The sequence below is a fragment of the Thamnophis sirtalis genome, unplaced genomic scaffold, assembly GCF_051295495.1.
Source record: "Thamnophis sirtalis isolate CommonGarterSnake01/CBP01778 unplaced genomic scaffold, rThaSir2_p1.2 scaffold_7, whole genome shotgun sequence".
Lineage (NCBI taxonomy): Eukaryota > Metazoa > Chordata > Lepidosauria > Squamata > Natricidae > Thamnophis > Thamnophis sirtalis.
The window spans coordinates 96850430-96986149 of NW_028261387.1; the positions used below are offsets into that span (position 1 = coordinate 96850430).

The 135720-nt window shown below is 59.6% G+C and overlaps 3 protein-coding genes across 8 annotated transcripts; 2 read left to right on the forward strand and 1 right to left on the reverse strand.

Annotated features, from left to right (window-relative positions):
• Nucleotides 1–839: 839 nt before the first annotated feature.
• SLC12A5 (solute carrier family 12 member 5) lies at nt 840–66539 on the forward strand. 2 transcript variants are annotated; one of them, XM_087720717.1, is made up of 26 exons: nt 840–1106; nt 48064–48158; nt 48381–48512; nt 48909–49055; nt 49869–49923; nt 50561–50691; nt 53286–53527; nt 55688–55899; nt 56229–56399; nt 56836–56934; nt 57343–57400; nt 57713–57887; nt 61095–61213; nt 61384–61482; nt 61578–61697; nt 61901–62005; nt 62440–62608; nt 62753–62948; nt 63194–63363; nt 63575–63706; nt 64022–64129; nt 64474–64596; nt 65073–65275; nt 65415–65429; nt 65575–65708; nt 66308–66539. In XM_087720717.1, the coding sequence occupies exons 1-26, from the start codon at nt 998–1000 to the stop codon at nt 66397–66399; spliced, it is 3411 nt and encodes a 1136-aa protein (XP_087576843.1). In that variant the 5' UTR covers nt 840–997; the 3' UTR covers nt 66400–66539. The 2 variants fall into 2 exon arrangements, with proteins under 2 accessions (XP_087576843.1, XP_087576842.1); XM_087720716.1 differs by lacking the exon at nt 840–1106 and adding an exon at nt 22514–22923.
• A 6867-nt stretch (nt 66540–73406) lies between these two features.
• On the reverse strand, nt 73407–85879 carry NCOA5 (nuclear receptor coactivator 5). Of its 5 annotated transcripts, none has more exons than XM_087720727.1 (8): nt 85725–85805; nt 79111–79177; nt 77264–77485; nt 77070–77185; nt 76860–76986; nt 76532–76731; nt 74630–74953; nt 73407–74501 (listed from the first exon to the last, which is right to left on the reverse strand). In XM_087720727.1, exons 2-8 carry the CDS (start codon nt 79146–79148, stop codon nt 73882–73884), a joined length of 1647 nt encoding a protein of 548 aa, XP_087576853.1. In that variant the 5' UTR covers nt 79149–79177; nt 85725–85805; the 3' UTR covers nt 73407–73881. The 5 variants fall into 5 exon arrangements, with proteins under 5 accessions (XP_087576853.1, XP_013930005.2, XP_087576851.1 ...); XM_014074530.2 differs by having other exon boundaries at nt 77264–77509; XM_087720725.1 differs by lacking the exon at nt 79111–79177 and having other exon boundaries at nt 85725–85879.
• Nucleotides 85880–88342: 2463 nt separating this feature from the next.
• On the forward strand, nt 88343–93816 carry CD40 (CD40 molecule). The gene is made up of 9 exons (XM_014074406.2): nt 88343–88477; nt 90318–90405; nt 90760–90885; nt 91160–91306; nt 91588–91681; nt 92138–92196; nt 92406–92525; nt 92967–92992; nt 93177–93816. The coding sequence occupies exons 1-9, from the start codon at nt 88427–88429 to the stop codon at nt 93297–93299; spliced, it is 834 nt and encodes a 277-aa protein (XP_013929881.2). The 5' UTR covers nt 88343–88426; the 3' UTR covers nt 93300–93816.
• Nucleotides 93817–135720: the final 41904 nt, after the last annotated feature.

Sequence of the window (135720 nt, forward strand, 5' to 3'; positions counted from 1 at the left end):
AATTCTGGGAGTTGAAGTCCAGACATCTTCAAGTTGCCAAGGTTGAGAAACACTGGGTTAGAGGACCGAGACAAGAAGTCTTTTTAATGGTCACCTTTTGCTGTGTTTTTCACTGGGGTGAAATGTAAACGTATCTTGATGCCATAGGCTAAATAAATGCGGGGGAGACCCTGGGGGTCCCTCTCAGGGCGGAGCCTGCCCCCTCCCCAGAAGAAGGCTCAGCCTTCCACCGACGGGGGGGGGAGATGGGGAGAGCGGCAGCCCTCTGTCCGGGGGCTCCTTCAACAAGGGAGGGGCAGGGGGGGTTCAGCCTAGGGGGGGCTGCGGACGAAGAAAAATCCGGCACTTCGCAGCTGCCCCTGCCCGCTCCCCCAGGTCGGAGCCTCCTTAATGTTCCCCATTCGGCCATTTTCTGAGAGAGGCAAAAAAGGGGGAGACTCCGCTGAGTTCGGGGGTTCAGCATCCGCTGCGCTGCTTTCGCCGCTTCTCCTTCATTGCCGCCCTTCACACCTGCGGCCTCTTCCACGCGAAGCCCCCTCCTCCTCCCCGCCTTTGTTCTGCCGGCTGCCGCGGCTTCATTGCTGCCCCCTTTTCCCAGAGAGGGAGGGAGGGAGGGAGGGGGGCTGCGCTTGCACACACCGCCGGCCCTGCTCCTGCAGCCGACGGAGGGGCTCCTCCGCGGCCGCTTCCCCGATCGGCGAGAAGGTGGCGCGCGGGGAATTCCGCCGATTAACGGCGAGCTGTGACGCGCGAGGGGAGGGGAGCAGCGCGGCTCAGTCGCTCCCCCCGCCGCCGCCGCGCCGCGTGTCTCCCTCCCTCCCTCCCTCCCCGGCAGAGCAGCTGGGCGTCGGAGCGGGCGCGGAGCCAGGGCGCCAGCACTGCCCACCGGCCGCGGCCCCGCCAGTCCTCGCTCAGCCGCCGCGCCGGAGGACCAACCTCGCCGCCGCCGCCGCCGCCGCCGCCACTCCAAGCGAGCGTGGACAGCCCGGCCGGCCAGATGAGCCGCCGCTTCACAGTCACGGCCGGCGAGGAGCCGCGCGCGGGCACAGCGCCGGCCGCAGAAGCCGCCGAAGCCCCGGCGCAGGTGCCGCTCAGCAGCGGGCAAGGTAAGGCGCGCGCTCGGCTCGTGGCCGGCGGGGCTGCCCGGCTGCCCAGACACGCCCTCCCCGCCGCCCGCCCGCCCGCCACCCGCCCGCCACGCTCCTCCGCCGCCTGCCCGCTGACCGGCGGCCACCGAGGGGGAGAGGCGGGGCAGGGCTGCAGAGCGCTGCGGCGGGGCTCGATTGCCGCGACCACCCGGGGCTGTCGGGGGGCCTCCTTCTCCTCCTCCCGCTAGGGACCCTCTTGGGGCGAAGGCCGGGGGGTCGCTGCCTTCGCTCGGCCGTAGCCGCGCCGGGGGGACACGCCCCCCCTCCCCGCGATTGTCCGGGCTCCGGACTGATCCCCTTTCCACCATTCCGGCCCGGGACAGAAACCCGATCGGGCAACCGATTCAGCCCCTCCCGGCTGACCTTCCTCCCCTCGGAAAGGGCGAGAGTCTGGCGGAGGGGGGTCACCGGAGGTGTGGGGCTGAGCCGGCGCGTCTCTACTCCCTTGCGGTGTTGTGCACGTCGGGCCCGCTGAGAGCCCCTTGGCTGGTTCAGAGGCTTTTTCTCCTTGGGATGCGCCCATTTCTCAGACGGTGGGAGCAAAGTGGAGGAGGCCGCGAGGTGACCACTTGGTGGGCAGTTGGATTAAGGCGCGGAGGAAGAGGAGGGGATGCCGGTCCTGTCCGGGGCACGTGTGAGGAGGCTGGAGGAACATTGTCCAGGGAGGAGGCAGGATGCCCTGCATTCTTTAAACCCTGATTTGTTAGTAAACCATGGTGGCCATCCAGCTGCCTGGACTTTGCCCTTTGGGGGGGGGCAAGGAGGTGGGTGCAGCCGCAGTTGATTCAAAGAGGCAGAGGATTCCTTTGAGGTCGAAGCCCTTCTGAAAAAAACCCTCCTGCTTCAGGAGGTGGCCGGAAACTGCGGGGGGGGGGGCCAGCAAGTGCACTTGAGGGTGCAAGAAGGACACCCCCCCCATGGGTCCCACATTGCCAGGCCCACCAGTCGTGGCTTCTGAGCCGCAGGCCTTTTGTGGCTCCTGTGAGGATGAAGTCTTCCTCACAGGTCCTGGAGCCATGGGGGGCTGGGGGGGGGACGACCGACACACCCAGGCAGCTCTTTCCTCCAGGGAGGAAGTGTAGAGGATTCCCCAGGGCGGGTGGAGTCTGGCGCTGAGGATTTGGGACCGTGTAGTAGTGATCAGTCAGGCGGAGAAATGCCTGGAGGGGGCCAAGCGAATGGGAAGCTGTGTCACCAGAGGCCATGCAAACCTTCAGAGGAGCCTCTCTTCCAAGAGGGAGGGGGAGCCGGCCGAGGAGGGGCCGTTTGGGGGCAGGAGGTGGGGAGTCGCCATTGTAGCAGAGGCAGAAGAAGGGAGAAGACCTTGGGGCTGGGGGGAGGGAGGGAGGTGGGGACACCGGCCAGAGGCTGCAGCTGCTGCTGTGCCAGATAGAGATGCTGGCTGAGGGCCGGAGGAAAAGAGCCACGGTGGCCACTGCGTGTCTCTTTCCCCCTGGGGTGTCACCGTGCCAGGAGTGCAATGCGCTGCTTCTCCACATTTGGGGGTGGTGGTCCTGGAAGGGTGTAGGAAAAGCCGCTGGAGGGTTGGGGGTCTGGAGCAGCCCTACAGGGGAAGACCAGAAGACCCCCCCAGCCGAGGGAGAAATGGCCCCCAAGGGAAGTCTAGAAAGGGGCCAGTGAAGGGAGAAGGGCGGAGAAAGCTGGCTCTCCTCCCTTTCACTCCCCCCCACCCCCGCGATGATCTTCTGGTCCTGGGTGGGACCCCCGTAGGAGACCAGATGGGGAGGGGAGGCCTCCTTCCTGGTTTTACTTCACTCCCCCTGCCTGGCAACCGACTCGTGTTTATGACGGTCGCAAGGTCCCGGGGTCACGTGGCCCCCTTTTGCCTCCTTCTGGCAAGCCAAGGCGATGGGGAGGGATCATTTCACACGGGTGTCACTAACCATTGCAATGATTCACTTAACAACTGTGGTGAGAAAGGTCATAAGACAGGATAAAACTCTTTTAACAACTGTCTCACTCAGCAACAGAAATTGTGGTCATAAGTCGAGGACTCCCTGGTTCTCCTGCTGAGGTGGGGGGGGGCTGAGAGGGTCTTGTGCTTCCACAGCCCTCGGTTCTCGGAAGGGACCGGGCAGGCCAAGACCACGGCCCGGGCTTTGTTCCGGTGTGGTCGCAGCCCTGGCCAGCCTGAGGTGACCCCGGGGGCTCCGGCTGACCTGGGATTTGGACCGGACTCTCCTTAGGCCACGTCTCGTGAGTGCTGCCACTCCCGGCTGGTGCGACTAGATTCCTCCGCTGTGGCTCCTTGTCGGGTGGCTGCCTGGGACTTCCCACCGGCTCAGCGGCTGCTGGGAAGGGTGAGGTCCTGGGGGGCTCTCCGGCCTCTTCTCGGTCCCTGTGGGGGGGCTGGAATACCTGGCCAGGGCTGTCCAACCTGGGAGGCCTGTGGGCTTCAACGCTCAGAAGGCCCACTACTCCAGTGTTTTTCAACCTTGGGGACTTTAAGTCCTATGGACTTCAACTCCCAGAATCCCCCAGCCAGCTGCTGGCTGGGGAATTCTGGGAGTTGAAGTCCACAGGACTTAAAGTCCCCAAGGTTGAAAAACACTGCACTACTCTCTATGCTGCCTGGGGAATTCTGGGAGTTGAAGTCCTAAAGTGTCCAAGGTTGGAAACCTCTCGGCTCTTCTGGGGGGGGAGGGGAGGCTTGAGAGCTTGGAGGAGTATCTGGACTGTGGGAATCGCTTGAGACCCCCCTTGATGGGGGCTGCAGCCCTTCCAGGTAAGGATGAAACCTGGCAGCCAGGTGGGGGTGGGGGGGGCTGCTTTGCCGGAGAAGCTTCCGTCTCCTCCGGGGTGCAGATTCCAAGCTCTCCCCGCGGATTCCCTCCCGTCCGCTTTCCTCTCTCCAGGAGGCGCCTCTGCAGGGGGACACGCAGAGCCCCGCGGGAAGGGCTCTGGGCCGTCCAGCGGGAAGTGTCCGGAGGAAGGGCTCGGTCCCATCCTGCAGTGCTTGCAGAAGAGCTTTGGGTTCGAATGCGGCTCCTTCCTGGAGCCCTTGGCCGGCTCCAGACAGCCCGACACCTGGCTGACATTTAAGCCTCTCAGCCCTGATGCTTCCGCCCACCATGCGGCTCAGCCGGTGGCATCAAATGGCAAAGTGGCCGGGGAGAGGCAGCGGTGGGAGGCCGGAGTCTTGAGAGGGAGCTCCTGATTCCACACGGCTCTGTGCCCAGTGAAGACGGCCACTCGCCCTCCCCCTCACCCCCCCCCGAAGGGCACTGGAAAGGGGAACTGCCTTTGACCGGCCACTTCGGTCTCCCTGCCCGGAGGGGGCCTAGCACTGGAGGGTGGGCTGCAAATAGAGTGTCCCCCCCCCCGAGGAAGAGGACCAGGTGATCCCCTTTGGGGGATTCTCTGGAGAGAGTGAAGCAGCCTTAAGAAGGTGGGGAGATTATTTGAGGACCCTCAGGAATGTATGGCAGCAGCTGGCAGGCTGGCACATTGGCAGGTGTGGTGAAAAACCAATGCAGCCGGGACCCTGAGTGCCTGTGGGTGCGGATAGCATGGGGAGGGGGCTAAGTTGGAGAGCTGGATGGCTTTATTTTAGGCCGTGTGTTGTCCTAAGGGAATCTGGGAGGAAGCCCCCTCCCCACAGTCCAGTGCCATCCCTTCGTTTACCTCTGCAACATCAAAAGGCTGGCAGTGGATGGACTGAGGCGCAGGCCCAGGGCTGACTCTCATTTTCGGGGGAGGGGGGGGAGAAAGCTTCCTCAATGATTTGGATGAGGGAATAAATGGGGAACTCATCAAATTTGCAGATGACACCAAGCTGGCAGGAATAGCCAACACTCCAGAAGACTTAAGGCTTAAGATACAGAAGGATCTGGACAAACTTGAACGTTGGATACTATCTAATACAACAAAATTCAATGGAGAAAAGAGTCAGGTTCTACATTTAGGCAACAAGAACGAAATGCACAGGTACAGTATAGGTGGTTCCTCACTCAACAGTAGTAACTGTGAATCAGGGATCTTGGAGTCCTAGTGGACAACCGTTTAAATAGGAGCCAGCTGTGTGCAGCAGCTGCCAAAAAAGCCAACACAGTTCTAGGCTGCATACAGAGGGATAGAATCAAGATCACGTGAAGTGTTAATACTACTTTATAATCACTTGGTAAGGCCACACTTGGAATACTGCATTCAGTTTTGGTCGCCATGATGTAAAAAAGATGTGGAGACTCTAGAAAGAGTGCAGAGAAGAGCAAGAAAAAGGATTAGGGGAGTGGAGACTAAAACATACGAAGAACAGTTGCAGGAACTGGGAATGTCTAGTTTAATGAAAAGAAGGACTAGGGGAGACATGATAGCAGACTTCCAATATCTCAGGGGTTGCCCCAAAGAAGAGGGAGTCAAACTATTCTCCAAGGCACCTGAGTGTGGAACAAGAAGCAATGGGTGGAAACTAATCAAGGAGAGAAGCAACTTAGAAGTGAGGAGAAATTTCCTGACAGTGAGAACAATTAATCAGTGGAACAGAAGTTGCCTCCAGAAGTTGTGAATGCCCCAACACTGGAAGTCTTTAAGAAGATGTTGGATAGCCATTTGTCTGGAACGGTATAGGGTTTCCTGCCTAGGCAGTGGGTTGGACTAGAAGACCTCCAAGGTCCCTTCCAACTCTGCTATTGTATTGTATTATTGTATTGTATTGTATAAAGCTGTGCCCGCCCTCCTGCCTGAGTGGATGCCCATGGGAGCTTTCAGGGTGGTGGGTCCCATCCAGCCCGCCAAGAGGCCTTTGAGAGTCCTCCTCACACAGGTCTTGGCAGGCAGGTTCTGTGTTGGGTGGTGCCTCTGGGCAGGGTCGTATCTGGGTTGCTGTCTGGATGGCCATGAGGGCTTGTTCCCTGGAGAAACGGTGCCTTTCCTGGCTCTGTTTGGGCCACTCTTGGCTGTTCAGCTGTGCAGACCTCCGGAGGCAGCTTCTGACAGGACAATCCCTCTTGGCCCTCAGAGCCTTCGGCCACGGGGTTCATGCGGGCCTCCCTTTATACAACCAAGGGTGGCGTTGGCTTTGTTGGCTGCTGCCGCCACACACGGGTGGCTGGTGTGCAAGTGATCGCTGGGTCTCCAAGGTCCCCCTCACAGGGGCTGCCTTTGAGCCGGGTTTCCCCTAACCTGTCCTTGTACCTTTGGTTTCTCCTGCCCAGGTGTAAAATGTTGCTGTTCTCCACATTTGTTGCCGTGGGCCCAGGGCTCAAGTCTGTGAAGATCATTTTGGATCCCGAGCTGGTCTTCTGGGGGTGGGGGGGAGGGGGGGCTATTCCTGCCAGTTTAGTCTCACCTGGAGATTGGATGAGTTCCCCTTCTATTCCCCCACCTGAGTCATGTATGGAGATATGGAAGAGTCCTGGGCCTAAGGGGGAACCTTGTGGCTCGCTCCACTGCTCACTTCCCTCCACGTAAACATCGTAGACCCTGGAAGGACGAGACGTTGAGTCCTGTTTGTCAGCCAGCTTCCGATCCGTCGGGGAGGGGGGGGGGTGCGATGCTGCTGTCTTCTCCCCCACAGCATCCCAAACCCTCCCAGCTGATTTTATTGCACCAGGCAAGAAATTAATTCTGAGCCACTGAGCAAGTTTTGATTCCATGATTTTAATAGGTCAAAATGTTTGAAGGGCTGCTTCTGTCTAGAGCAGTGGTCTCCAACCTTGGCAACTTTAAGACTTGTGGACTTCAACTCCCAGAGTTCCTCAGCCAGCAAAGCTGGCTGAGGAACTCTGGGAGTTGAAGTCCACAAGTCTTAAAGTTGCCAAGGTTGGAGAACACTGGTCTAGAGGGCCGCAGTCGGAAAAGGATGTTGGGGGGCGTCTGGTGGATTCCTGGGACCAAACATCTCCAGAACCTCCAAGGGTCTTCAGCATGTAAGGATCAGGCGGGGGACGGTCGGCAGAAGCCCCGTTCATATCAGAGGGTTGCAGGGGCTGGATTTGAGGGAGGGGCTTGCTCTTCATGGGGACACCCCGCCTCTGAAGGAACAGCTTTGCAGTGCAAGACCACGACTGGACCGTTGCAATGCGCTTTCTGCAGGGCAGCCCTTGAAGGTGGCTCAGAAGTTGCAGCTGGCCCGGAGTGGCCAGCCGGATGCTGGGTCAGTCTTGGTGGGGACCATTTTGGAAAGTAGGGAGAAAGGTTGTAAAATGGGGCAAAATTGACTCATCAAATACCACGTTTAGCAACAGGAATTCTGGGCAGTCAGTTGTGACTCCCTGTCTTTGTGGGCTCCCAGGGCCGGCTCCTGGAAGGGACCACCGGGTGGGGAAGGGCTCCCAAGCCGTCTTCAGTCCCTGCTTGCCTGGCTCCAACTCCTCGGGGTTTCCCTGCCTCCGATGGGTGGGCTGGTCCAGCCAGCCTGCAGAGCTCCAAGCGTGGAAACCTCCCTGCACCAGCCCCACTTCGGCCTCTGCTCCATCTGGCTGCACAGCGGCCCCCTGGCTTGCTTTGGGGGGGGGGCCCTGCTTGAGTCGCCTTCCACGGGAACTATGGCCCCTGGATGACATGTGGACTTCAACTCCCAGAATCCCTCAGGTTTCATTTTCCTACACCTTCTCTTTATGGGATTTCTCCCAGTCGTTCATTTCTGCTCAGGTGTGTCATAAGAACAAGAGAGTGGGAAAGGACCTTGGAGGTCTTCTAGTCCAACCCCCTGCTTAGGGAGGAAACCCTAGAGGGCATTTCAAACAAATGGTTGTCCAATCTCTTCTTAAAACTTCCAGGGCTGACAGAGCAGCCACAACCTCTGGAGGCAAATTCTGTTCCACTGGTTCATTGTTCTCCCTGTCAGGAAATTCCTCCCGAGTTCTAAGTTGCTTCTCTCCTTGATTAGTTTCCACCCGTTGCTTCTTGTCCTGCCCTCGGGTGCCTTGGAGGGTGGGTGGGCTTCCTCTCCTTTGGGGGAGCCCGTCAGGTACTGGAAGGCTGCTCTCCCTCCCTCCCTGCTCCGTGCCCAATTCCTGTAGCCTTCCAACAGGTGGAACGCAGGTAGTTCTCATCTGACGTCCACTTGTTTAAGAACCATTTGAAGTTACGACTGTGCTGGAAAAGTGACTTCCTCGCAGTTATGACGGCTGCAGCGTCTCCGTGGTCACCTGATCAAAATTTGGGTGCTTGGCAACCGGCATACATTTACCACCCTTCCCTTGTCCCCATTTGTGACCTCCCCGGACAGCTTCCAACAAGCAAAGCCAATGGGGGGAGGGGGAGGGGGGACGACCAGGATTCACTTAGAGACCCTGGTGATTTGCTTAACGAACATGGCAAAATAGGTCATAAAATTAAGGTTAGGTTACTGACCAACCTGCTTAGCAACGGATGTTCTGGTTGTAAGTCAAGGATCACCCGTGTGCTGGGCCAACACCCTCATTCTTAACTTGAGAATATGTATATGGGTCTTTTTTTTAAATGAAACCTGCTTATTTCTTAGTTGCTTTTATTGTTTAACTCCCCAGGGATGAAGGACAAAATTTAGAAGACAATGCAAATCTTTCCATTCGGAGAGGCAAACCTGCGGAGGGGCTAAGGGGAATTAGTATATTATGTAATTATGCTGACCTTTTTAAAGGGATGGTTCACATTAAACTGACAGGAACAAAAATTGGTTTCTTTGCAAAAAAAAATATGTTCTTTTCAAAAACATCTCTTTAAAAAATCTGGTGCACTTTAAAACCTGTCTTTCCCTGAAGATTCCGTGTCTAATTAATTTCCTAGTAGCTTCTTTCCCAGACAAGCAAGGGAGGGGAATCACTGGAGGTTGGAGTGCTGCAGAGTCCTGGGTGCTCTCTGAGCTTCGTGGCTTCCGTGCAGCCGTTTCGTGGTCTGAGCGGGTGGCTTCTTCACTGCTGCACTGATGACGCTCCCTAGTTGGGGCCTGAGAGGTCTGCAAGGAAGCAGCCTGGCCCAGGGAGCGCCTGGCCTGAGCCACACAGAGAGTCTCTGTCCTCTGCTGGAGCCCTGGATGTTGGCAGCCACGTAAATCATGAAACAGCCGCAGGCGGAGCAGCAACGCTGGCTGCCAAACTGGTGCAGTGATTAAAGTGCTGGGCAGAGACCAGAGAAGCCAAGGCCGAAGGCCACGCTCACCCCACCAGCTCCCCGAGTGGTCTTGGGCCAGGGGCCGACCACGCGGGGTTCGCCTGGGAAAGTGGGAGGGAGCGGTGGGGACACCTGTGCCACTTTAGCTGAGTGGGCTGAAAAACCCACGTGCTGCATTGAAGTGGGAACCAGGTGTTTCCCCAGAGGCCTTTGTTTCTTCAGTCTTCCAGATGTGCTGCTTCTTCAATCACCATAGTAAGGTGGAGAAAGTCACCACCAGCCTTGATCACACCTGGGTCACACCCTGCGTTCCCGCCACCCAAACCGTGGCCACACGCTGGTCAGAAGCCACTGAGTGACCGAGGCGCTCGGTTTCTTGCAGAAATCTAGCTCAGGAACATCCTTGGATCTCCTTGTGTGAGATTTCTCCACTTGTTTTTTCGAAGATTCTTCACAGCCCAAAGACGGGAACATTATTGGAAGGCCAAACGTTCGCCTTGGTGAAATAGCTAACTGGCCTCCCTTTCACCACCGAGGGTGGGATTTTGGCTTCTAAGGCAGTGTTTCTCAACCTTGGCAACTTGAAGATGTCTGGACTTCAACTCCCAGAATTCCCCAGCCAGCGAATGCTGGCTGGGGAATTCTGGGAGTTGAAGTCCAGACATCTTCAAGTTGCCAAGGTTGAGAAACACTGTTCTAAGGTCTGCTGATACCTGTTAAAGGGCTTCTTCCTCCCACCTGCCCAAGACTGCCTGGGTCCTTGGTGGCCCCCCGGCAGAAGAGACATGCTTGCTGGATGGCTGGCACCGTTCGTCTCCTCCGCAGCCCCCTCCGGTTCTTTGCTGGGCCCCTGATTCTTCTCTGAAGCCGGGTTGAATGGGAGCCATTGCCAAGCAGGGGGCAGCCCCAGTGGAGCCTTTGAAGGCCTCGACTTCTCTTTCTACTTTCCTGCTGCTCGTCTTCTGGGGTCCCAAGGAGGAACTTTCGCTCCCAAGCATCGAATGCCCAGGGCATCAAGAGCCCTCATCCGACTTCTCTTCCCCGTGCAGGTGGTCCCGGGTGGGGCCTCCTGGCAATCTACGGACAGCTGCCGGCTCCTGCTGCTTTTGACTGTCATTGCCAGTTTTCCTGGCTAGGCTGACTTATGGGGAGGGGGGCAAGGGGGCGGAGCCACTGTGGCCTTAGATGGGAGAGAGGCTGGAATTTTCACTGCAGGTGAGGAATGGCAGGCATAGGGCTCCCTCTGCTGGTAACCTGTGGAAGTGGTCGTATTTTGCATTTCCCCTGGAACTGATGCCACTTTCCTGACTGATGGCGTGTTAGTGAAGAGGCGTCCCTGGATGGAAGCGAGAGAGGGCTGCACTTCATTCCCCATTTGTCCCTTGCAAAATACCCAGAATTGGTGTTCTGGCCGGATCCTGGCTTGTTCTCTCCCGCCTGACATCTACAGTTGCTTCCCCGACCAGAGGGCTGCCCCCTCCGTGGGCAGTGCCATCTTCCTTTCGTCTTCCGCAAATGCCAGTCAGAGTCTGGCTGGGCAGCTCTGAAATTTCTCTGCTGCTTCCTCCTCCTCCTCCTCCTGTGCAGCCTTCCTGCCATGCCAGCATCCCCTCCTCTGCTTGAGTGGCAGCCAACAGGGCCTGGGGGGAGGAGGCTGTGCCACATCTGTATTTACTCTGCTGTGGGGAATAGTTCCAGGGGCCCTTTGGGGCCACAGTTCCCTTTGTCACAACCGGAGGGAGAAATAAAAATGCCTGTCAGGGGTGATTTATCTCTGCTGTCAAAAACACCCCCCTCCCCAGACCAGCAGGAGCCAACTGTTGGCCTGAAGACGTGGATAGAAGCCTCAAGTGGAAATAGATGCACATCATCCTCCACTTACGACCACAACAGAGGCCAGAATTGCTGTTGTTAAGCAAGGCAGTTGCTAAGTGAGTTGCACCCAATTTGATGTGGTGCCCTCAGCCTCTCTCTCTCTCTCTCTCCTTCCCCCCTCTCCCACTCACCCACAGGCCCTCTTCCTTCCTGAAGAGCTTAAAAACATCAGGTGTTTGAATAAAATTAGGCAGAAGCCCCGAAGTTTAACCTGTGAGCATGAAAGGGCTGGAGCTTACGCATATCATGGGGACCCTGCCAGTGTTAAGCCATGGTTTCTTTAAATCCCCATTGGCCGCCTTTACACACCACTCTACAGCACAAAGCCTCACGTGCGAAGCCACCCAAGGCCTCTCTTCCTGGGGCCGTGGGGAGACGGGGGGGGGGGCGCTTGAGGTGGGTCAGGGAGAAAGGCCTTTCCGAAAGTGAGGGGCTGCCCTCAGTCTCATGCCGGGCAAAGGGACATTTCTGAGGCTTGAAAGGCTGAGTCCAAAGATGCTGTGAGTGGGATTGGGGGGGGGGGGAGACCATGGCCAGAATGGCGTTTTCAGCAGCGGCTGCAGCCAAGCATGAATCCCGGCCTCCATCTCCCCAGAGTCCCCAGGAAGCCCCTTGGGGTCCAGCAGCAGCAGCCGTCCACGGCCTGATTTAAACCTCGGCTGGCTGCTCCTGCGCTTCTGCATCTGGCTGCCTGCCCCCCTCGGACAGCAGGCGGCCTCCAAGGGTCTCTGCTGGGGGCGAGGGGGGCTCTGGGGAGAAGGACGTCGGTGCCCTCCTGAGCCTCCCTCGGGACTCCTCGTGGGTTGTGTGTGGGGGGGGGGCAGAATGCGGGACCGGGCGCTCTCCTGCCTTCCCACCTGGCTGCTCCGAAGAGGCTGCCGGGGCGCCGCTGGGTCTTGGCCGCCTGGCTTGGGGCTCCTTCTGCCGGGGCCGCCGGGGGCCGCCCAGGGTCGGTGGCTTCCACAGGCGGCCTAAGGCCACGGAAAGGGCGAAGCGTCCCGAGCCGCCTCCGCATCGGCGGACAGGTCCCCTTCCCCATCCAGCAGGCACCGGAGCGGCCGGCGGAGAGGAGGAGGAGGAGGAGGCGGCTGGGAGGAAGCCGGGCCACCATGACAACGCCGGAGCGCGTGCCCGGCCGGCCGTCGTCATAGCAACCTGCGACTGCAGGCGGGGACCCGCGGTTTCCATGGCGACAAGGAGAGCACCTCGCCTCCCTCTGTCCGGCCCGTCGGGAAGGGCGGGGGGGGGGTTTGTCTTCGGGGGCCCCCCGGCCGACCTTCCTCTCTCCGGGCGCCCGGTTGGTGGCCGCCTGCTCTGCCGGGGACCCTGCAGTCCCGGCGATGCGTGGCCTCCGCGGCCGATTCTGGCTGCGCTGCTTTGGGCCGAGCTGGGGCTCTGGCGGACGTTTGAGGGGAGCAGCTGCGGCGCCCCTTCTCTCCCCTCCTGCCCGGCCGCCTGGCTTCCTCCCCGCTGGGCTCCCCGGGCGTTCAGGACTGGCCCGCTTGACTGGCCTCCCTTGCAGGGCTGACAGGGCAGCGCAGAGGTGCTCAGGAGCTGCCATTGCTCTGATTGGGACACCCTGGAGCCTTTGTCTTCTATGGGGGAGTCTTCTGAACTGGGGGGTCTGTGGGGAGAGTGTGAGTCTCTCTCTCTCTCTCTCTCTCACACACACAGAGTGGGTGTGATCTCTGGCTTGGAGGAGGAGGAGGGGGTGCAGGTGGGATCCAGCCCCCCCCTGAGCCCTCCCCCCAGGTTCAGCTGAGAAGCAAAGCAGCTTCCTCCAGCTGCAGGCAGGGCTGGGAGACTCAGCGAGGCTTCTGCTGGGCAAAGTGTGGAGGAGGTGAAGGGGCCATTTTCACCCCCCCCCTCTCCATGCAAGTGGCCTAGGAATTCTTGCCCCCCCCCCCAAGGCTAAACCTGGCTTGATTTAGCCCCCGTTTCCTGAACAAGCCATTATGGACACCTGACACAAAGCTGCTCCCAGAGTGGTGGGGTCTCCGTCACTGGAGGTTTTCAAGAAAGGACCACCTTTCATCCAGGATGCTGTAAGGACTCCTGCTTGAGCCAGGGGTTGGACTAGAAGACCTCCAAGGTCCCTTCCAGCCCTAGCAATCCGTGGGAAAGCTGCAAGGTGGTCCAGTCGTCCCTTCTAGGAATCCGTTCAGGCAGCCACTTGCTCCCAGGGGATCTAGGGATGGACACTGGTTCCCAGGGGCTCTCGGGCACGTGAAGCCCCCAAGGGTAAACAGTAACAGAGTGACAGAGTGGGAAGGGACCTTGGAGGTCATGCCAGGACAGAAGGCCCTCCCCTCCGTGACCTGGGCAGGACTGATTTGAGGGGGGAGGGGGGGAGGCCACAGCTAACATCCGCCAGGGCCTGGTCTGATCCCAGACAGTGATGGGTCTGTGACCCCTGTCAGTCTCTTGTTGGGAGGGGGCTTCATCTATTTCAACCCTCTAGCCTGGGGGTTTCCAAGAAGTTCCTGGCAATGGATGATGGGCTTCAGCAACTGTGGCTCCCCCCCCCTCCAATCTTGATGGGTCCTTTCTCTGTGATCTGACAATTTTATTGCCTCTCCTGCTCCTTCTTTGCCAGTCATCCATGGATGTTCAACACACACACACCCCACAGACCTTGTGGGTACTGAATAAGCCACGCAGGCTCATTTATCACAGCAGAGCCTCTTGCCCTGATGAGCGAGGACTGTCAGCCCCTGAAGGCTGCATGAGGCCCAGGGAGAAAGGGGGCAGCCGGATTGGACAGCACGGCGATGCCCGGCCAGAGAGCATCCATGCTCCTGGGCATCACCAGGGGCCTTGCCAGATAGGGACCTCCAAAGACTTGAGAAAGTGACTTCTGTGTGGTTTGTGTGTTTGGCATTTGAAATTAAGAAGCATCTCTGAACTGACATGCGGGGCAGCCGTCTCACCAGTTCCCCAATTCCCAAGATCCCCAGCCCGGCCAACAGGTCCACCTTTTAAGGCTCTTCCAGAAGATTCCCTTGCACCAAACCTTGGAGGTTTCCTGTTTTATTTTCTGGCAAGAAACAGAAGAAATAGCACGTAATCGGATTGCTTTGGCTGACCTAAACACATTAGACGCGTAACCAGCCATGCACAAACCAAGCCTTGGGGCCGTCTTGGGCCTGCTCAGTGGCCCAAAGCCACATGGCCGCTGCCCACTGGGGCCGGCATCCACTGAGGCAGCCTTAACTGTGGGGCACGTGGAGACCCACTTTGTCCCAGGTGCTCCACCCGCTGTCTCAGCAGCTGCTGCCTTGCCCGGCCCTGGTGCTCCCCCCCCCCATCCACAATGAGCCTCTCAGCCCTCTTGCCTCCTCGTGCCCAGGACAGGCAGGGCCCCCTGCACCCACAGCCTGCTCCTCTGGGGGGGGGGGGCTCAGCTGGACTGGCCCGGATTTGCCTGGCTGCCCAGAAAAGCCTTCCTCTGCTGGTGGCGCCCTTCCTCTTCCTCTGGAGTCAGTGGCTCTTCTGCAGGGCTCCCTCTGATGCCTTTTAGGCAATGCTGACCCCCCCCCAAGCCCCTGCTAAAAGCCCCAATTGCTCAGTAGCCTCTGGGGGGATTTCTCCCTGCTCCCTTCTACACCTTTTCCCCTCTGCCACCCCCCCTCCCCCGGTTCCTTCCGGCTCTGCTCGGTGGCTCTTTCCCTCAGTGGGCATGGCTTCCCTCGCCTTGAGCCAGGAGGGTTTGGTCTTAAATAAATACAAATGCAATAGCAGAGTTGGAAGAGACCTTGGAGGGTCCTGTGTGGCCTGTTCCACGGTGGCTTCTCTGTCATGGCCCCCTGACCCCTACGAGGCAAGTAGTTCCACTGGTTAATTGTTCTAATTGTCAGGAGTTTTCTCCTCCGTTCAAAATTGCTTCTCTCCTTGGTTAGTTTCCATCCATTACTTCTCGTCCTGCCCTCAGGTGCTTTGGAGAAGAGGTGGAAACCCCCCCCCCTCTTCTTTGGGCAGCCCCTGAAATATTGCTGTGCTGCTGTCAGGTCCCTCCTCGTTCTCTTTATACCCGGTTCCTGCAGCCGTTCTTCCTGTGTTTGAGCCTCCAGCCCCCTAATCCTCTTTCTTGCCCTTCTCTGCCCTCTTTCCAGAGTCTCTGTGTCGTCTTTTGTATATTGTGGCTGGACGGAGCATTTCCAGGTGAGGCTGTGGGGGGGGGGAGGGAGAAAGGAAAATGCTCCTTTTCCAAGCAGTGCCATTTTTTTCTCTTCGGCTTGTTATGCAACCAGCTGTCACGTCACATGAAAGGCTTCATGACCACAGAAGCCACCTGGGGAAGCAGAGGCCGCCCGTCTTCCTCACCCAGGAGATGCTCCAGTCCTTCTGCATGGGGGAGCCTGTGGGCCTTTCTTTCCCTCCCCCTCCCCTCTTCTTAGATGGAAAGGGCTCCGGAGGGGAAAAGGCCTTTGGGGGAGGGTCCTAAGAGAGCCTCCTGAATGTCTCCCCCCCCCTTTCAGGCATTGTGGAAAATCCTCGTAAGCAGCTCGGCCACCTGTACCTGTCGGCTTTCTGAGGCTCCTCTGAAGGAACCATCTGGAGCTCTGATTCTGGGCACGGATGCTTTATAGGCGAAGGCTTCCCACCTGTTTATGCCACAGGCACGAAGTGAAGGGAGCCCGCTTGGCCTGGGCCAGGGGTCTTGGCACCTTTGTGGACTCCCAAATGCCAGCTGGGGGGATTCTGGGGGTTGGAGTCCACAACTCTTACAAGTTCCCACGTTTGGGGAGGCACCCTGCCTAGTGGTTAAAGCACGAGGCTAGCAAGTGGGAGGCCATGAGTTCTTGACGTAGCCACGAAAGCCAGCTGGGTGATTTTGAGCCAGCCACTCTCTCTCAGCCCAACCCACATTACAGGGTTGTTGCTGTGGGGAAAACAGAGGAAGGAAAGGAAGGAAGGAAGGAAGGAAGGAAGGAAGGAAGGAAGGAAGGAAGGAAGGACTGACTGATGATGTTGCAAAAAAAGCTCAGAGAGCCCCCAGGAGCCCCCATGTCAGCCCTGAGCTTCAAAGGTTCCCCTGCATTAGAAGGAAAAGGCCCTGGATAGGTCCATCACCTTGAGTTACGTCTAAAAGAATAGTAAAAGCTGGTCACAAATAAATATTAAATAAATGCTCCCGTGACTGTTTATTTGCTCACATGACTCCAGTCTAGTGATTGACTCCCCAAGGCAGCAGCTCCCATTTCACATAGAGACACAAGAGAACCAAGTTTAAAGTAGAACTTAAAGAAGGTTCTGGATTGGAACCATCTGGCCAAAGTCGGGTGAAGGAGCTGCTTCCTTGCCCTTCCAACGCGAAGAGAGGGGCGCTTGAGGGCTCTGCCCAAAGGATGGGCCTCTGCAGTGGGGAACTTCCTCAGAGGCCCCCGTGGATCTCATCCAGGGGTGCGGGGGGGGGAGAGGTGGCCCCTAGGTAGGCAGACCTTCAAGGCCTCTTCCATCCTCAGGACAGGCAGCTGGTGGATGAGTGGACCTTGCAATAGCAATAGCAATAGCAGTAGACTTATATACCGCTTCATAGGGCTTTCAGGCCTCTCTAAGCGGTTTACAGAGAGTCAGCGTATCGCCCCCAACAACAATCCGGGTCCTCATTTTACCCACCTCGGAAGGATGGAAGGCTGAGTCAACCCTGAGCCGGTGAGATTTGAACCGCTGAACTGCAGAACTAGCAGTAGCCTGCAGTGCTGCATTTAACCACTGCGCCACCTTGGCTTTAGCCACCTTGCAGTGGCTAAAAGCCAACTTCTGCCCCAGGGGTGGCTTCCGGATGCTTCTCAAGAGCAGCTTCAGGAGAAGCGCCTTGCAGGGGTCAAGGGTTGAAACCTCCGTAATTGTGAGATCGGCCTCTCAGATGCTTTGATTCAGGTGATGATGGAGGTGCCTCCCCTCCCTCCCTCCTCCTCCTCCTCCTCCTCCTCCTCCTCCTCCTCCTCCTCCTCCTCCTCCTCCTCCTCCTCCCTCCAGATCCATCCTTGGCAGCATCCAAAGCCCTGGAGAAATTGGCTGGGGAGGGGAGTTCACACCCCTGGGGTCACCAGTCCAAACAACCCCCTCTCTCTTGGGGCGGGTGGGGTTCCTGCTGTGGAGATGCATTCTGGTATTCTTGTTTTAGAGAGCAGCACCTCCATCTTCCGAGTTTTGGAGAAGGGTTAATCGGGCCCTTTCTTAAAAAAAAAAAATCAGCTTGCATGCCTGCCCAACACCGCCAGTACTGAAGATGGACACCACTCCTGCATCCAGCCACTCTAAAGCCTCTTGACTGTTCCGTAGGACTGAAATACTGTAGAAATCCAAGAATTGCCGCTTTCCCTCGCATAGGCTAACAGATTAATAGTGTTGGAGGGGACTTTGGAGGTCCAGCCCCCTATTCAAGCAGGAGACGCTCTATCATCCCAGATAAACGGCTGTCCAGGCTCCTTTTGAAAGCCTCCAATGTTGGAGCATCCAAAAGTTCTGAAGGCAACATCCCTTCCACTGATTGGTTGGTCTCACTGTCGGGAAATTCCTCCTTAATTCCAAGTTGCTTCTCTCCTTGATTAGTTTCCACCCGTTGCTTCTTGTCCTGCCTTCTGGTGTTGTGGAGCATAGGTCAGCCCCCTGTTCCTTGGGGCAGCCCCTCGGATATTGGAAGGCTGCTATCATGTCACCTCTAGTCTTTTTCAGAGTTTGCTTCCTGTTTCTAAGATACTTGGGAGGTAATATTGGTAACTGTTGTCTTAGCACAGTGTTTCTCAACTGTGGCAACTTGAAAATGTCCGGACTTCAACTCCCAGAATTCCCCAGCCAGCGAATGCTGGCTGGGGAATTCTGGGAATTGAAGTCTGGACATTTTCAAGTCACCAAGGTTGAGAAACACTGTCTTAGCATGTTGTGTGAGCCAGGCCATAATATGTGGTCAGGTGTTATTACTATGACATTTGTGAGGCTGCCTGGTTTCACTGTGACTGTGGGATGTGGTGTGCTTTGATGCTGTCATGTGTGGGAGCTGTGTAGCGCAGCCTCCTGGTCTGCCTTGGATGGGATTTGGGGAAGGAGTCAGCAGGTCTTTGGAGGCCCAGAGGGGCTGAGGAGAGAAAGGGAGGTGGGAATTAAGAGGCAGTGACTGGGGGGGGGGGGGAGAATGCGCAGAAGAAGCCGGTTTAACAGCTGGAACCTCTGGATCTGTGGAGGGCCAGGTCAACTGGGTCAGAGTTCCTGTTTGTCCAATCATAGATCCCGAAGGTGCTTTTCCAAAAGATGACTGGACTTTCTTTGAAAACATTTTGCTTCTTGCTCAAGAATTCAGAAGAACCGAAGAAGCTTCTTGGATGAGAAGCAAATCTTTTCCAAAGGGAAAAACCCCCAAGAAAATCCAGTTGCCTTTTGGAAAAGCACCTTTGAGACAACCATGACCCGGGTGGTTGAGAACTTCCATAGACCTTTGTCCCGTTGTACAACAAACAAAAAATCCAGGTGGGTTTATTCTGAGTTCCAATCTCCTGTTTCTCAGGGTTGAGTCGGCCTTTCTGGAGGTTCCTTCTTGGCGGCTTCCCTCCTCCTCCTCCTCCTCCTTCCTCCCCTAAGGCCATTCCTTCCTTCCCAGATGGTCTCCCTGGGAGGAGTTACAGGTGGCCGCTGAGTCACACATCACTTTTGGCTGGCTGGCTGGCTGTGTCCCCCTTCAGAGAAGGCCGAAGGGGGGGGGGACATCATCGCTCACAACCTGCTTGTAGCCGGATCAGGTGGCCATCATCCACAGGGTGGCCGGGTGTTGGGAAAATCCAAGGCTGAATGGTGGCATTCACTCAGTGTGGAATAAGGGTTGGTGTGGGTTAAGCTGCAGTTCCCTGTTGGATTATTTATGAAGAAATAATCTGGTGGAAACCCAAAAATTGCTTCAATTCAATCGCCAGATGAAACCCATTGTGTGAAAACAGGGACAGTGAGAAGATCTTGGAGCAGAATGTGGGTCAAATGACTTCAATTCCCCCGCCCCTCCCATTCCCCTGCTCTCCCGGGCAGAGCAAGCGGCATAGGACTCATGGCTCCCATCTTCCAAGCCCTCTTGAAGGACTGGCTCCTCCCGGAGACGTTTGCCCACTCATGGAGGTAGCCCCCTGGAGACCCCCAGCAAGGTTGGCCCAGGCTGACCACCCCCATTTTCCTTAGTCCCCGATATGGCTGATCTTCAGGGCATCTTCACCCAGCAGGCTCAGCCTGGGCCTCGATTCAACTAATGTTTGGGGTGGTGCCTGTCATCTGCTCGGCTACAAGAAATTCCAGGCGGGACTCATGGGGAGGAGACTTCAGAGCAGTGTTTCTCAACCTTAGCAACTTGAAGATGTCTGGACTTCAACTCCCAGAATTCCCCAGCCAGCGAATGCTGGCTGGGGAATTCTGGGAGTTGAAGTCCGGACATCTTCAAGTTGCCAAGGTTGAGAAACACTGCTTCAGAGTCTTCTCTGTGGTTGATGTGGTGGCTGGAGGGGAGTGCAAACCCCGTGTCCTTTGGGGCATCTTTCTGGGGTTGGACTGGCTGGTCAACAGTGGGAGGGATTCTCTCTCTCTCTTCCTTTTCATGAGGGGGGGTTCACCCTACCTGCTCTTCTCCAATCCTCTGGGTCTCCCGAGGGAAGGCTGGGAGCTCCACCAGTTCCCTCAGCATTCTAGGATACACAGGTAGTCCTCTACTTATGACCACAGTTGACCCCCAACGTTTCTGTTGCCCAGTGAGACCTTTGTTAAGTGAGCTTTGCTACTTTCTTATCACAGTGAAGTGAACCAATGGTCAAGCCTCTGAACGTGGGATCACGTGGCCATGGGGATGTTACAACAGTCATAAGTGTGAAAAACATAAGTCATTTTTCCCAGTGCAGCTGTAACTTTGAACGGCCACCAAATGGTGTAAATCAAGGACTCTCTGTATTTCAACAGAGCCAAAGGCTGGGAGGGTCCTTTTACTGCATCTTTGCCGACTGGGACCCTCCCCTGTTTTGTTGATTCCCAGCCTATGCTACCCAGCCCTCTTCACCCCCCCTCCCCAATTCCCTCTGGATGTAACGATGGGGGCGGAAGAAGAGTTGAGTCCCTCTGATTTCTCCATTTGGGGTAAGCAGCGAGGGCACCCCTCCCCCTTCTGCCTCCCTCTTGGCCCCCCTCTGCTTCCCCAGGCCATTAAGGGATTATTTTTAAACAATGCTTCACTTTTATTATAAGGTGTTATCGCTGTTAGCCTGAAGTGTTAAATTGTACTTTCCTCTGTTCTTACTGTATTTATGACATGTTATGGCCTCACGAGGGTTATGTTTCATCTCCTGAAAGTAATGGACGGCCATAAGGTTAGGAAGTCTCCCGTTTTGATAGACACTCACTTAATTGGGTGGGTGGGGGAGATCAATCACCGCTTTGTCTGGGGCCTCAGCCTCTCATTAATTGGCTGAGTATGTTTTTTATTTTTATTTTTAAACATAAAAGACAACATAAAAAAAATTCTCATCCATTACATACATGAGTATGTTTTAATCCTGGTTTATTTTGCAAAATTGTAGACAATTTCTTGGAAAAGTTTTGAAAATAGAGGAAAAATAGAAACACCTGATGTTATGCCTAAATTTCAGACAGAACATAGAACATGAGAGCTGGAAGGGACCTTGGAGGTCTTCTAGTCCAACCCCCTGCACAAGCAGGAGACCCCAATTCCATTTCAGACAAACGCCTGTCTGGTCTCTCCTTAAAAAACGTCCAAGGATGGAGCAGCCACAACCTCTGGAGGGGAGCTGTTCAGAGTAACATAAGGGACTTTGGAGGTCTTCTTCTAGCCCACCCCCCACTCAAACAGGAGACCCTATACCAGGTGGCATTTAGTATTTATACTCCCCCAATAACCAGGTTAATTAGGGGGGAAAGACTTGTTTATTTTATTTGTGTAAAGCTTTTATAATTAGGACCAGACCCAGTGCAGGAGGAGGTGTTGTCATCCAAATTGGAGAAGTGACCCCGGGTAAATCGTGGGTCGCCTGAAGTGAGCCACTCGTAGAAAGGCCTCTGTGGAACGTGGCCTGTGGGAGTGGCAGTTGCTGTCAGAGCAAAGCCGGAGTCCCCTTCCTGTCCCTGGAGCTCATGGGAAAGCGTGGGAATTGGGGGAGGGCCAGTCTGAGCTCCCCCCACCAGCCCTATGGCACTTCCACCCTTCCTCTTTGCCAAGACACCAGGCAGGCTGAGAGAGGGGCACAGCGGGCACGGCCTTGCCACAGGGCAGGGAGGCGATGGGCCGGCAGTAAAGCCAAGCGGCTGCCAGGGCCCAGGAGGAAGCCAGCATTTAATTACAGCCCTCTGGGAGTAATAAGGGTTTGCCATGATTGGCGCTGGGATGCCAGGGCAGAGCCCAGGCTGCTTCTCTTCCTCGCTTGGCCAGTCTTGCTCAAATGGGGCCAAGGCTGACTGGCTCCCAGGCTCAGTCCAGACACCCCCCTGACACACACACACCCCATGGGTGGGCCAGGACAGGAGGGTGGCCGAGCTGGAGGCTCAGCCATTCTCTTCACCAGCCTGGGGCTCCTGGCATCCGGCGAAGGCAAGTGGGGACTGTGGTTGGCTGGTAGGCAGCTCCTTCAGGCAGCCCCTTTCAAGCAGGAGGTGGCTGGCGCTGTACGTCTGCACAGACACATGGTTCCAGTCAGGGCAGCTGCGAATGTGCGGGGACCAGCTGGTGACAGAAGAAGGGCTGGGCCAAGGGCATTACCTCTTCAGCCCCCCCCCCCCTCCTTGTCCTGTGCCTCAGTCTTGGCATTGGAAGCAGGGGACTCTGAATTGCTTCCAGAGGGGCCTCTGCCTGTGGCCCCAGGGCCTCTGCTTCCTTTGGCCCAAGGAGAGCCCAGCCCCTCCAGAGATGCCTTTGGGGCCTCCTCCAGGCCTCCTCCAGGCCCCACTCCAGGATCAATTCAGTAGGAGCAGATGGGGGACACGGTTGGCCTCCTGGCAGTTTCCTTGTAGCCCCCCCCCCCCCACTTGCCGGGAGAGAAGCTCGGGCCCTCGTCTCGCTCAAAGTTTGGCTTGGGCCAGGAGGGGGAGCAAAGCAGGCAGGCGGGCAGCTCCATCCACTGCCAAAGCGCCCCCTGCGCAGGCAAGGGGTGGGCCTAGTGGTCACTTGCTCTGCATGCTAGGAGAACAGCATTCTTGGGGGGGGGGTCCTGGAGAGGTGCCTCCTCCACCAAACCGGTGTGTAGTTCGCAGGTGGGGGAGGGGGCTTACCTGCCAGCTCCTGCCTTGCACCATTCCTGCCTGCTGGGGTGACCCAGAGACGGCAAGGAGCGTCTGAATGCCCAGAGGGACGAAGGGGTAGAATTGGTCCCCAGCTCTCTTCCCCCAAATTCCACTCCACTGTCTGGGGGGGGGGTGAAGGAGGGGAGGGGAGGAGCAGGCGGCCCCAGACGAGACTGCATCAGCGCAGGCGGATTGCGGGGGAGCGCCGCAGTGCCAGCCCCCAGATGCCCTAATTCTTCTGCCGCTGGCTCAGAGCTGCGCTGCCCTCGGAGGTGCTGCGTGGCTTCGTGGACGCTCCTCGCCCCTCCTCGGCCGGCTCGCTTGCACTGCTGCGCCCCCGATCTGCGCCCCCTCCCCAACCCACGGAGAGATGTCTCCTGAATGCACGATGAAGTGAAGGGGCTGAGCGGCGGCGGTGACAGCAGCAGCGGCGGCGGCGGCGGCGGAGGGGACGGCTCTGCTCTGCACTGCAGCGGAGCACGCGGAGAAGCCTCCGGACCGGCAGCCGGCAGCCGGGGCGAGCCGAGCTGCGCCATGCTCAACAACCTGACGGACGGCGAGGACGGCGAGGGGGGGGCGAGCCAAGGTAAGAGCGCCCGGGCAGCCCGGATCTGCGCCCCGCTCGCCTCGCCCGCGCGGGCCATGTGCGGCGGCGGCGGCGGCTGGAGCGGAGCCGGAGGGCGGCGCGGCTATTTTTATCGGCGGAGCGCTGGCGGCCGCGCGGCCTCTGCCGCTGTCCAGGGTGCTGGAATGCGGCCGCCGTCCAGGCTGGCATCCTCCGAGCTCGTGCCGCCCGCCCGCCCGCCCGCCGGGAAATGGTGGCAACTGGCGAGGGATACATTTTGGCGAGGGAGCGGCGGGGACTGGGCTGCCCCGAAGCCCCCTTGCCCCTGCCAGGGCGGCTGGGCAGGCGCCGCTATGGACCCCGGCTCCGCGCGAAGCCCCCGTGGCCCTCTGGAAGGCGCCGCCCCCGCTGCGGATGCGCCGGGCGCTTTTCGCTCCCTGGCGCTCAACTTCCGCGCTGGGCGAGCTGCTGGGGGTCGCTTCTGCGCCACGGAGGGACCCCCCCCATCTCTCCGGCCCAGAATGCGGCGCTCCTTCTCCCGCGGCCTTTGAGCCTGCGCTGCCGGGCATTGGCGGGCGGGCTGCCCTCTCCCTGCCTTCAGGGACGGATCCTTTGCTGCAGACCCAGCGCAGCGCCAGTTGAGCTGCGCTGTCCAGAAGCAAAACATTTGAACCCGGCCCCCTGCTGCGGCTCCCACCTCCCCCCCCCCCCCCCCGCTGCCCTGGCAATGGCATCCACGGGAGAAGGGCAGCCAATTGTGCAGCTGCCCTCTGGATGGCTGGGATTTGGACGACTGCCCCCTGCCCGGTGCCAGCCCAGATGAGCAGAGAAAAAGGCCAGGGCGCTGGGGATCCTGGGCCCTGCGTGTCTACAGGGAATGTGTGGGATGGCATGAGCCAAGGCAGATGCCATCTCCAACCGCCCCCCCCTTTCCCCCTGCAGTTGGGAAGAGGGTTGGTGGGGCTGTTCTGCCCTCCCTCGTGGAGCCTCCCCCCTTGCAGAGGGGAAGGGGCTGCTGGCCACGGACCTGGGGAGGAAGCGCTGCAGGAGCCTCGTGGGGGGGGCGAGAGTGAGCGTTGCGCAGAACCGTCTCCTTGCCTTGCTCCCTCCCATCTCTTCCTCAGACTCAACCAGCCCCCCAGGTCCTGCTGAGATGGGGCTGGTCTGCCCAGCTGGTGTCTTGCTGCCCCCTGGCTTTGCCTGGCTAGACGTGGTGGAAGAGTATTTGGGCAGCCCTGGGGAAAGGGCTCCGCAGCCGAGGTTCAGCTCTCCTCGGTGGCATTTGGCAAGGGACGTCCTGGAACTGGCAGTTCTCTGAGCAAAGGGTGGGGGTGCATTTCTCCAGACCCCACAGCCACAGGAGAGGGAAGTCCAAGGGCAGATGTATTCGGCATGGGTCACAGGTCCCCCTCCCCCCTTGGGAGGAGCATATTCTGGGGAACTGAGGTGCGGGGTTTTCTTCTGCAGAAGTCTTTGCCATCCCAAAAGTCTGCCCAGCATCGTTTGCCAGGAGGGCCCCGGGGTGCTTGGTCCAACTGAGCAGCAGGACTGACTGGGTCCCCATACAGGATCCCCCCTACCCAAAGCTCCTCGGAGCCTCCCTGAGGGCCACCTGTGGGAACCCACGTTCCCAGTCTGGGGTTGCCATGAAGCAGGGAAAGGGAATAAAGCAGTTTAGAGTACTATAATCAGGTTTATTTTAAGACGTCTTTAATTGATCTAAAATATGGGATACAATTACTGGAGAACCGTGTGGAGCTGTGGGGGAAATCTCTGGCTGAATGTAGGTCAGGTGCCTCCAAGATGGAGGCCAGGTGATTGAGGGGGGGGAGATTTCATGGTTCCTCGGACAGGGGATCCCAAAGGGAAGCGGAGGCCTCTGTGCCCTCACCTTCCCCAAAGCTGGAAGCGGAGGGAGCCGCAGGTGTGTTGGAGGCCGAACCACAGCTGGCCCCTTGGCATGGTGGGCCCTGGCAAGACAAGGCCGGGTTGGGGGCAAGAGCTTCCACTGCCGTTTCCGTGTCTTTCCGCCTTGGCACAGTCGCTAGATTAAAGAAGCAGGGTCTGGGGGAGATGGGCACATGGACCGGGTGGGTGAAGGCTGGGAGAGCAGTTTGTGGCCTTGGGGGTTTCTGAGCTGTTAGCACTGCAAGGCTTTAATGGTGGGGGGGGGGAGCTGCAGTTCCACTCATGACGCCGAAGTTTCTGTGACACCCAGGCTGGTGATTTTCATGGCGTGTCTTTTTTTTAATCAAAAGCAATGAACATATAAAACATGACAGATTTGATTGGCAAGTGAAGTGATGACTAAAGGGCCGCCAGGAAGTATAATTCACCCACCCACAAAGCCTGCTGCTCCTCAGAGTGGGGGGTCCTGAAGGGGCTTGACAGGCCGGCTGTCTCCTCCCAGTGCCAGGCAAATGCCTACCAGCGGCGGGACGGCAGCCTGGCATGGAAGGAGCAGCAGCAGCTTCGCTCTGCAGTGCTGGCTCCCTTCGGCGGCCCCAAATCAAGACCCCCAAGCAGGAGCCCTCAGCCCCCTTCCCCACGGCTGCTTCCTGCAGGCCTCTGCCGGGCCCTCCCCACCCTTTCAAGACCAGGGAGCCTTTCTTTCCGGTGGGGGGGGGGATTGCACAGCGACAGCCGGGCTCTGGGCCCAACTCCCTCCAGGGGCCACATGTGACCGTCATCCACAGCCAAGGGAGTCCTTCCCCTTTTGGATTCCCTGACTCCCCTCCATCCGAGGCCCCTGCTCCAGGATGCGATGGGGGAGCCATCTGAGACCAAGCTGGGAGCCTGATCCGTCCTGGGATCTGGGGGTGGGGGAGATCCCTTGCTCCTCTGTTGACACTGCAGGTGCCTGAGCAGGAGGTCGGTGGAAGGAGGGACGTTTGTGGCCCCTTAGTCCAATCCCCCACCCAAGCAGGAGACCCTAAGCCATCCTGGGAAATCTCTTCTTGGAAGCCTCCAGTGATGGAGCCCCCACAACCTTTGGAGGGAAGCCCTTCCCCCCGATTCTTCCCACTGTCAGGAAATCCCTCCTAGTCCCAGGTTGCTTCGGCCCTTGGTTGGTTTTTTGTCCTGCTTTTGGGTGCTTTGGCGAATAGCTTGACTCCCTCTTCTTTGTGGCAACCCCTGAGATATTGGAAGACTTCCATCATGTCTCCCCTAGTCCTTCTTTTCATTAATCTAGACCAGTGTTTCTCAACCTTGGCAACTTGAAGTCCTGGGGACTTCAGCTCCCAGAATTCCCCAGCCAGCTATGCTGGCTGGGGGATTCTGGGAGTTGAAGTCCCCAGGACTTCAAGTTGTCAAGGTTGAGAAACACTGATCTAGACATCCCCAGTTCCTGCAACCGTTCTTCGTATGTTTTAGCCTCCAGCCCCCTAATCATCTTTGTTGCTCTTCTCTGCACTCTTTCCAGAGTCTCAACGTCTCTTTTATATTTTGGTGATCAAAACTGGATGCAGGAGTCCAAGAATGACCACCTCACCAAGGCCTTATAAAGCGGCATTAAGACTTCCCGTGATTCCCTCCCCCTGGGTTGGCCTTTGGGGCAGCTGCGGCCCACTCTTGGCTCCAGAGGCCTCAGCCTCCATCAAGGGGCCAGAGGGGCAGAGGAGGGGGTGCCCTGGGTGGGCTGCCTAGCCAGAGTAGTGATCAGGGAGCAGGCAAGAGCCGGGGGCCTGGCACTTAGGGGGCATGAAGCTGGACAGGGAGAGTGGACAGAGCACTCCGGGGACTCTTACAGCCGATTCCTGGCTGGCCCCTGTGCCTGGGTCAAACGCTGGTCACCTCAGCTGGCCCTGCAGGAGGCTGGGCTATGGAGGGGAGGGGGACCACCCACCCTGGCCTGTATGTGCTCTGAGCAGGAAGACCTGGATCCTTCTGGCTTCCAAGCGGGGCAAGGGAGGGGGAGTCTCTGGTTGGGGGGCCCAGCTGAGCAGCAGGCGTGTTTTGGAGAGGGCGCTGTGGGTCAGTCCTCCTGTGGAGCCAGGAACCTGGCTGGCGGCTGCTCCAGCTATTGACTCTGCCCCCCCTCCCTCCCTCCCGGTGTGGGGATGATTGGATCTTCTTCTTCGCGCTGGGCCCGCTCTCTCTCCTGCCAGCAGCCCATGGGCAGCCTTGCCAGCCACCGCAGAAAATTAAAAGGCCGGTTCTTGTTGAGTGATCCCTGGGGAGGGAGGGAGGGAGGGAGGGAGGGGAACTCTCCCAGAACCTGGAATGAAGAGACGCTCAAGGCTGCAGCTGAGAGATGCCCGGCCTGCTGACTCCGTGCCCCCCCCCGTCTGCCCTGCCTCAGTCTGCTGGAAACCGCCTGCCCATCCCCCACGCCCCTCACAATGGCCCCCAAGGGCCCCATCCATTCCTAGCATGCCAGACACCTGCTGCTCCCCTGGGCCCCTCTGGATCCTGGACCTCCACCCTGGGCATCCGGACCAAGGACCTGATGGGAATGGGGGGGGGGGATATGCCATGGGGCTTCTGGGGAGGGAGAAGGCTGCTCTAGGGAGCCCTGACAGACACAGTGTGTGGGGAAGGAGTCTCCTGCTTCCCCATTGCTGGGCTAGTCTTGGGGGGGGGGCTTTCTCATGCTCAGCCCTTGCAGGACTGTGACCCCCCCCTCACCCAACTGCAATAAGAGGCCTGAATGCTGGGAGGCGGGGGGAGGCTGCTGTGCCCCCTCTGCTGCCAGAGCAGAGCCAGCCCCGGGATCGGCCTTCCTCCGGTCCAGGCGAAGGAGGCTGAGCCCAGAGCGTTGGGGGGGGGGAGCCACAAGAGCAGCCCTGCTGGAGGGAGTGGAAGGGATGACTCAAAGGGGGGGGGGCATTTAAAGAGATGCAAAAAGATCTTGACAGGTTTCAGCAGTGGGGGAGGGGAAAGGAGGGAGGACTGGCAGGTTCTGCATGGGGGGGGCGGAGGGGGGGGCTTGGGAAAGGAAAGCGCAAGGGGGTGTCCGAAGGCCTGACCCACCAGGAGGAGGAGCAGGACTGGCCTCTCTTATTCCAGGAGGCAGGGTCAGAGTTTCCGGCACGTCAGCCCTTCGAGGTAGGCCAGGCTACACCAGGCAAGGGGCTCTGCTCTTTAGACTCCGCGGGCTGCAGCACCCAACTCCTGCCGATGGCTCTGCCCCTCCCCTCCCCAGGGGGGCCACCGGAGCCGCTTCTGCCGGGAATGGAGGGGGGACTGAGGGCGCTTTGGCTCCATTGGCCCTTCCACAGCAGCCGCTTCCTCTGCCTTTTCCCCCAGGAGCCCCAGGGGATTCTGGGAATTGGCACAGCTGGAGAACCCTGCCCCAAAGCTCCAGGTGCCCATGCCAGTTCCCTCCGCCTGCTGGGGGCACGAAGGGCATCCTGTTCTTGCACAACTGCCTCCCTCCAGGGGGGTGAAGTGGGGGGAAGGCCCGTCCACTTCCCCTGGGGCTACCTGGGCAGAGCAGCTCAGGGTGCTCAGGGTGGCCAGAAGCAGATCCACTCTGCTGGGGCCGTGGCACCCAGAGGCCATCCGCTGCCCGTCCCTTTAAGGCTGCGCCAGTCACTGGCAGTGGCCGTCTTGGTGACAGACGATGAGGCAAGGGGGCAGCGCCGAGGCCTCCATGGCAGCCCACCCAGGGCTAATTTGCCGCCTGTGCCACGTCCTGGACGTGTTCTGAATCACAGAATAACAGTCGGAAGGGACCTTGGAGGTCCTCTAGTCCAACCCCCTGTTCGAGCAGGAAGCCCTACATCATTCCGGACAAACTCCCACACAGCGCCTCCCTTAGGACAGGGACCCTCATCGCGCCCTCTGAGCCTGGCAGCTGTGCCAGGGCCCGCTCCAGTGTACGCCTTTCACAGAGTCTCTTCAGGCTGGAGATTTAACTGGGGCAGTTTCCATGCAGTGGCCGGGAGAAGCCTCCTTTGGGGTCTGCTCACAGCAGGGAAGCCCCCAGCGCCCGTCTGTGAGGGGCATCTTGCCTTGCTTGGCTGAGAAAGCTTTGCTGTCCCTCCGTCCCCAATTGCTACACAGGAGAGGAATTTGAGCTGCATGGAGCTCAGGTAAAGGCTCCTGAGGGGGGCTTGAACCCAGGAGGTCCCCTGAGAGACCCCCCCCTCTCACCCCCTCACAGGTGCCTCTTCTGTCCTTTGAAGCCGACCCTTGGCCCCTCCTCTCCCTGGCTGGGCCTGATGGGGCTTTGATTGGCTTCAGAGGTGTGGGGGGATGGCAGTAGCTGGGCCTGGGGGGACACGGGAGAGACGCTGGTCCCCTTGCTTGGAGAAGGGACCCCTGGACCTTGGCTTGGCACGGGAGTCTTGCTAGGGGACACTCACACATTATTACCATTGTTATTATTTCATTTGCAAAATTCATTAGCTGCCCATCTTGCTACACAGTAACTCTGGGGGGGCTTCCAATATTAGAGGATAAACTATAAATTATACTAAGCCAAATACAAGACTATAAAGCAGGCTAAGCCCAAATGCTCCCTACCTGAACACAGGGGGGGGGGCAGGCAATGGAGCAGATTTGGAAGGGCCCCTTGGTCCCTGCTGGACTGGGGGTCCGGATCCCTCCTTGGCTCCGCATCAGAGCCCGGTTCTTTTAAAGCCATGGAGCACGGAATATTCAGGAGCGGGGAAGAGAGCGAGAGAATTAGGAGAGAGAGAAAAAGAATGAGAAAGAGGGAGAAAGAGAGAGAATGAGAATTAGGAGAGAGAGATAGGAGAGAAAGAGAGAGAGCGGAAGAGAGAGAGAGAGAGAGGAGAAAGAGAAACAGAATGAGAATTAGGAGAGAGAGAGAGGAGAGAAAGAGAATGAGAGAGAATTAGGAGAGAAAGAGGAAGAGAGAGAACCAGCACACAGAGAGTCCTTGATTTACAAACAGGATTGTTTTGCAGTTGTTAAGCAAATCACATGGTCATTAAGAGAATCTGGCTTCCCCCATTGATTTTGCTCCCTGGGAAGCCAACTGGACACGGTGGCCACGTGGCCCCAGGACACGGAAGCTGTCACCAGCCCAGGCTGATGGCCAAGGGTGAGGACCGGGCTTCGCTCAGGGCCGCTGCCGCTGCGAAGGGTCACTAAAGAAAGAAGGGGGGCTACGCTGAGGCCTCCCTGCACTCTCTGCCTCCCCCGCCCCCCTCCCCACCTCTTGTAAGTAAGGGGCCCCCACTTCTGCAATCCAGCTGGCAGGGCGGGGCTAGGGGGCTCCTGGGGGCTGCTCTTTGGGGGCGTCCTGTGCTGCGGGGTCTCGGGGACTGTCCAGCGGGGAGCGCCCCCAGCCAACCTGCTTCTCGGGGGGGGGGGCGAAGGAAGGAGCCGAAGCAACCGGTAAAGAAGCAGCAAGGCGGGGGGGGGGCTCCCATCGGAGGGAGCCGGGCCGTCGCTCAAGCCCAGCCGGCCGCTGCACGCCCGCCACTCCCGGCCCGGCCCAGACGCTGCAGCGGCGGAGGGGCTTTCGGGGAGGGGAGGGGGAGGCGGCAGCTGGCGGCTTACATAAGCCTCGTTGGGCGCCGGGCTGGGTTGCCAGGGAAACCGACCCAGGGCCGGGGGGAGCGCGGCCTGTCGGGTTCCGCGCCCCCCGCCCGCCTAGCTGCCTTCCGGCGGGTCCGGCCGGGGCGATGGCCGAGAGGGTGGCCGAGGCGTCGCTTCTTCCTTCGGCGCGTGCTCGGGGCAGCGTGGGGAGGGCGCCCGGTCGGGTGGCTCTCCATTCGCGGGGGACGCCCGGCCCGTGGGCTCCTCCGCGGCTGCCGGAGCGGCGGGCCGACCGAAGTGGGATTGGCGGGCGATCGGGTCTCGCTCTCAGCCGCGCCCGGGAGCGGAGGGGCCTTAGCCGCTCTCCGCCGCGGGGTCACCGGGCGCTTCTGGCCTGGGGAAAACGGGGGAAGCTCTGGGGAGCCCTGGAAGGGGGGATGCAGAGGGGGGGGCTGCCTCTGGTGGTTGCTGGCAAGACACGGGGCAAGGGCTCCTTTCATTGGGGGGGGGCGCTGTCCTGAGGCTGGAGTGGTGTATCTTGGACAGAGGGGTGTTTGTGTGTCTGTGTGTGTTTGTGTGTGTGTGTGTGTACACGTATAGGTGCGTTTTCTGGGTGGTCTCCTTTTCTTCTCTGCAGGGCTGGTCAGGGGTCCTGGCTCCCCAGTCCGCCTCCTGGCAGCTTTCTGAGCCCCTCCGTTGACCTGGGAGGCCGGTTTGGTTCCCAGAAGGCAATGCTGCATTTTCCAGCCGGCTGGAGGGACAGCAAGGATGGGCAACTGATGGGGGGCCCCTGCCCGCCTTGCTCCTCAGCTGCTTGGGCAGTGGTGGAAAGACTCTGGCCGGGGGTGCGCCAGGACGGGGATGAGCTCCTGCACCTGGCCATCCGTGACCCTTCCTGCCTGGGCCTGTGAATGGGGGAGCAGACCCACAACCTTCAAAAAGTGCCACATCAGCCGCTCCAGAGGGAGGTGGTCTTAGGCAGACCTGCTGCTGGTGGCAGCTGCTCCTGCCAGCCTCTTCACCCAGAGCCAATGGTGCCCACCCTGCGGGCTTCCTCCCCTTCAGGGCAAACCGTTTTGGAGGCTGCTGGTGGAGGTGCCCTTGATCCATGTGGAGGTCTTGCCCTGCCCGTTTCCTCCTCCTGGGCATTACCGATGCCAAGCCAGTCGTTCAGGTGTTGCTCTGGGGTCCCTCCGTGACCTCGGGAGTCACAGGCTCCTCTGGGTGGGCAGAGGGGAGCCCCTCAGGCGGCCATTTCCTGGAGAGGGGCCCTTCTTAGTCTGATATCTCCACGGGGGGGGGGGATACCGTAGGATGGCTGCTGGGGTCTCCGGCATCCCAGATGCAGAGAGGTGGCCGGGCGCTGGGGCCCAATTGGCAGGTCCAGCTGCTTCCCCTGGTTGGGCCTCTGTGTGTGAACGCGCTTCCCTTCCCTTCCTTCCTGGGAGCTTCTGGGTCTCCTGTGTGTCTGTCTATGGAGGGCAGATTCAGGACTCTGTGAGCCCAGGCACATGGGTGACGTGAACTGAGTGTTTGTGGCACAATTGCGCCTTTCCTGGAAGCCTTAAAACTACATTGCTTTAAAGTGGCCAGAAATGTTGATCTCAAAACGGAGCCCATTCTGGGAAGGAAGTGAAACTCCTCCTTCAGGCCAGGCGAAGGCTCCGGTTTCCCTCCCTGGTTGTTTCCGGCTCTGTCTGCGGGTGCTGCTCATCTCCATTTCTCGGCCATGGAAGCCAGCGTAGTCTGAAGGCATTTTCCCTGGTCATGTGGCCAGCATGGTCTACACCAAAAGTGCATGGAAAACTGTTTCCTTCCTTCCAAAGGGCTACCTATTTATCTATTCGCATGGTGTGTTTTCAAACTGCCAGGTGGGCAGGAGCTGCGGCAAGTAACGGGCATTCACCCTATCCTGTGGCGCTTGGGTCTTGAACCCCATCTTTCCAGCTGGCCAGCCCAATGTCTTTAACCTCTGGGGTATCATGCCCCCCCCTTGACAGACTGTTGCGGGCCACATAAATGGAACAATCAATCGATCGATTAATTGGTTGGTATTTGAATGGTTGAATGTTGACTCCTAGCAAGCAGAAAGATTGACTTTTCCCTGATGATCTCTCCCAACCTGCTCCTTCTGCTCCCCCCAGGGTTCCCCCATTGCCTGTAACTGCCCCCCCTTCCCCCTCCGCTGGTGGTCTTCTTCCCTTCCACCTTTCCAGCCTTCAGGCCTCTTCGTCACTTCATTTGTTTGAAGTAGGATGACTGCAGCTTTTGCACCTCAAATGAGAATGTTGGTTTATTCAGCGATCCACTTGTTCGTTTTCTTGGCTGCCTGTGACGTAAATGCTTACTTCCAACCTGACCAAAATAAGCCACATCTTAAAATCAAAGGCGTCTGCATCCAGCATGTGCATATTCCTCCTTTGGGGTAAACAAGGTTACGCAGACTGCAGGGAAAAAATAGTAAACATTGAAGCCCCCAAATTAAAGGCCCGAGATAACAGGAAAGAAATCAGCTGAAAGAAAGACCTCCGTGCCTTTCTCTGGGTTCAAACCCGCCTCGTCTCCCTGCATTGAGATGCGGGTCTCCTTTTATTCCGTCCAAAGCGCCTCGGTCTCTTCGGCAAGATCCTGGGCAACGGTGTTTTTCCTTCCGTCCATATTATGCAATCGCTTCTCCCATCCTCCTTTCTGCAGCAATGCTCGCCTGGCCCGCTTGCTCCACCAGTGGCTCTTTGGCTCCTTTCTGCCCCCCCCCCCACTTTATCCTAACTGCATGATGTCGCTGTGAGTCTGGTTGCTTTTCCCCCAGGCGGTTCTACGTCCTCTTATGCCCCCTTCATTCCCTGGGAGAACCCGTAGGATTCATCCCTCCATTCCCTACAATCCTTCTGCATTCCCTCTTTCCTGGTCTTCCGCCTTCCTTTTCTCCCAAGTGACAATCTTGATATTACTGCCAAGGAAGGTCCCTTTCCCGTTCGGAGCCTCCGATCCCGCTTCCCTCTGCCACGCATCCCCTCGGCCTTTCATCAGGAACAACCAGATGAATCATCCCCCTTTCAGATTGACGGCCCTTCCGATGCCATGCGCAGGCAGGAATCGGGAGCCGGCCTTTTTCCTCGGAGATGTCCATCATCCACAGCCTTCTCGTGCCTTCCTGGGTCTTGGAAGGGCTCAGCTGCTTTTTCGGCCTTCTCTCCCCTCCTCCCCACCCAGCCGCTCAGGCCCTGCGCCAGAAGAGAGCCCCCCTCCCCAAATCTCCTTCCTTCAGAGCATTTCAGAGCTTCCTCCAGACTCTCCTTTCTGGCTCTCCCGTTGTCACCACTCGGTTGTGGGTAACCTGCAACCAACAACCAGAACAGCAACCCCTGGATTCCTTCCGACTTCAACTCGCACCCATAGCAACCCATAACAGCTCCCTCCTCCTGACGCACGTTTTGGTCCTTTTGTTCGAACCTCCCCCTTCGCCTCCCAAATCCGCTTGCCAATTCCGCTCCCTGAGAGCAGAGCGACTCCCTTCGGATCGATTGTCCCTTTTGTCACAGGCGGCTTTATTGACAGGCATCCGGGCTGTTCAAGTGGGATCCTAATTAAATGAAGGCCCACAGAGATCGAGAGTTAGAACTCGGCAAAGCGATATCATTAACTGGAACAGCGGTGAAACATGAAGTCTGTTTAGCCAACTTAAAATCATTTTCCTATTTTTATCCCCTCTTGCAGTTTTTACTATTCTGAGTGGTGCCTCCGTTGCTCTGGAGCGTACAGGACAACCTTCTCCTCTTAATAGCAGGCTTTACCCGGTGAGCTTCCCGGGTGCTGCGTGGCCTTTCAAGCGGCGCCAGCTTCCTCAAGGAAGGAGTCCAGCTGCGAAGGAGCCTCTCCCCATCCTGGCCTTATGCCGGTGATTTATAGGCCAGGAGGCCCATTAGGCAGCGCACTCCCCAGGCAGCCCCCCCCCCCTTTACAGAGCTGGAAGAGGGACATTCATCACCAGCCCCGGTTCAGGCTTCAGTGGGCCTGGCTCCTCCTTGGCGGCGCTCCTGGGGTCCGGGCACCGAGGACGGGGAAGGGCGCTGGGCAAGTCCGGCATGGAGGTGGCTTAATCCCGGGTTGGGCAAAGGAGGAAGCCTTTGTGCATGGCCACCGTGAGGACTTATGGCAGCCATAAATCCGACTGAGACAAAATCCTCTGAGTTCTTTCGAAGCCCCTGGAGAAATAGGTCAGGCTTTCTGGAGACCGGCTGATTTCATAAATAGATGCCGCCATAAAGCAAAGCAGAGCGTGGTGCCTGCTCTGCTCAGCCCGAGGAGCATTCGGCCATTGGCAGCCGTCCTCTCCGGCCCAACGGTTCCGAAAATACTTCAGGATCAGTGAGCGTCCAGGATGGCAGGTGCTTTTCTCCTGAACCTTGTTTACTTCGCAAACAGCCACTCAGTCCAGGCATTGCCCACCTGAGACCACTAGGAAGTGCGCCGTATAAAACCATTTTCATGTTTGTTGGTTTTTAATGACATCCATCCTGGAATGATAGGCCAATGAGATTATTGTCCGGGTAAATTTAGAATTTTTATTCCGTACCTGGACGTGTCTAAGGCCTGTTTTTCCCCATAACGGGAAGGTGGAGGAGGTTGAGCTCAGAGAAAAGAGAGGGACCAGCTGGGAATCATCCAGGGGTTGCAATGGCTGTGGGGGGCCATGGCCGAATGTCACCCAGGAGCTTCTGAGGCTGAGAGGGGCCTCCAATCCTGGCCCTTTTGCTCCTGAAAGCCCCGGGCCTTAGCCACGGCATCGGATGGGCTGTCAATCAAGAGCAACAGTGACAGTGGCCAAGCCAGCCTCTTCCTCACCTGGGCGAAGGAGAGGCGGATGCCTTCGGTTAGGGAAGGCCCTGAGCCACGGGCCAGAGTTTGTGAAGACCACTGACAACCACGGGTGGAGTCTGATACGAACTTTAGAAAGGATTTAAGGCAGTGCTGCTCAACCTGCGGTCCAGGGACCCCTGGGAAGTGCATGATGTTATCACAGGGGGTCCATGAAGGCTTGAAGAAATGTTATGACTTAAATTTTGAGTTACATTTTGGGGATCCGTGGCCTCAAAAGGTACTTAAAGGAGGTCCGTGGTGGAGAAAAGGCTGAGAACCACCAATTGAAGGAAATGCCCCTCCCACCAAGGGCCCAGAGCGGGAGTGGCCCTCATGGGAAGCAGGAAATGGTGGCTTGGTGACGCTGAGCGTCCTGGGAGAATCACTCTGGCCAGTGAGAGAGTCCATCGCAGGCGGGCTGTATGGGCAGGAGGGAAGCTGACCCACTAAGGGGAGAACCAACTCGGTGGCAAGTGAAGATGCCAAGAAAACGGGGGCTCCGTGGCTGAACCCTTGTACAGTGGGAGGCCAGTTGCTGAGAACCCCGGTGGGGAGAGCTTCCCGTGGTCCTCGGCGGAGGAGAAAGGAGGTTTTCCACCAGAAGATCTGGGAGGGAAGCAGTGGCCAGCCCCAGGCACCGGGAGTTCCCTACAATCCTCTTGGGGTACAGAAGGGGAGAGGTGCGAATGAAGGAGAACCAGGGAGGAAGCAGCTGTTCCCAGAATTGATGGTCTGGATTGGGCCATTTAATTCAAATGATGACTTGATGGGCTGATCAGATTGGAAAGGTCAGGGCTAAATATTGCTCCGCCATAATCCAGTAAATGATTGGGCCGCCTTTAATGGCCTCCATCTCTTAACGGGGGCCGCCGTGTGTGTGCTGGGGGTGCAAACCGCTCTTTCGTACAACAGGCTGTGGCTTTTCCTGAAGCTGCTTTAAGGAGTGGCCGACAGATGTGCTTCAGGGCAGAACACTTCAGATCAGAAAGGCTGCATGGCCCCAACCTCTGTCAGTATTAGTGGGCATCCTTGGTATCGCCTGACGTGCTAGCCTTCCCTGCACCCGTGCCCCTTGCCGCCTTCCTGCCAACGATGGCCAGACCGCTCAGTTTGCGTGCATTTTGGGCCCTGCGTCACAAGCGCCATCCAAAGCCCTAAGCCCCTGGCCTGATTTTATTCAAGCCAGGATCGCCTCCAAAGATCCAGGTTGCAGGTCAGCGCACTGTTGCCTGCCTTCCCGTAACTCGGGTGACACACGGTCCAGATGGATGTGAGAAAGAAAACGCAGCATCCACTGATAGGGCCAGATGAGGCCTGGGATAAAACGAAGGAGCTTGAGTTATGGGATGGGCTTGGCAGTAATACGGCATCGGAGGCTGCTTGCTGGACGTGGCCGATGCGGCGCAGGATGGCAGCAAAGCTTCAGCGCGATTGAATGCTTAGCCAACGGCCCAACCGTAGGCGGGGAGAGAGATTGGATGATGTGTGAAATCCCCTCGGTACTTTCAGCTCTTTATGGGCAAAGGAACCAGGGATATTTGTGGGGAGGGGCACAAATGTGCGTCTTCATCTGTCACACCTGCCCCCGCCTGGGCTCCTCCGAAAGAAAGACCCTCGAGTCCATTTGTGCGAAAGGTCGTCTTATACTAAAAGCCAAGTGGGTTTTATATAGATAATGCCGGGGAAAGTTTTGCAGCTGAGGACAGACTGTATGATGCAACAAAGAAGAGGGATTTGGAAATTAATATCTCAAGGACTCAGGTACTTACTGCTTAATGAGGGAAATTGGGCAAACGGTTGCAAATTATGTGTAGATATTGAATCACCAGAACAAGCAGAGGCGGGCGGTTGTATTGGGGTTCCAGCTCTGGGCCAGAAATTGGGAGGTGCTGGGTTCTAGTCCTGCGGCCTGCCTTAGGTGGAAGGCCAGCTGGGGGCCAGGCCCTTTCTCTCAGCCCTGGGAAGGAGGAAGTGGGGAACCACTTCCAAAAAGCCAAAAGAACTGCAGGGACGAATCCAAGCAGCCGCCAAGAATTGAGACTGACGGGAAGGCATTTTTTTTAAAAAAAAGCAAAAATGTCTCTTCTAAATATGAGAAATTGGTTGAAGAATTTTACAGAGAGAGAGAGAGAGAGAGGGAGGGAGGGAGGGAGGGAGAGAGGAGGTAGAGGATCTGTAGGTCGTATGTGGCCTGTTGCAAGGAGGGACTCTTGTAAGAGGCCAAAGGCCTGCAGAATTCGGAGAGAGATGGAAGGGGTGGAAGGGGTTGTGGGGATGCCCCCTCATCCCACCCCGAGTCACCAGTTTGGCAGCCGCTTCGGACACCGAGGAGCAGCTCATCCCCAAAATGCCTCCTGCTAAACTGACCTTTAAACCTAGCAGAAGTTGACAGGGAAGTTCAGGATTCAGCCTCTCCCCATAGCCCACCGTTGAAGCTGGACTTTGCAGGGCAAATTAATTCCCAGGCAATGACCGAATCGAAGGGAATTAGATTTCAGGCCTGTTATTTCTGAGCATTGCCTCCCCCCCCCTTCTGTGTTTTGCATAAGACTCCAAAAAAACACAACAGCCCCAGCCTGGCTTGGGGGGAGGAGGGTTGCGGATGTATCCGGAGAATAACAATATGACACAAATGTCCGTCCTTCCTTCAACGCATTGACGGTGAGCAGCCGAAGGGCGCAGGAACACGGGACATAAGGGCTGAGGAAGCTGAAAGCAGAGGGAGGCTTGGGGGGGAGAAATGCGGGAGAGAATCCCCTGCCGCAAGCAACACAAAGGACCCCCAGACTGTGCGCCCCACTTCCCTGCGCACACAGCCAGGGACACGGGGGCTGCAGGAGGGGGAAGCAAGGAGGGGGAAAGGCAGCCGTGTCAGGCAGGCGCAGGGAGCTCTGGCGCTTTGATTGGATTTGCACAACCTCCCATCCCGATCAAGGACTCTGGACGGCTCACAGTTCAAAACATCCACAACCCAAGAAGAAAAAACATTTGAAAACAATAAGAAACCTCCAAAATAAACGTCCCAAAGGTGCTTTTTTTCCAACAGGACTTCCTTCTTTTGTTTTCTTGGAAGACGTTTCGCTTCTCATCCAAGAAGCTTCTTCAGCTCTGACCGGATGGAGGGGAAGGGACGGGTGTACATTGCTTGCAGACAGCTGGTCATTTGCCTCCTTTGAGAGGGTTATTTAACCTAGGAAAAAGGAGAAATGTTCTGACAGCCATCAGCCAATGGAACCGACGTTGCCTGGAGAGGTTCTGGGACCTTCATCACTGGAGACTTTCAAGAAGAAACTGGTCTGCCATCAGTCAGAAATGGTTTAGGGTCTCCTGCTTGGATGGGGGAGTTGGACTAGATCAGTGTTTCTCAACCTTGGCCACTTGAAGATGTCCGGACTTCAACTCCCAGAATTCCCCAGCCAGCGAATGCTGGCTGGGGAATTCTGGGAGTTGAAGTCCGGACATCTTCAAGTGGCCAAGGTTGAGAAACACTGGACTAGATGACCTACTAGGTCCCTTCCAACTCTGTTAATCTGTTAAACCTCTAAGGCCAGCTGGGGGTTTATCTGTGTCCTCAGGGTTACCCGAGTGGTGCCAATGGTTTCTGTAGTCTGCAGATTTTCTGGAAATCCGTTCCTGCTCCCACAACTTTCCAAGGGTCTTCATCCCAAATTGTACAGCTAAAAGTCTGTGGAGATTCTCAGCCACCCAGGCCGTGGGGGTCCCAAAGGGGCTTTTCCAGGAGGCAACTGGACTCTGTTTCTTTCAAAAAAGCACCTTTGGGACAAGATTCGGACCCTCACCACCCTCCAGTCCTTCCGCGCCGCCCTAAAGATCTGGCTGTCCCGGCTGGCCCGGGGTTAAGATTCTAACACCACTCGAATTGTGTGACTGTTGTGTTTTTAATAATGATGTATTGTCTTTATGTTAGAAATTGTTTGTCCTTCCCCCCCCTTTTTTGAACTGTGAGCCGCCCTGAGTCCCCCCAGGGAAAAGGGCGGCATACAAATAAAGGGAAAATAAAAATAAATAAAATAAATAAAACCATGGCCTGGGCGGCTGAGAACTTCCACAGATGTCCAAAATAAATACCCAGAGCAGCCTAGGTACTTGGTCACTTAACAGTGAAGGCAGAGAAGGGGGAGGGGTGGGGGCTCAGGAACACGGCCGGGTTGTGGACGAGGCCACCAAGTGTTGGCGCAGGTTATCTTGAATCTTGGCAAGATTTGACCCAGAGGCCCTGCTTCTGCCTCTGCTGGTGGGCTGCCCCGGACACAGAGAGAGAAAGCTGGCGGGCTGCCCACCCTGCCTCTCCTACCCCCTTCCCTCCCCTCTCAAACAAACTCACTCTCAAATTGAGAGTTTGTTTGAGTGAAGAAACAAACACATGCATGCACACACACACACACACAAATTATTTACAATTACTTACAAATTACATTAATTTTGAATTCCTCCCCCCTCCCTCTGACCCACATACCTTTTCCAGCCGTGTCACAGAGGATTTCAACTCTGCTCTTGTCTGCCATGATGAAAATGTGAAAATGTAAAAGGAAAAAGGCAAGAGCTGCTGAGGTCAGGCTGGGCTAGCTGCTGCCAGAGTCCCCAATGGATGACTTAGTGCTTAACTGTTTAAAAAAAGCCTCTAAAAAAGTTCCCTCTACAGGAGGAGGCGAGAGAACCACGTGCCTCCTCTGCATAAGGAATTTTTCGGCTTTTAACCCTTGCTTAACTTCTGCTCGAGTGATCATAAAGCCAGACTAAATGAGGCACGTGGTTCTCCCGCCTCCTCCTGTAGAGGGCGCTTTTTTAGAGGCTTTTTTAAACAGTTAAGCCCTAAGCAGAGTCATCCACTGTGACTCTGGCAGCAACTAGCTCAGCCTTTTTCCTTTTACATTGTTTTTCCTTTTCATAATGGCTCTCCCTCCCCTGACTGCACATCACTGATCAGAGACAACAGAAAACCTAAGAGAGAAAAGGCCGGAACACCTGCTTTGCAGCAGCCAGCATCCCATAAGCAAGGATTAACACCAGACAAACAAGCAGAAAACAGGAATCGAGGAATCACCAAGGAGGAAGCTAGCGAACTACTGTATATAAACTGGGAGAGAACCCCACCATACTCACTCACACTGATGGTAGTACCTCTTTGGGTGATGAAACGTCTGGAAGCAAACTGCTAGGCCCAGAGACTACCAAGGACTCCTCCATTCAGTCCTGAGTGGCAGAAGCTGGTCATTCGGCACCGAATCTAATCACCAAAATGGGGTAGGGGTTGCTTGTCCCTCCAACAGTGAGGGATGGGGGAGTTTATACGGAGTGGACTTCAATGTCTTTATGACCATAGAGTTATTATTTTACAGAGTGGCTTATAAACAAAGCTGACTTGCCCGGAACATGGCTGGTTGCTCTGGATCTGGTGGCAGAGGGGAAACTTGCTGAGCTGGCGCCGGGCATCCTGGCCAACTGTGCCATTTGTCACTGGAGGCCAGTGAAGCAGAGCCTCTGAGGGGAGGATGCTGGAGCTGATTAGCGGCAGCCCGGGGAGCATCTCTGCGGCAGCCTGAGCGGGTGGCTTCGGCAAAGAGGTGCCAGGGAAGCTGCTGGGCTGTGCCAGGGGCCCGTGGCAGGTCAGCGTATCCAGGCGGGAAGCCTCTCTAGGTACTGAGGGAGGGGTAGATTGGCCTTGATGGGTTTGGATTTGCCTAGATCAGTGTTTCCCAACCTTGGCAACTTGAAGATATCCGGACTTCAACTCCCAGAATTCCCCAGCCAGCATTCGCTGGCTGGGGAATTCTGGGAGTTGAAGTCCGGACATCTTCAAGTTGCCAAGGTTGGGAAACACTGGCCTAGATATTTGTTTTCCTGTAAGCCACCTTGAGTCGCCATGTGGGAATAAGTAGCAATATAAATTTCCTAAAATAAACAAATAAATAAAATATATGAAGCCATTGGAAGGCGACATCCAGCAGTTTGGGGTGCAATTCCACCCATGTGCTGATGAAACCAACTGTACCTCATCAGCGTATGGATGGTTTGGTTGAAGTTGTGGGTGGTCCATCGCCGGAAGATTTTAGGAAGAGGCTGGGCAGCCAATTCCCTGGACTGGCCCAGGGTCTCCTGCTTGAGCAGGGGGCTGGACTAAGAGACCTCCAAGGTCCCTTCCACCTCTGTTAAATCCTGTGCATTCCTACCCCTGGCCCAGCTGGAGATGCTGCCAAAGTCTCCTGGAAGCTGTTGGGATCTTGAAGGATTCAGTAACACGGATGCACATAACGGAGGACGTGATGAATGAATGTTATGAATGGCTCCTGACCCTCCAGACATCGAGTGTTGACAGGCAGATCTTGGCAGGGGGAGAAGCCAGGCAGGGCCTCTTGTGGGCATCCAGGCGAGGTCATTGGGGGGGGGAGAGAAGCAAGGCCTGCGAGGCACGGCAGGAGGAGATGGGTGGGACATTCTCCTGCCGTCTGCACGGAGGGGCCAGGATTGCATCTGATGCCCTCGGGAGAAGGAAGAGAACCTGCAGTGAAGCAGAGAGAGCTCAGGGCGAACGAAGGGGAATCTACTACGTGTCCCAGGATAATCTTGCAGGATCCGATCTGGGTCGGTCACCAGGACCGGAGGTTTTGTCTTCCGAGCTTTCGGACGTGTGCCGGAGTCCATCCTCCTGGGGGAACTTCTCTCTGGCAGAGAGCCCAGAACAGCACAGACTCTGTGGGAGAGACGGGCTCCAGCACGAGTCCGAAAGCTCGGAAGACAAAACCTCCGGTCCTGGTGACCGACCCAGATCGGATCCTGCAAATCTCAGAATATTCTCCCTCCGGGTGACTGGCATCCAGGAGCCCCTCCTCCTTTTCCGGGAGTGACAGAATCCCAGAAGGGTGGGAAGGGCACTGGAGACGTCGAGTCTTGCCCCCTTCCCAACGCAGGGGTTGCCTACAATGGTATCCCCCCAACAAACAGCCTTTGCTGCCTGAAGGATGAACCACAACTTCCGAGGTAGACTCTTAAACGGTTAGCAAATTTCTCCTGGTCTGCAGCAAGCTCAGCTTCCTTCTCATTTCAACCCAGGGTTTCCTATTTTCCTTTCGGGCACCATTCTGAACCCTTCTGCCCTGATTCCTCCACGGCAGCCCTGCGGACCCCCCAGGACAGCAATCCTGGCTTCCTGGATCCTTCTTTTCTCCCGGCCGGAGTTGCCCAACTTCTGCCACAGTCCACAAGTTCTGTCTTCCTTCCTGGACATCCCCATTGCTCTCCTCTGGACAGGCCTCAGCCCAGGGGCCCTTCCTGAAATGCGATGCCCAGAAACGGGAGGCTGCATTCCAGCTGAGGCTTGGCCAGGATGGAGGATGGAGAGGAATGGAGGCTTCTTTTGATCTTTACATCGTGTGCAGCCCCTGGAACTGCCTTCCTCGCAGTGGCTGATGGACCACGCTGTGATCAGCAAGGCTCCAAGGTCTTTCCCATCTGTCTTTCTGCCTAGAGTCGTCCCTCCCCTTCCATACTCGGCCCTTTGATCCTTCTTGTACACATGCGAGACTTCGACTTTTCTGAAATCCACTCTACTGGCTTCTGCCCATTGTTCTCCCTGGTCAAATGCCCCCTCGCCACTAAGTGTGGCTCTCCCCAATGCTGTGTAAATATGTTTTATTTCCATTTCATTTCGTGCAGTCACATATATACTGTGCATAACCGGGGCATATAACATTGAACAATAAACACAGCCATCCTTGTCAACAATACCCCCCAAAATACAAACCCTATATACCACCTTGACCCACCATACACCCTTTCTTTCACCCCCCTCCAACTTTCGTTCTTCCTTCCAACATTCCCCTCTACTCCTACTTCCCCTCCCCCTCAATCACTCCTCTCTCCCAATACAATCCCTCCCTCCCTTCTCCTCCTCCCGCCAATCCTCTCTCCCACCCTCTCTGCCCCTCTTTCTTCTTTCCCTCTACTCCTCCCTTCGGTGTATTTCTACTGTCTATCAATATATTCAGCTTGTCCTATTTTTACACTAGAATTAAAGAGCCACAGTATACAAGTGCAATCATGTTACAATGCTTATGTCATCTCTGAGTGTAATGGCTATCTTGCCAGGATGAGGGGGGGGGGCTTGGTGCTCTCTGAGCTTATTGGTTTTCTTGCAGGTGTTTCATTACCTATCATCAGCACTGATGATATTCCCTAGTTGGGTCACGAAACGTCTGCGGAAAAACAACCCCTCTCTGAGGGCCCACAGTTCAACTCCGAGTAGGAAGATTCCCTTCTACCACTTGTATTCTTTCAATCCCTCTTGCTAATGATTTGTAGAAATGATGGTCATCCAGGGGCCAATTGGAGCCCAGGATGTCCTCGCAGCCCGATTTTTGTCCACCAGGTACTCTGTACCTGTGGGATGGCCCCGTTGTCCAGTCCACACCTGGTCTCCTTTTTTAAAAAATTACAACCTCACGGAGAGTTTGCCTTCACTAAAGTCTAGACCAGTGTTTCTCAACCTTGGCCACTTGAAGATGTCTGGACCTCAACTCCCAGAATTCCCCAGCCAGCATTCGCTGGCTGGGGAATTCTGGGAGTTGAGGTCCAGACATCTTCAAGTGGCCAAGGTTGAGAAACACTGGTCTAGATACTGACCTCCTCTGCATTCCCCATTCAGTCAACTGAAATGGCCGCTTAACAAAAAACAGGTTGGTTTGCCCTGATTTGTTCTCGATCCACCCAGGTTAGAGGGTTTTCGGAATGCTGACAAGTCAACTCACCCAACCGTTTCTCCGGTGTTTGTTGCTGTCCGGCTGACAGTCATCGGGGTCCTCTTCTTTTGAGGACAGGAAAACGTTTGTCCTTCTAAGGTCCTCTGGCTCCACGCCTGTCCTCCGAAGGTCACAGCCAGGAGCCCAGCGGGTGAGGCTGGCCGCCCTGGCCGCCCTCTTCTGGGGATATTTTACAGACGCCGGAGACGCCTCGGCCAGGAAACGGGGGCTGCAGATCCTGCATTGCAGACCTTCCCAAGGACCTGGGATCCTTCCAGAACCTTCCCACCAGCCGATTCCTCCGGGTGTCCTGGATGGAAGGGCAGGATTGAGCCAGGCTGCTGGCATGTTGAGTTACACAACTGGAGCTCAAATGTTTGCCGCAGCAGAGCTCAGCTTTTTTTGGGAGGGGGGTTGGCACCCCCTATGATGAAGCCCTGCAGAGATTGAATAGCAATAGCAATAGCAATAGCAGTAGACTTATATACCGCTTCATAGGCCTTTCAGGCCTCTCTAAGCGGTTTACAGAGAGTCAGCATATTGCCCCCAACAATCTGGGTCCTCATTTTACCCACCTTGGAAGGATGGAAGGCTGAGTCAACCCTGAGCCGGTGAGATTTGAACCGCTGACCTGCTGATCTAGCAGTAGCCTGCAGTGCTGCATTTAACCACTGCGCCACCTTGGCTCTTAAAGCAGGGAGTCGGTGTCTCCGCCTCCACTTCCTGGCCAGGGAGGCCGCAGACGGGGCTGTTTGGAGCAGATGGTGGAAGCCGAGGGCAGCCAGAGGGCAGCCGGGCCAGGCAGGGACTCAGCAGGGCAGAAGGGAAGCTCAGCTGGCCTCTCACCGGGAGCCGAGCAAGGAAGTCCTGGGAAAAAGAGGCATTTGTTTTGCTTGTCAACTGCTCAGTACAAGGTGTGAATCTGTCGGTTGGGTTGATGAAACCCTGGTTTTGCTCAATGTGTGAAGCCGCCTTCCCTGGCCACTCGCAGGCCGCTGTTCACCAGGGCTCTCCGGAGCATCCCTGGCCCTCGGCGGTTCAGGGGGTCTGCCGTGAGTCAGCGGCTGCTGCAGAATCCTTCCTCCGGAGGCAAGACTGTCCCTGCCTCTGCCGCTCTGGGATTCTTCCTCTTGTTGGCACTTCTGCTTCCTAACGCTGGGTCCCAGCAGCGTCCGGGTGGGGCTCGGGGGGGGGGGGGGACAGGCTGCCTTTCTTGGCATGGAGGTTTCAGGCAGCCAGAATTCTTCAGCCAGGGACTGAATTGCGTCAGGCTGACTTGCCCGGGACGCTCACGAACTTGGCCTGGGGGCCTCGTGACCAGGAGTGGCCTGTGCTGCATCACCCGTGAAGCTGGGGAGGGGGTGCTGGGGGGGTCCCAGGGTTCTCTGGCCTGTCAAGACCATTCATGGGCACCGCTGTGCGTGTAGAGAGCAATGTTGGAGGTTGTTGAGAGAGGCATCCTTCCCTTTGAGTGACCCAAAGGGACCTCAGGCCGATCTTGGTCCCAGATGGACCCAAAGCAGCATGGATGCTCAGAGTCCAGACTCTCCCAGCAGCAGAAGGGCAGCTGCCAGGGCACTGGGAGAGGAGGGGGGGACTTTTATACACCTGAAGCTCAGTCATGAGCCATCACAAATCGCCCCGGAGCCCTCTCTTTTCTTTTAATCAATCAATCAATCAATCAATCAATCGGCTAGATAGAGCTGGAAGGAAGCTTGGAGGTCTTCTAGTCTGACCCCCTGCTCAAGCAGGAGACCCTAGACCAGTTCAGACAAGTGGCTGAAATGTCCAGTCCAGTCTCTTCTTAAAAACCTCCAGTGTTGGAGCACCCACAACTTCTTGTGGCAAGCCGTCCCACTGGTTTATTGTCCTCAATGTCAGGAAGTTTCTTCTTAATTCCAGATTGCTTCTCTCCTTGATGGGTTTCCACCCATTGTTTCTTGTCCGGCCTTCTGGTGCTTTGGAGAATAAGTTGCCTTCCTCTTCTGCACCCAGTTTTGGTCACCACACTATAAAAAGATGCTGAGACTCTGGAAAGAGTGCAGAGAAGAGCAACCAGGATGATGAGGGGACTGGAGGCTCAAACAGACGATGGACGGCTGCAGGAACTGGGCCTGGCTGGTCTAGGGAAGGGAAGGACCAGGGGAGACAGGAGAGCATCTTCCAATATTTGAGGGGCTGCCCCAGAGAGGAGGAGGTCAAGCTATTCTCCAAAGCACCCGAAGGCCAGAGAAGGAAGAATGGATGGAAACTGACCAAGGAGAGATTCAACCTGGAAATGAGGAATTTCCTGACAGTGAGAACCATCAACCCATGGAACAGAAGTTGTGGGAGCTTCATCACTTGAGACTTTCAAGAAGAGCCATTTGTCAGAAATGGTGTAGGGTCTCCTGCTTGAGTGGGGGGGGGATGTTGGACTAGATCAGTGTTTCTCAACCTTGGCGACTTTCAGTCCTGTGGACTTCAACTCCCAGAATTCCCCCAGCCAGCATAGGAGTTGAAGTCCACAGGACTGAAAGTCGCCAAGGTTGAGAAACACTGGACTAGATGACCTACAAGGTCCCTTCCAACTCTGTTAATTTGTTAACCTTTGTGGAGGTCCCTCAAATACTGGAAGAGTGGACCGTGTCTCCCCTAGTCTTCCTTTTCCCCAGACTGGCCCAGTTCCTGCGGCCGATCTCTCTCTGTTTGTGTCTCAGAGCCTTTAATCCCCTTAGTTGTTTTCCAAAGTCTCAGCATCTTTTCTGTAATGTGGTGACCCAAACTGGGTGGCTCACACCAGAGCGGCCGAGCCCGGCCACCATTCACACCTGACTCAGATTTCTAGCACCTTCCTGCCCCCCCCCCTGGAGTCATCAGAGAGGCTCCCAAGAAATCCCTCCTGGGTCTCCTGGGCTTTTCGTGCAAGGAAAACGAGGAAGGCGGCTCTAAGCGGCAACTTGCTCTGTAAATTGATTATTGATCACGGTGGGAGTAACAGACCTCTGGGCACCACTAAAGATCTCAGCCTGTCTTCTTGAGGGGGGGGGAAGCATTTCCTCCCCTTCCTCCCTCGGATAAGAGACTCTGACCAGCCTCTCCCTACTCAAGCCCCCCACCGCTCAGGCGGGGAAGGAATGAGGGCTGAGAGGAGGCCACGTGTGAGTCGGGGGGCTGTGGGAAGCCTGTTGCTCCAGGGCCTGTGTCTGTCTGTGTGGCTAACACATCCCTCAACACAATAGTGTTGCTGGCATGCCAACATGGCCGCAGTCCTGAGGTTAACCCAGGTTTAGATGTTCAGGTGTGGTGGGAAGCCTTCTTGATGGTGGGGGGGGGGAGTTTGGCTTCTCTGCCTCCTCTGAGGATTGTGTAGAGTAACACGTCCAACCTTGGCAACTTTAAGACTTGTGTACTTCAACTCCAGAATTCCCCAGCCGGCCACGGCAAGGTTGGACACCCCTGGTGGGGCACCTTCTCCCCACACGGCAGACCCTCCTCCTTTGCAGAAAGCCAGGTCCTCCTGCTCATCAGAGGGGCTCCATGGCTCCGGAACCTGGGGGACTAGGAGGCATGAACGAAGTCTTGGAGCTAGTCCAGATGTGAGCCACACATCTGGGGGGCTGGCTCCTGTGGGGTAGGTGGTGTTGAAGTAGCCCAGGGCTCTCTCGGGTCTTTATCCGGGTCCCTCAGAAACCCTCCTTAGCAGGCAGAGAAGAGCAGCTGATCCTGGGCACAAGGGTAGATGGGCAGTCGAGCTGGCCTGGCCATGTGTTGGGATGGGCGCCATCCCAAATGCCCAACTCTTCTGTGGGAGCTCTAGTTTCCGGGTGCCTTCTCTGAGGGGTGCTCTGCTTCTTGGGTCTCCTCCTTGCTCAAAGCCTTCTGGGTCAGGCAGCCATGCAGGTTCCCTGGGTCAAGATCGGGACAGGGGAGGTGTCCTGGCACAGGTGTGTCCAGGCAAAGAGGCCCACCTGCCACTCGGGCCTGACCCTCCGGGTGACTTCCAGAGAAGGGCCCTGCAGGGCTGCTGGCTGGGCTTGGGTCTGCAAGGCTGGCGAAAGACGTTGGTGGCATCCCGGCGGTCTCAGGCCTTCTCTCTCTCTCCCTACAGGTGATGGGAACCCCAAGGAAAGCAGCCCATTCATCAACAGCACCGACCTGGAGAAGGGGAAGGAATACGATGGGAAGAACATGGCGCTCTTTGAGGTCAGCAGGGGCTGCAGGGGGGTGGGGGGGGCGGTCGAAGGGGCCTCACCCGCAAAGGGTGCCAGAGCAGCCCAGCCCCGGCTCCACGAGGGGTGCCAGGCTGGGCAGGGGAAGCTTTGGCCCCAGGAACTCAAAGGATGAGGCTGGCAGGGCGCGAGGGGCAAGGACCCCCACCCCCAAAGAGTGGCCACCAGCCCTCCCCTCCCTCTGCTTCCCCAACAGGAGGAGATGGACACCAGCCCCATGGTCTCCTCCCTGCTCAGCGGCCTGGCCAACTACACCAACCTGCCCCAGGGCAGCCGGGAGCACGAAGAGGCAGAGAACAACGAGGGGGCCAAGAAGAAGCCTGTCAAGGTGCGGTGGGGTGTGTGTGAGGGTTTGTGCCCCCAAATGCTCACCCCACAGTGGGTCCCAGAGTGCAGCTAGTTAAGAGCAGAAGAGCCCAGGCTGCCCACTCACCCTCTTCTTCCTTCAGGCCCCAGATCTGGGCTGAAGGGCCCAGATAACCAGCAGAGGGCAGCCTAGTGCGGCCTTCCCTCCTGTTCTCCATACCGCCCTCCAGTGGCAGTGTGGGGTTTTGCAGCCCAGTCCGATTCTTTCTCAGCGGGTAAGATGAGGCACAGCTCGTGGGTCCTCTCCAGTTGCTCGGTGAAGCTGCAGGGCTGAGCCAGGAAGGCATCTGCTAAGGGAAGGGAGGGAGCCCACCCACCCTGTTTGGGCGCAGTCTCACGCCCCCGGCTCTTCTGGCAGGCCACCCGGATGGGCACCTTCATGGGCGTCTACCTGCCCTGCCTGCAGAACATCTTTGGCGTCATCCTCTTCCTCCGCCTCACCTGGGTGGTGGGCATCTCGGGCATCCTGGAGTCCTTAAGCATGGTCATCCTCTGCTGCTCCTGCGTGAGTCCCCCTCCGGCCGCGGGTGCCTGGCCAGGCAAGAGAGGGTCTGGCCAGGCGGGCTCCTCATGACGCAGCCCCGGGAGGAGTCTTCTGTAGCCCGGGCTGGAGAGAGGCTCCCCCACCCCCACTGGCCCATAGGGATCTCAGCCTTGCGGGGGGGGGGGGAATGGGGGCACCCAAGTTAAACCCGGAAGGGCAGCCAGCGTGGGGGCACCTGCCTGGGTGGACGAAGGCGCAAGGAAACCAATGGCCGATTTACCCAGGCTTCCACCCTCTGTCCCCTCTGTCCTGTGGGAGCCCCCCCTGCCCCCCCCCCCCCCGAGACAGCTCCCTCCCTCTGGGGCAGCCAGAAGCAGCCAGCCCGGCCCTCCTGCTGACCCAGGGCCCCCAGTGCAAATCCCAGTGGCATCCATGTGCCACACACACACACACACACCCTGCAGCCCTCCGCCTGCCCTCTGCTCCTGGGGTGGATGGCCAACCGATTTGGGGGCCTTGGCGATGGGCACTACCTTGGGGCAAGCTGGCTGTAGGGATCCCGGCCTGCAAAGGTGGGGCTTCCAGGAGCCTGGGCTCCTGCCAATGGCTGCCCGGGGGCTTCTGGGTCCCCAGCATGAAACCCCACCAGGAGCCCTGTGGTTGAAAGCCCCTCCCCCACTCCTTTGGCTGGAGAATTAGCTCAAAGACACACACACACACACACACACACACACACAGACACACACACACACACAGAGTCCCAGGGGCTGCTCGGGAATCAGCCTCCCTCTCCCTGCTGGGCCGGATCCCCACAGCTGCCCTCTCTCCCCACAGACCATGCTGACGGCCATCTCCATGAGTGCCATCGCCACCAATGGGGTGGTGCCAGGTGGGTAGCAGGGAGGGGCGGAGGAGGGAGGGACTTGGGGGGGCTGCCAGGAGCCCGGCACAAGCAAAGATTGTGGGCGGCACAGAAGCACCCCGTCCTTTTGGGTGGAGGTCGCTCCCTCTGCATGGCATCCCCTCCCTCTTTGGCAGCATTAATGGGATGCACAAAATCAGGGGCCCTCTGGGGTGCCTGAGGGCCCCACCTGGGCTCCTGACGGAGAGGAGGGCCCCAGGGGAGAGGGAGGGACTTCCGTCTCCGGGGTGTCCTTGCCTCCCTCCCTCTCCTGTGGCTTCCTTACCACCTGGGGCTGGTGAGGCAGCCAGGCAGGGTGTGCTAGTGGCCCGGGGTGTGAGTGTGTCAGGCTGCTTCCAAGGCCTCCCAGGGGGAGAGGTTGTAAGAGGGTCACCTCCCACCCCAGGGGCATTTCTGGCATCTGGCAAACGTCCCCCAGGAGGCTAGTTGGAGAAAAAGAAAGGGGGAGCCCCCCCCCATTTGTCCCCACAAGAGCCTTCGGTGCCCCTCCCCAGAAGAAGAGTGATGGGTGCCTTGAGAGGCCAGGGTGGCCCCTCCCTCCTCTCTGGGCCATGTGGGGGTCACTCCTGCTGATCTTTGCCCCTCCCTCCCTCCCTCCTTCCAGCTGGCGGGTCCTACTACATGATCTCGCGTTCGTTGGGCCCGGAGTTTGGAGGGGCCGTGGGACTCTGCTTTTACCTGGGCACCACCTTTGCAGGTGCCATGTACATCCTGGGCACCATAGAGATTGTGCTGGTGAGTGAGGGGATGGGGGTGGGCCGGGGCAGGCACTGGCTTCTTGAGACAAGAAGGGGAGGTGGGGGGGTGGGGGGGCAGAGGCCCCTGCAGCTGCCAAAAGAGAAGAGGGGCAGGAAACTGGCATGCAAACATTTGCACCCATGGGTGCCAACGAAATGGGAAGCCAAGGGTGCCCCCATCCCGGAGACTGCAGCTGTTCAGGCAGCACAGCTAACGCCATCCTCAAGCAGGCAGTTCTCAGGCCGCCTCAAGGAACCCAGAGCTGGGCTGGCTGGGTGCACTCAGCCAGGGAAAGGCCAGCGCCTGGTGAGACACGGAGCCCACCTACAGCTCCTCTGCTTGAGCGGTCGAGCCAGCGAAATGCCTTAGAGGGTGGCAACCCTCGGCAACTCTGGAGCTGTTGTGGGGAGCCAGAGGACCCTCCGAATCGCTCCTTCTCCGTGCGAGGTTCCCAAAGGAGGAATGGGGGGACCTCAGCCTAGGTGGATGTTATGCACGTCCCCTCCCTCCGGATTGGGTTCAAGCCCCAGCCTTAACCCCGGGCTCTGCAGAGAAGCGTCCTGGGGACGGGAGGAAGGCGCTGGGGGGTTTATCCCAGTGCGATGCGAGATAATTCCCCCAGACTGTTTCGGATACCCGTTTTGTCAGGGAAAGGGGCTAAATGGCACAGCTAGCTGGTGATTGCAGCCAGGCGTTCTTACATGTTACATAACTCTCTAATTTGAGAGCCGAGAAAAGCTTCAGCCTCCCCAGATGCCCCCCCTCCCCCGTGTAGGTGAGAGGCGAGCGGCTGCCCGCCCCTCCTGCCTCCCTGCCACCCTCGGCCTTGCCAGGCTCCCTGGGGCATCCCCAGGAGGCCTTAGCAGACAGGGCTTAACTCGGGCGAACCTGAGCGAGCCACTTTTCAGGCTGGCACAGTCTCTGAGCTACGCCCCCCCCCAAACTGGCAGAGTGCAGGCGGAGCTGGCGAGGAGGAGGAGGCTCTTGAGCCGAGGGCTTCGGCATGGGCACGGCTTGTGGGCGTCTCAGCCTCCCCTCCCCATGTCTACAGCAAGGTGGCACAATCTCTAATCTCTACAGGCTGCCAGGACAGGAGTAGCCACCTCACCCGAAATAATAAGACGACGAGAGAGGAGCAAAATCAGGAATACATAAAGGAAAAGGGAGCTAAATATCTGGCTTCAATTCCCTTTTTCACATCATTGAACCGCCCATCTCCCTCCCTCCCTCCCCCCTCCCTCCCCCCTCCCTGGTGAAAGTCCAGGAAACAGGAAACTTCGGTGTTTACTGGGGCCCAGCTGCCACTCATGGGGGGGGCTTTGCTGCCTCTAGGAGGGGGGGGGGCTTCCGCCAAGCCCCACTGCTGCTCCCCAGGATGGGCGACTGGCATTCCTTTGCTGGGCCCCTTTGGCTCATGGTGGCCACCAGCCGTGCAAAGCCTGATAAGGTGGGAGGGAGGAAGCGTGGAAGAGACCTCAGGGCCCTTCAGATGGAGCCCCTCGCTGGAGGAAGGGCCCCAGGCCCAGCCGCCCCTCCCAAGGGGGGGAGAGATCCTGCAGGCTTTGAGGGCTGATCCCTTCGCCTGCTTTTTCCTCCAGTGTCCAGGCTTTCAATGAGCCAAACCCCTCCTACTGGAACTGCCCCCCCAGCCCCCCTTCCCTTCAGGCCTGGGTGAAGCAGCAAAGCCACAGAGCCAAAGTTTGATATCCAAGCCCCCTCCCCCCAGCTCCCCCCTCTTCAGGAAGGCCGCAGGGGGCTCTTCAGGGGCCAGGAGGGACCCCCATCAGCCAAGGTTTCTCCCTGGACAACACTTGATGGAGGACTCCTGCCTGGAGCAGGAGGTTGGACTAGATGACCTCTAAGGTCCCTCCCAGCCCTTGGAGTCTAGGATTCTAAGCCAGCCGTCCCTTCCCAAGGGGCCAGGCTGCTCCCGGCAGGGCCACGGGGGCTGAGGAGGTGGTGGGGCAGCTCATGCAAGCGATGGGCAGGCAGACCCCCAACCCACCCCCCATCTAGGGAGGGCAGGGAGGCTCCAGAATGATCTGCCTGGGGGGGGAGGGAGGGAGGGGGGGCGGCCCAATCCCCACCTATTCCTTAACTAAGCAATAGCAATAGCAATAGCAATAGCAGTGGACTTATATACCGCTTCATAGGCCTTTCAGGCCTCTCTAAGCGGTTTACAGAGAGTCAGCATATTGCCCCCAACAATCTGGGTCCTCATTTTACCCACCTCGGAAGGATGGAAGGCTGAGTCAACCCTGAGCCGGTGAGATTTGAACCGCTGACCTGCTGATCTAGCAGTAGCCTGCAGTGCTGCATTTTAACCACTGCGCCACCTTGGCTCTTGTAAGACTAAGACTAACTAAGGCCAATGCCGGAAGGGCGGGGGGGGAGGGGGAGTTCGCTCTCTCCCACTGGCCCTTCGCATCCCTTCTGCAGAAGCTCCCAGCCTTCCCCAGGGGAGTCGTGGGGGGGGGGCAGCAGAGGAAGGTGGGTGGCATCAGGGGTGGCCTTGCAAATGCCCGGGAAGGCCTCGTGGGGGCTCCAGAGGGAAGGAGGCGCCCTGAGAGCCGCTCCCTGTCTCCCGCCAGGCCTACATCTTCCCCCCCATGGCCATCTTCAAGGCCGAGGACGCCAGCGGGGAGGCGGCCGCCCTGCTGAACAACATGAGGGTCTACGGGACGTGCGTCCTCTCCTTCATGGCCACCATCGTCTTTGTGGGCGTGAAGTACGTGAACAAGTTTGCCCTCATCTTCCTGGGCTGCGTCATCCTCTCCATCCTGGCCATCTACGCGGGAGTCATCAAGTCCGCCATCGACCCCCCGTCCTTCCCGTAAGTGCCTGGCTGGTCCGGGGGGGGAGGGGGGTCCCTGGGCTCCTTGCGACGTTTGAAGGCCCCCCCCCCCCGAGAAGAAGGTGGGACGGTTTGACCAGGGCTCTCCGGCCGCCTTCCGCCCTCCCGGCAGCTGCCTCCCCAGCCTTGCCCACCGCCCAGCTTCCCTGTGACCCTCCGCCCAAGGGGAGGCCGGAGCTCCATGGCCAAGCACTGGCTCGCCAACCGAGGTCCTGAGCCCAGCGACTGGCACTCTTGGCTGGCACCGTCCAGGAAAACTCCAGCTGCTTCCTGCAAGATCCCCTTACCTTCACAATGTAGTGCAGAATACGGCAGCTGTGCCCAGAGGTGCTCTGAGGAGCAGCTGTAGCGAAAGGCGCTCCGGCACTGCCCCCCGGGGTGTCCTTGGCCCTGGCCCCTCAAATGAAAGTTGGACTCTGGGCACCTTTGCTCTGATTTGCTCAACACAAAGGCTCCAACGGGTCAGCAAACAGGAGGAAGGGACACATGGGCACATACACACACACACACACACGGAAGCTCATGATCATCACCAGGCGGTGCATCTGGCTGCTGCAATGCAAGGTTCCCCTCCCCCCGTGGACACCTGGAAAGGGGGGCCAGGAACGGTGTGCAGGGCCCTCCCTCGAGTCCTTTCCACGCTCCATGAGAAGGGCAGGCGGGTGTCCGAACATGGAAAGTCACAGGGAACACGCTCCGTCTTCTTGTTGTGGTGGGCGCAGGAGCGGAGGGAGGCTCTGGGGGAAGCGTTGATGCGTCCAGAAGGCCGGGAGGGGGGAGCAGAGCAGGTCAACGGAGCAGAAGGCCCCCAAAGTGAGGACGAGCAGAAGACCCTGCGCAGAGCCAAGGGGCTTCCGAGAGAGAGGAAGGGCCGGCCGAGACCAAAGGGAAGTGCGGAGCAGGCCGGCCTTGACGGGAATAAACGGTGGCAGGGAATTAGAGCACAAGGCGCCTCCGGTGAAGAGCATGGAATTAAAAATAAAAGCGAGGGAAGCGTTCGGAGGGGATTTGGGGAGCGAGAGTGACAGCGATAGTGCAGACGGGAACCAAAATGACTGCTCCAAATCTTTGTGCCTAAGGGAAAAAACGGAGGGAGTCGTAAGCGGTGCCAGAATGCTAAAACATGTAAGATGAAGGTGGTGCAGCTGGGAAAATGCTAAATTATGGATGCGCTTGGCGTAGGTGGGGAGCCTGAATTGGCAGGGGGGCCTTGTGGCTGCCCTGCGCGAAGGGGAAGGGGGTTGAAGGGATCGGCAGGGCACCCGCTGGGTCCGGTGTGTGTGTGTTCTGCGAAGGGGCTCCCCAGAGTTCGCCCTGAGCGGGTCCAAAAGGCCATCCTGAGAAGGGGGGTGCAGAGGAGGCTTCTGCTCTCCAGCACCTCAGGAAGAGTGAGGGGGCGTTGCCTGCCTGCTTATTCGTTTGAGAAAAAAGGTGAGGTTGGAGTCGAGAGACTCGGAGACTGTTGATAATGAATAGGTTGGTCGCTGGATGCAGCCGGCAGGAGGGAAACGGGGAGAGAAGGTTCAGCGCCCAGTGAGGCCTCAACAAGGATGTGCCACGCCCCAGTTTAATGTCTTCCGAGGCGCCCGTGACGTCAAAGGCCTCTTGATCAGGGATGCCAGCAGAGACGCCGGTGGAGAACTCAAAGGATTTGCCACAGGCTCTGCGTTGCTCCGAGGACCAGGACCCTGAGCATCCGGAGAGGGAGGGGAAATGGGAGCCAGCAGTGGGGGAAACTTTGGGGGAAATAAATGAATGGGGCTGTTCCGGAGGAAGGTCTGTAAAGGATCAGAAGAGGATGGGGAGAGGCTGGTTGGGAGGAGAGGTTGGGGCTCTGTGATGAGGAAGGGGACTTCCTAGGAAAGAGGGTCCGGGGCTGCCCACAGGGAGACAGAGTCGAGGGGCTGTCAGGGAGGGGCACGAAACCCACCAGGCCCAGACTGAGCGGGGCCGAAGGGAGGGGCACTGAGTGGCTGAGGAGGATCTGGCCGTCAAGAAGCCGCTTTGGCCATCCCCAACCCTTATGGCCTGGCGGCCGGGGGGGCAGAGGGCAGAGGGAAACCGGGGAGGGGGGGCTTGCATGGCCAATTGGAGGAGCTGACAAACAGCCCTCAGTTTCCCTTCGTGTCTTTTGGGCAGGATTTGCCTCTTGGGCAACCGGACTCTGTCCCGCGACGGCTTTGACGTGTGTACCAAGGTGGTCCAGGTGGGCAACGAGACGATGGGCTCCGAGCTGTGGGCACTCTTCTGCTCCTCACGCTTCCTGAATGCCACCTGTGACGAGTATTTCAGCCAGAACAACGTCACGGAGATTGAGGGCATCCCTGGAGCGGCTTCCGGTCTCATCCAAGGTACGAGGAGCCCCTTGCCACGGGGGAGGGGGGGGATGGGGACCTCATTGGGTGGGGTCTCCTGATGGGTGGGGGGAGGGGAATGCCAGCAGGGCCCTCCCCTTGAGGGCAGTGGGAGGGGGGGCAGAGCCACCGTCCTCAGGGCTGCCTAGATCTGGTGGGGGACTTTTGGGACAGGGCGATCCACAAGGCCACCACCGGCCGGAGGGTCTTTGCAGGTGAGAAATCCTATTCTGGGGGGGGGGCGGGGGGGCGGAGGGGAAGGTGCAGTGAGGAGGACCGCAGCAGGGGAGGATGGGTCCTGGAGCTGCTGCCTCCTCCCTTCACAGAAAACCTCTGGAGCACCTACTTGCAAAAGGGGGTGTTTATTGAGCGGGCAGGGATGACCTCCGTGTCCTCCTCCTCCGAGGGGGAGCCGGACATGGACCACCCCTACGTCTTCAGCGACATGACCTCCTACTTCACCCTGCTGGTCGGCATCTACTTCCCTTCCGTCACCGGTGAGAGGCTCCCTGGGAAGGGCCGGGTGGGACCCCCCGCTTGGCCCCCAGCTCAATGGGGAGGGGCTCTCCCGCCTGGTCAGCCTGGGGGAGGGGGGTTCCTGGGAGGGTGGCTGGCCAGAGGCCCCCCCACTGCTCCCCACAATACCTAGGAGAGGAACGTTCAGACTTCCAAGATTGACACCGGTCCTTCCAGGGAGTCCAGACAAGGACCTCCGAGCATAAACCTTCCCTTCCTCCTCCTGCCCGGCCTCTGACTGGGGCCCCGGCAGCATCGGGCCTTGGCCGGTCTCAAACAAAGACACACAGAGACACAGAGCCTCTCCCTCTGGTTCTTCTGCCTCCTCCCCCTCCCCCTGCCTAGATTGGGGGAGGGCTTCTGACGGAGAGCTGACCGCAGGGGGAGGCAGGCTGACCCTCCAACTCCTTTCCGCAGGGATCATGGCTGGCTCCAACCGCTCTGGGGATCTCCGGGACGCTCAGAAGTCGATCCCCACGGGCACCATCCTCGCCATCGCCACCACCTCAGCCGTCTGTATCCTTGGCGGGCAGGGACTGGCACGGGGCAGCTGCCGGGCAAAGGGAGCTGCCTCTTTCCAGCTGGCCTCGAGTGCCCTTCCTCTGTGTGGGGGTTCCTCCAGACAGCCCCTCCCCCCAAAGGCTCTGTGGGGTGTGCGGAAGGCTCTAGACCACATCCTGGCACTGTGGGCAGAGCCTCTCTCGGGGGGCGGGGGGGTGGTCTGGCCCCAGGTTCTCCTGCAGGCTTCTCTCTTACAGAAGCTGAGCCCCCGTGGGGAGAGGGATGTCGGGAAGGAAAATGGCCCTGTGGGTCCTACCGACTGGGTGTGGGAGGGGGGTCCTGGCTCCCCAACGTGGGTTCCCACCTCCCCACCCCCACCCTGCCTGCCTTCCTGCCCGCCTGGCTTCCTTGATGCCCCTGCAGACATCAGCTCCGTGGTGCTGTTTGGCGCCTGCATTGAGGGCGTCGTGCTGCGGGACAAGTGAGTGCCTGGGACCCCCTGAGACAGCCCCCCTCCCACCAGCATGCCCCCACCCCCCATTGTCTCTCAAAGTCAGCTCTGCTTTGAGCCCCCCCGCCTTCCAGGTGGCATAACCAGCTGAGCGCGGCTGGAGGGGGGGAGCTTTTCCCCTCTTGGCACCAGCCGGGTCTGGAAAAGGCACTCTGCAGCTGCTCAGGGGAAGCCTTCCCAGGCCGAGGCGAGGACCGGCTCTCTTTGTTCCTTGGGGGGTCCGTAGAAAGGGAGCTTCAGCCTGAGGGGCGCCCCACCTTCACCGCCCTTTTGCCCTTCCAGGTTCGGCGAGGCCGTCAGCGGGAACCTGGTGGTGGGCACGCTGGCCTGGCCGTCCCCCTGGGTGATCGTCTTTGGCTCCTTCTTCTCCACCTGCGGGGCTGGACTGCAGAGCCTCACGGGGGCCCCTCGCCTGCTGCAGGCCATCTCGCGGGACGGCATCGTGCCTTTCCTCCGGGTAGGCGGGGGGAGCGGGCCAGGGGGGCAAGGCAGGCTTCCTGGGGGCAGCCCTGGACGCGGGTCGGGCTTGGATGGTCATTGAGGAAGACGGCCTCGTTTTACGAAAGCCCAGCGGTTACGCAAGCAGGGAAGGAGGCAGATCTGGGGTCTTTCTGAGGGGGGTCCTCTCCCCCCCCCTGCGTCCAGTTGGATTCAGAGATGTTGCTTTGGTGATTGCCAGTCTGGGTGGTGGTCCACACTCGGTGCCTGTGGCCTTGGGGGTCAGCGGCCGATGTCCTCGGCAGGCACTGGGTTTCGGTTACTGGTCTCCACACACACCCTGTTGGCTCCCTTCTACACAAACACCCCGGGGTTCATGGCAGTCGGGCAGCAGCAAAGCAGCGATGGGGCAAAGCAGGTTGGCAGCCCTGGCAGATGCCTTCTCCTGGGGGGCATTGTGGGCATCAGGGCCACCAATTCCAGTGGGCTAAGCTCCTGTTGTGAATTGGCAAGATCCGAGCTGGGCACGGAGGAGCCGCTGCCGCCTGTCCAGGGAAGCTGCTGCCCTCTGCAAAGCCAGAGCGACAACTGCCCCCCCCTCCCATCGCCCGGAGTGCGCTTAGCCTGCCACTTCCTTCTGCAGTCAGAGAAGCCTCCGGTTGATGCAAGGAGACGTCCGTCCTCTCGCCCTTCGCACAGAGACAGGCACACACTCTGGCAAGGGGCGGGGGGGGGGAACACACACACACACACACACACACACACACACACCCCACACTCAACCAGTCAGCGGCTGCCTTGAATGGCTTTTCCTGCCAAGGAGCATTTTGCAAAGGATGCATCCCCCAAAGCACCCTGGCTGCTCGTCTGGGACCCTCCCCAGGCCTCGGGGGTCCCTTAGAGGTATCTAGTCCAGCCCTTGGTAGGAGAGGAACCTGCCACTGCGGGCTTCCTGACCTTCAGCCACCCAGTCTCTGCTTCCCAGAATTGGAAGGGACCTCCGAGATCATCTAGTCCAGGGGTAGGGCCAGCCGGTGGTGACTCTGCCAGTGGAATCGGAGCTGGCCAAGGCTGTGGGCAGCCCCCCCCCCCTCAAGAGCTGTTTCTGCTGGCCAAGGGTTGCAGGAGGCCGTCATGGGTGAGAACGGAGCTTTTCCACTGGCAGAGCCCTCAAGCCACCCCAGGTGCCCCCCCCCAACACGAGGGAGGTAGAGCTGCCCCCCCTGCCCCCCCAGGTCAAAGGCAACCCTGATGCAGCCCCCAGGGAGGTGGAGTTTGAGGCCCCTGCTGTAGTCCAAGCAGTTCAGCCTTTCTCTCCCGTAGCAGCCCCCTCCCCTCAAAGGAACAGGAGGGGCTGCCCCAGTTCTTAGTTACCTGAACAGAAAAATGAGTGAGCATTGAGTTGCCCCTTTGAGGTGCCAGAGCCCAGCTCCTCCCGGCCTTCCCCTGCCCCGCCCAGGGGGGAGAAGGAAGGAACCCCCCCCTCCCCTCCCCTCCAGCACTTTGACTGCCCCCCCTCCCTTCCTGCCTCCCTCCTGTTTTAAAGGAGGTAATTAGTGACTGCATTCAGCCGCTTCTTCTCTGCTCTTGAACCTCCCGCTTCCTCTCCTGCGCTAAGTAGCTTTGCTCTCCGGCCCTCCGCCCACCTCTCTTGCCGGCCATCTGGGCAGGTTTTTACAACCCTGACACTCCTTGTCCACCCATTCATTACCGGCTCATTTTTTACTCTCTGGCACTTTTTGATAAAGTTGCACGGGTATCTTTTTTTGGGGGGGGGGGGCGGAGGTATGTAGATAGTCTGTTTCCTTGCTGTAGACATCCAGATAAGCAAGGATGAACACCAGACAAACAAGCTTAAAACAACACCAACACCACTGGCAGGCAAACGGCTGCAAATATTACACAGGGCCCAGCCCCCCCCTCAGCCCCCCCCCCAGATGGTGCAACCGCTTGGCCCCAAACTCCGAGAGCCCCAAGGGCTGCACAAACATTCGCTCCTCATAACAGACCACATATCGTCTTTTTATCAATTTCTCCCTCCTTAGTAAATATTCCCCCAAGATACGCAAATTCATCTCCCTGCTCTACCTTTTCACCTTTCAGGTGATTTTCCTGGCCAAATGCAGCAGCTTCGGTTTGATAGATTAATTTTCAGGCCCTCCGTGGGATCCATTCCATATTCCCAGCCTTCGCTTCCTTAGCCGTCCGCCTGGCCTTGCCTGGGGATGAAGAGCCCCCTGCATTCCCCTCTCTGAGAACCCAGCCGGGGCCCCGTGGAGCCTCCCCATCCTCCGGGTCACGGCTGTCCCAAAGCTCCTTTTTCAAAAGGCGACTGGACTTTCTTGGCTTCTCCCTTGAGGACGTTTCACTCCTCATCCAAGAAGCTGCTTCAGTTCGGACTGAAGGGTGGAGGACGGAAGGATTTATCTTCCTTGTGGTCATCTGGTCAGCGCTCTCTCCGAGAATCACGGAAGCCACTTGGGAGGCTTATCTGAGCCCTCGGGGTCACCTGAATCAGGGTGCAAATGGGTGGGGCACCTTCTTGGAACTGCTGGAACTCTCTCCTCCCCCCCCCTCTGCCAGGCTCTGCGCCCACCCCACCTTCCCCATTCCTCCTTACACCATGCCTTCATGCCCTCCGTGGGCAGCAGACTGACCAGTCCAGGCCATCTCGCCAGGGGACTGCAGCAGAATCCGGGAGGGGGGGATGCGGCAGATACTCCCCCCCCCAAAGACTTGGAAATGGTGTGAGCTGCAAGGAGGAATTCAATTTAATTCGCAATTTAATTGGCAATTTAATGGGCTTATATGCCGCCCAACCCCGGGGGACTCAGGGTGGCTTACAAACACGAACGAAATAAAATAGCACAGAGGGGGAGAATACAAAGAGCTTAAAAACACAACATACATCCGGTTTAATTGGGGGTTGAATCAGCAACCCCAGGCCTGCCGGAACAGCCAGGTTTTGGTGGCTTTTTGGAAGGCTGCAAGGGTGGGGAGGGTCCGGGTCTCTGCTGGTCGCTCGTGGAGCAGCTACAGAAAAGGCTCTCCCCCGAGTGGCCGCCAGTCATTCAGTCTGATCAGCCCCTCCATCCTGGGCAGGAGAGGACGGGCAGTGGCTGGGGGTGGCTGGCCCACCCTAGAGGGTCCCAATGCAGGGCCAGACCCCTCCCCCAGGTGCCCCTGGAACGGCCACCCAGCCCCTCTCTCTGCACTTTCTCCGCAGGTCTTTGGCCACGGCAAGGCGAACGGGGAGCCCACCTGGGCCCTCCTGCTCACAGCCTGCATCTGCGAGATTGGCATCCTGATCGCCTCCCTGGACGAGGTGGCCCCCATCCTCTCCATGTACGCAGCCCCCCCAAAAAATCTACGTCCCTTCAGGGCCTAGAAGGCTGGCAGGGAAGCTAGAGGAGGCCTGGCTGCCCCCCCCTGCAAGCCGGGGGAAGGGGCTCCGTCCTTGCAAGCTGGGCTGGAGCTTCTCTGTCCCCCCAGCACTGAGCCCCCTCCCCCCCTAGGTTCTTCCTGATGTGCTACATGTTTGTCAACCTGGCCTGTGCAGTGCAGACCCTCCTGAGGACCCCCAACTGGCGCCCCCGCTTTCGCTACTACCACTGGTGGGTGCCCTCGTTCTCCTGGGGGGAGGGAGGGGGGTTGGGCCCATGGGGAGCCCCATGGGGGGGACTCTTGACTCAGCGGGGCCTCCTTGCAGGACCCTCTCCTTCCTGGGCATGAGCCTCTGCCTGGCACTGATGTTCATCTGCTCCTGGTACTATGCCCTGGTGGCCATGCTGATCGCGGGGCTCATCTACAAGTACATCGAGTACCGAGGGTAAGTGACCCACAGCTGCCCCCACCCGGGCCCCGTGGGCTCCCTTCCCAGGCGGGCAGAAGGCTCCTCCTTTGGGGGTTGTGCTGTGGCCGGCTGGGCCTCGGCCCCTTCTCGCCAAGGGGTTGTCTCCCCCCTCCTGAGGGACGCTGGAGGGTGTATGGGGGGGGGTCTCTCAAAACTCAACCCCACCCCCGTTCTTCCAGGGCAGAGAAGGAGTGGGGCGATGGCATCCGGGGCCTCTCGCTCAGCGCAGCCCGATACGCCCTGCTGCGGCTGGAGGAGGGGCCGCCCCACACCAAGAACTGGCGGTGAGTCGGCTGTGGGGTGGGGGGCACGGCTGGTGTGGGCCTGGGCGGAGGTCCAAGGGGTGGGCAGCCTCTCTTGCCCTACTGGGGCAGCCTTGGCATCTCAGCGGCAGGCGCCCCCTTTCCCAGGGTGGCCCCTAGAGCCCAGGAAGGTGGACTGGCACACCGTAGAAAGTGCAGAGCGAAATCAGGGCTCCCTCCTGGCCCCAGGCGAGCTTCCTGTGCGACTGGCATCGTGGCACAGAAGGGCCTGCCGGGATCCGGGCAGAGAAGAGCTGGATCCTCCCTGGATCCCTCGCAGAGGGGAAGAGATGGAGGGGATGGAGGGGGGTCTAATCTACCAACTGGCACAGGATAGAGGGCCGTGGGTGGAGGGGGCCCACCTGACTCGGCTGGCACCAGGGCCGGGCTAAAGGCCTCGGCTTCCCTCTTCCCAGGCCGCAGCTGCTGGTGCTCGTCCGGGTGGACCAGGAGCAGAACGTGGCTCACCCGCAGCTGCTCTCCCTCACCAACCAGCTGAAGGCCGGCAAGGGACTGACCATCGTGGGCTCTGTGCTGGATGGAACCTTCCTGGAAAACCACCTGCAGGTCCAGCGGGCCGAGGAGGTGAGCCCAGCAGAGCCGCCCCTGGGGGGGGGAACTTCCTCTGTGCCCACCCTTGACAGAGGCGCCCTGGGCTCCTGGGCAGAAGGGCAAGCGGCGGGTGGTGGTGCCGGGTGCGACTTCCCCCTCTCTGCTCCCCCCGCCCAGTCCATCCAGCGTCTGATGGAGGCCGAGAAGGTCAAGGGCTTCTGCCAGGTGGTGACCTCTTGCAATGTCCGGGATGGCATGTCACACCTCATCCAGTCCAGCGGCCTAGGAGGGCTGCAGCACAACACGGTGCTGGTCGGCTGGCCCCGCAGCTGGCGCAGCAAGGAGGACCACCAGACCTGGAGGAACTTCATTGGTGAGAGGGGAGGGGGCCCAGTGGGCGAGGGGAGGGACCTCAGCTGGCCTTGTCCGGCCAAAAGAGAGGCGTCTCTGGGCTGCCACCTTTGCCCTGCCACTCGGCCCTTTGGGGAAGTTGCCCTCTGCCTCTACCACAGTTCCCCCCGAGGGATGTCTGCTGTTCTGGGGGGGGGGGGTTACCTTGGGGATTCCCTCCCTTCCTGGGCATCTTGGCACCTCCTCCCCTCTGCCTCTTTCCCCCAGAGTTGGTGCGAGAGACCACGGCTGGCCACATGGCCCTGCTGGTGGCCAAGAACGTGGCCATGTTCCCGGCCAACACGGAGCGCTTCCCGGAGGGCCACATCGACGTCTGGTGGATCGTGCATGACGGGGGGATGCTGATGCTGCTGCCCTTCCTCCTGCGCCAGCACAAGGTGCCCCCGGAGGGGTCAGGCCTGGCATAGCGGGCACAGCACCTCCCTTTCCCTGGCACCACTGCCCTCCAGGGCTGCAGAAGCCCAAGCAGGGAGGGGGGCCTGTCTTGCAGAGGGGACCCGGCATCATCTTGGAGATGGGGGGGGTGGGGCAATTGGGGGAGGGGTTTCCAGGCGACTGAGCCCACCAGGGGGGCGTCTCTCCGTGCAGGTATGGCGCAAGTGCAGGATGCGCATCTTCACGGTGGCCCAGATGGACGACAACAGCATCCAGATGAAGAAGGACCTGACCACCTTCCTCTACCACCTGCGCATCACGGCCGAGGTGGAGGTGGTGGAGATGGTGAGGGGGGACGGGGGCAGCAGCCCTGCTCTTTGCGCTCCTCTTGTCCCGCCCCTGCTCTGCCCGCCCCCCCCACTATCCCCTCCACGACACGCCCCTGTCTCTGGGTGGCCCAGAGTCGCCCCCCCCCCTTCTCAGCCCCTGGGGGAGACCCCCGTCGTCTCTTGGCCAGGCCATTCGCTCTTCCGGTCACGAGTTCCGGCTTCCCCTCCTCTGGGCTCCTGGTGGGTCCTCTGCCCAGGGGGACCTCCTGCCGGGACCCACCGAACGCAGCCCCACTGAAGGCGAACGCTGCTGCTTGCTCTTGTTCCACAGCACGAGAGTGACATCTCGGCCTACACCTACGAGAAGACCCTGGTGATGGAGCAGCGGTCCCTCATCCTGAAGCAGATGCACCTGACCAAGACGGAGCGGGAGCGGGAGGTAGCCTGGCCCCCGGCCCTCCCACCCTGGCATGCCAAGAAAGGGGGTCGCCTGGCACAGGATGCCAGCTGGGAAATCCTGGCTTTTCCTGGCTCGGAAGGGCATAGCTGTTTGCCAAGCCCTCCGGAGCCCATCTCTGGATGGGGCCAAAACTCCTCCAAAGGGAAGAGAAACAGATTCTAGGTTGTGTATTTTTACCGGGGGGGGGGAGAGGGGGACACGCAAATGACTTGTGTGTCGGAAAGGAACTGCGTGAGTTGTGGTGCCCAGCATTTCAGCCGCTCTGCTTGAGCCTAGCTGGGGTCTGGGGAAGGAGTCCAGAGCCCCCTTGCCTTCTGCCCCAGATCCAGAGCATCACGGACGAATCCCGGGGCTCCATCCGGCGCAAGAACCCCCCCAACACCCACCTGTGCCTCAGTGTCCCAGACGAGCAGGTGGGCGACAGCGAGGAGAAGCCCGAAGAAGAGGTAAGGCGGATGGGCACGGGCGGAGGGGAGGGGGGCTGGCCGGGCCAGGGGCAGCGTCACCCCAGGAGTGGGGGGAATGGAGCGGCGGCGTCTTCTCTTGTGAAGGGACCCCTTGTTAGCTGTCCTGTCTGCCGAGGGACCCAAAGCCTCTTCCGTGGGGCAGCCCTCCAGAGGCTTCTTCGCCACCTGAAAGGCCCCCAAAGCAGTTCAGCCGTTTCCCTCCCAGCTCCCCTCGGGAGGGGCTCCGGGATCTCCCTGCCCTTCCTCAAATGGGGCCCTGGAGCCCGGATGCCACCTTCTGGGCTGGGCAGAAGAGCCGCCTCCCCACAGCTGCCGCGCCCCGGTTGCTCCGTGCTTTTTCCGCCCGGGGCCGCCCGGCTCCCTCCTTGCCCAGAAGGGCTCCCGCCTGGGGGGCAGCCGGCCCTGCAGAGGAGGCACGGGCGGGAGGGCTGAGGCAGCGCTGGGCCGCCCACCAGGTGCAGCTGATCCACGACAAGAACGCCACCAGCTTCTCGGCTGAGTCGCAGTCGCCGGGGGAGGAGGCGGAGACCGAGGTGGAGGCGGAGGCCGCGCCCGAGAAGGTGCACCTCACCTGGACGAAGGAGAAGGAGGCCGGGAAGAGCAAAGCCAAGAGCCCCGTCAGCTCCGAGAGCATCAAGGACTTCTTCAACATGAAGCCGTGAGCGGGGAGAGGCTCGGGGGGGGGGAGGGGGCTGGGGGGAGGGTTAGGTGGACCCCCCAGGCAATGACCCGCTCTCCCTCCCTCCCTCCCTTTCTCTGCCTCCGACGCCGCTCCTGCCCGCCGTGGTCGCTGCCAGGGAGTGGGAAAACCTGTAAGTGCCCCCTTGGCTGCTCTGCAATGCTCAGGGGGGGGAGGGAGGGCGTCACCCTCCTGCTGCCGGCCCCTCCTGGCAGACTGTGCCCGCGAGGGGCAGGGGCCGCCTGGCCAGCCCCCCACCGGCCTGTCTTCTCCCCCAGGAACCAGTCCAACGTCCGGCGGATGCACACGGCGGTCCGGCTGAACGAGGCCATCGTGCGGAAGTCGCAGGATGCGAAGCTGGTGCTGCTCAACATGCCGGGTCCCCCCCGGAACCGCAAGGGGGACGAGAACTGTATCCTTGCAGGGCTGGGCTGGTGGGGGGCAGGCAGGGGCCGGGGGGGGGGTCTGCTAGGTTTCTTGGAGAACCGCTGGGCTTCTGCCCTATATAGGAAGGAGGGGGGTCTTCTTCAGAGACGGCAGCACCGCCTGCCCCGGAGGAGGGGGCCCTGTGGGCTGCGGGGGCTCCAGGGCAGCCCCTTTGAAAATCAGAACCACAGAGCTGCAAGCCACCTAAGCGGTCATCTAGCCCACCCTTCCCCTCTGCTCAGGGAAGGAGCCCCCAGAGGGATTGGAAGGCAGGAGAGCTGCACTTCATGTGGCAGCGTGTTCCGCTGGCTTTCCTGCAGGCCTGCCCTGGGGCCACACAGCTCCGCCCCCTGCCTCGGGCTCTTCTGCAGTCCCTCCCTGACCCTCAGACCTCTTTCTTGTGGGGTGGGCGTCCTTGGGCCCTTTGGAGGGTCCCCCTCCCGCGTCTTCGGCTCTGCTGCGCCAGGCTGCCCTGCGGGGAGCCCTGGGAGGGGAGTTGGCTGAAGGGCAGCAGGGGGAGGAGGGGGAGGGGCTCTGTGCACGGCCGATCCTGCAGAGACAAGCCTTAACACCCCCCCCCACCAGATATGGAGTTCCTGGAGGTGCTGACGGAGCACCTGGACCGGGTGCTGCTGGTGCGTGGGGGAGGCCAGGAGGTGATCACCATCTATTCCTGAGTCCTGGGCCCTTCCTTGCCCGAAGGCTTCTGCCCCAAGAGCCTCACCCCCACTTTGCGCCCATCGCCCCCGCTGCAGCCAGCCCGACCCGGCCTGGGTCTCGGGATGGGAGGATGGAGCCCCAGATCTGCCGAAGGGGCCGTGGGTGGGTGGGTGGGTGGGTGGGTGGAGGTTGATGCCCACCAGCCTGCTTTCCACTGCTGCCCCTCTGCCCGGCTCCCAGGTGGGGAGAGGGTGCCAGCCAAGGCCACCAGCATGCTTCCCTTGCCACAGCTGGCCCCTCCGCCCCCACCCCCACCTTCTGTGCCAGGCCTCACTCAGGGCCCTCCCCCGCTCCTTGGACTCCCTGTGGGGTGGGGGCTCTTTGGGGCAAGGGTATCCTGGGGGAGGAGCTGAGATTCACTCCCCCCATGCAATCGTGGGTGTTTTCCCCATCGGGGCCAGGGGGCTCTTGACACCCACTGGGCCGGCTGACCCATTGCTTAGCTGGCCAGCCCCTCCCCCGGCCTGACCCCCAACTCCACCAGACCCTCCCGCAGAGGCTGGGGAGGGAAAAAGGGCTCCACGCAGCAGCGGTTTGTCTTTCGGCCAAGGCTCCCAGCTCACACACGCGCGTGCGAAGGGGTGTGTGCGTGCAAGGGGACCTCTGCCGCTCCTCAACCCCGTTGCACTTTAGGGTCTTCCAGCCAGGGCCCCCCTCAAGCCAGGATCAAAGTGAACCCTGGACAGCTGCAGGGCCGGGGGCCGTTTGGAGAGACCCCCACAAAGCCTTGCACTACCCCAGAACTCCCCCTCCCCGGGATAACGAAGGGGAGCACGGCTGCCCCCTGGTTGCAGAGTCCTCCTCCCCTCCCCGTAGGAAAGAAGGGGTGTGCTCTGCTTCTGTGTCCCCCCCCCCAATTTCTGGTGCCTCACCTTATACCAAAACACATGCATTGGAGCCCTGGGGGCAGCCCCCTCCCCCAGAAGAGGAAAACTGTGGAGCTTTTAACCAATGTGAATAGTTCTCCAAGAGCAGAACGCCGTCCCCCCCCCTCCTCTGGGGAGGCTGTAAATATATAGATATATATATAGATATATACATTCTGTACATAACACAGGACCTGTATTTTTAAAGTTGTCCTATTTAGGGGAGAAGGAGGAGAGGAAGCCGTGGGGGGAGGAGCTGGGGCGGCTCCAGGGGTCTCTGGACGTCCCCCTGGGTGGGTCCAGGCCCAGAACAAAGTCCCTGCCCCGCCATGGGGGGGGGGTGTGGGGGCTCCAGAGCCGTCCTCTGTGTAGTGCAAGGCGAGGCTTCCTCTCAGGGCAAAAGGGGCCCCCTCCCCGTCTTGCAGAGCTGACCTTCCACCCCTGTCCAGCCTGCTGGCTTCAGGCCTCCTCTGGCCGCCCCCTAAGCAGCTGGGCCTTCCCTCCTCCCCAGCGCCTGCCCACCTCACAGCTGAGGGCGAATGGGGGGAGTTTGGAGGGGGCTTCCTGCAGGGAGAGATGCTCTTTCTCACTCACACACACACACACACACACGCAGGCACTCCCCCCCCCAAGAGCAGGGTCCTCCAATTCACACCTCTGGTCAGCACTTTCCAAGGGACGCACACCCCCCAGCCCCCCCCCCCGAAGGCAAGCAGGCTTCTCTCTCGCTTGCTGGCAGATGCCCAGCCTACCTCTGGCAGTGGCAGAGCCGTGGAAGGGCCCAGGCCCGACTCCTGGCTGTTGCTGCCCCTCCGTCCCCCCAAGCGTCCCCCGTTCCAGAGGGGCCCACAGCCGGCTAGCAGGAGCGTTGCATGCCAGTTTACACTCCCCCCCCCCACACTCCCGACCCTGCATGTTTGGTGCCACGTCCTGCTGCCCTCTGGCCCCCTGGCCAAAGCCGGAGGAGGGACGGCAGAGGTGCACGGAAGACGCCGCGGCCTCCCCGGTGCTTTGGGAAAGCAAGGAGGGGCAGCCTCTCGGCCTCGGACGCTTCCTCCCCCGGACGGATCCAGACCGCAGCCCACTGTACTGTTGCTGCATCGCTGGGCTTCTGAGCTGCCCCCCTCCCTCGCTGCGCGGAGGCCGTCTCCGGAGGGCTGGCGGGGTCACGAGGCGAGGGGCGAGCAAGGCGGGCCCACGGCTGGGTCGGTGTCAACTCTTCTTTCCGTGCTCACGTGCAATATCTTCTTCGTTATGAATGTGATACCAGTCGGCTCATGAAGTACCTTTATAATCGGTCACTGTAGCTCCTCCGTTTTCTGTCCACCCGAGTGACTTTGGTTCCAGTGCGATGTCCTTGCGGTAGCTGTTGTGAGCTTCTTCGTAGGCCTTGTGTTCTAGGGAACGCTTGTGCAGCGCAACGCCCCCCCCCCCGGCCCCCTCTCCTCTTTGTACATAACCTCGGCTGTCCTCCCCCCCCAAGGAAGGCAAATTGGGCTTGCGTTTCCTTTCCGCCAGTGTTTTGTGTGGCCGGTGCTTTAGGTATCCAAGGGCCCACGGGCCCCTTCGCTTGTGTTGAGGCTTATACCGTATACTTTGTTTTCTAGACTTCTGTCTGCACAAAATGCAATAAAAGGATTTTATTACACCCTTCACTTGCTGGTCATGGACACTGTTGCCCTCTGGGCTGCCCCAACAGGCCCATCCCCACCCCAGCCCCCTCTGGCCCCTGCCGTCACGTGTCTTCTCAGGGCCCCAGAACCAGACTGGCCCCTACGAAGACGCTTTGCCCTGACAGAAGTGACTCCGAATGGGCTGTGCCCGGTTGCCCCGTGGGTTCTTGTGGGTCCTCTGTGTCCCTGGGCCTCCCTGGCTGCCCGCAGGGGTCTCGTGTTCAGAAGCAACATCTCCCTTGCAGAGTCGGGATCGGGGCTGAGACCCTCTGGAAGAGGCTTCTAGGGGGCTGCTGCTCAGGGGGCCACCCTCCGCGGGGTGCAAGGGGAACGGGGTGCAAATCCTGCAGGACCAGTGAGGAGCCAGCCTCTCGTGCAGCATTGGACCATCCCTGGGGCAGCCCGGGAAGTCCTACGGAGTGCAAAGGGGGTCCGTCTGCCAAGGGTTGGGGTCTGGAGCTGCCTGGCGACAGGGGTGGGGTCCTGTCCCCCTAAAGGTCTATCTTCCCCTCCTGAGGGAAGCGGGCAGGGGGCCCCATTTGCAGAACAGCTGGGAAAGGACCAGCCCAAGTGGAGAAAGAACAAGCAAGGGGGAACTCAGTGAAGAGGTTGCCCTGTGGGGCCTTGGACCGGACGAGGGCACAGCAGGGCAAAGGCGGATTCTGTGCCAAAAAGGGGGTGGCCTGAATGTGCCAGCAATATGTCCCCCCAAGGGCCGAAGGGGCCGGGCGAGAACACCTGGCCTTGGAGAAGAGGCGACTGGCAGGTGGGATGGGAGTCGGGGACATACATTAATGCAGAAGCAGGGCAAGTGGGTGGGTTCCCCCCCCTCCCGACATCCTCAACTGGGGGCGGAATTCCTTGTGACAAGGCTGAGGGATGGTTGCTCCCCAATGGCTTCCGAGGGGCCTGGATAGATCCACCTACGAGCTTTCTCCTTTACTGGGTTCAGAGAGTGGTCGCCTCCAGGCTCGGGGAGAGGGGGGGGTCCGTGTCCCTTGCTTGGAACCCCCACCCAGGCAGAGGCTCCCAAAGGCCTCCATCTTCTGCTCAGGCACTGAGAGCAGGAAACATTCCCTAACCAGGCGGAGACCCCTGTTTTCAGGACCTTTTCCAATTCCCTTCTACAATATTCCAGTCTTCCCATATCTGAGTGGCTGCCCCAAAGAAGAGGGGGGGGTCTTCCCATTCCCCAAAGCCCCTGAAGGCAGGAGAAGCAGCAGCAATGGGTGGAAACTCATCAGGAGGGAAGCAACCTAGAACTGGGGAGAACCTCTCTGATAACGGGGAGCAATTAGCCAGTGGAACAGCTTCCCTCCGGACGTCGTGGGGGGCCTCTCCCACGGGAGGTTTTTCAGAAGAGCGTAGATGGCAGAAGCCGCCGGTTGGACTATAAGGCCTGCAAGGTCCCTTCCATGATTCCGGAAGGGTCTCCTGCTCGAGCAGGCGGTTGAAGGCTCCCAAGGTCCCTCCCAGCTCTCCTCTTCTGCATTCTCTCTTCATTCCCTTGCTTGGGCTGTTCGGTGGGCTTTGACGAGGGCTGAGTCGGGGGCCTGGAGCTCTCCTCTTCCAGGCAGCCTCCAGCAGATGGCGCTGCGGGTCCGCTCTGCCACAGCTCCCAACCTCCCATGGAGAGCGGACACCAGTGGGCAGCTGCTCCACTTTCCCCATCCCTCCGCCTCCGCCGTGCTTCAGCCGCTGTGGGCAGGGACCCTCCTGGGCACCACGGCTTCCAGGGCCTCCCCGGAAAGCAGGGCTCCCGGAAGGCCACCACCGCTGGCCGGATGCTTGTGGTCTCTGGTGGATGCCTGGTGGAGAGGAAGCCCCACAGGACTGCTCTGCCCCCCCTGCCCTGCTGGCCCCACAATTTCAGATGATGGGAAAGCTGCCCTGTACGGGGAAGCAGAGAGCGATGGGAACTCTGGGGCGCATCCGTGCACATGGGGAACGTGAGCCTCAATGAGGACTTGCAGGCTAAACCCAGCCTGGTTGTGACCCGGGGGGTCCGCCTGTGCGTGGCAGAGGCCCCTGTGCCCCTCACCCGTGGGCGCTCCTGCCCTGAAGGCGTCCTTGGCCCAGCTGAGGCCAAAGGTTTCCTTTGAGCCGGGGAGTAGCTGCCCCCCCCCCTTTTCACTCTTCCTGGTCTTTCCCCCCCCTTTTGACATTAGACCTGCCAGGTGGCTTGCAGCTGTTCTGTGCCTAAAGAGCCCCTTGGACGCCTTTCGAAAGAATGTGACCTTTATTGAAGACGGGACTTGCAGAGGGATTTATGAAGGTTCTGGAAAACCTTTTGGACTATCCAGGTCGATTAGCTTTGGGATATAAAGATTCATGAATATTGAACTTTTTGAGGAACGACTTTAGATTTGAATATAGTTCGGTTTTTGGATTATTGGACAAAAGAGGAAGGAAATACAACTAAACAAGATGCTCCACCAGCAGGAAATGAGTGGAATTTGGGAAGAAACATTGTCGATAACTCAAGAGTATTAAGGCTACTTTGACATAAAATGCAGAGCCCATAGATGAAGAGCTGGGAAACATCGTACAAGGAGGCCCAGGAAGAGGAGGAGCCAATTGAAAGGGTAGATGAGAAAACACAAACAGATAATGGAAGAAATAAAATGAGAGAACAAGAAGAATAAAGACTGATGAAACAAGCCAAGGGAGGAGTATTTGAAGGGAATTTAAAAAGGAACGGGAGATGCAGGAAGACTTTTTTAGAAGAGAAATAGGGGCATGAGTAGATATTTTGAAAATTAGACAACGGAGGAGGGCAGAGAAGGGAGAAATGTTTAAAACGATTGGTCAAGATGTGGAAGCAGATGAAGATCCAAGAGAGGAATGTGGGACGCAAGCTAAAGAAACGACCAATTAAAAGCTTTAAAGCGGGCAAGGGACGATGGATAGAAAGGGAGTATTTTAAATGCAATAGTGGCGTAACGGAAGGTTAGAATAGGGAAACTAGAAAGGGGGGATTAAGGGAGTACACATTTTATATAATGTGAAAATAATAAGAGGGGAAATCAGAACTTTAACGATGGTAGCATTAAGCATGTTTGATTGGCGACTGGCATAAAAAAACATTGAAATATTGAATAATTAAATAATGGAATTTTATAACTTAACATAAATTTGTGTATTATATTAGAACCATATAAGCTGCTAAATGTAACAAATATGATTAATAATATCGTATTTGTAGTAAAAGGAATGACACTCAGAATATGGTGATTGGCAGAACACATTGAAATATTGAATAAGTAAATGGTGAAAGATTATAACTCAACAAAAATGTGTAATATTACAAGAACTATGTAAGCTTGCTTGTCAAGTGTAGTAAATATATTATTTTATTTGTACTATAATGTAAGAGACTCAGGTGCCATACTGTTCACACATTGATGTTTGAAAAAATTATATAAAAATGGCTGTGTGTGCGTGCGTGTGTGTCCCAGCATAACTCTGGAACGCCTCGAGCAATTTCAACCAAACTTGGTACACAGATGGCTTACTCTCTGGAGAAAAATCCTGTGGGGGTAAGACACCCCTAAAGCCCCTTGGGGTGTGTGTTCTGTTAAGATATAGCCTGTTGTGCCATACTGGATTCTACTGTACTCCACCGGGGGGGGGGGGTCCTTCTGGTAAGGGGGAAAATCCAACATTAGAAATTACATTTGGTCCGGACATTTCCCCCCTATAAATAAATACCTGGGCAACGCCAGGTTATCAGCTAGTAAAAAATAAAATAAAAACTTGGAAACAAAAAAACAAGGCTATTTGTAAACGAAGGAAAGCTCCTGAGCTCCATGTTCAGCTGCCAACGGCCTCCTGCAACCCTCTGCCGGGGAAACGGAGCTCAGGAGGACTTGGCTGTTTCCAGGTGGCCCCACACCAGATCCGGCATGCAGGCCTTGAGTTTGACAACCCTGAATTAGGAGGTGTGACGTTCCCAGAAGACGACCTGATTAATTTTCGAGCTTCGAGACAAAGTTCAAAAGAAACGCAAATCATCAATATTAACAAACCAAGGACGCATAAAACGAAGGCCCAGCCAAGGGCTGGAGAAACACGACAGTTGGGCTCCGAATGAAGGAGAGGCCCCCGTTGCTCCACAGGCCGGCATCTTCAGGTCGGGCAAGAGCTGGTCCTAAACAAAAGCCCACCCCACCCCCACTGGAGGCCATGAGAGGCGGAGATCCTGGCTGTCCCGAAGGCTTTTCTTCCTTCAAAGCGTTTGGCTTCTCACCCCAAGAACTGAAGCCGCTTCCAGGAGACCCAACGGGGAACCTTCGGAGGGGAAGGCAGAAGCCTTTGGAAGGGGGAAACCACCAAGGGGCATCAGACCATCCCTGGTAGGCCAAGGGGGGACGCAGCTCATCCCCCCTCCTCAGCCAGCCTGAAATCACTGAAACGGCCGCCATGTTCAATATATACATTATGTAAATTTTATTAAAAATTTTATGTCCTCCTGCCAACAGGACAGAGGAGGAGGCCTCTACATAACCGAACCATCAAAGAACAGGAACCGACCTCTGCCAAGAGCCACTTGGAAAAGAAAGGGGCGTCTCAGGTCCCCCAAAACTTAACTTTCAAATTTTACACATTAAACCAAAGGGGGGGAGCAGTCGCACACTCAGATCGGCCCTTAAGCCCACTCCCCCACCCCCACCCCTTTGCCAGCCCTGGCCTGCCCCTTGTTGCTCAGGAGAGGGCGCCCTTTCTTGGTCCCCTTTCCAATGGGAAAGGAAGGAGCAGGCCACGAGGGAGGGAGGGGAGGTCCAGGGGTGGGGGGGTCGCTGCCTTCTCCAGCCCTAGTCTACCTGGGGGGGTGGAGAGGGGGAGAGACATGCACCATCCAGAATATCCCTGCAGCGGGCAGCCAAAAGCCCAGCGGGCATCAGTAATGCCGCTGGTAGGAGCCCACAGCCTGCTGGGCAGGGGGCACGGCACGGGCCTGGCCCACCGTCTGGTTGACCAGGTGGGAGAGTGCGGGGCCGCTCTGGATCAGGGTGTCCAAGGCCTTCTGCACGCTGGGGTTGTCGAAGTTGATCCCCAGGGAGGGTGCCGGGCGCGAGGTGGCCGTGTTACTGGGCGCAGGGGGCCGGCTCTGGTAGAGGGGCTGGGACGGCGGGGGGGGAGCCGAAGGCCGGGGGCCGGACCCCCTGGAGGAGCCCGGATGGTTGGAGAACTGGGCGGCCTGGGACGGAGCTCGCTGCTGAGACTGGGGGCCGCCGGCCACGCCCAGCTGGGGGCCCCGGCCAGAGGCGCTGGGCCCGGAAGCAAAGCCTGGATTTGGAGAGCCCCCCACCCCCGAGCCGCCCCCGGCTGCCACGTTCACCGAGGAAGCGGCTGCCCCGCTGTTGAAGAGGCTGAGGATCTTGGCCTGCAGCTCCTGCTGAGGGGTGGAGGGCCCGGCGGCTGCGGCAGAGGCTGGCAGAGGCTGGCTGCTCTGGTGTCCCTGGGAAGCGGACCCCAAGGATCCCGACGAGGCTCCCATCGTCTGCCTGGGAAGCGAAGCTGAGGAGGTAAGCCGGCAAGGTGAGCCCTGCCCCACAGCCTTCTGGATCTCGACTGCCCTCCCCCGTCCCCCAGACCACTCTGCGAGGGCGGAAGGGGACCGGGGCCCCCCTACAGCCAGGGCTTACCGGGAAGGGGCTCGGCGGTGGCGCGTAGCTGCCGTTCCTTGCGTTCCCGCAGGTAGTTGATGATCTTGTCCGTCTCCTCCCCAGTCAGGTATCGGTTGTCCGCCAGCAGGTTCAGGAGGGCCTGCATGGCTGGGGGGTGGGCCCCACGGAGACCGTCCTCGGCCGGCAGGGGGCGCTCTCGCTCCTGCAGAATGGTTTCATCGGCCATCTTGGCCGCCCGCCTGGCGATCTCCTCCCGCTCCTTCTCGCGGACCTCGGACTTGTAGCGCTCGTAGTTCTTGGCCACCAGCACCATGGCATCCGCCTGTGGCATGTTCCGGTGCTCTGTGGGGGAAGAGGAGGAGGAGGAGGAGGAGGAGAAGCTGCCGGGGGCCATGGGTCAGCATCCAATCCGCTGCTCTGGGCAGCTTACAATTGAAAGAAAACGAGAATACCGTGGATCCGGCCCATCCCAAAAAGAAAACCCACCTGGATCCAGCAGGAGAAACCCGGGCAGACCCTGGGACAGGCGGACAGACCCCTACCAAGTTTCCATGGCTTTATGAGAGCCACAGGGTGGGGGAGTGAGGCAGGGGGGAGGCAACCACCTGCTGTGCATCGCAAAGGGACAAAGCCGGGGAGAGGGGGGGGCTGTCCACTTGGGGGCCTCCTACAGAGGCCGCCACAGCCCTGAATACTTACAGGGGGGGGGGGCTCCAAGTGCGACTGGGGCACAAAGAGCCTCACTCCCCACAGTGCCCAGTTAATGCCGGGACTGGTGTTCTGACTGAGGCTTCCGGAGAAAGCATAAATCACGACCCGAGTCCCCAAAACCTTCTTTTATTTTGTAGGGCTGGGAATGATGGTCATTCACAGTCCGCACGGCTTCAGTCCGTGAAGGTTCTGACAGACGCCTGCTCGAGTTGCCAGAGTCTTTCAGGGAAACGTTGATCAACACCCACCTTTATTATTTCCCTTGAAACGCTGCCAATTGCCGAGCAAGGCCAAATTTAGCAGAGTCCAACAGAACTTTTCAAAGCTCGAACCGGCCAGATGAACTAATTGCTTCCTGCAAAGGCTCCCGTCCCCTTGGCTCCCCTTTTATGTCTTATGGGAGGGGCCAAGCATCTCCTTACTCCCGAGTCGACCCTGCTTTCTTAATTGTTCTTGCCTTCTGGCAGCTGTGCGCATAATGCACATTGGGAACAGGCTCCCGTTGTTCTTCTGCCTCGCTGATGTCAGACTCTGGAGGCAGCACATAACTCCCAGATGGCCCTGGGCCCCTCTCTGCCTCCGGAGCAGAGCCCTCGTCCGAGCCTCCCCCAGACTCCAGGACTGGCCCACCTTCCTCCCCAACCTCCTCGCTGTCCGAATCTGCTGCCAGCTCCGCAGGCCGCTGACAGGCCACAACTGGATGGGATTCGAGGGGGCTTCCTGCAGCCCCCGCTCCTCATGCTGGGGGCTTTTGTGTGTTTTAACCTCTCTGAATTCCTGACCAATCTTTGCCAAGGTTCTTCCGAGATCCCCAAGTCAATCTCCCTCCTCAAATGTTTCAATGCAATTAAATTCCAAACGAAGCAGCGGAATGAATTTTGAGGACTAGGAAGGGCAGGATACGTTCGAGATCCAAAGGCAAAGAGCATGGAAGATGGCATAACTCGCACAGCACCCCGAGGCAGCTTGGGAGGGCCTAATTATGAGGCCTAATTGAGGCCGCAACCGCAAACACAATCTGACCACACACACACACCCCGGGCAGCTGGCATGAGGCCAATTATGCCCTTCTTAATCAAACCACTGAGCCGGTCAGCCTGGCTGGGCCGCACTAAGCCTCAAGCCAAGCGAGGGGGGGGGAGGAGGCCTAGGGGGGGCTGCCCGACATGCCTTGGATGCGCCCAGCGGGGCCGGCGTGGGAGCCTCTACCTTGGGGGGTGCCGAACATGATGTTGACGGTGCAGGAGTGGTGGACCTGGTGCTGGGGGGTGATGACGATGGCGAAGGCAGAGCCCCCCTGGCTGACGTCGTCCAGTGCTTGCTGCAAGGACATCTCCGAGTTGAGAAAGATCAGGTCCACCATCATGCCCAGGTCGCGCACCTTGCGCCCCACCGACTCGGCGTAATCCCTGCGTTGGGTGGAAGCCCAGAGAACAGAGTCTGCCCGGGGCATCTGCCAAAGGGCACCAGCAGGGCCCTGACAAAGGAGCCCCCGGCTGGCCCTGCCCAGCCGACGCCCCCCTCAGCCACCACCTACTTGGTCTGCTTGTTGACCACGATGACGGAGCAATCCACCGGCCGCTCGGCATCGATGCACTTCTTGATGTCCTCAAAGAACTGCCGGTACAGCTCTTCCCGGCGCCTCTCCTCCCTCTTCATGCGCTCTGCAGGGAAGGTTGCTGGCATGAGGGTGGGCCCTCGCCCCTCTCCCCCCCTCCCCCCCATGTGCATCCGGGCGGTGCCTGACCTTCGGTGCTCAGGGTGGGCCTGTCCATGGAGTCCCCGTAGCGCTCGTAAGAGGGCTCCTCCCGCCTGCGGCCATAGTCGTCGAGACGGGTGTAGCGGTCGTAGCCTTCCTCTCGCCTGCAAAGAGGCCGACAGCAGCCTGTCAGCCGGGTGGGGCCCGACCCCTCCCCAGCAGCCCACCTCCCCTGCGCTTACCTGTACTGTGGCTCTCTGGCCTCCCTGAAGCGGTCGTAGAGAGGCTCTCGGGAATCCCGCACATCCCGGGGGTCTCGGTGGTCTCTGCCCCCCCGCAACTCTCGCGTCCGAAGGTCCCGTCCATCCCGGGAATCTCGACCATTCCTGCCGTCTCTGCGCGGACTGCCCCGATTCGGAGAGCGATCCCTCCGCACGTCTCTCTCGCCGAAAGGGATGGGCTCCCTGCCAGAAGGAGCGGGAAAAGCCCTTAAGAGGGAAGGGGGTCGGGGGAGGGAACCAGACCATTGTCCATGTCAAAATATGGAAAGGCAGCCGCGCAATCTCGGCCTCCCTCTGGGGCGTGGCCTAGCGCTCATCTCCGGAGCAAGCAAACAGCGCCAGGCAAACGATGGAAGATTCCCAAGGCAGGAAAGAGATCTGGGAGGCACCTTCAGCCCTACACAGCCCTCCCTTCCCTGGCAACGCCCCCCCCCCACTAGATCCCAAGCATTAACAGCGCCTGGCTCCAATAGGAGGCTGGCTCGGCCTCGGGACCCGCTGCTGGAGGTCAGCAAGACCCACCTTGGCCCCGAAGGAAGTTTATGGGGCCAGCGAAGCTGGTGGCTGGTGAAAGCTGAGTGTCCTGGGGGAAAGGGGGAGACGCCCCCCGCCAGCCTGGAGCAACTCCCCACTTGGAAAAGGCCACGGGGGGCCTTCCCGGGAGCCATGACATAGCCCGGCTTAGGACCGGAGGGGGCCAAACTCCCGAGAGACAGGCAGGGAGAGCCAATCTCCCAGAAGGGCCAAAACGGCCAAGGAAGCCCTCCCCTCCCCACCACAGCATCAGGGCTGCTGGAACAACTGCAAGGAACCCCCGCCCTGCTGCGCAGCGACCCGCGGAGAATTCAGGAGACGTGGAATGACTGTGCTTTAACAGGTGGTATCCCTCGCCAAAAGCTTTGTGCCGATTAGGACAATGTGTTTAGGGGTTCTTTGACTTCACATAAGTCTGATTTTGCAAAGTCCACATGAACCGTCTCGTCCAGGGGGACACAAGAAGGGCCAGAGAATCAGAAAGGATGCCCAAAGTCTGCTAAAAGAAGAGCCAGGCAAATTTGGGGCAGGACAGCAGCAGGTAGAACCGTGAAGAGAAGTTGGGGCGATGCCCTCCGCTGCGCGTGGCAGATGTAGGCAGGAGACAGGGGCTCCGGAAGGACTCCAACCAGATGCCCCCCCCCCACAACACTGCCTCTTTCTTCCCAATGGCACCGGGGTCAAGGCAATGCCCAGGCACCCGCATGCGCCTTGCCCACAGCGCCCGGACAAAGCCAGGCTGAGGCACCTGCGCGTGCGCCGCCCACCAGCATCAAGAGCAATGCTTGGGTCCACGCGTGCGCTTTCACCCAGGTCCCCCGGTGCATCCCAGCTCCTGCCCTGGTGGGAAGGGTCTTCAGGTCAGAGGCTGCGCACAGCTCTGTGCTGATGCCAACAGAAGCGCCCACGTGTGGCGGGCACAACGCAGGTGGAGTGCCAAGGGAGGACCGAAGAATCCTCTGCCAAAGGAGATCTCGCGTCCATCTTCGGGGCAACGGGATGGCCAACTAGGGCCGCCTCCGTAAGGGGAGCCGCTCCCCTGAGGTCTCTGCCCTCAACGCAACCCCCATGGCGGCCCACGGTGGGGCCGCCCAAGGCGCTCCCCAGGGACGCCCTCGAGTCGAAAGGAGAGGCCGGCTCTCCTCCCTCACCTGAGGCGCCCGGGAGGCTGGCCAGGGCTGGGAATCCCGGCAGATTCCCCTCAGAGAGGCTCCGCTGGGGCCCTGGAGGCAGCGCCGCTGAGCCAGGCAACTGGTTGCTTCAGAGTACTTTACCTTCGCGATGGGCTGGACCTTGAGGGAGGCTTATTCATTTCTCTTCTTTCCGCCGCTTTATTAATATCTGAAAAGAATAATCAACCCATCTGTTCAATGCAATGAAACAAAGAAAAGATAGTCAGTCAATATTGAAAAGAAAGCAACAAACGTGAAGCCAGGAAATCCACGCAAGGGACCAACGAGCGTCAAAAAACCTTTATTTGCATCCAGAATCCGGCGGGCGCAGGCGGACGGGGGAGGCCTCCGTTCTGAGGCAGCCCCCAACACAGCTAAGCCCCTCGCCTGCCAGGGCGACGCGAGCGGCCTCAGCACACAAAGACCCACGATGAACCCAACACGGCCCCCGCAAATGGGCAAAACGGGCTGGGAAGGGACCCCTTCCCTGGTGGGACCCGGCCATCCACCCGGCCTCACTTATACAAATCTGAATATCCCACCGGCCTCTGGGAATACCTAAGGCACCCCCCACCCCAGTGAAAGGACAGGCTGGACTCCCTCTGCTCAGCCGGGGTCAGCCATGTTTGGAGAGGCAGGTTCTCCTAAAGGGGTTTTATGATTTATGATTTTTTTATGATTTTATTGAGATTTGTAGGCCGCCCTTTTCCCTGAGGGGACTCAGGGCGGCTCACATAAAATCGGGGAAGGGGAAATACAGACAATAACAAAGACACATATAATAAAAACAGTAACCAACATGCATTCATCATTCGGGGGGGGGCAACTATCTTCATCCCCAGGCCTGACGGGCTAGCCAGTTCTTCAAGGCTGTGCGGAAGGCCTGGACGGTGGTGAGGGTACGAATCTCCACGGGGAGTTCGTTCCAAAGGGTCGGGGCGACTACTGAGAAGGCCCTCCTCCTTGTAGTTGCCAGCCGACACTGGCTGGCCGATGGAATACGGAGGAGGCCCAATCTGTGTGATCTTATTGGTCGCAGGGAGGTAATTGGCAGAAGGCGGTCTCTCAAGTATCCAGATCCACTACCATGTAGGGCTTTATGGGTGATTAACAGCACCTTGAAGCGCATCCGGAAGTCGACAGGTAGCCAGCGCAGCTCGCGGAGGATAGGTGTAATGTGGGTGAACCGCGGTGCACCCACTATCGCTCGCGCGGCTGCGTTCTGCACTAGCTGAAGACGCCGGATGCTCTTCAAGGGCAGCCCCATGTAGAGCACATTGCAGTATTCCAGCCTAGAGGTCACGAGGGCCCGAGTGACTGTTGTGAGTGCCTCCCGATTCAGGTAGGGTCGCAACTGGCGCACCAGGCGTACCTGGGCGAATGCCCCCCTAGCCACAGCCGTCAAATGGTGGTCGAATGATAGCTGTGGGTCTAGGAGGACTCCCAAGTTGCGGACCCTCTCTGAGGGGTATAGAGTTTGGCCCCCCAGCCTGAGAGATGGAATATTGGTGGAATCCTTGGGAGGGAAACACAACAGCCACTCGGTCTTTTCTGGGTTGAGCACAAGCTTGTTAGCCCTCATCCAGTCCATAACCGCCTCTAGACCCCGGCTCATCACGTCTGCCGCTTCATTGAGTTGGCACGGGGCGGACAGATACAGTTGAGTATTGTCCGCATATTGATGGTATCTAATCCCGTGCCTGCGGATGATCTCTCCCAGCGGTTTCATGTAGATGTTGAATAGTAGGGGGGATAAGACCGAGCCCTGAGGCACCCCATATGTTAGGGGCCTAGGGGACGATCTCTGCCCCCCCCACTAACACCGACTGCGACCTGTCCGAGAGGTAGGAAGAGAACCACCGCAACACGGTGCCTCCCACCCCCACCTCCCGCAGTCGTCGCAGAAGGATACCATGGTCGATGGTATCGAAAGCCACTGAGAGGTCAAGGAGAACCAGGATGGAGGAATGTCCTCCATCTCTGGCTCTCCATAGATCATCAGCCAATGCGACCAAAGCGGTTTCAGTGCTGTAACCGGGTCTGAAGCCTGACTGGAAGGGGTCGAGATAGTTTGCTTCCTCCAAGGACCGCTGGAGCTGAAAGGCCACCACCTTCTCAACAACCTTCCCAAGAAAGGGAAGGTTGGAGACTGGACGATAGTTATTAAGGACAGCTGGATCCAAAGATGGCTTCTTTAGGAGGGGTCTCACCACCGCCGCTTTCAGTGCGGCGGGGAAGTTCCCCTCCCGAAGAGAGGCGGTCACGACCGCCTGGATCCAGCCTCGTGTCACCTCACTGCTGCTGGTAACCAGCCATGAGGGACACGGGTCCAGTACGCAGGTGGAGGCACTCACAGCCCTCATGGCCTTGTCCACATCCCCGGGGGTAACATCCTGAAACTCAACCCAGAGGTGTTCCATCTGATCCTCTTGTGCCTCGGCTGGAACTGCAGGGGTGGAGTCCAAGTCCGACCGAAACCGAGCAATTTTGTCCGCTAAGAATTGGGCATAATCCTCAGCTCTGCCCTGTAAGGGTTCCCCCGCCTCCCTTTTATTTAATAGGGAGCGGGTTATCTTAAACAGGGCGGCTGGGCGGGACTCAGCGGACGCAACCAAGGTGGCTATATGGGATCTTTTCGCTGCCCTAAGCGCTCTGGTGTATTCCTTGGTGCAGGTGGTTACCATTGCTCGGTTCGATTCGGACTTATTGGACCTCCATCGGTGCTCTAGGCATCTCCTCCGGCGCTTCATCTCCCGGAGTTCCTCGGTGAACCAAGGAGGTCTCCGGGATCCGCCGCCTCGGAGGGGCCGTAGTGGCGCAATCCGGTCGAGGGCCTCTGATGCTGCCGAATGCCAGGCAGCAGCCAAAGTCTCTACCGGATTGGGGGCGAAAGAATCAGGAATGACCCCAAGTTCCGTCTGGAACCTTAATGGTTCCATGAGTCGCCTGGGGCGGAACCACCTGGTCGGTTCCTCCTCCCTACAGTGGGGGTTTGGCCTCCGGAAGTCGAGCCTCAGTAGGCAGTGGTCTGTCCACGACAGGGGTATGATGTCATTACCCCTCAGACCAAGATCACAAATCCACTGCTCCGAGAGGAATACGAGGTCGAGCGTGTGCCCCGCCGAATGGGTCGGGCCCCGAATTACTTGGGTCAAGCCCATGGCTGTCATGGAAGCCATGAACTCCTGCGCCCCGTCAGAGTTTTCACCGAGCGACGGCAGATTAAAGTCCCCCAGGACCATCAACCTAGGGAACTCAATTGCCAGCTCGGCTACCGACTCGAGGAGCGAGGGGAGGGCTGCTGCAACGCTGTTGGGAGGCAGGTACGTTAACAGCAGACCCACTTGACCCTTGAGGTCCAACTTTATCAGCAGAGACTCACACCCGACAAGCTCCGGAGCAGGGACCCTACGAGGAGCTAACGACTCCCGGATAACAACGGCCACACCCCCACCCCTTCCCTGGGCTCTCGGCTGGTGTAGCACCTGAAATCCTTCTGGGCACAGCTCTACAAGGGGGACTCCTCCCTCTGGGCCCAGCCAGGTTTCAGTAATACATGCCAGGTCTGCCCTCTCGTCTAAAATTAAGTCCCGGACGAGAGGAGCTTTGTGTACTACAGACCTGGCATTTAGCGACAGCAGCCTGAGTCCAGGGTCCTGATCACTTGCGCCATCTGGTCTCGGAGTGGGACTCATAGGGCCGGAAGGAGGGATCTCTGTAATGTAGCGAACCCTCCTTCCCCGGTAATGGCCTGCCCTCCTGGCCCCAGAGCCGTCCCCGGGCGGAAGGCCTGCCAGTTCGTCATACAGAATGTGGAGCAGAGGCTCCTCCAAAGTGACCCCCCCCCATTGTCTTCAGAGGAGCCAGAAGGGGACAGAGAGAAACCCCAAAGGGAGCCGACACACACAGAAGCCACGGAGGCCCCCACGGCTTTGTCCTAAGCCACGAGAGGTGAGGGAAGCGCCAGGAATGTCCCGGAAGGCTCTGCCGGGGCTCCTTCTTCCACCCCCTGGCTTGGCAAGGCTTTCGCAGGGCTGCCCCGCGGCCTCCAAAGAGACACCCCCTTCTCCCCAGCCTTGCGTCCAATCACAGCTCTGCTAGGACATTGGTGGCACATGCAGCCAGGCGGGACGCAGGGCCCTTACGTCATTTCCCTGGCTAAGTAAAAGTCCGCTTAGCAATAACACCTCGGCTTCTATACGGCTCCACGGTGCTCTACAGCCCCCTCTGGGCAGTCTACAGAGTCAGCATCTCTCCCCCCGCCCCATCCACCCCCAACAATCTGGCTCCTCGTTTTCCCACCCTTGGAGGGATGAAGGCTGCCTGTTGGACAGCTGTTTGTCTGAAATGGCATGGGGTCTTGAGCAGGGGATTGGACTAGAAGACACACCCCCCCACGTCCCTCCCAGCTCTATTCTGAGATTGATTGAGCATTGAGAGCGATCTTGGGGATCAGCCCATCTACCCGCTGTCCAAGAGTGAGCCCAGCAAGGGTCCGTGGGAGCTGCCCATGCCCCATCCCCAGCGTCCCCCTGGAACTACAGCCCATCCCCTAACAACGGCCACGTTCCCTCCGGGGCCTCCACTCTCGCCCCCGCCTTCCTCGCGGCTCTATCCCGGCCCTGCTAGACCCAACCAGGTACAACCGTTCGAAGGTGGGCCAGGCGGGGGACTCTGGTGAACTTCAAGAAGCAGGCGCAAGCCAGGGAGCAGCTGGGCAGACCTCCTCACCAGTGGGGGCGAGAAAACAGCCAGGGCGGTGGGGCAGAGGGCGGCAGGGGTCTCGGAAGGGCTCCAGGGCGGCTGCGGCTGGTTGAGGGGGCCACAGCTTCCCAGAGCCCTGCAAGGAGGCCGGGATGGTTCTGGGGCTGCTTGCTGAACGGCAAGGCAGAAATGGTATGGGGAGATCTGGGGGCAGTTATAATCCTAACGAGGCTGGGGGCTTTGAGGGGGCCAAGCCCAGAATGGCCAGGATTGGGGTAGGTGCTCACTTAATGACCTGTGATTCTCAGTTAACGACCACAATTGGGAATGCTGGGACTGCAGCCAGTGTGGTCCCAGGGCGTCTCGTTTAGGACTGCCTGCATCCGCAGCGGCAATCCCAGTCTCCACCAGGGTCGTAACCCGAGGACGGCCTGGAGAGGGAAAAGGGGGCTTCTAGTGCCAGAGCTCCTTCGGGTGGCCACCGGAGCCGGCGGAGTTCAGCCCGTGTGGCTGCACTGACCCAAAGCTGACCTGGGGGAGATGAAGCTACCGCCAGCTCCTCCCCCGGAATCCCTGCCTCAGACCCTCCCTGTGGCTGGGCAGGGCGGGAGGGGCGTGTGGGCACTGCCCTCCCTCTTCCTAGCTGGGGGGGAGGGGGGAAAGGTGCGGGGGGGGGGGAAATAGAAAGGAAATATGCCCCCTGGCCTCCTTCCTCCAAGCAAAAGCCTATGGGAGGGAGGGAGGGAAAAGGCACCCTAATAAAGGGTGCCTGGGAGCCAGTGCTGAAGAGGCAGCCCACCCCTCCCTTCTTATGGGTGAAGGCGGAGCTCTGGTCTCCAAGGCTCTCTAGCAACCGGCCACCCAGGAAGAGCAGAGCGGGTGGTTGCCCTTTCCTCTGCCATTGGGGAGGGGGGGATGAAAGACCCTGTTCTCCTGGGGGGGGGGGGGGGCTGCCTTCCTTCCGGGGCTTCAGAATAATCCTAGCCTGGTGACCCAGAGTCCTTCATCTCCAACACCTGCCGACTATGCTGAGCAGCCCCAACCGACCCCAAGACGGGCAGCCTGGAGGGCGGCTGAGGCCTCTTGTCAGCATCTCCTTTGTCCCGTTTCCCGGATCGGCTCCGTGGCTGCAGATCTACTGACAAGGCGCTTCGCCCGATTCCACAGAAAGGGCCAGAAGCTCCGGTTCTTCTTCGGGCTGAATTCCGGCTTGGCTGGAGCGCCCTTTCCCTCCCCCCCCCCAAACGCCCAGCCCTGCTTCGCCCCTCAAATTCTCCGGAGGGCCCGGCGGCCACGTGGCCCCCTCCCCCCCCCACGCGGGGCCTCGCAGGGAGCCCGGCAGCCTCCTCGGGGGCTGAATGGGAAGCGGATCCCAGGCCAGTCCGGGAGAAGCTGCCACAAAGGAGCCCCGGGAGCCTCTGCCTGGCCGCCAGGGAAAGGCCGCGGGAGGAAGCCGCCTCGGGAGAACGGCCACCCCTCCCTCCTCTTCAAGCGAAACCCCGCGAAACGGAGCCGGGGACGCAGCCGCAGCGGTTCAGGCGCCGGAAGACCGAAATCCACCCCCTCCCCAGGGAGGAGCGAGGGCAGCGCGGCGGGACGACCGCCAGGAGACAAACCGCCCGCCCGCCGGCCCTCCCCAGCCGCGGGACGGAGGCCTGGAGGACGGGCCCCCTGCCGACGCCGCTTCCCCCCCCCCCAGCGCCTGCCTCGCCCAGCGGGGTCGCCACGGGACCCCGAGACCGAGGCGGAGACTCCAAGGCCCAGCATGCCCGGCCGGCTGCCGGGGGGGGGGGAGGAATTCCCGGTCTCCGCGCGGGACCCTCCTCGGAGCGCCCCCACCTGCGGCGTCGGGGGCGCGCGCGGAGGAAGCGGGCACGAGCGCCAAAGAACACAACAGGCACACCGGGGAAGGAGCGTTTATTGCCGGCCTCCCGGAGGGGGAGGAGCGCCCGCGCGAACCCCGCCCCGCCCGCCATCGCCGCCGCCGCCGCCGCGCTCGCTCGCTCACTCACCGGGACTGAGGGGCCCGGCCGCTCTCCTCTCGCCTCACGACGCGGCAACGGCCTTCCCGCGACGCCACGCCCACCGGAAGGTGTGGGCCGCTTTTCCGCTTCCGGGTGTCCCCCGCCCGTCGCAACTGACCCCGCCCCATTTCTCCGCCTCTGGCCAATCCGCCCCTGTGCTTTCGTCTGGTCCCCTGCGCGGCGCCTCGGACTTCAATTCCCACAATCCTCCGGGCAGTTGGCCGGAGGAGAGACCGGAAGCTCAGACTCTCGGGAGGGGAGGGGGGACGGAGTCGAGCTCTTTTGCTTTCGGGGTCCTTGGTGCCCCCCCTTCCTGCGTCCCCCTCTGACCCGCCCGCCTTGCCCCACTTTGGGTTCGCCTCCCATCCGGCTAAGACCCCCAGGCCGAAGACGCCCCCCCCCCCATTGGGTGCGCCAGCCGAGCGTCGGTTCCTCCTCGTGCCTCCCGGGGGGGAGGGGGATCCGCTGCAGCCCGAGGGACCCCCCCGACTCCCCCCTCAGCCCCCCCCCCGGGACACGAGGGATTTGGGGTTCTTTTCCTGCTGCGGCATCCGCCCTCTGCAGAGACCCAAAGCCTGAGTGGCCGCTTCCCAGCCTTGGGTTCAGGGCAGTTATTGGGGGGGGGGGGGAGACAGGGACCTCCATGGAGATTTTGTTTCTGAGCGTCCACTACAAATAAAACATTTAGGATCCCTCCCCTCCCCCCCCTTCGGCCTTCCATTTTCCCCTGGCCAGGTGGCTTTGGGCAAGAAGGGCAAGAAGCCCGGTTGTGATGTGGTTGGGCTGCTTCCTACCCCTGCTCCTCCTCCCCTGGACCCCCCCTCCTCCCCCCAGGTGCCCCTGTTGGTGGGGCTGAAAGGGAGCTCTAGTCCGCCCCCCCCCCCCCCAGCTGCCCCTTCTCTTCTTGAACTGTGCCGAGAGCCCTTCCAGGGGTTGTCAGGAAACGCCTCTTTATTTTCAGGTTGGATCTCTCCCTCCCAGTTTCCATCCGTTGCTCTTTGTCCTCCTACCCGCAGCAGTTTGGAAAATTAAGTGAATAAAAATAAAACACTCTGCTTTTACTAGATACGGCCTTATTTACTGGGAAGTTTTTGTCACAAGCAACTAGTCCTCAGTCGTTACCCACCAGAATTAAATCAGCTGAGACCGAGTCATTTAGTCTTCCAGGGAGAACTTTGCCTCGTGGCCAGATGGGCAGCAAACAAAATTCATTCATAAGCCTCTCAACAGGAGGGCCTCTGAAGGTGGGGGGAGCTCAGCGTGGTCCAACTGCTTTCAGGGCTTATTAAAGTGGGGGGGGGACACAGCAGTAGCTTCTTATCCTTTTAAATAGAACTTTCGCAAGTGGGCTGAAGAGCCCCCCCCCCCAATATGTCAGCAAACTGAACTGAGGAACAGTTGTAGGGGTTTTTTCTACTGAAAAGTTGGGGAATGGGGAGGGGCTTTCCCAGGCCATTGCCCCCCCCTCCCCCGGGCCTTTTCCCAGCAGGCCTCCAGCCAAGCGTAACACGGAATGGGGAAGTGGCCCCTAGTGGGGTTTTGAGTTGGGGATGGGGGGACATTCCTCTCTACCTTGCCAGATGGAAACCCCCAGGTCTGGGGGGGGTGGGAGGCCTTTCCTCTGCTTCCTTCGATTCCCCTCTTGAGGGCTGGTTTTCTTCCTCGGAAGCAGGAATAGAATTTGGGGTGCAGGATTTCACTTTCACAGTTGGTTATGGCCGAACCATGACAAGAGGGGGGTGGAGACCCCTCCACATAAAATCAGTCACGGGGCTCCCCCCAAAGTGGCCCCTTCGGCTGACCAACTGGCCTTGGCAGGCCTTTCCTCGGGCTCTGAGCTGCTGCTTTCGATGTCGCATCACTCCAAAGGGCCCCAAATCCGTGGGAAAGCCTGATAGGCACGCCCCCCCCATCCCATTGGGGGGGGGAACCTCTGAAAGCAGCTGAGGCAGCGCGGGGGTCCCCAGGGTGCTCCAGGCATTCTCCCAAGGCCGGGGCGTCCCCTCTACTGCAGCAGGTGTCAGGCTGGGGTGGCCAAGGAGAGCCCCAAAACGGGCACCTCAATCCAAGCCCCCTCCCCGGATCCTTAGGCTCTGCTGCAGGGGGGGGGGGTCTCCCCTGTTCTTTTCAGCTCTCCGGTCCGCCCGACAAGCCCTCGCCACGAATCTCTCTGCTCGGAAGGTCCGGAGGACTCTTGATGAGGTGCAGGCCGGCTGAGGTCCAAACCGCCCCTCGCCCGCTTCGGAAACCAGCAGCAGAGGCTCTTGGCGGGGCCCTGGCCCCTCCGGCCCCTGGCCCTTCTGCTTGATGCCCTCGGAGCGCTGCCCTTTCGCACGCCGACCTCCAGCCGGCGGGGGCGGAAGGCGGGCGACCCACAGACAGTATTGCTGCTATGGCCGCGGGAGCCCCCCCTCTTATTGGGCGTCCCCCGCCCCACAACAACCCCACGAGGGAGGTCAGTCTCGGCGGAAAAGGACGGACAAACGGGGGGGTGTTACTTGCCGCCCCTGAGCGAGCCCGGGACTTCCCTCTGCGGGGGATTCCCGGCAGGCGGGCGGGTCCGAGGGTCGGGCAGACTGCGGCGCCACCCCTGGAAGTTGGGCGCCCCGCCCGATGGGCCGGCGAGAGCCCCGCCGCCTCCCCGCGCCTATAAAGAGGTGGGGTGGAGGCGGCGGGCCGAGGCGGCGGCGATGGAGGGGCGTCGGTGGTCGGCGGGGCTGAGCGCGGCGGTTCTGCTTACGGTGAGCTTTGTTTTCGCCCGGCCGCCCGCTCCGGGAACCCCCGCGAGCTCCGGCTGGGCGCCGCCCGGGAATGCCAGCGCGGCCTGGGGCTACACCTAGCCGCCTCCCCTCCCGAGTTCCCCTTTCGGCCCCTGGCTTCCCCCCGGAGTCCGGATCTCTCCGGCAGCCTCGTTTATAGCCTTCCTTTTACCTTGAGATCCCTCCTTCCTTCCTTCCTTCCTTCCTTTCCCTAAAGGAGTCTCGGCGGGGAAACCTCACCAACGCTCCTCCCCCTCCTCCCCCCCTCCTTTCCCCACCAGGACCCTGCCAGGTGGGCTGGGCTGAGGGAGTCACAAATAGTGACCAGCCGCTTCCGTCCTTGGGCCGGACCTAGAGCAGAGCGGCTCCTGGCGGTCTGGCCGGCCTTCTGGGTGCCAGTAGCGCTGGCGGGCTGGTGGGCACGAGGGAGAGGGAGTCCCATGGGGGAGGGCAAAGGGCGGGCGGGAAGCCTCCGCCGTCTTTTGGGCTGGCAGAATTGTCCTTCCAGCGTGTGTGCGTGTGCACGGGCTGCCCAACCTTGGGGCTAAGCCCCTCAGTGAGTGGGGAGGGTTAGCCATACTCTCCAGATCCTCCCCCCACCCCATCGCCTTCCCTGCACTCCCCGGTTGCTCTTAATGGGTCTGTGAAGCACCTGGTGGCTACATTCAGTTTTCTTCATGTTTCAATTTGGGGCACATGTCGCCAGTTGGTTCCATAACAGTTCACTAGCATTGTGCCAGGGCAGAAAAAGGTGGTGTGGAATGTAGCCTGGATTCCCAAGGGGAGGGGGCGCTGCATTCCAGAGGGCAAAGAGGCATTGAAGTTGGCTCCTCCCTAGAGATTCTCAGCCTATTCTCTATAACAGTGTTTCTCAACCTTGGCCACTTGAAGATGTCCGGACTTCGACTCCCAGAATTCCCCAGCCAGCATTCGCTGGCTGGGGAGTTCTGGGAGTTGAAGTCCGGACATCTTCAAGTGGCCAAGGTTGAGAAACACTGCTCTATAATATGCAAATAGTTGCTTTAGTTTGTCAAGATTCTGTCTGTGGGTGAGGAAGCACAGAGGAAGCTGCTCAGAAAAGACTCCACCTGTCTTTCCTGATTTGGGGGCCTGGCATGAAGTTAAGACAAAGGTGTGGGGGTACAGCCTTGATGTCACAAACGCTTCCCCATGTTTGAAGTTGGCTGGTTGGCACCCAGAATCCCCCTTGGGGGGGGAAGAAAAGAGGAGGGAGGAGGAGAGAGGGAGAAGGGCACAATATGGTCTACGGAAAGCGGAAGAGGAAATGATAGTAGTTGTGGGTTGATGGTAAGAGGAATTGATATAACTTTGGATAATACAAAACAGTGTCTGTTAATATGTGATGGTCTACTTGTCGTTACTTATATGAAAATAAAAGCGAAAGAACTTTTAAAAAAGAGAAATCCCCTCTGGGGAGGCTGGATTCTGGGCCCGGGCAAGGGGAGGCCGGAGAGCAGAAGCCCACCTCTGTCCAGTGAGGCCCAGGGGAGAAAGAAGCAGGAGGTGCCTGTGGGAGGCGCTCTTCCATTGGCAGCCCAGCTGTTGCTAAAGCGGCTCCTGCCCTTGCGGGCGGCTTTGGGGGCATCGAACTGGGCCCTGAAAGCTGAGCCTGCCAGGGGTGGGGGGGGCTGGGGCTGGGCATCTTGGTTTCTCTGCCAAGCGGGGAGACCCGATCGACACGTACCCTGCCCAGGCTGCTTGAGGGGGAACCCGGCCGTCTCAGTCCTCGCAGTCTGGGGGAGGGAAGGCGGGGGAGGGGGGAGATGCCTGTGTGGCCACTAATCGCCTGCGGTGTTTCCAGTTGCAGGCCCTGGTCTTCGCGCAGGAGCCCAGCTGCAGCCCCAGTCAGTTCCTGTCGAACAGCAGGTGCTGCAGCAAATGCCCACCAGGTAGAGCGTGGCTGCGGGGCAGCTGTCTCTTCCCCAAGCCTTTTATTCGCCCTGCCCCTCCCCCTGCTCCAGGCGGTTCCTGAGCCCCCTTCTGCTCTTCCTTGGTGGGGGGGAGGGGGCAGAGGCCCTCTCCCCAGCAGCCCCTTGGTCCCCCCCCCCCGGCGCTTCTCTGCCCCTCCGTTGCTGATGCAGAGACGGGCCCCTTGGGTGCCTCCAGCGCTGCCCGTCTGGGGTCCTTCCCCCCCTTTGTAAAGTCCCCTGCTGGCCCCTCTGAGGGCCCCCCTTCCCCACAGAGGGCTTCCTTCAGAGCGCCACCCTCCCCCCAGCCTCAGCCCGGCCTCTTTCCTCTTCCAGGCCACAAGGTGGCAGCTGCCTGTTCGGGGGAGTCGAATACCACCTGCAGCCCGTGTGAGGAGGGTCACTTCCAGGCCAACTGGACTGGGGAGTCTCACTGCACCCCGCTCCACCACTGCCGCCTGAGTGAGTGCAGCTGGGGGCTCCCTCTGCTCCACTGGAGCCATCTTGCCCGGCAAAGCCCCCCCTCCCTCCCTCCGCACACCCCTCTCCCTTTACGGGGTCCTTGGCGGCCTCTGAGCTTGGCTCTTCTTCATCAGTGAACAGCAACCTCACTGATGATCTTCCCCAGTTGGGTGGCGAAAGGGCTGCGAGATAAAAGCCGAGCCCAGAAAGCCCCAAGGGCCCCTCAGGCCAACCCTCAGCTACAGAGACCTCTTGGGACCCTCCCCCCTTTCAGGTGCTGGCCTGCTTGTCCATCGGAACGGGAGCAAGGAGCGAGACGTCCTCTGCCGTTGCCGGGAGGGGACCCACTGTTCCAGCCACGAGTGCGAGACGTGCCTGCCCCACACCTCCTGTGGCGCAAGGGAAGGGGTCCTTCGGGAAGGTGAGGGCAGCAGCCCCAGGGCCTCCAGTTCGGGTGGAGGGCTGCCCCATCTGGCTGCCCAAGGACCCCACAGGACAGGGCAGGGGGAGCCCCCACCTCCACCCTCTCTTCTGCTGCGGGGGGGGGTGGGGTGAGGAGGGGGCCTGGAAGCTCCTCCTGTCCTTAGGAAGCCTGGCATGCACCCGGGTGAGGGGGGGGCTGGGGGGGCTGGTGCAGGATAGGAAGCAGGGGGGGGGCACATGGTTCCAGATTGATGGCGACTCTGTCTTGCATATTTCCAGGCAACCACGTAAATGACACTCTGTGTGCCCCCTGCTCTTTGGGCCACTTCTCCAATGTCTCGTCCTCCACAGCTCGGTGCCAGCCCTGGAGCAGGTATGCCAGGCAGGGGAGCGTCACAGGGTGGCCCCTTGAAGGGCCCAAGGGCAGCGCAGGCTGGGCAGAAGGCCACAGCGTTCCTCCCTGCGGGCCGAGAGCCAAGAGGATTGCCACTCTGGCAGGCGATGAAATGGTGCCCGACACCATCCGTCCCTGGCAAAGCCACGCCCCTCCCCCTCCTCTCAGAGGTGCTGCAGGAAGCCCAGGGCCCCCTTTGCCCTCCGCCACCTGGCCAGAGCACGTGGCTCCTGCCGGATGTGCTTCTGGGTGACCACCCAGCCCCGCCCTCTGGCCTGGCAGAGCGTGCGGTTGTGCTCTGCTGCTCTTCTGCCTCGGCTGGAACCCCTGGGGGTGGCCTGGCTCTGCTCCACAGCAGCAGCGGATGCTCTGCGATGGGCCCATGAGGGGGGGGGGAGTATTTGCATGCCTTCTCAGGCCGCTCTGCCTTCGCAGGTGCCAGGAGGGGCAGGTCCAGAAGGCCAACGGCACTCAGGCAACGGACGTCGTTTGTGGTAAGCAGAGGCCCCTCAAGCAATGGGGAGGGGGCGGGCGTAGAAACCCAGCTGTCAACCTGCCTCCTAAGTGCCCTGCTGTTCGGGGGGGGGGGGGGGCTTGGCCCAGAGGCCGAGTAGGGAAGCTCATATTGGGAGCTGCAGCAGGCGCCCCCTTCTTCCTCTTCTCCTCCTTCCTCTTCTTCTTCTTCTGCTTCTTCTTCCCGCAGAGGCCTCCCCCTTGAAGCCCCCCGAGGCCAGGAAGAGCCACCTGCTGCCGCTGCTGCTGCTGCTCCCTATTGCCTTCCTGCTGGGGGCGCTCCTTTTCCTGTGGCATCGACGTGGCAACTGTGAGTGGGGGGGGGGGTTGCCTCTAGGAGAGCCCTTGGGGTTCTCCATTCGCAGCCTTTCCTGGGCCTGGGGAGGGGCTGTTTCTAACCTGCCTCAGCCGGTATTCCTTGGATACCTTTCCTGTGTTCGGACCCCCCCCGGACTCCTCATGGGGGGGAGCAGGAAGCCAGGGGTCCCTGGGGGGAGAGCAGGAGGGTGGGGGGAGGCTTCCCAGTCCAGCCTGTCCGTGCTGGGGAGCCTGGGGAAAGACTCTGCCACATGCAGTGGCCTCTTCCACCTGCCGGGGAATCCTTGCTCCAGAGCAGAGCTCCAGTGCTGGGTCGAGGGGAAACAGGTCGCAGGCCTCCGGCTCCCTCCCCTGACGGGCCCAGTGGCCCAATGGGTGGAGCAGGCCTCCTCTGCATGGTCCCGCAGTTGATGTCTTCTTTCCTCCTGCCCAGGTCCTCGGAAGCGGCACCAGGATCTGGTAAGTGCCCCTTTTTGTGGCCCTCCTGGGTGGGTGGGGGGACCGGGGCCAGACCCCGGGGCCAAGAACAGCACCTGGGGCTGCAGTTCCAAGTACGGCTCTGCTGTGGATGATGGGAGGGGGGACAGGATGGTGCTAGGGGAGCTCTGCCAGCAGAGCCTCCAATGCCCCACTTCTCTTGCAGCCCCCGGAGCCCACCGAGAACGAAGAGGACTGCCCTGCCTTCCCCACCCAGGAGACCCTGCTGGGGGAGCAGGCGGGCATGCAGGAGAAGGACTGCCATCTTGCCCAACAGGAGCAGGTCTGACCAGGAAGCCATGGGGATGCCAGGCCAGCTGCACAGCCGAGCCACCCGCCCACCTGGTGCCTCTCTGCACCCCGTGCCCAGCAGCCTTGACAGACTCCCCAAAGGGCAAAAGCTTCCCTCCAAGGGCACCTGGATCCTGCCGCCAGTTGTACCAAGCTCTCTTCCTGCGGAGATCCCGGGCACCTCCAGGCAGGGGCCCTGGGTGGAAGCAGTGCAGCCTGTGGGCCGGATTGCCCCTCCTGGGAGCCCAGAGGTCTTTCTGCCCATCAGAATGACTGCAGTACGCAGAGACGAGCAGGTGCCCCAGACGGCCTGGGATTGCAGCCGCCCCAAAGACTGGCATGCTTGTAGCCCCCCAGATGTAAGGAAAGGCTGTGGCTCCACAGAGCCCCCCCCCTCTACTCCACCAAGATCTGCTACCTCATGGGGAGCTGCAGGGAGCCTTTCTCCTCTTTCCCAGCCCCACAGAACGATCCGGGTTGGGGAGCAGCTGAGCTGGGCTCAGGGGAAGGGGACTGGGGACTGGGGACAAGGCCTGGGCTCTGCTACGCAGGCTGCCCCTTCTGGCGGCTCCTCTCTGCCCTTCAGGGGAGGAGCAATCCCAGCAGGCCGAGGTTTGAGTCAAGTGTGGGTCTCAGCCAGGGGAGGGAAGCCCCCAGCCCCCTCCTCCCTCGCCCAGATCTGCAGATGGGTTGGCTCTGCAGGGCTTCCACTGAACCCCGAAGCAAAAGGGGGACAAGGGAGCAGGTGAGTTCTTGGGAAGGCAAGTCCCGGGGGGGGGGGAGAGTTGTCCTTGGTGGTCTCCTGGAGCAGCGGCTGGTCCTGCTGGGTGGGGTCTTTGGTGGCAGGCAGCTCTCCTGCCCACACCTGCCCTCCCGACATGGTTGGGGTTTGAGGTCGCAGCCTTTGGGAGGCCTCCGGATCCCCCTTGCTCTCCCACCTGCGTGTTTCTCGGACAGCATCTCTGTTGGACTTTTATAAATCTGACCTTTGGAAAAGCAGTTCTGTTCTTGGGGTGATTCGGACTAATGTGGGGGGGGGGCTGCAACCCCCAAATGTGCTTTGTCCCCGGGTGGCTTCTCAGCCTCCAGAACTAGGAAGCCGGCAATGGGCATCGTCTCTAGAGCGGCCGGAGTCCATGGGTGTCAACCAACAGCCCCCCGGAACTATGGGGAGGGGGCTTCCAGGCCAGTCTCTTCGGTTTCTTTTCTTCTTTTTTTTTTGAAATATTTTTTTATTTCCATTTTCATAACATGCAATCACATGTATCCTATCCTTCTTTCCTTCGGTTTCTTGGCCCTCGTGGATCTGGGCAGGAGGGAGGGAGGGGCAGCTGAGTCACCCGGGGGGGCTTTCCTTGGAGTCCTTAAGGATTCGGCCCCGCCTTTCTCTAGAAAAACTCCAGCCTGATTTACAAGAAACGGAGCGCCCGAGAGGCTCATTTTGAGGAAATGGAACCGGGGGGGCGTGTTTCCTCTCGGCCCCACCCGCCCTGCTGTTTGGGGACGTTTCTTACGCCCCCGCCCCGCTGGCTAATATCTCGAAAGGTCACATTGGCGGAGCTGCTTTCAATTCAGACGGCCAGGTCGCCCGCCGAGCCAGCAAACCCGCACCGCCCCCCCGGCGTATCCTGTTGCGAGGCGCCTCCTGCGGGGCGAGTTACGCGGGGACAGCGGCCAACCTGCAGGGCGGCCTTGTCTGGGGATCCCGGGCTAACGGGGGTCCCGCCGTCGTTGATCGCCGGTCTTCTCCGCGTCGTGGATTCTCTGTGGCCACCGGGGGGCGCCCGCAACGCGCGCAAAACGGCCCGAGCGGCCGAAGAGCGCGCCTGCTCCCCGCCGGGTTCCAGCGGGAGGGGCGGCGGCGGGCGCTGGTTCTGTTCGTGTGGGCATCCTGCCTTACGGGCTGGGGGGAGGTTGCCTAAGCCCTGCCCATCCCTGCCCGCTGAGGGTGCCCCTACCCGCTTCGCCCTTCTGGTTGAGGGGGTGCAGGCTGTGGGGGCTTCGTGGCAGTCGCCCGTTTATGGCCTCCCCTCCTCACCGGCTGGGGCTCCATCCGCCCACTGAGCGCCTTGGCTCCACTCTGGCCCGGTTGCTGGTGGCCTTCGGTGCTAAATTGTGAGCTGCCCTCTGGTTGCATCCTGCGCCTGCTCTGGTCTCCGTGCATCCCTCTTGGGCCAGGGCGGCCCTGTCTCTGGGGGGCTCCCCCGCCCACGTGCCAACAGCAAGGAGATGGCCCATGCCCCTTGCCTGCCAGCCTCCTCTTCTGCTGCGAAAGGCTGGTGGGCAGGGTGCCAGCCCAGGGAGCGGGCACAGCTGCCAAGACATTGGCAGGGGATTCCGTCTTTGAGGTGGAGGTTCTGCCCAGGTCTCAGCGGCCTCCTTCTGTGGACTCGGAGCCCTGCAAGTGGGCATTGGGCACCATCCGCCCTCTCGGGCACTTGCAGCTGCCTGGAATTCTCCTGGTCCCATCTTGCAGAAGGGCTGCTTAATCCGGGTCCCTCTTGGCCCACCCCCTCCCTGCCTCTCCAGGGCTGAATGGCCCAGCTGTAAATGGCCAAATTCTGCCAGGTGGTGGAGCTGGTAACAGCAACCGAGTTGGGCAGATTGGCTGTTCTTTAGAGGGCCCCTGACTCTGAGTCAGCTGAATCTGGGTCAAATCAGGCCGTTTAGGAACTATTTTGGAATTTGTGGTCATTCAGTTGCTAAATCATACCCGGCTTTTTGCAATCTCATGGACCACAGCATACCAGGACCCCCCCCCCACTTTCTCCCAATTTCCTTGCGTGGATGACCTCCTCCTCTGCCCTCCCCCTCCCCTTCTGCCTTCTGTCTTCCCCAGCCTTCCCCAGCATCATCGGGGTCTTCTCCGAGGAGTCCTCTCTTTCCATTTGATGGCCAGGGCATTTGAGCCTTCCAAAGGACGATTTCTCCAGCACCACAATTGGGAAGCATCCATCCTTGGTGCTCGGCCTTCCTCGTGGCCCAACAGCCACACGCGACTCCTGGGGAAACTAGAGGGGACTTTGTGTGCCAGGTAATGTGGCTCCGCTGCGTAATGTGCCGTCTTCAGTTTGCCAAAGAGTTTGAAATTGCAGCCCTGCAAATGCAGCTTATTCAGCAAACAATGACGCAAAGGAGCCGGTGAATAACGTCATGTTTGATGTGAATCCAGTCACAGGAAAGGGGGGCTTTGATAAGCGGGGGAGGGGGGGTCAGGAGCTGCAAGAAAAGCTTGTAAGCCAAGAACAGCCAGACGGAGCGGGTGGAGGGGGGGAGATGTTCAACAATGGCCAAAAAGGCAGGGAGTCAGAGAAGGGCTGTTGGAAACACCCACCCCCCCCACCCCGCCCTTTTGCAGAAATGCATGCTGGATTCTTTTTCTTCCAGCCACAGTGAAGCTTTGGGGGGCTTTGGGCACTGTGAATTCTGGGGCTGTAACTGCCTTGTTTAATCCAAAGGCTGCTTGCCCTTCTAAGGGCCGGCCTGGCTGCCTGCCTAACAAATCTTGTATTTGGCATTCTTGCAATCAGATGTATGCACACAATTCTAGGCTTGGTTAAATAAAGGCGAGGTGAAAAGGTGTATCGGCAAACTGAAGGATGTAGGCTGCTGGTTTGCAGACAGTATGGCTGTACAAATGAAAGACAAGCTAACCTCTCCCCCCATCACCCTTCCTTCCTTCCTTCCCTCCTTCCTTCCTTCCCAAAATGTCCTTTGGGCCCCCAGAAGAGGCCCAGGAATGCAACCACAGCCGATGGCTTTTTGGTCCTTGCTCCAGAGGTTTCCTAGCGCCGCGTAACGGAGGGAGCTCCCGTCACTTGTCCCAGCTTCTGCCAACCTAGCATTTCGAAAGCACTGTAAAAATGCAAGTAGAAAAATAGGAACCACCTTTGGTGGGGAGGGAAGAGCGTTCTATGCACCTTCGGTGTTTAGTCTTGCCAGCCACATGACCACGGAGATGCCTTCTGACAGCGCTGGCTCTTCGGCTTTGAAAGGGAGATGAGCACTTTGGGAATGACGAGCACACACATGGGAGAAGGACCTTGACCAGAGCCTCCTGCTGCTGCTGCCTTTTAAGGAAGGATGGGCGTCCACCACCGGCAAGAGAAGGAAAGGCAGCCATCCAACAGGAAGAGCAGCCTTTCTCTGCTTCCTTCCCCCAGCCAAGGGCACCTGGCCTGAGCCCTCAGCCCAGAAAGCTCTGGGTGAATGAAAGAGCTCCAGGCTCTTTCCGCCCCTTGAGAAGCCCACCAGCTGCAGCCCAGCAGGTTTGTGCTGAAGGGAATTCTGCAGAGATCTGGGTTAAAGGGGAGCCTTCCCAGCTAAATGGAGGAGGAGGAGGAGGAGGGGAAGTGGGGAGGGGGCAGCAGCCTTGGTGCATTGCCTGGGCTGGCTGCAGATGGCAGGCCTGGGGATTGGACCTCATCCTTGGCTGCTGCCTTCCTGGGAGGAGGGGCTGCCTTTGCATCCAGGGACCAGGTGGCAGGAGGGCGGCTTTGGGACCCCCCCCCCCAGTGCAGGCCAGAGAGGGTGAGGCTGCCAGAGCCCCAGAGGGGCCCTCCCATAGCCAGAGCCTCCTCCCACAGCCCCCTCGTTTGGCTGTCAGCCGCTGTGGGTTGTGGGGGGGGGGGGTGACTGAATGTGGCTAATTATTCAAGCGGCAAATGCTCCCTCTAAACGGGATGTTGAGGGACAGGATTGCTCGTTCGAGGAGGAGGAGGAGGAGGAAGGCAGGCAGAAAACAAATAGAGGGGAAGGCAGCGCAGCGGCTCCAGAGCTCCCCGGAATACCAATTATGGGATAAAGTGATTGGATAAATCTTTCTGCCGTGAATGAAGTGTGCAGTCAGTTACTCCTGTCCGGCTCTTATTAGCCAACGGTGAGAAATTATTTCCATCTCGGCTGGTCTCACCTGGCCCGGCGGCCCTCCCCTCCGCAGGGGAGCGAAGGGGAGGGGAAGAGCTCCAGGCCTGGCTGTGTGGGCGGGGCCCCTGCACCGCCTGCCCCTCCCGCCGGGGTCTCCTCGCCAGCCCAGGTGTGCCCCAGCAGGTGGAGGGAAGCTGGGGGGGGGCTGCTGCTTCCAGGGCTCTGGCCGCAGGGCCGAGGCATCCTACACAATGGCCGCAGGCTCAAGCTTTGCACCCTCAGCCCAGAGACCTCCCTACCCCCCCCCCCCCCCGAGGAGAAAGTGGAAGGCCCACGCAGATGCCCCCCATCCAGCAACGCCTCCCAAGGGTCTGGCTAGAAGAAGTGAGGCCGTCCCTCCCGGAGGAAGCCTTGGGGGCACCGCGGAGGAGCCACAGAAGGGACCACCGTTAGGAGGGATGTGTGTGCGTGGGGGGGTTCCCAGCAGGCTCTGTGGCCGAAAGGCGTTCTTACTGAAAGGAACCTCAAACCTGGTTCCTCCCCCCCCCCCACTGCCGAGTGGGGACGTGGATGGGGGCCTCTTGGAATCCCTGCCTCTTCCTGGTCCTTCAGCCATGCTGGTTTACCAGTAGCCAAGCCTGATATGATCCTCCATCCAGAGTCGGCCTTGTCGTGATTTATGAGCCTGACTCCCTTCCCCCCCTTGCCTGTGATGGAGGGGGCATTCATGAGCGTGTCTGTCTCAGCCCTTCAGCTCTGCAACCGGCAACTTCGGGAAGCCCTGAGCAGCAGAAGGAAGGATGGGAGAGAAGAGGGAAATTGGGAGGTTAGTTGATGCCCAGGAAAGAGAGAGAGGCCCTTCCTGGGCACCCGGGTTCTCTGGTGCCGGCATTGTCCAGCTTCCCAAGGATTCAGCGAAGGATGAAGGATGCAGCCTTTCATCATCAGGCCCCCTGCAGCCCCCCCTATTAGTGGCTCCTGTTCCTGAGTGGGGGGGAACTCCTTTTGGGAAGAAAGCCCCCCCCCCCCAAGAATGGCCGCATTTCCTTTGTGATCCTTGCTTTTCTCCTGCCAGCCTCTGGAGTGAGCCTGGGGTCCCTCATCTCTGCCTCCCCCTCCCTCCCAGGGCACGTAAGGAGTGGCGCAGCCGCCTGCCCGGAGGGTTCCCTTCTCCGTGGCCCCCCGGGGTCCGAGGGGAGAGGCTGAAGCAACCGGAGCAGATGAGGTGCGACCTGCAGCTCCTGGGGGAGGCTCCCCTTGGGGCACCAAACAGCCTCGGCTGACCTCCCCGGTGCCGTCTTATTAAATGTTAGGTTGTAAATAACGGCTCCTCCTCTCCTCGTTGCAAAGCAGGGCAAGAAGAGCAGCGACGCGACCTTGGCGGCTCCGGGAGTTTCAGAACTGGAGGTGAAGAAGAGAGGCGGGTGCAGCCTGTGGGGTGGGTGGGGGGATGGAAGTGGGGAAGCGCAGGGTCTGCCTGGTGGGGGAAGCAGCAGGAGTGAACTTGCAGGCAAGCTGGAGCCACACTGGACAAAGCAGATGGAGGTTTGCATCTGGCCCTGACATCTGGGGGAGATGGCCAGACACACACACATACACGCACACACACAGAAGGAGGGGATCTTGCTAAAGCAGCTCTTTGGGGGACAGATGGGTCGCCTCCCCAGCTCCACCGGAAGGCAGCTCTGCTCCTTCCCTTGGCATCCCTACCCCACAACCTGAACCCTTTGCCCTCTGCAGCTCCAGGCCAGCTTCCTGCCCACCCACCCCCCTCCCCCAGTCTTCCCCAATGCTGCCCTTCGCCTTCTGAGCCTCCAGCTCTTGCTGGCCAGGTGGCCAAGGGAAGGGCTGGGTGTAATGGGAGCCTCTCCCCTCACCTGGGGCAGAAGCTCCTGAGCCACCAAAGGGCCCTCCAAGCTATGGCTCAAGAATGGTCCTGCAGAGCTGCCCAACCGCCCCCAAGGTCTCCCCCCCACCCAGTTCTTCCTCCTCCCGTATTCCTCCTCCTCCTCCCTCTCGTCTCCTCCTTCGTTCTCCTTCCTCCACCCCCTCTTTTCCTTCTCCGCCTCCCACGACCCTCCCTTCCTCTTCCTCCACATTCCAATCAAGGGCAAGGAGGACAAGCTGCCCGGGAAACCTTTTGAGATGGGCATCCTGGCAGGAGCAGCTCAACACCCGCCTGGCAAAGCCCTCTTGGCTTCTCTGCCTGCAGGGGTGGGCAGCCTCCATGGCAGGGGAGGAGCAAACACAAAGGAGGTGACCGTAGACACAGCCACACACACACCCCCGACCTCTGCTGGGTGTCTGATGGACTCAGGAAGGGGCTGACCATTGAAGCAACAGCCACCGGGAGTCTGATTCAAGAAGGAAGCCCCCAGGCCCAGAGGGTTTGCCCCACCCCCCTGCAGCAGCCTTGAGTTCTGCAGAGGGCTACCCTGGCCTGGGAAGGCAGGGCGGGGCTGAAGAGGCCGGGAGACTCTGGCCACTCACAGGGCAGAATTGGGAGCCTCCGGGTAGGGCACCCCTTCTGAAGGCCCTCGGAAGGGAAGGGGATGGGCTCCCGGGGGTAAGCCAGAAAGGGCAGCCGGAGCAATGGGCCTTGCAGCCACCCTGGCACCCATCCCCTGCAGAGGCCACTGGGCCTGGTGAAGGGTGGTCAGGCTGCCAGCTTTGTCACCCTCTGCCACCCAATCGCTCGGGTGTTACCAGCTGCCCCAGTGCCCCCCATTTCTTCTGCGTGGGGCTGCGATAACATCCGCCCCCCCCCCTCGGCAGTTATCCAGCAGGCGGCTGCCTCTCCCTTCGTGGCTTATTGGCTTTCTTCTGTTTATCGGTAAATAATTGCTGGGACACAAAAGGCTTTTACGGCCGCTGAAGACGTACTAACTGGATTTCCCCCTTATCAGCCATGGGGGAGGGGGGGTCGGCAATATTTACCGCTGGGGATGTGTGTCATCAGCAAATTACAGCAGCCACAACATCAGCCTTTCCGAGGGAAGGAGGCGGCGGAGGGGAGCTGGCTGGGATGGCTCAGGGCTGGGGCACGCCTGGCCCTCCCGGGAAGGGGGCCAGCTGGATCCCCGCTCTCTGGGCAGTGGGAGGGAAGGCAAAGCAGCCGAGTGCATCCTGCGCTGACTCCTGGATCCTGGGGGGCTCAGGGGGCCTCATGCAGGCATTGCCCCAATTTGCCACCATGGAGTGATGCTCCCAGCCGATTGGGGGCCCTTTGCCCGCAGAGGAGGCCGATCCCTGTGGGCACGGAAAGAGCGAGTGGGCAGAAGAGGCAGAGGTCCAGGGGGATGGCGGGCTGCTTGCTTGGGTGACTCTGGACAATCAGACCGCCCCCCCCACACACACACGCTCCTCCTGAGCCACCCCCAAGGCTCCCCTGAGCTGCTCTTCTTCGGCGCCTCTGGCCCAGGCTGAAGAGGTCTGGCCAGGCGGGGAGACCTGGCTGGTGGCTGAGCAGTGAGGGGCCTTGAGGGCAGGGCCCCAACGTGCCGGGTCCCTGGGCATCAGGTTCCCCATCAGGACTTCCTTGGGGGCAACATTGGAGCAGCCTGCCAGCTCTTCAACCCTGGGGCGTTTCCTGGTGCCTCCCCCTCAAAATCAGCCTTGCTGGACTAGGTGGGCAAAGGGTTGCCACCTCGGCCAGGCAGTGGGGGAGGGCAGCTCCTGGAGAAGACCCAGGAGAGCCCCTTCGGGGCAGGGGGGTGTTTCTTCTTTCAGCCCTGCCCACCTCATTTCAATAAAAGTGGGCGGAGGGCTTGCTTCACCTCTCTGCCATTTAGATGGTGATCTGACTGGAATGGCTAAAGGAAGAAGCCCCCCCCCCACCCCCAGGGCAGCTTCTCCTGCTTGACTCCCAGAGGGTCCCCTGGCTCTGGGGGACCAGCCTGAGTGGAGGTTCCCTCCTCCAACGGGTGAGGGGAGGCAGCTCCAGCCGATGCCAGCCTCGCCTGCAAAACTGGCGCGTTGGACAGTGGAGGGCACCCTTGCGCCAGGCAGAGATGCTCCTGCTGCAGCCCCTGCCAGCCCCTACCCCTCCTCAACAGGGACACGGGGGGGGGGAGGAGAGGGGGCTCCTACCTTTCCTGGAGGGAGCTCTGGGAGAGGGAGGAAGGGGGTGCGCTCTTTCACTCTCCCGGTCTTTTCCTCCGGAGAATCCCTGCCTCCCCAGCCACGGGGGAATTGACCCCTCTTTGTGTGGGGCGAGAGCCCTTCCTGCCCAGGCTGTCATTCTGCAGGGTCTCCTGGGCAGGAATCTCCCAGAATAAACCCTTCTGCCAGTCTGGCCAGTCCTGGGGGGGGGGAGGGGCAGGAGGCAGGGGGTGAAAGGGGGACATAACCATTTCCAGGGTTCTCCTTCAGCCTTGCCTTTGGCCCCTCCCCCTCCATCTCTCACTAACCTGGGTGGGGCCCTGCACCCCCAGGGCCCCCCACTCCCAGGTAAGGCTTGGACCGGCCCATCTGGCACCACAGGCTTTGCCTTCACAAGGCACAGCGGCCCTCTGCGTGCGTGAGCCTTGCCCCAGGCGGCCTCTGGCCCACGGGGGGGGGGCTCTTCTCCACCCATGAGCGGAAAGGGCACAAGGCAGGTGGTCGCCCTGGCTCAGTTCCCACCTGGCTCTGCAGGGAGGCCCCGGCTGCACCTCGTGGTAAACTGGCCAGTCCCTGGGGGCCCTTCATTCCCCCCAAAGGGCCCCTCCGCTGAGTTAGGGGCTGCCCCTCCCCCTGCCTGCCCCTCTTCAGCTTTCCTGGGCCAGGCTGCTCCCGCCGTCCCCTCCCTTCCCTGCCCTCCATTATGGGGCTCTTTCCCCAGTTCCGCCTGCAGGAGGAGAGGTAGCTGATCTTGGCGGCTTTTGGATTTAAAAGCAATTTCATTTCTCTCTGCATTTTGGCCCCTGAGACTCTTCCTCCTGAATCCACACAGGGGCAACTTCCCAAGTCTCGGCCAAGCGCATCAGCCAAATCCATGGGGCCAGCAGGTGCCAAGGCTGCTCCCCCCCCCAGCCTCTCTCTCCCCCGACCCCGGCCAGCCCCTCCTACGGGCTGCAGGAGAAAGGAGAGCAGCCCGTCCCTCCGGGGGGCAAAAGACCTCTTGATGTGTGGGGAGTCCTTCAGCTTCACAGGAGATGCTAACCAGGTCAGGGAGGGGCCTCCGGGCTTCAGTCGCACCACAACGTCAAGCCGAATTCCTCTCAACCTCGGCTAATGGGGGGCGGGAGCAGTTCCTTGGTTACTTTGCCCTTCAGCAGATTCAGGGCAAGGCCAGGAAAGGGGCCGCTTGAGTTCCTCCGAAGTTGAGCTGGCCCAGCCCAAGCGGCCAGTGGACTCCCGGTTCCTCCTGCAAAGACAGCCCCCCCCCCCCACCCCCCCCTCCTTGCTGTCTTTCTCCTGATCTGGCCCAGAATGGGAGTTTCTCAACCTGCCTGGCTGGTCTTCTGGATCCTGATGGAAGAAGAAAGGCCAGGATGGTGGACCCCAATCAGGGACAGGCAGCCCCCCGCCATCTAATCAGGCAGCCCCCCGCCAGGTCGGCCCAGGATTACCAGGGGGGGGGCTGCTGGTGCCTGTTTTCCTCCAGCATGCCTGGCCTTTTGCAAGAGCCCCACCAGGCCACGTTCTGGGTGCCTCCTCCGAGGTCCCTGCTTCCTCCCTCCCTCCCTCCCTCCCACCCTTGAGGGAGGAAAGGCCACAAGGGAGAGTCGCCAGGCAGGTCCTCTGCAGCCAGGCGCCCATCAGGTAGCTGGCACAGAAAGGAACCCTAAAAGCTCATTTGGGGAAAACAGCAAATCCTGGAAACCGCAGAAAGCAAATTGCCAGCTTGGGGAGCGAATTGAGTGGGCGTCTCTTGCAAAGGCCTCTTCCCGCCTCCCTCCAATCTGGGCTGCTTCGCCTTTGTGGCCGCTTCCTCCCACCGTCTCCATCTGGAAGTGCCGGCCAAGCCTCCCCTGCCCAACTCTGCAGGGAGGGGCCCTTCCCTCCAGCCACCTGCCTCCTCTTGCTGCCTGCATGAGGGCTGGGAGGTGCCCGGAGGCCCTTCCAGTCAGAGGGCCAGGATGGTGGCTTAGCCCCTGGCTTCCTTTCTCCAGCAGCCAGCCACGTCCTGGGGCTGCTCATCACCAGCAGAGGAAGAGGCCACCCAGGTGGTGCCGAGAGCCTTTTTGGGGCATAACGTTGGAGAACCTTGTGCTGACGAGCCACCTTCCCAGTGGAGCTTTCCCTGCTGAGTCTCAAGGCGGAGCTGTTGGTAGCATCCCTGCAGCCCTTGGGGGCAGGTGAAGGCAGGGGATATATTGGGGGGAGCCAGCCCCCTTTCTTCTTCTAGTCTTTGGCCAAGACTCCTCCGTCTCCCAGTCTGGGCCAGTCCAGGCCTTCCTGCGTAGCAAGGGCCCCTCCAGTCGTCCTGCCTTGCAAGCAGAGCAGGGAGGCCGGAGAGGTGCTGAGGGCCGCAGCGTCTCCCAGGAGGAGGCTCCGAACCCAGCACTAACACCATGCCAGGGGGGCTCAAGGTTTGTAGGCTCTTCAACCGCCCCCCCCCCCTTGTCTCTCGGATATCCTGCCTGCCCATTGGCCTGTTTGCATCACTTCCCCTCCCCAAGAGGTCCGGCCACTCCCTCCTGCCAGCCTGGGTCAATTCCTGTCATGGGATGGGGGAGGGCAGGGGGGTGCAGACAGTATGTGTGTGTGGGAGAGACTTTAATGACACCTGTCAGAATTAGAATCCGCCCGGCTAACATACAGCCTTTAACAGGGTCTCCCCCCTCTTTTTGCCAGCCTGGAACTGCCAAATGCCCCAGTGGGGGGGGGGGAGGAGCAGGTCAACAGCTGAGAGGAGGCTGCCATGGCATCAGGACCACAATGACGGCAGTTTCTTGCCATCCTGTGCTGGTGGGGGATGTTTCTGCCAGTCAGGGGGAAACGCCCCACCCACTGCCACATCCTTGCAGCCTGACTTCCCCTGCGTTCCCCTCCTTTGCCTTTCAGAGGCCCCTCCTTCCATGAGAGGCCTGGGCTGCAGCCCCCCCCCCCCGTTGTCCCCCCCCATGGCCCCTGGAAGGGGGGAGAGCTGAACAGGTGCCCAGTCTGATGCTGTTGGGTTCACTGGCTCCCTGGGTGCCGCTCTAGGGGTTCCGGGAGAGAAATGTGGGTCTTTCAGTCCTGCTTGCTGAGGAAGGTCCAGTTTGGCCTTGATGGGGCTGCCTCTCCTGTCCCCTTCCAGGGGTTTCTGTGAAAGGGGAGAGCCGGCTGTTGGGCCCAGTGGGAGCCTCAGGGGCAGGAAACCTCCCGCTGCCATTGGGAGGACTGCCCAGACACCCCCATGGGGAGGGGACGGAAGAGAGGAAGGCATGGCAGTCCTAAGCCCGCTCGGCTTTTCGTTGCTGGCGGGGACTGCCACCCCTGGCTCGCCCGGGCTTCCTTGGCCCTCCTGGGGCTCCAGGGCAGAGGCCTGCTTGCAGGAGTTGGGGCAACGGCAGCCCCACTGCAGAAACCCGGGAGGCGGCGGCGGCGGCTTCCGGCCTCCCACGAAAACGGCAACGGGAAAACCGCCAAAGCTGACCGGCCAGTCTCTCCCGCCGCCCCACGCAGTGCAGGAGGGACTCTAAAGGTGCAGGGCCGGCGGCGGAAAAAGGGCCGTTCTCGGCCGGGATCGGAGTTGGTCCTGGGCCACCAGGCGTGCAAGGAAGGCGGCGGCGGCGGAGGAGAGAGCACAAATTTACGACGGCGGCGCTGCCTCCCCGCTCCGACGCGGGGCCCATCCGTCTTGCCGGCGCTGAGGATGGAATTAAATTATAGTAAAATAAATCTGCGCGGGTGATGGAGAGAGTGTCGGCGGCGGGCGGGAGGCAGGGCCGTTGACAGCTCCACTCGGGCTCGGGGCTGGGACCCTCCCCCGGGGCCCTGGAGACAAGCCTCACACCGGGAGCTGCGGCTGGTGCGAGGCTCGTCCCCGGCTGTGGCGGGAGGGGCAGAACCCAGCCCGGGACTCCCAGCCTGGAACCCGGCACCTTAGCGCAGCAGGTGGGTCGCCTGGAAAGGACCCGCGCTACGCGGAAAGCAAAGCCTGGGATCCCTAAAAGCGAAGCGGCCGGTCCGGGCTTCCCGCCAGCGGGACGAAGGCAGCCCCAGCGGACGGCAAGGGGCGGCCCAGCCTCGCAGCTCCTTGGCCCCCGCCCAAAGCCGCTTCCAGGAAGCCGTCCTGGCCGCCGGGCCCGAGGGACGGCCTGGCAGCCATCGATTCGGCTCTTAAGTTGATTACTGCGGGCGGCGCCTGCTAAGGAGAGGCCGCGGAGGGAAGCCGGGGGGGGGGCACGGCTGCTCCCAGGGCACGTGCGGGACGGGAGGGGCTTCGGCCAGCAGGCGTGGCGGACAAGCCGTCCTCCCTGCCCCACTTCTGGCTCAGCTGCATCGGGGAGGGCTCCCGCCCAGCCGCCCCCACTGGAAGGGGCCCACGTAGTCCACGGCTGGGCAGGGAGCGGAAGTTTCCGGCTTTCTTTTCCGTGCCCGGATATCTGGGATCCTAGCCGGGTCTTCCGCCTCTCTCCTCTCGGGGCTCCCAGGGGAATTGGGGTCTCCACCCTTCCTGGCATCAGGAATCAAGGATCTCCTGCTGCTGCTGCTTTGACCTCCCCAAGACAGACCCTCCTCAAACACGAGGCCGGAAACGGGGTAGCGCCTGGGCTTGCTCCGGGCCTGGGCTGACGGCTTCTTCCCTTGGGGTTAGCCCCACAGGCCCCATCGTCAAGGGCTCCTCCTGGCTGTGAGGGCAAAGTGTCCTCCCGGGAATCTCCCACCCCCCAGCACGGAGGCTCCCTTCATTCCCCAGCCTCAGGCAGAGCCTAGACCTGCAGACCCCCCTCTGTGCTGGGGGCAGGCCCCCCTCCCCTGCAGGAGCCGTAAAGTCAAGCAAGGTCTCCGCCCCCTCCCCCTCCCCCCTGCCCAAGGGCAGAGCTAGCCGGACCTCCCCCCCATCTGTGCATGGTCAGAGGGCCTTGGCCTTTTCCCCTCCCTGGCCTCCTGCTGCCACCCACCCACCCACTTTCAGGCAAGCTTCTTGGCCAGGTTGGAGGCAAGTCACCGCCCGAAAAGGGAGCAGAAAGGATGGGAAGCACCCCCTCCCCTTCCCTCCCCTCCATGGCCAAGCAGAGCAGCCACCTCAGGGCCCAGTGTATGGGGGGGGGGGAATCTTCTGCTTTGAAGCCAGTCTGCCCGGAATTGCAGAGCCCCCTCCCCCCCCGACTGTTCTGGGGTCGCTGCCTGGTGCCTGGCTCATCCTTTGAGTCCTTTTTCAACCGTTTGGAACCGCCCGCCTCCTTTAAGCCGTGAAGCCGAAGCCCCTCCTGCCTGTCCTACCTCCCGCCGGCTCCGGAGGGCCGCCCTTTAGCAAATCAACCCTCCGAAGGGGGCGGGGGGAGGACGTCCCTTCCCAGCCGCTCAGCTGGGCTTTAACCCTGGGCGGGGGGGGGGGCTAGAAAGGGGCTTTTTAAGGCAGGCGGGGCGTTGAGAGACTTTCCTGTTTGTTCTGGAAATAGGAAGTTTCGGCGTTTTATCGCTGCTCAACGGAGCGGAAACCGGATTTCGCTTCTCCTTCTGCAGAAGCTCAGCTACGCCCGTAAAAGGAGCCACCTGCCAGCTGCCCAGCAACCGGTCGCTGCCGGGGCGGAGGCCGGCGCTGGCCAGGCGGGGGCGGGGGCTGGCCCGGGGCTTTTCTTGAGGGCTTGGCTGCCTCTGGGTGCCCCTCCCTCCCTCCCTCCTCCCTCCTTTCCCAACTGGCTGCGGGTGAAGGCAGCGGCCCCGACGGGGAGCGCTCCGGAAGAGCCCGGGGGCCAAAAGCGGCGGCGGTCGAGGCCCTCGTGCTTCCAGGATTGCCGACCACGAAGGCAGCTGCAAAGGCTCAGCGACTCGCCTGTCCCGTCCGCCTTTCGGCCACGGGGGGAAGCCCTCGGCAAGGCCGCCTCCGACCAAGCCTTCCGACTCGGCGGGACCAGACCGGGGGGGGGTGGGGTGTCCCGGCTGGAAAGCCCCGGCCCTCGCCGCCGCCCCCCTCGACCTCGCGGGACCGCCGGGTGCAAACGAAAGGCTGCCCCAGGAAGGGCCCGAGCAACGGAGCCGGGGAGGAGGAGGAGTGCGGCCGCCTGCTGGGAAAGTGTCGGATCGCGGAAGGGGAAAGGCGGGCAATCAGCGGCGAGTGGCGCGGAGCTGCGCCTGAAGAGGCCCTGATTGGAAAAGAGGCCAGGCAGATCCGGGGCTAAGCGCCGAGGTCCCCTGATTAGAAGGCGCGGCAGCCTCGGGGGAGGGGGAGAGCCGCCCTTCGTGGCGCAGGAGCAAGCGCGGGGAAGGGGCCGTGGCCGGGGCCAGCAGAAACCCAGCGCTCCCGCCCCTCCTGTGCCAATCAGGATCAGAGGGCAGAGAATCCAGCAAGCTCCCCCCGTCTCGCCCTTTCAACCCCCCCCCCCCCGGGACTCTCATGCCCCTCAGAGGTATCCGGTCCATTAAACGGGCGGTGGGGGCGCAGTCTTGATGGCTCCACTGGAGCTTCTGCAGCGGGGCGGGCGAGAGACCCTCCCTCTGTACCGGAGTCGGGGAGGCCCGGCAACTGGGGTCTCCCCGACAGGTGCGCTGTCTGAGGAACACCTGGTTCCCCCATTCTGGCAGCGGCTCCTGCCGGGGTGTGGAAGGCAGATGGCGGCGCTGGGCTGGGCTCTTCCCTGCCATCTGTTTGATTTAATTGACTTCCCGCAGAAGTTTCTCCCCCCCCCTTTAAATTAAACCAGTTGCAAGGATAAAATTGTTAATTAAAAGGCCTTTTGATTAGATAGACAAATATTTACCAGTTATGAACGACCCCAACCATTCTTCCCTCCTTCTGCAAACTCGACACTCAGCAGATCCTGGCAATTATGTGGGCACTGATGCTTTCCCCCCCCCCCCATCTCCCCCCCTCCCGACTCTCTCTGGAAAGCAGGCATGAGCGCTTGTGCGGCTGCAGGAGGGGCGGGCGCGGCCTCCAGCCCCCACCTGTGCCAAGTCAGCGCTTGCTACCCAGGCAAAGCCTCACTGGGTGCTGCGCCGGTTGCCGGAGTCAGCAGATCTGTGCCCGGTTAGCATCAGGGATGCCGGCCTAAGGGTCTCCCTCCCGCTCAGTTGCGCTGGGTCTCCTCCCGCCTTCCAGGAAGGTGGGTGCTTTTGCAGAAATGGCGCCTGGTCTGGCCTTGTTGGCCAAAGGAGGGCTGGTTCAAGCAGACCTTAACCCCCAGGCATGGAGTATCTGGGCTGAGGGAGACCCCTGGGGCATCTCGGAGGGTCTGGGCGGTGGACAGAAAGAAACGCCCAGCTCAGCCCTCCGACGAACAAGATAAGAGAGACACAGAGTTGGGAGGGTCTCTGGGGGTCTTCTAGTCCCAGTTCAAGCAGCATTTCAGACAAACGGCTGTCAGTGAAATCAGCTGCTCAAGTCAGGGCGGGCCTGGCTGACATCTAGGGGGGCTGGTGTTCAGGGGGGGCTTTTAGCCTCTTCTGAGCGGCTGCTGGGCCCCCTCCCATGTGCTTTTTCCCCCTGCCAACGTGGTCAGGAGCAAAGCCTCCCTGCAGCAGATGTGGTCCCGAGTGGGCAGCCCCCCCACCCCAGAGCCCTGTTGCTCCGTTGCTGTGGAAACGAAGCAGGAGCCCCCGTTGCTTTGGCCAGCTGGCTTTCTGGGGAGTCCAGCTCTCTCCGGCCACTTGGGGCCTTGCAGGTGGGGCCTTCCTGGCCCAGGGACTCTTCACAGGAGACCCAACTAGAAGGCTGTGGATTCAGGTTGTGGGGAGGGGCCCATGGTGGCATGCACCAGCTGCAAGGAGGGGACCCCCAGATGGGCAGCTTCAGCTGAGGGGAGTGGGGGGGGGTCGTTCCAGGGATGAGAAGCCACCCAAGGGGGAAAGGAGGGGCAACCCAACCACACAATCTCTGCTTGGGCCCCAGCAGGGTCAACCCCAAGGCCATTCGTAGGTCTCTGGCTGGCCGAAGGCTCCTGTCCCCAGGGGCTGCCTAGGGCACACAGTCATCTCGGCCTCCAAGGGGAAGGAAGCCTCCCTCCGGCCCAGGGCCTCCATTTGCAGCCTCTGAGTAGGGCCAAGGAGTGGGCAGTTTGCCCAGCAACACTTAATTGCGCCCACTTTCCTAGCTGTTTCTGGGACTTCTAGATTGCCCGGCACGTAGAGGTGAGTGGGTGAGACTTGTGATGTTGACCCAAATAACAGCACAACTGGAGCCTCTTCTCACCCCCAAAGAGAGAAAATGCAGCAGAGCCGGTCCTGCCCCACAACCTGGACCCCATCCTGCTCTTTGGACTGCATGTAGCAATAGCCATAGCAGTTAGACTTATATACCGCTTCATAGGGCTTTCAGCCCTCTCTAAGCGGTTTACAGAGTCAGCATATGGCCCCCCACAGTCTGGGTCCTCATTTCACCCACCTGGGAAGGACGGAAGGCTGAGTCAACCCTGAGCCGGTGAGATTTGAACAGCCGAACTGCAGATAACAGTCAGCTGAAGTGGCCTGCAGTGCTGCACTTAACCACTGCACCACCTCGGCTCTTGTGGGCCCCTTGGTTTCACCCAGCCCTCTTACAACCCCCCATGGCTGAGAGGGACTCTCTGTGTGTGTGTGTGTGTGTGTGTGTTTGTAGGGTACGTGGGCTTTGTGGCTTCAGTGTCAGGTAGCTCTTTTCTCCTCTTCCCCCCCCACCTCCTTTTTCCTTGCTTTCAAACTGTCCAAGGCGAAGCTGTCCAAAGCTTGGCCGGAGCTCCTGTCCATTTGTCCTAATAAACAGATTGTCTGAGTTGAACGTCTTCAAAGCAATTCCTGCTGCCAAGAACATTCTTGGCCATTTCAGCTTTCTCCGACTGTGGAATTGCCAGCCCTGTGCCTGCCAGGGGCGCCTTTGTGTCCGTGCCCCTCCCCCTTCATTGGCACCTTTGCGGGTCTCTGCCTCATTTTAGAAATACTAAGAAGGCGAGCCCCTCCCTTTCCTTTCAGCCGCAGCCCAACGCAAAGCAGAGCACGGCTCCAGCCTGTTGTTTGCAAGGACGCTGCGCACGCTGGAACCAAACCCACCTGTCCCCCCACAAAGGCAAAGGTAGCCGGGCAACGGAGGAGCAGCCTGATTTGTGGGTCGTGCCGATACCGGCGGGCGCCTGCTTCCTCCCGGTTGGCGCCTTCCCCGAGGGCTGGGCATTGTAAAGGCAGCCTCTAATTATGCGCTTGGTGCCCAGCGGTGCCGTTTTGTAGCTGAGCTGCCAAAATGGTTCAATGTCTTTCCATTGCCCCCGTCTCCCAGTAAATGCCAGTTGATGCCACTGTTGACTTCCCCCAAACGCTTATGATCTCCACCTGCAATTCAGGGCATTTTGCAGTCCTTTTCCATTCCTCCCCCTCAACGTTGCGCCGTCTGAATGGCTACATCAATAAAGCAAAGCGGGTCCTTTTCAATCATCGCAACGTCTGTCTGAATTTTAAAATCCCATAAAATTTTTGCTCTGTCATTTGCAGTGACCTTATCTGGATTTCATGTTTCCAGTAATTCTTCTTGACTGTGAATCCATACTTTCCCCATAAGTGCCAGTCTAATCGCTTCTCAGCTCAATCGTGCCGCCTTCTGCCGCCCGTCTGCGATTCTGCTCTGCCTCGTTTGGAGTTTTGTTGCCTTTGTGACTATTGTGCGTGGGGGGGTTGTGTTTTTGAGTCAGCCTCAACTCCTGGCGTCTGTCTGGACTCCTCCCTGCCTTTTCCTTGGCAAGGTTTCCAAATGGTTTGCCATTGTCCTTACAACGGAGACCATGTGCCTCGGCCCCTCCTTTTCCCCTTCCATGTCTCCCAGCATTGTGGCTTCTCTAGGGATCTGGGTCCTTGCTTTTTTTTGGGGGGGGGGGGGCTTCAAGTCCCTATTGACTCTGGGTGACCAGCTGGACAAGTCCTGCAGTTTTCAGGGCGAGGTTTTTCAGAAGTGCTTAGCCATTGCTTCCTTCCTAGGGCTGAGAGAGCGTGTCAGGCTCAGAGGTCATGCAGCTGGCTCTGTGCCCAAGACAGGACTAGAACTCACAGCCTCCTGTTTCTAGTTTTTCTGCCTTATCCACTACACCAAACCGGCTGCCCTGTGGTTGCAGCAATGGCTACCACTGCTCTTATTCCGAGGGCTACCACAATCCCTCCTGCTTGTGCATAGCGTTGTCCAGAGGGGCCCCTATTTTGTGATGGTTCTTGGAATTCCAGCTGCCCAAAAAGTTTGAGATTCTGACCATAAAATCCAAGAATTGTACAGTTGGAAGCAACAGTTTTGTTCCTTTGCAGTGTGCAGGGAAACCAAACCAAAGCCTCCTGAGATGGAGAACCCACTATGGTTAGAAACAGAATAAAGAGAGTTGGAAGGGACCTTGGAGTCTTCTAGTCCAACCCTCTGCTTAGGCAGGAAATCCTATACCATTTCAGACAAATGTTTATCCAATCTCTTCTTAAAACTTCCAGTATTGGAGCTTTCACAACTTCTGGAGGCAACTTCTGTTCCACTGATTCATTGTTCTAATGTCAGGAGATTTCTCTTTAATTCCAGAGTGCTTCTCTCCTTGATTAGTTTCCACCCATTGCTTCTTGTCCTGCCCTCAGGTGCTTTGAGAATAGCTTGACTCCCTCTTCTTTGTTGAGCCCCTGAGATATCGGAAGACTGCTATCGAGTCACCCACTAGGCCTTCTTTTCATCAGACTAGATGAGGACTAATCTTCTACTCTGTGTTCGGATCTTACTGGCAGGAACCTCTAGTAAACATTGGGAGTTCCCCTTATTTCTGGCCTCCTTGTAGTCAAGGCTGGAGTGTGCTGGGCTGGTGAGCTTATTCCTCAGCCAGGTGCATGCCAGCGTCCGCTGGGTATTGCCAGGGCCAAGGTGAGAGAACTGGCAGAAGGCACAGAATCCTAAAACTGGGCCTGGCTGGTCTAGTGAAGAGAAGGACCAGGGGAGACAGGATATCAGCCTTCTAATATTTGAGGGGCTGCCACAGACAGCTGTTTTCCAAAGCATCCAAAGCTCAGACAAGGAATAATGGATGGAAGGAGAGATTCAACCTGGAAATAAGGAGAAATTTCCTGATAGTGAGAACCATCAATCAATGGAACAGAAGTTGCCTTCAGAAGTTGTGGGAGCTTCATCCCTGGAGGCTTTCAAGAAGAGACTGGACTGCCATCTGTCAGAAATGGTGAGGGCCTGCTTGGGTGGGGGGTTGGACTAGATGACCTCCAAGGTCCCTTCCAACTGTTATTCAGAATGAGAAGGAGTTTGCTCTCTCCCAAGACAAGTACGTCCTTGCCCTGAATCCCCCATTTTCTCCCTAAATATATAGCAGGCATTTCTCCCTCCTCTCAGCCGGTTCTTCCAGTGTGTCCAGATAGGCTGCAGCCTGGTCCCGTTTTCCTGGCCGCTGGTCGCGCCTCCCAATTTTGTGCTACCTGCAAGTTTGATGAGCAGCCCATCGGTCCCATTATCCAGGATATTAATTTAAATATTGCGTATTAGGCTCAAAGTAGATCCCTGCAATGACTCCACTGGTCACTCCTTTCAGTTATGTGTAGAGGCCGTCCTCAACCTACACCCGGCCATCACAATGGCTGCAGAAAAGGTCATAAGATTGGGTCGGCCAGCCCTCCTGAACCTAGATCAGAGGAGGCGGCTCCGTTAAGAGTATCGGGTTGAGTCTACCTGTTCTATTAGGCTGCCCAAATCTCCAAAGCCCAAATCTCTAAGCACCTTGTGGGCCATGGAGATCATCTCCAGGGAAGAGCTGAGATGGCAACTCAGGAGCTCCAGCACCTGAGCCAGGGGGGGGGGAAAGGAGGGGCAGGGGAGGGGGCCGAGACCTCCACAGTCAGCCACCGTGGTCCCCGCGGGTGTGGTCTGGGAAGGGCCCTTGAAAGCCACGAAGGAGCCCCTGGGATCCAGCAGGGAGCCCTGGGGAGGCCGGGCGATGGGTACGGAACAGGCTAGGAGGGCAGCCCAGCTGTGGCTCTGCCACCCGTGGTCTTCTGTCCTGGCACTGCCCACCATCGCTCCTCTCCTGAGCAGCAGGCTCGGCCTGAGGCAGGGAAGGGGACGTCCAGAGCCTGAAGGACAGGCCTGGAGAAGCTGGGCGGGGGGGCGCAGAAGAGCCAGAGCCCCCATCCCCAGGAGGGGCAGCAGGAGACGGTTGTGGGGGGGGGTCTTTGGAGGGAGGGCGCACGTGGCATCGCGGCTGAAGTCATGTCAGCCCAGCAGAGAAGCAATGCTGTGCAAGGCTGTGCCCAGGCAATGCGGCCCCAGGAGTTCCCTCATTTCTATGACAACCAGGCTTTCTGCAAGGAGAGGAACACAAAGCAGGTGCTCCAGGGGAGATGCACAGCGCACACGCTGGCTGGCGCATGTCGGGCTGCCTCCCCTCTGCACGTGCTCAGACCGGCCTGGCTGGCCTGCCCGGAAGGAGGCAGGAAAGGCAGCTGGGAGAAGAAAGGGGGGCCCGGGCTGCAGACCACCCCCATCCGGCCACTCCAAGCCCCAACTCCCTCCCGGCCATGCTTCCCTGAGAGGAGGGGGAGGTGGGGGGTGGCTGGGAGCTGTAAGCGGCCCCCAGGAAACGGGCGGATGGAGCTGGGCCATCCCTCCCTCCTGCTTAGCCCACTTTGCAGGGCCACAGAGAATGGGGTGGGCAGGAGTGGGGACTCTGGCCCTCCCCCCCCCGGTGCCCAGCTGCCCACTGGCCAAAGAGCAGTTGGCAAATCCCCCTCCATCCTCACAGCTTCTTAGGAAAGGAGGAAGAGGAGTGAAAATGCAGCCAAGCAGGAGAGGGAGAGGATTCTGCTGGGAATCCCTTTGAAGGACACATCTACACCCCCCCCAGGGAGGCCCCTTCGGGGAGTCCCCCAGCACAGGCCCTGCAGGGATGGGGGCAACCTGCTGGCAGGGAAGGTGGGGCAGAGGGCTCATAGACACCGAGGACCCAGAGCTCAAACCTGAGGTACATATTCTCTCTTCCAAGGATGGGGGGGGGGGCTGAAGACCCAAACTCTGCGAAAAATGGAGACGGCAAAAAGCCCAGGGGTGAAATTCAGCAGGTTCTGTAGAACCTGTAGCGGGAATTTTGAATAGTTGGAGAACCGGCAAATGCCACCTTGCCTGGCCCCCGAGTGGGGAGGGAATGGGGATTTTGCAGTGTCCTTCCCTGCCACGCCCACCAAGCCCCGCCCACAGAACCGGTAGTAGAAAAATTGAATTTCACCACCACCGCAAAAGCCCCGTCTTGGCAGGCTGGGCTGGGCTCTCTTCCCACAATGCCATCTTTCCAGCTGGGAAGAGTTGAGGGCGAAGCTTCTGACGACAAAGAGGCTGATTCCATGTCCACAAAGCAGGAGTGGGAGCAGGTGGGCAGAAGCCCCTCCTCACTTCCCCCTGCTGCTTCCTCTGGTTTTCCCTCACAGGAATTTCCACTCCTCCAATTCAACCAGCTGCAGGCAAATTACGAAATATTAAAACGCCTTTAGGCACAAAACACGAGGGCCCTTGTTTTCCCCTGTCCTTGATGAGGGCGGGTAAATGCTGTGCCAGGGAGGCCGCCTTCCCTGCTGCTCCAAAGAATGGGGCAGGGGGGAATGTGATCTGGGGGGGGGCAATCATTCCCCAGGAAAGCCCCCCCCCAAGGTGGCACCCCAGCTTCCTTCCTTCCTGCCAACCTGCATGGGGAGCAGCCAGACCCCCAGGGAACCAGAGCCCTGAAGGGCTGCTCAGAGTCCCCCAGCCCTTTTGACTTGCCATAACTCTCCCTGGGTCAAGCAAGGAGCCCCCCCCCCCCAGCCTCCCCAGGGGCCGTTCCCTGCTGCCCCAAGCCCACAGGGCCTTTTCCTTTGGGCCAAAGGGAGGCCGGGGATTCCCTGGCAGCTGCTGCAGGTCCCTCCCGGGAGAAGACGCCTCCAGAGGAAGCGGGAGGCATGTTTCTTCCTCTCAGCCAAGTGCCGTGAGAACTCTGCACACGCACAGAGGCCGCAGTCATCAGCTGCCCCATGCTGGGTGCGAGGGGCAGGGACCGGCCGAGGCTGCTGCACCAGAGAACCTTTCCCAAGGGGAGGAGAGGCAGGAAGAGAAGGGGGTTCGGGGGGCTTCATTTATGCTGAGCAGATCCCCAAGCGGGGGGGGGGGGTTGTCTGCTCTCGGCACTTCTGTCCCTCACAGCTCAGAGGCCCCCACGCCTTGAAAGCCAGCACATCAGTCTAAGCCCATGGGCACACCCTGGCAAGGAGCCATGCGCAGCAGCCGAAGGAAGAGGATGAGGCCACAGTGACCACTCTGAGCGTGGGGGGCAGAGGGGGGGGGTTCTCTTGCTTCCTGGGCTGTGCAGATCTTGTTCTTCTCTTCTCAGTGCCAGCCCCCACTTGGGGGCTGCAAGTCCCCCTGTCCCAGATAGGGGCTCCCCCCCCGCCCCCGCTTCCCTCCCTGTGCCCCCCCCACCCGGCTGAAAAAGATCCATTAGGCACCTTCCACTCCAGAGGGATATATATATATATATTATCTAAATTTGATAAGACAACTTAATTTCTCTCTGTGTCTGTTACCGGCGATAAAACGGGGGGACTTTTATGACCCGCAGTTCTCTGCAAGATTGTCAGGGACTTATTATACAAGGTATAACTGGATTTCTCTCCGCAGATGGCTCCCAGCCATGAGCTGTAACGCAATTCTGCAGCACATTTGGTGGAATAAATGCAAAGCACTTGTTACAGCAACTTAGATAAGAGGGAAGGGAACATGCTCTCGCAGGCTAATTCGGCATCAGATCCACTCCCTCTCGCTGTGAAGGGCGGCAGGAGGAAGCGGCCTTGCCTTCTGCGGGAGGGGGAGGAGGATCGGCCCATCCCGGCGTCTCCCGCGGCCCGAGAGGGGTGGACCAGGGAGCCCCTCGCTCCTCCCGCATTGGATGAAGAGGGAGATTCCGCCTTCAGCACAGCTGGAGGCCACAGCGGAGAGAAGCAGCTGCTGGCAAAGGCCTTGACAGGCTGACGGGGACCCTGGCAAGCTGGGCACCCCGAGTGGAGAAAGGATGCCAACTGGGGGAGGGGGCACTGCTGCTATTTGGCCCCTGGCCCTGGCTTGGGTGGCAGGCGGGACAGGCAGAGAGAGAGGGGGGGGAAGAACGCAGCATGCTGAGTCTTTGGGGGCTCCTGGAGATTGGAGGGGAGTAAATATCCCCCCCCCCGTCTTCAAAAGGGGGAAGGAAGGAGACCTGGGAAATCAAGACCTGTCACCTCCACAGGAGGAAGGGGGAGGAGAGGACTGAGCTGAGCTCAGGCCAGCGGGCTCCCCATAAGGAAGTGGAGGGCTGCCACCCAAGGAGGGAGGGACCGGGCATCTCTCTCGGCCAGCAGGTCAGGACCAGAAGGGTGGAGGGAGACCCGAGAAGGAACTCCCGGCCCCAAGATCCTCCGTCCGCTGCAGAATCCTTTTCGCTCAAGGCGGAGGCTGCCCTGGGGAGGGGCTGGAAGGCGGGAGCAGCCCTGGGCTCCCCGGCCCCCTCCCCGAAGTCAGGCAGGGCTGGGAGTGGAGCCTCTGGGAGGCCCTTTGGGGCGACATTCCACCATCCTCTCAGCAACGGGCTTGGTGGGTGCCCTGGGCCCCCGTCCCCTCTCCCTGGAGCACGGGTGTGGCCCCCAGGCCTCTTTTCAGTGGGGCCCTTAAAACCTGAGCCCTGGGCAGATGGAAGTCTTTCGGCAGGGGAGGGGGAGGAGGTTATCCTTTGGCTGGTCCTGAGTGCGAATCACTCGCTCCCGATGCTCCAGACGGTCCTCCTGGTGCTGCTGCCGGAGCGGTTTGGGGGCTGGGTGGCCTGGTAGGTTTGATCAACCCATGAAAACAGTGATGGAGCCATGAGGAGAAGGAGCCAGAGCGGAGCCTCCCAAAAGCCTCTGGCTAAGGCAGGAGCGACCATGACGGGGAGGGGGAGGGGGAGGGGGTGGCTGGGATCCGCTCCGGAGTGACGCGGCTGGCAACCATTTCCAGGTGGCCTTTGGAGGGGTCCATCTGGCGCTCTCTAGAAAGTCCTGGAACGTGTGCAGATTGCTAGGCCCTGAGGAGAAACTGCCATCTGCCTCCCTGGTTGGCTCCTCCCTGGGGAGCCCGGCCTTTGCCTGTCAGGGCCCCCCCAGGGGAAAGGCCAGGCAAGCAGTGGAAAGCCCCGGGGAGAGCCCCCCCAGGGCATACAGGGATGTGGGGGGGGCTGGAGAGCCTGAGGACAAAGGGGGAGATGAGCCTCCCCCCAGCTCTGAGGCTGCCTCCTCTCCCTTCCCCCCATCCTGGCAACCCCCCCCCCCCAGGGAGGCCTCTGCAGTGCTGCTGGGGTCTCCCTCACAGGCCGCTTCTCTCCCCAGGGAAAAGGGGGTGAAGGCCCCCCTGAGCACGAGAGCCCATTGACCCCTTTAAAAACCCAGAGGGGCTCTGAAACTAAAAGGTCATCCAGTCCAGCCCCATGCCTTCCAAGCACCCTGAGGAGATGCCAGGTGCTGATTCAGGACGTGGGTCCCTGGTCTGGTGATGGGATGACCCGAAGCCTCAACTCATCCAGGAACAACAGCACCTGTATCTGGAGGGGGGGGGTTTCACTGGGGTGGAGGCTTTCCCTGCTCTCTCGGGGGGGGGGGCGATGGGAGGCTGCATCTCCCCCCTGCAGAGCAGCTGTTGAGTACCCGGTGCGCCCCCCCTCCCACTTGCTCCCAGAGGCAGGGATGCCCCCCCCCCCCTCCCCGGTCAGCTCGGCTGCCTCGGTTCTGCTTTTGAGCCGCCCTTGCTTAAAATTCCGAGAAAGCGGATTCCGGAGGAAGTTTCTTATCGGGTGTCAGGGAGGAAATGATGAGCGCGGCGTTGGCCAAGGTTAAAAGCGCGGGGAAGGAGGCTGCGCGGGGAGCGGCTCAGATAAGATGGAGCGTCTGCTATTCAAATGAACGGGCCTCTTCTGGGTAATAAACGATCGGTGTCAATATGACAAATTAATCCTGCATTGAGACCCATTTAGAGGATCCGGGAGGCGGGGGTGGGGGGCACCGGGGCCCAGAGGGAGCGCAGCCGCTGAGGGACGGCTGGGAGGGGGGCGGCCGGTGGGGCAGAGGGGAGGGGCTGCCGGGGAGGGAGGAGCCAGAAGCCCCCAGGGCTCGGACTTCGCCTTGCCAGTTGGGGGGGTCCGTGCCCAGCTGAAGCAAAGGGCCACGGTGCTGGGAAGCGCGGCCGTTCCAGGCTCCGTCCCTTCAGGCCGGAGGGAGGCTGGGGGCGGCTGCCCACCTCCGCCTGCCCTGCACCCTGAAGAGCGCTGCAAGCCTCCCCCCCCTCTGCCCTGGCTTGGGGAGCGCGTTCCGGAAGGGGGGCTTTCCAGGGGGCAGAATCCTGGGGCGCCCCCTAGAAGGCTCGGCCCACTCAGGAGTTCAATTGCAAAAGGGGGAGAGCTCTTCCCACTGTCTCCTCTTGGGGGTCTCTTTCCTGCCCCCTTTCGGAGCCGCTGGGACGACCCTCTCCCTCGCCCAGAGAGCCCGAGGGGTGGGCGGAGGGATCCGGACCCCAGGCCAGCACGTGACTCCTAAGGCACTCCGTGGAACGGAGCCCGGTGGGGAGCGAGCGAGAGAGCGAGCAGGAGGGTCCTTTCTGGAGACGTTGCAAGTTTCCTCCCTGGGCTGGAGCTGCTGGCAGAAAGAAGGGGGCGGGGGAGGGGGGGCAGAGGGGCCTCTCCCCTGATGTGTCAGAGAAAAGGCCAGGGAGTCCTCGACTTACAACAGTTGAATGAGTGACCATTCAAAGTTACAACGGCACTGAAAAAAGTGACTTATCACCATTTTTTCATCTATGATCTTTGCAGCACCTCCGTGATCACCTGATCAAAATCAAGACATCCGGCAACTGGTTCATATTTATGACCGATTGGGGAGGGGGCTCCGGGGTCACGTGATCCCCTTTTGCGACCTTCTGAAAAGCAAAGTCAACAAGGAAGTCAGATTCACTTAACGACCAGGTTACTTTCTTAACAATTGCAGTGATTCACTTAACAACCGTGGCAAGAAAAGCCATAACATGGGGCAAAGCTCACTTAACTATTATCTCACTTAGCAACAAACAATCTGGCTCAATTGTGGTCGTAAGGCAAGGACTACCTGGGATGGGGGCAAATGCGCCCTAAAACCAGCCGCACTGAGGCTGGCATATGTGGGGCAGCATCAGAGTCGATGGAAATGGCCTTGCAGGCTCTCCCTCTTCCTTCCCCAGGAGGCGGCTTTCACCCCAACTCTGCCCAATTCAACCCAGCGGCTTCCCAAAAGGTAGGTGTGTGTGTGTGTGCGCGTGTGTGCTGTAGCAGGGTTACTGCCACCCAGGAGGGAGCGGACTGGGGACCCAACACACGGGGAGAGTTGGGAGGTCCTGACCCACCCATCACCTGGCAGGCCTGGCACCAGGTTTCAGGACTCAGGACCAGCCCCACCAGCCTCCTGGGAGACTCAGTTTGCAGGCTGGGAGGGAGGGAGGCGGAGCTGCCCCCTCCTTTTTGGCTGCTCTTTCCTCTCAACGGTCCTGAGGAGCCGAGCAGCAGGTGATGCTGCCCACCCGGAGGGCACAGAAGGTGGTCTGAGAGCCTGGGATGGGAAGCGCCATCGGTGCCCCTATCAGGACGCTGCCAGCAGAGGGACCTGCATGCTGAGAAGGGAGGCCACTCGTGGTCCCCAAGCCGTTTGTGGAATGAGGGGAAGACGGGGGATCCAGCCAGCACCACCACCCCTTGCCCAGGAGCAGCCTCTGAGCTGGGCAATGCAGGGCCTCAAGCGCCCACCCCCCCATCAGGCTGGCAGCTGGCCACAGGGAGAGTCTTCCCCCTCCGCCCCCTCCAGGCTCAGACCCAGCGAGAAGGGGGGGCAGGAGGGAGGCTTTTCCAAGCCAAACAGCCCCCCATCCCCAGCCAAGGAGCTTCTGCCACTGCCCACCTCTGCAGCTCTGGGCTCTGATTGGCATCCAGCTGGTATAAGCCATGTACAGAAGTCGTGAGAGAACTGGAGGAGGGGGATGCTGATGAAAAATTACATTTATTTGTTATAAACTGATTATTTTCCTTTTTGGCTGAGGCGGCCTGGTGCTGCTGACACACTGAATTGTGATTTATATTCATATTTAGCCATTTATAGCGGTGAGCCTGGAACGTTCTGCCTCTCGGCTGCCCCGGTTCATCCCTGGTCCTTTGGCCACGAATCTCACTGGTTTATCTTTTCTGCCCCAGCAGCCCCCCCCCCCCCCCGGCTACTCCAGGCCACCAGCGTGCTGGTCAGCAGAACTGACAGGGCTTCCCCTATTTTTTTGGCCGAGTTCACACATCACACACAGCCACAATGGCTCCCACAGCCTGGCTTCACACAGCAGGCTAAGCCGGCGTCTCCCTCCCCCTCCCAGGGTTAAGTGCCCCAAGGCAGCCAGGCACCGTAACTGACCAGGCCCAGCAGGCAGGGCAAGCTGCCAATCTTGGCCAGGCAGCCTCGCCCTTCTCTGCTCTGCTGGGGGGCACGGGAGTCCCGGGCCTAAGAAGGGAGGGGCCCCATTGGCTGCCAGCAACCCATGGCTGCCCCGGCCCCCTTGCAGAGAACCCGCCTTCTCAGGCATGGGGTGGGTGGTGCTGAAAGTCCGCAGAAGGCCTGCGGTGGCCCTGCCCACTGCCAGGTTGCGGCTTCACCTTGACGGTGGGCACCGCTTTGAAGGGCCAAGATCCAGGCAGGTCCCAACACCCTTTCTGGGCCAAAGCAGGGCTCCTCTTGGCCCCCGGAAAGGCCTCGGGAGCCAGGCTCTTTCCCCAGCATTGGGCCAGGTGAGAAGGACCCAGTTCTGTGGCTGCCGTAATTTCACAGGAATCCTGGCTACTTTTTGCTTTTCTGTACTAGGAGGATACTAGCCAGCCCCTCCCCCACCCTCCCCCAGAGGGGCAAGTTGGGGGACCATATTTGTAGATTGGGTCAATAAATACAGGTTATCCTGTCCTGTTGACGCAGCCCCCCATCCCCCCCCCGAGGTTGGTACAACAAGGAGCCAGATTGTTGGGGGGGGTGTGACACTAGATGGAAGCCACCTGGGCCAGCCTTCCGGTGGGAGCTCAGCACCCCCTCTTTCTGGAGGAACCCCAGAGGCTGCCTGGGCCACCCGGAGCCCTTGCAAGGCTTGGCTTCCTCTCAGGCGCCCTCAGTGGGGGGTGGGGGGGTGTCTTTCCTACCATTGGCCAAGGAAGGCAGGAGGAGCGGCTTTTTCTGGCTCTTGAAAGGCCCAGAAGAAGAAGTGCCAGGGTTGCAGCACAATCAGGAGTCCCAGGAAATCAAAGAAGAACCAAGGGTGCTTCGTCAACCCACAACGCCCCAAATGCCTCAAGGCAAACCCATCAAGAACCGGGCAAAGATGCCGACTCAGCTGGCTTGACGTTAAATGAGCCTTCAATGCTCCGGTCCTTTGACTCCTTTCCTCCCTGCGCACGCCTGGCCGTCCTTCCGGTCACGGCCTTTCAATCAGCCCCGAGGGGCTTGTCCAGGGCAGCTGCCGCCTTCTGCTCCTTGGGTAGCCGTGGAGGAGAGGCGGCTTCCCTTGGCTAGAGGCCCTCAGAACGGAGGAGGAGCCCCAGGGACCTTCTCTGCTGCTCAAGAGGGCCCTTTGGAGGAGGAAGGGCAGGGGGGGGGAGAGAGGCCAGCCGGGGCACTCCAGGCCCAAGGGAAGAACGTGGGGCGGAGGGGCCCAGCTGCTGGCACCACCAAGGGCAAAAGGGCTTTGCTGGTTCGCCCCCTACGCCCTGGGTTGGCAGCCAACATTTTGCCCTAATTGCTGGGGGATCCTCGGAGTTTCTGACCCACCATTCCCGGAAGGCGGGTGGGGCTGGCTTGGGGGGGTCCAGAGAGGTGCTGCTGCTAGTAATCCTTCCCATCTGGAATTGGCTCCGAGCAGAATGCAGCCCAAGTGAGCCGCAGGCCAAGAAAGGGCAGAGGAAGCCCCCTCCTCAAAAGACAAGGCAGTTGCCATTTCTCTTGGCCAGAGAAGCTGAGGCCGTCTTCATAAAACAGGCCGAAACCCCAGGGGATTAACGGCTGAGGAATTACATACGGATGTGCCGACTCTTAGCAGCCACATCCTGTACCCCGGGGCTCCCCGACCTCGGCAGTTTCAAGACTTGTGGCCTTCAACTCCCAGAATTCCATGCTGTCTGGGGAATTCTGGGAGCTGAAGTCCACGAGTCTTAAAGATGGTGGGCTTGGAGAGTCCTGACATAGGTAGGCCTCCTCCAGGATGATCTGCCCCAATCCTTCAGGGCTTCCGAGGGTCGTCCACCACCAGAGTCCTGCAACTGAGTCCCTGCCACTTCTTGCTGACCGTCCTCTTTCTTTGTCCACTTTCCCAGCATTACAGAGAGAGGGAGGGAGGGAGGGAGGGAAAGAGACAGAGACAGAGACAGAGAGATGGAGATGGCTCTTCGCCTCCAGCATGCAACGTAGGATAATCTGAGCTTGGTCACTTGTGAATAAAGACCATTAGGGCACAATCTGAAGGCTTCTTTCACACAAGATACTGAACCCCAAACCCGATTTACGTTTAGGGTGAGAACCCAGAAGTGAAGCTGCAGTAGAGATGCCGATGTTGCTCCCAGCACTACCATCCCCAAAATGGGGGGGTTCTGGGCCAGCCCCCCCCCCAAGGGACTACTGGCTTGTCTCTTAGCAACCAAGTCTTTAACCTGGGGGGGGGCAGAGTTGAATTGAGCCCGAGTCTTCCCACAACTCTTGGCATCAGCTTAATTAAGCAAACACACTGGGCTCCCTGTATCAACAAAACAAACGAGGACGCGAGATTCAAAGAAATAGGCAGAGCAAAATATTTGTTCTGTCGCTCCAGCTGCCAACCTAATGAAAACAGCGCCCGGTGAGCCTGTCTCTCCACCCGGCCTCAGGGCCCGGAGTTGGCAAGAAGAGTCTCCTGGCATGATTTGCCTGGACCCGAAGGCCCCAGGAACAAGGCTGCCAGGCCGGTCACCACCGCTCAGCTGTGAAGCAACTTCAGGGGTGCATTTCTGAGTCTCTTTCCCCACCACCCAGGCTCCCTCCCTGGAGGGGAGGCTCTGGCTGCAGCTGCTGAGGTGACAGGTGCCCCAGATGCCTCTGAGCAGAGTCCCTGGGTGGCCCGGAGGCCCAAGAGGCAAGAAGCCCAGGAGCTCCCTGTGCCCTCTGTGGGGGCCCCGAGTTCAAAAGTAAGACGGGAGGGGTGGTAAAGGGAGGGAGGAAGATGATGTGAATGGAGCTCCTCACTCTCCTCCCCCCCCACTGGCTGTCAGATGGAGCCCGAGCACGAGGGGCCCCGTCAGAGTTCAACCCTGGACTACAAATAGTCGCAGGGTTAAATGCAGCACTGCAGGCTACTGCTAGATCAGCAGGTCAGCGGTTCAAATCTCACCGGCTCAGGGTTGACTCAGCCTTCCATCCTTCCGAGGTGGGTAAAATGAGGACCCAGATTGTTGGGGGCAATATGCTGACTCTCTGTAAACCGCTTAGAGAGGCCTGAAAGGCCTATGAAGCGGTATATAAGTCTACTGCTATATTGCTATTGCTATTGCTCTTCTATTGGGGACCCGAATCACGCAGAGAGCCGGACGGGTCATCTTTTGAAAGACGATTGGGCAGAGGCTGATGGGCAGCCTGGCAGCTGTCCAGAAGACAGTCAGAGCTGGTCAAGCACTATCCAGAGCGATGCCCCCATCCTGCAGCGGAGCCAGAATGGCCAGGCAGGGCGGGGTCCATAAGGAGCAGCCTGGCCATGTCGTGCCAGCGTCTTGAACGGACTGGAATGGACTGTGCATCTGCCCAGCCTCAGGGGAAGGCAGGCTGCTGCGTTATGAGGCTGGTCCTCCATGAGGGCCAGTGGCTTGCAGAGCTGCATTTATCCATCATTTTGAGCGAAGGGCGAAGTTCCTCTCGGTCACCAGAATGGCAAGGAATCCAAGCAGCAGCTCCGACTCCTCTGAACCAGGCCCTCTTCAAGGCCCCCACCGGCCTTTGGAAGGGCAGAGATCCTGGAGCTCAACTGCTCTGGCCATCGAATGAGGAGAGAGGCCTCCCCGAAGAAGACCCCAGTGATGTTGGGGAGATGGAAGGCAGAAGGGGGGGAGGGCAGAGGAGGAGGAGGAGGAGATGGTTACAGATGGTCATTGACCAAACAAACATGACTCAGGGCAAATTCCGGGAGATGGGTGGGGGGACACACGAGGGCTGGCGTGCTTTGGCCCAGGGGGTCACAAAGAGTCGGACACAACTCAGTGACCTGAACCACAGTGGAAACCATGGCCCAAGGCCGGGCTTGAGATCTCCCTCAGCAGATCCCACAGCCCCTTTGCCAGGATTCCCGAGGCTGCATGGAAGCCCTCCGGTTCTACAAGGTGAATTTCCATGCAGCCCTTTGCGTGGTTGCAGCTGGTCAGCTCTTCCACAGATCCCACTCCCGGAGGGTGGAGGAGTGGACTCAGCTGCTCAGGACCTTCGGCCTCCACTGCCCAACGACGGGGCCCGGCTGCTCCTTGCTGCAGGCCACCCATGGCGGTTCTGACAGGCAGGCTCCTCTCCAGCAGATCACCCGGAGGAAGCAGATCGTGGGCAAGGAGGGTGGATTCCCTGACCATGTCTGGAACCGCACAGGCAGCCTTGGTCTGCTCTTCCTCCCGGACCCAGCAGCTGCCCCTTCCTCTCTCCAGGAATACGGCAGCCTCCTCGGATTCTCCCCACCCCACAAGACCTTCTGAGGCCTGGACGTGGGAGCTGTGGTGAGGACACCCAGAAGGCTCCCAGTCGTGTTTCCCAGCTCAGTGCCAGGCCACCCAGGAGGAGGGGAGGGAAGAAGAGCAGAGATTTCCTGGGGAAGGAAGGAAAATTCCTCTGGGCCGGTGATGGCTTCCGTGGTGAAGTCTTCGCTTTCAGAAGCATTTCCACACATCGCCTCTGATCACAACAGAAGCGCTTCACACGTGCCAGAGGCCTCCCCTCCCCCTCCCCTCCCGAGGCCGAAATGGCTGCCAACGCTCTCGGTGCCACTGCAGGGAAAAGGCAGGGCCTCCGCTTGCCACAGGCCGAGGGAAGGACGCTCCCTCCCGGGTGCTGGGAGCCTCCATGGCAAGAGACCCCCAAGAGCCCCGCCCCCTTTCATACCTTTGGGGAAACGATCTGCATGGCTGCCCATCTTAGAACACAACTCTGGGTGGCCCCAGCAGCCGCAAATCCCACCTCCCCAAAACCTCCCCCTAGGACCCTTCACCACCTCCCCCCCCAGGCCCCTGCCTTGGCCTGTCCCAGCCCCCCCCGGGGAAAGGAAGGGCTCCAGGCAGACTTCCAGGTGGCCCACAGGGAGAGGGGATGCCGGGGAAAGGCCTACTCTGAGGAAGGGAAGGGACCCGCTCGGTCTGTGGAGCTCTGAGAGGCCCTGCGCTGCCCCAGACTCAGCCCTGGGGCCAAAGTGGCCAGGAGCAGAGTTGGAGGGCTGCCTCCCCGTCTCTCAGTGTCCCGGCTGTCCCCCCCCTCTGGCAGTCAGTTGTGGCTCTGAAGCGGAGGCCACCCCCACCCTCCTCTGCCAGCTCCAGCAGGGGAGGGGGGAACAGCTGGACTGACACCCCGAAAGGGAGGCCGGGGGGGGGGAGCCGGCAGGCAGCAGAGAAGGCCCTGCGCTCCATGTTAATATCATCCTCAGAAGCGTTTTCTTTCCAAAGTCACAAAAATCTTAATTTCCCTTCCTTTTTAAAGCCAATTTGTAGAACCTTTAAGAGCCGAGGCCCACAAAGGCGGCATTTTAATTGAATCTTGCATCGTTGTCTGTGCGTCGTGCTGATGCGGTCCCTGCTGGCTTCCGTGGTTCGCTTCCTCCACTCAATCATATCCGCATCGTCTGTCCGGCCGAGAATCTGCCGCGCTGGGCAGGCCTCTTCCCCGAATCCAGTCTGTGCCAGCAAGGAGCCCTTTCCTACCAAGCCCCCAGGGCCCCCGCTGAGGGGCTTCCCGGAGAAATCAATCTCACCACCATACAGACAGTAAAGAGGTAACTGCCAACAATCTGATTGTAGTGATATAAAAATGAAATAAATAATAAAGCAATGGCAGCAACCATTAAATCCCACCCCCCCGGTGGACCCTTCAGTTTCGGGATGCCCATCCTAAACATGATGTGTGGGCAGCTGCCTGCTCTGGTCCAGCATGAGGCGGCTCTGTTTGACCCAACCTCCCTCCTGCCAAGGGCCTTCCGGGGGCAGGAACTGACTGCCAAAACCTTTGGCAATTTTCTGCTTGAAGCATAGAAAATGCTCACCCAAGAAGATGCAGTCAGTGCAGGATCCGTCCCTCTACGTTGATCCCCCTGGACTGCCAAGGAGACGGCAAGAAGAGGCGAGGACCCTTCCTAGGACCCTTTCTCTGCCAAGCAGGTGGGAAAGGAACGGGCCCCCTCCTCCTCCTTCTCGTCTTTCTGGTGGGGGAGGGGGAGGCCCAACAGGGTCTTGTTGGCCACAGTGGCCGCTTGCAAAGCTGCACCCAGGTTGTGCTGCTGTTGCCCTCTCAGCGCAAGGAGTACAGCCGCCTGCCAAGACTCCCTGACCCGCCTCCATCAGGGCCCCCCCTGGATTTGTCCCCTCGGCCCTGTGGCCACGAATGGCCGCGAGTGTCCAGCTGCCGTGATTCCATCTCTCTCTCTCTCTCTTTGCAGAAGACAAACTGGGCAGGGCTGGAAGGGGAAGCCTGGCAGCCCCACGGGAAGCCATGGGGCCGGCAGAGGCAGCAGCAGCAGGAGGGGGCCAGAAAGGAGACCCCGGGGCGAGGGACGCTCTGGGGATGAACGGGAGGAGGCCACGGCCATCCAGAGCCCCGAACCAGGACTAGCCCAGCCCTGGCAGACAGGAAGAAAGGAGTGCTTGGCCCAATGCGCACAAACTCCCATTTCTTCACAAATGCTCATTTCCACTCATCTCTGGAGCAGAAACCGCACACAGCTCCCGGGTTCCTTTTTCTGGATGCAAATCTATGGATGTCAGAAATGGGTTGAAATAGAAAGCGGCGATGCACAAATGTTCGTGACCAAACGACATGCTAAACACATATGTAATTGATGGTATTTTTATGTTATATGTATGTTTGTTTTTGTTAATTAAAAAAAAAACTTTTTAAAAAAAGTAAATGGATTGAAATGAAACGAGGTGGCCTCTGCAGCCCTGGCCCTTTGCCAAGAAGGCTGCTTCTGGGCATGGGGGGGTGGGGGGTGCCATGGCTTTGCCAGCTTTGGGAGGCAGCTGCTCTTGGGGCCTGGCGGAGTCTCAGGGGCCATTCAACTAGTCAGCTCTGCGAGGCTGGGGAGGGCAACAGGTTCTCCCCCCCCCCATCAAAATACACTATCGAGGGCGGGCGCTAACTAGCCAATGAAAAGAGGGCTCCGTCCTCCCACTGCTCCTTATTGGCTGCAAGAGTCCCCTCGCCCCCTGCCCGGGGAGGGAAGGCATCAAAGCCCCCCCCCCCGCCCGCGGCCCGGAGGGTTTGAAGGGCCCGCGAGCCGTGCGCGGACTGCCAAATCCGGCCGCCCACCCCGCCTCGCCCCGTCGGCGGCCTCCTCCTGCTCCGATCCGGCTGCACGGCGGAGGCGAGACGCCGACAATTATCCATTTTAATTAAAGGCAGCGCGTTGGGCATCGGAGGGCGGCTTGGCTGGCAGACAGCTCGCTGTCACTCCGGGCTGCTGACGCCGCAGAAAGCGGCCCATCCGTCTCCATTAAGGCCGCCTCCTGCCTTCCCCGGGAGAGGAGATGCGGCAGGACCGCAGAGGCCGGGCGGGTAGGGGGCTCCCGGGCAGCCGGAGGAGGTCAGCCCCCCTCCGGGAGGAAGATTGCACAGGTCCGAGCGCAGCGGGGCCTCGTCGCTCCCTCCGTACTCGGAGCTGTAGCGGGAAGGAACTTTCCTGGGGAACGAGGGTTCGCCGGCGAAGGCAGGCGCGGGGGGCGGGGATTGCTGGGCTTCGCTGGTCTCTAGTTTGTTTCGACAATTGTGATGCTCTTAATTTCAGATTAAAATACCCGAAGTGGCTCACCGTGAAAAGCATCCAATTAAAGCGAAGCAGGGCGCCCAAGGCGGCTGGAGGGGCGCGGTGCTCTGCAGAACGGGGGGGGGGGCTGTCCAGCGGGAGGAGACCCCCCCTCCAAGCGCTTCTGGAGACTCCAGTCATCGCCCCTCAATTGGGGTGGGGTCTGGTGGCGGAGGGCCAAGGCCTGCCCCACCTCTGGGAGGGAGGGGGCGGGCTGTGGGTGCCGCCCCTCTGTTTCCAGCCCTCTCTTGGGGACTGGGCTCCCCATGGGGCTTGGAGAGAAACCCCAACGGGGCTGCTGCCCGGAGGCGGCTGTGCCTGGGGAAAGTCCAACAGGACATGCATCCCCCTCTCAAGAGGAGGGGGGGGGTTTCCTTCACTTGTTACTTGATGAAGGAGTTCTGCATTTAGGAGGGGGTGAGGCATGCATGCGACCCCCGCCCCGCCCCAGCCCCCTGCCCTGGGCTCTGCTTCTTAGCCCACCTGGCACCTGAGCTTCAGTAGGGCAGGCAAGCAACCCCCCCCCCAGCAGTGTTCATCACTCAGCTGGAGCCCTCCTAGGCAGGATGGGGTGGGGGGCAGACAGGCCTGGGTCGTCTCCAGAGACATCAGCCTGGGAAGATGGGGGAGGGGCTCAGCTCAAGGCCAGGAGGAACCTTGTCCTGGGGAGTGAGGGGGACTCCCTGCTCAGCCCCCAGGGGAGCAACAGATCTTTCTCCAGGATGGGGCCCCTGGCAGGACTAGGGTGCCAGCAGTCAGATGCCTCCAGATGCTCCAAACTGGCCCCCTGCCCCTCCTCCCTGCTGGCTTTTTCCAGCACCCTCCTGCCTCCAGACGGGGGGGGGGGGCTGACGGACCTCCATGCCAATGCAGGGGATGCCCCCCCCACCGTGAAATCTTCAGGCCAAGCCTCGCCACCTAATGTCCAGCCAACCCTGTGTCCACTTGCTGATTGTGTCTCCCAGCACCTAGGGCTGCAACAGGCATTTCACCAGCCTGTCCCTGCATAAGCTGATGGGTGTGTGTGTGTGTGTGTGTGTGTTGTGTGTGAGAGGGGGGGTGAGGTTGTCTGCTGATTCAGCAGGAAGAGGGACAGAAGTGCAAGGCAATTAATTATCAGCCTTTGAACAGCCATAATTTTTTATTATCCAAATATGCAAATGTGGTCCAAGCAGTTGTGTTAGCGCTTGGGTGGGAGGTGGGGGGGGGGCTTGCCTTTGCCCTAGCAGAGGGTCAGACGGAATCCCTTGGGAAGCAGCCGGGTGGGGCGCCCCCCCCCTCCTTGCCTCCTTCTCCCAAGGTGACTGATGCCCGCCCTTGCCACAGGAACTGGAGAGGCTGGGTGGGTGGTGCAGGATTTCAAAAGGGGCAGCGAGAAAGAGGGGCCTGAGCTCCCCCTTCCTAAAAATGGAGCTGCAGGAGGGTCTCCCTGACCCGGAAGGTGGGGGGGGGCAAAATGAATGCCAATGGGGGACTTGTGCATGGAGTCTTCTGGGGGGACAGAGGTGATTCCCCCCTCCCCCCCATCAGCCGCTGGGCCTCCCCCAAGAGTTCAGCCATTAGGAGCAGCCTGGCCCCAGCCTGCACCCCCCCAAGAGGGGAGGGCCTTGGTCTCCCTTGAGCTGCAACAGAGCCAGAAGATCTCCCCCTCCCCCCTCTGGCTGCAGGTGATGGATTGAGAGTCCTTGAGGGAGCAATCACAATGCTTTGGCTTCCCCACCAGAATCAGAATGACTTCCTGGAGACTCAGAGCCACCTGAGAAGTGGCTGATGCACCTGGGGGGGGGGACATGGGGAAGAGTGCTTGCTGCCCCTTCCTCAGCTGAGCCCCTCCCCAATCTGCCCCTTCCTCAGCTGAGCCCCTCCCCAATTTGTTCCATCAATCAGGCTGGGGGGACAAAATTTATACCCCTCAGACAGGGTCCGCAACTTGGGAGTCCTCCTGGACCCACAGCTGAGTTTCGACCATCATTTGTCAGCTGTGACCAGGGGGGCATTTGCTCAGGTTCGTCTGATGCGCCAGTTGCGGCCCTACCTGAACCGGGAGGCCCTCACAACAGTCACTCGAGCCCTTGTGATCTCTAGGCTGGAATACTGCAACGTGCTCTACATGGGGCTGCCCTTGAAGAGCATCCGGCGACTTCAGCTAGTCCAGAATGCGGCCGCGCGAGTGATCGTGGGCGCACCACGGTTCGCCCACATAACACCGATCCTCCGCGAGCTGCGCTGGCTACCTGTTGGTCTCCGGGTGCACTTCAAGGTCCTACTTACCACTTACAAAGCGCTCCATGGTAGTGGATCTGGCTATTTGAGAGACCGCCTTCTGCCAATTACCTCCCTGCGTCCCATCAGATCGCACAGGGTTGGCCTCCTCCGAATTCCATCCGCCAGTCAGTGCCGACTAGCGACTACGCGGAGGAGAGCCTTCTCAGTTGCAGCTCCGACGCTATGGAACAATCTCCCCGTGGAGATTCGCACCCTCACCACAGCCCAGGCCTTCCGCACGGCCCTCAAGATCTGGCTATCCCGTCAGGCCTGGGGATAAAAAATCTAGTTTGTCCCCTCCCGAATGATGAATGAATGTTGTGCTCTATTTTTAATATTATGTATTGTCTTATGTTTTTTGTCTTGTATCCCCTTCCCGTGTTTTGTAAGCCGCCCTGAGTCCCCTCAGGGAAAAGGGCGGCCTATAAATTATAATAAATACGAAATACGAAATACGAAATCCTCCAGGTTCCCACCTGGCTGACGGAGGCTCAGTGGGACTGGAATGGCAGGACCTCTTGGGGGGGCTTCCCTGCCATTCGGTGCCCCCTGGACTGTGCCAGATTCTCTGATCTGCAGATCTTCTGGGTCCTCAGTCAAGCCCCGCCCTTGGGCACAAGTGGGCTAAGGGTAGTGGTGGCTTGTCTGCTCATGGAAGATCCTCGTGGATTCCTTTGGTCCTAGGATTCTACGGGATTCCTGTTAGGTCTTGACCTCCCTGCATGTGGGAGCCCACAATCCGCATAGGAGCATTTACCCAACTGGGGTTTTACTTAGAGTTTTCTCAAGCCCTTTGCCCAAAGCAGAGACCCCACCCCCAGGTCCACTATGGTCCCAGAATCGAAGGAGTCAGAGAATCCGAAGGGACACTCAAGAGCCGCCAGTCCACCTCCACGTGGTGCAGAATCTGCCAGAGGCTTTCTGATGCCTGACCATCTGGCCCTCTTTGGAGACTTCATACAGGAGCCTTTTCCACCGGGGAGGGGGAGGGGGGGTCAGAAAGTTCTTCCTAACCACTAACTGGGAGGCCCCTCCTGGCAGGCTTAACCCACAGGACTTGCTCTCTGGGGCAAGCCCTCCTTATTTGGCATCCCGTGGCCTGGGCTCTGCCTTTTAATCCCCCTTGAAGGGCCTGCTCCATTCCCTTCTCCAACCTCATTCATAAAAACAGCCCCAGCCCAGACCGAATCCCGCTGAGACCCCACTCCAGACTTCCTGGGAGATCGTGAAGGAGCTGTCCCTGGGGTGGGTCCTCAGGCCACTGGTGGGTCTATCCAAAAGTGGCATCCTCTAACTCTTTGGAAGCTGAATATTGGGAGGCACCTGTTGAAGGGCCTTGGTAAGAGATCCCACGTGGAACTCTGCACCCAGTTTGGGATGCCATGATACCAAAAAAAAAAAAAAAAGGGTGGGGTGGAGACTTTGGAAAGAGTGCAGAGAAAAGCAACAAAGACGACCAGGGGGCTGGAGGTTTAAACATAGGAAGAACGGTTGCAGGAATCGGGTTTGGCCAGGCTAGAGAAAAGAAGGATTGGGGTTCCATGATAGCAATGTTCCAATATTTGGGGGGCTGCCGCAAAGAAGAGGGGGGGGTCTTCCCAAGTATCGGAAGGCAAGTTAAGAAGCAACGGATCGAAAGTAATCAAGGAGAGATCCAACCTGAAGACAATTAAATAGTGGAACAATTTGCTTTTAGAAGTTGTGGGTTCTTCATCACTGGAGGTTTTCAAGAAGACATTGGACAACTAACTGTCTGAAACGTTATATTTTCCTGCTAGAGGAGGGGGTTGGACTAGAAGACCTCCAAGGCCCCGCCCTTATTCTGTTCAAGGCTTTACAAAGTTCAGGGGGGGGAAATAGGTCTACAAACCCCCCCCCGTAGTCTAAGCTGGTAAGGATCAAAGAGGGGATGTGGTTAGTCTGGCACCTTTGGGGGGGGGACCCCTTGCTGAGTCCTCTCAATGGTTCACCTGCCTAAGCAGGCACTCACAAGCTCCCTGTTTGCAGGCCTTGCCAAGGACAGACATTATGGTGGAGTATTGGGGGGGGGGCTTTCCCTTTTTAAAGACGGGGCCAACGGTTGCTGTCTTGGTGAAGCTTTCTGACACCTCATTGGTGCTCCAGAGGTTTTCCCAGAGAATCCCCTTGGGGCCCTGGGACAGAACCCCTCCTGGCCCCCGGGAGTCCCCAAGACCTCTCCCAGCTTGCCCCGTTCCCTGTGTCCCTGCTTCCCCCTCCCTCCAGTCCTCTCTAGAGGGGGCTCCTTGCCAGAAGAGAGAGATGCAAATAGGGAGCCAGCCACGTTTGGTCAATTAGCAACCCAAGTTGGCTCCAAGTACTGGGTAATTATTTTCCCCATCCCCACAGACCCATTGTCTGCAGTTTCCCAGGCTATCTCCGCTCCTTCTAAAAAGTTGGGCATTTACTTTATTATTGTTTATCATTTTTATATGGCCAAGCAGGCTCTCGGTGGCCCACAACATATGAAAAACAATAAATAACAGTAAAAATCAAAGGTACAGAAACTCACAATAGAAATGCAGCATCTGCACAAGCCCCCCCAAGCCCTCCCCCCCAGAACTGTTCCCTTTAAGGCTTCCAGGGGTTGATGAAGGGGGGGGGGGCAACGACACGTCTTGCAAGAGATCACTCCAATGTGAGGAAAGACCCCCCAAACCTCCCCCAAATGGGAGAGAGGCAGCTGCTTCCCCCAAGGGGAGGAGGTCTGCCCAAGCCCTCAGAGTGAACTGGCAGAGGGGCAGCCTGGCAGGCAGGTGGGCACCAAGCAACCGAGGCTTTCAAGCCAGCACTTCCAACGGAAGAAGCCAACGAAGGGCCCGGAAGACGGGTGTGATGCGTTCCAGCTGGGGGGTAACTGGGAGCACCCTTGGCATCTTTAAGGACAGTCCCACGCAGAGAGCCTGGCAGGTGCCTGGGGGAGTGGGGATGAGGGCCCTGGGGCCCCGTCTTCAGCTGCCCCAAATAAGACGCAGCCGGCCCAAGAGCCCCCCATTCTGGGGGCCCTTCCTGCCGGCTGTTCCAGCACGGGCTACTCTCCTCCCCCTGACATTCCCTGAAACAGCAGAGATTGAGGGAGAAGGGCTGCAGTCCCCAGTAAAGGCATCATCTTTATTGTGTTTAACATCTCAGGCAAGCTTCTGGCCCTTCTGAAGGCTGAAACAGCACTTCCCCCCTCCCCAGGCCTTCATCTCTCCCCCCCCCCCGTGAGCCTCACCCCCATTGCAGACCCCTCCAGCAGTGATTTCTTCACCCGTTCTCTCCCCCCCCAACCAGCAGGAGGTGAGAGAAGGTAGGTTGGAAGATTCTAGCTCATAGCCAGACTTCCTATTCCAGAGGGGCCCCTCTGGGGAGAAGCCCGGTCTGCCAGGGCACAAGGGGCTCCAGCCACCCTCCACGGGAAGAGCCAGGCTACCTGCCTTCACCTTCTTCTCCCCCCCCTTTGTTCTTTTGGGGGGTGGGGGGGTCAGTGGTGTTTTGTCTTCTTCCTCAAAGCCTGTCCCTTCCCTTTCATCCGTATCTCATCTTTATTATGGTTTGTGGGCACAGCCGGCCAGATGTTCAGACTGGATTTGGCCATTTTGCCTGCCTATGGCGTCTTTCCCAAGGCCCAGATGTGGATGGTGGATGGGCTTGGAGGTCTCCTCTGGGGAGGCCAGCTGCCTTTGCAAACGACTGATGGGGAGGGGCTTCTCTCTCAGCCCAGGGGGCAAAGGGCCCACGGGGAGGCTCTGACCCCTTTAGGAAGACTGGAGGAGAAGCCCACCCTGCTCCCCGCATGTCCGCCAGCAATCGCCGCGGCCGCCTCCCCTCCCCCCTCTTTCTCCATAAGGCCCTTCCCGCCAGGAACCCCCCTCCCCGGGCGTTCAGTAGGCGCTGGCTGGTGCCCAGGAGCCGCTTCACCTGGAGAGGAGGGGCTTCTACGCCTCCTTTGGGCCCAGAGGCTGAGGGACGGTTGCACCGCAGGAGGCGCTCGACCCCGAGAGTCGCCCGGCTTCCCTGCCCCAACTGGTGCGAGGGTGGAGGCGAAAGAGAAGAAGGGAAGGGTCGGAAAGAGCAGGAGCCCCTCCCCCCGGACCTGCTTCCCTTCTCCCGCGGAGAAGCCTCGGCGTCGCTGCCCAGCGGACCCCGACAGCTACCTGAC

What these genes read in the sequence shown, in the direction of transcription:
- NCOA5 (XM_087720724.1), bottom strand. Translation starts at nt 85,864, where the DNA reads ATGGGGCGGGGTCAGTTGCGACGGGCGGGGGACACCCGGAAGCGGAAA. An exon ending in GGCCGGGCCCCTCAGTCCCG is followed by an intron (nt 77,510 to 85,724) that starts GTGAGTGAGCGA and finishes TTCCCTCTTAAG; the next exon opens with GGCTTTTCCCGCTCCTTCTG. An exon ending in GCCAGAGAGCCACAGTACAG is followed by an intron (nt 77,186 to 77,263) that starts GTAAGCGCAGGG and finishes GCCTCTTTGCAG; the next exon opens with GCGAGAGGAAGGCTACGACC.
- CD40 (XM_014074406.2), top strand. Translation starts at nt 88,427, where the DNA reads ATGGAGGGGCGTCGGTGGTCGGCGGGGCTGAGCGCGGCGGTTCTGCTT. An exon ending in GGAAGGGGTCCTTCGGGAAG is followed by an intron (nt 91,307 to 91,587) that starts GTGAGGGCAGCA and finishes GCATATTTCCAG; the next exon opens with GCAACCACGTAAATGACACT. An exon ending in GTGGCATCGACGTGGCAACT is followed by an intron (nt 92,526 to 92,966) that starts GTGAGTGGGGGG and finishes CCTCCTGCCCAG; the next exon opens with GTCCTCGGAAGCGGCACCAG.
- SLC12A5 (XM_087720716.1), top strand. Translation starts at nt 22,719, where the DNA reads ATGCACGATGAAGTGAAGGGGCTGAGCGGCGGCGGTGACAGCAGCAGC. An exon ending in GCACCATAGAGATTGTGCTG is followed by an intron (nt 50,692 to 53,285) that starts GTGAGTGAGGGG and finishes GTCTCCCGCCAG; the next exon opens with GCCTACATCTTCCCCCCCAT. An exon ending in CCCCACACCAAGAACTGGCG is followed by an intron (nt 62,006 to 62,439) that starts GTGAGTCGGCTG and finishes CCCTCTTCCCAG; the next exon opens with GCCGCAGCTGCTGGTGCTCG.